Source organism: Megalops cyprinoides, chromosome 24, assembly GCF_013368585.1.
Source record: "Megalops cyprinoides isolate fMegCyp1 chromosome 24, fMegCyp1.pri, whole genome shotgun sequence".
Lineage (NCBI taxonomy): Eukaryota > Metazoa > Chordata > Actinopteri > Elopiformes > Megalopidae > Megalops > Megalops cyprinoides.
The window spans coordinates 7,584,870-7,702,231 of NC_050606.1; the positions used below are offsets into that span (position 1 = coordinate 7,584,870).

A 117,362-nucleotide genomic window follows, 5' to 3' on the forward strand; every position below is an offset into this window, starting at 1 on the left:
GGCTGCCTTTTATTTTATTCCTTGATCTAACAGATCTTTTTCAATTGATGTTCTGCAGTATGTGTCAGACAAGTTCAGGGAAAGTTTTGCTTCAGTATATTACAAGTGACTAAATTGACTGTAATATTGAATTATTCATGACACGTAGTTCTGTATAAAGATTACTTTCCCTACCTTTAATGATGATTCAATTACCTTATTATATTGGTCCCAGTGTTTCTGTATGATTAAAACCTCATTTCACTGTCTTCTGTTCTGTTATAAAGGCTATCATGGTTGGGCAGCTGTTTGGCATAGTGGTTACAGAGAACCAAATCGGAAACCGTAAGGTTGCATGTTTACAATGTAGTTGGAATGGTACTGTTGTACCCTTGAGCAAGGCCATTAACCCTGAATTGCTTCAGTAAATATCCAGCTGTCACCCTAGATAAGCGTCAGGTAAACACAGAAACATTAATAACAATAATACAGTGATGTCAATGGCCCTTTTACCCAAATGTTTTTGAAAGACTGCGCCAGGAAATGTTTTGACTGCTTTATACATATAAGACAATGATAAGCGCAGTTGGCTACCATCATCTTAACACATTTAGCATTTGATTTTAAATGGTTTCAAATAAGCCTTAGATTTATTTGTTTTTGAAATATGGGCAATGCCAATTTTTCCTCTGTGCAGTTTACACACGCAGAGCAGTTACACAGAATTGTATGTTTTAGGACATCTTTGTTCACCTGCATTGTCTACCACTGTAGACAATGTGAGTATGAATCAGGTGGAACAGGGTTTGCTCAGTAGCAGTTGCCTAAGGTACTCCAGGCAAAACTGTGTCTTTTACACAGACAAACAAGAGCCAGTCTCCCTCAAGCTTTTGTTTATTTGGGTCTTTTGTGTGCAGCTTTTTTTGGGAGACGATTCAAGAGCGGGCTTGCCTTTACAGCCGTTGCTCATTCAATGTGTGAGTGGAAGTGAGAGAAATGAGCTTCTCCTGTGTCTGTCTGGGGTGATGGTTTTGATACCACAGGCTGGTCTGGAGAGAGGAGGGGCGCGGTAACCGCTTTTTAGAGGAGGGTGGGAATGTTAACCCTTGCACTCCTCAAGAGCCCAAAATTAACTCATTAATTATGTCCTTGTAGAGAGGGTGATGCACGTCATGTTTAATATTTACTTTCTTGCCCTTATTTGCACTGTTTAGGAACAAAAAAAAAAAACAAAAAAGACTGGAGAGACAACAACTAAAAAGAGGGTAAGAAGTGAAACCTCAAAACCTTTTGTTGGCAGGGACCTTCATGAAGAGGTAACGATGCCATGTACATAAAACCCCAAAAAGTAATACATTTTGGATTTTAAAAATTTTTTGCAAGTGATACAGAAGATATGAATTACTTCCACTTTAATGTCATTTTGTATGCACTGTAGTCTGTTGTACAAGGAACACAAGTTGCAACAAAATGTAAACGCTTACTATATGTTGTAAGGAATATATTAATGTATTACTGCATCTACTCCTAATATTTTGAATCCCCTAACTGACTATGAAATGACTTATATTACTTTTTTCATAGTGTAAAAGGTGTGTAAGCACTTGAACCCTAGAGAGTACATGCATCAAACAATACATCTTATGTTACTTATTCAATGATAGCCGATTTCAGTAAACATGAAAAAGACCTCATGTTCTATAGTCTACTGTACAGTGTCTGGGTCTGGATATAAATATGATTAGTTATGTACGGCCACACTGAAAACTCAATGCCGGTATGTGGAATTTGTGTCATTTAAAACATGATAATTAGGTTCCCTCTTACTCTGCCCTATCTGATCCTACTGGAACACATTTCCTTGGTGCTCCAGGGACTCTCAGCAATGGAAGCGCAAGTAAATGTGTTTATGGGGTAGTGTATGTCTGCACTTTGTTCGCAGGGCAGCTCTTTGTGACTGACTAACTCAAAGAGCCCATGGATGCTGCTGACTCTATATCAGCCTGTGATAGTGTTGTAAACATACCTCATCCACTCGTACCTCATAGACAGGTCGGAGATATGTACTGTGCTGATTCTTTGGTCTTCAATATGTCTAGGTTTGGAGGATTTTGCTCTGTCATTCAAATCTAGGTTAGATCCTGAAACAGACCTTGAAGTTCTGACTGAAAAGCATGAATTTGTTTTCAAAAAAGTAAATTAATGGGGGGAAAAAAATCAGTTGAAAGCACAGTTCAATCTTTACAAACAACACTAGTTAAATACGCTTTGACTACTCTCCTACTTCTACTCTTTATTCCAGTGATGGGATTTTATTTGGTTCATCCAAACCGATCAATGTATTTGTTGTGGGGTTATACAAGGGAAAGGGTGTATTTCAGTGAGAAACACTGAAATCCCCCAGCCTTAAAATATATGCTGCACCCATCGATCTATGTTTTTTTTTTTCCTCTGAAGAATAAGTAAGCAACTTGTGAAAAAAGCAACTTTTTTCAGGCTCCTCCTGCTTCCTGGCTCATGAATCTACTATTTATTCCTACTGTGAGAAAGGTCCTGGAAAAATAATTGAGTAAAATTGTCCCTGGAGGCCTGGTGTGAAAGACTGAAGCTGACCTTCTGTTGCTTCCCTGGCCGTGCGCAAGAGCAACAAGTGTGTTTGCAGCTCATCTCTAAGCCCTTGCCACAAGACCTCGATCTTGCAATCTCGTGCACTTCACCCCTTGGCGCTGAGAGGAGTTTGCGCTATTTGAGCGCTTTGTGGCAGCTTTGAAACCGCCTAGCGCTGGTGCTCCCTCTGCACCAATTTCACAACCTCACGCTTTCCTAAGGCAAAACTTCTACCACATCCTTTACAAAGTGGTGAGATAAAACATCTGAACTAGACAAAGGAGGGGGAAAAAGGGTCTACAATGGATCTTTGTGATAAAAGCGTGCTTAGCATAGTAGCTGAAGTAATTTGATGTAATTACTGTGCAATGCCAATTCAGGTCACATTAAGTTCAATAATTAACAAAAAAATAGTAATTTGGCACCTTCTTGGGCCTAAAGCTACATGGTATAACCTTTTGGCTTGTCATGGGGTTTGCCTGTCCTTGGCTCTTGTACAGAATTATGGGATATGTCAGATGTCAACATGTCTGGGTCTGAGGCGGAAAGCCCTTTTACAAAGTTTCAGAATTTCCACATATTTCCACACGCAGTGCCCTTTGTTCTTGGCAATTGAGAAGCACATTTTTATTCATTGCAACACTGTACGGTTCGGATGGAAAAAGACACAGTATTTAAGCACAGGTCCTCCAGCTCAAGACACTGTGACATTAATATTCACTACATTGTAGGTTCGTTGTTTCAATTCAGCCGGCACTTCCCAGTCTCTGTTAGGTAGCTCTGACAGCCCATCAGCTGGCTAACTTACTCGAATTAAATCTGACCCGGCTCCTCAGACTGCTGTTACAGTAGGGCATGTTCTACTTGTCAGTTTATGCCGTCACTTCGCTCGCGCCATGAATATTTCATGAGCGGTTCATTATCAACAGGAGCACTGCATTTAAACAAGTCTCATTTGCATCAAAATGTTTTGACTGTATAAATGTAAAAGTGGGAAATGAGCTCAGTATTTCACAATGTGTAAAAAAAATACACAGACAGTCCTCAACAAAAGGAGATAAATAATTGATTGAGCAAGTGAACAGGATCCATCAGTGGCATCTTGAACTTTAATAGGAAAGGGTCCTCTATCAAATAAAAGTTAATTTTTTTTTTAAATTGCCACAAGGTGCTTTACAGTGTATTGATGTATCCCATGACCCTCTGCACACTTCGATTGGAACTGTGGGTAAAGTGCCACTGAATTCATTTGGGTGGTCTTCATCAGATTAACCCCAGGCTCTTTAAAGGCCTTGTTTTGCAGAGTGTCCCATGTTAAATGTACATGTCCCATGTGTCGTGTACAACACACTCAGTTCACAGAGCTTCCTGCATAGGGACTGCTGCATTTGAGAAGCTGTATGAGTTTGGATGAGCGTGTTAAATCTGCCTGTGCACTTTTAAAAGCTTCTCTTTCCATTCCACTCCTTTCCATTTCCAATACCAAAACACTACTGCTGCTGCTGCTGATAATAATAATAATAATAATAATAATAATAATAATAATAATCTTTGTTGATCCTCTGCACACCATCACTGATTTCTAATCATTTTGATGCATTACACCAATTTCGTTTGTTAACAGACTTTAATTGTAACACATTTTTGTAGCTTTTGCCATGATAACCAAAAAAGGAAAGAGCAACACATTTAGACTCATGCAGTATGCAATCTCATACAGTATTATTCAGAATATAAATGACAACAGAACATCAAAACTTTACTTGCGAGTTCTACATTCAGATAAATAAAAAAGCCAACCGTTAGAGTGAATGAATGAAAGAGGAAAAATGAGTGACATGCACACTTACAGGAAATGGCACACAGTCACAGAGAGCAGAGATTATCCCACTAAATTTAAATATCACAGATTTGCTCATGGAAATTGTAGGTACAGAAAAAGTACAAAGATACATTTTTTTTATTGTCATACGGGTTGTTTTGTTGCATACACATGTTCAGAAAGTAAAATATGAATTCATTCAGATTAATGAATTCTTGCTGTTGTCTTTGTGTTTTAAATGGTCTAAGGTTATAACTGAAATATTTTTAGCTGCCTTCAGTAAAGGTAAAGCCATGCTGTTGTTCTGAATGAATTATAACATTTTATTGACACTAATGTCATGTAATTGTATCTACCATGTGTTTCAAAAGAGTCAAATACTGGATAGGGAGCGAAGTTAAACATTATTTATAACTATTTTCTTAAATACTTTTAAATAAAATATGTAGCCTCTTTGTTAATGTAGAATTATATATAAGTTAAACGAAACAGATGCAAGAGCTTTCATTATACACAAAGAAAAAATAGAAAATGCATTTTCATTTTTTTAAAACCTATTTTTTTATGCACTTGCAATCACTCAACAGTGCAAATAAAAGTCAACCTACAGACGTACTAATACACGTTACTCAGTAACATTGCATGGTTCAAATAATACACAAAAGCCAAAAAAAAAAAAAAAAAAAAAAAAAAAACGTTTGTGTGCAACAAAGACTGCAACATTGAAACTACAGAGTATATGGATAAAATATGCAACATTCGTTAAACATTAAACCTTCGACTGTAAAACTGAAATTATGGAATATGGTATATTTGTCACCCTCACCCAATGCTGGAAATGGACACAGTCATTGTATTCCCTTGGTAAGCCAGTATCTCTTTGATAAGCGCTCTTGATTAGTAGAGGAATATAGTATAGCTCTACTATGCAAGGACACCAAGTGTTACTGGCAATTTCGGTAGCATCCATCTTCATTAAATATGTACACCTTCTTTAATCTTTATACACAAAACACGACACTGGTCTTTGCACTCCCTCCAAATGATTCCCCACAGTGGAATGTAATTACATCATAAAAAGGAGGAGAGAAAAATAATCTCGAAAAAAAGTTAGTCATTAATAAAAATCAAGAAAAATCAAAAGGGTAAAGATTCTCTCTGCGCACGGAATCCGTTTAGTTTCATCCTCCTGATGGCAGCACTGACAAAGGACTCAAGTGGGTTCCTCAAGTGATGACAACAGAATCTCCCTCTCTCTCCTTCCCCCTCAGAAAGGCATCTTCTCAGATTCCTCTGCGCTTTTGTCTTTTCCTTTAACAGTCCTTTGGTTCCCAAACCGAAACCCCTCGTGCATTTTCCACCTCTTTCCACCAAAGGGCCTTTACAAGGTCCAACAAGTGTCCTAAATGTGCACTTATTCCGAAATAGCTGCTTGCTTTCGCCAATTTATCTCGCCGACATAAACTTGCTGAAAGAGACGTTTTCACCACCTGCTTATTTTTCCTAAAGTTGTGCGTCGTGTGAAGGTCTCAGATGATTGTATCTCTCAATACCCTCCTTCTTGCCGTTTGGCCTCAAATATGAAATACAGAAATACAATATGAAATACAAAAAAAAATTAAAAAAAAAAACTATGCAGGCCATCTCAAATCTGCATATACCAAGTATGTAAATGGCAGTTTGTTGCTGTAATTTTATGTCATAAGCAGCTTTGGGTTTTTTTTTAGAATACAACCCTTTGCATTAATTGAAAATATCAGTGATACTTCCTTATTTCTCTTTGCCTCATAGAATTTTCACGAATGATTAAAGGTCTAGCCTAACACCCACAAACATCATGCTGTTCCAGTGTGATTTTAAAAACTAAAAAGAGTGCGCTTTGTAGGAAGGATTTGCCCCCCGCTTTGCCGAAAATCTCCATTTTCCTTTTCATGTCAGCAAAAGCTTGCATTCCCTCATCTGCTGCTGTAGTGCACAACAGCGTATTTTCAGTACCTTACAATAAATTAACAACATCAGTAACACGCTGTAGAAACCTTATTTTCACTTCTTTGCTTATTACTTTTACGTATCTTTATATAGCATGTGTATCATGTTCGGATAGCAATTGTAAACTTGTTAGTTAAAAACAATGAAAAAAACTAAAAAAGGGCTGTCAAATGTAAAGCCGTAACTAGAAACAAAATTTCACTGAAATAATTACATGAATCAATTCCACCCGAATGAATGAATCATTACCTCCCAGAGAAGGAGAGGGAAATGGTGGTGACTGAAAGACCTCTCGGCCTCTGACTCTGACACCATTATGGTGACATTGAGGTGGCACTGAGAACCCTGCGTTTTGTCACGCGACAGCTCTGAGTGAGGGACCATTGTCAGCAAACAGGTGTTTCCCACACACAGCTGGGCAACATCTGATCCAGATCACATCCTGACACATTATGAAATGTGGTATTTACTGAACTGACCGCTCACTGGTTATCCACCAAAGGATTTGCGTCAGCTAATATCTATGCCAGGAATTTGTGAGTCTTCCTCTATGCTATACTTATTACATGATTCTAGATATTATTAATACTACTTAAATAAAAACAGCAAAGTGAAAAAAGCTAATTGTGCTAAGCTTGTGTCTACATTGGCAGAAATGGAACCTTTTCTAACGCGACCCCCTTTGACAAAAGGTAAAAGCTTTAATCGTTTAGACAGCAGGGGGCACTCTTTCATGGGCTTCAAGCAGCCCACCTGGACAGAAGCACAGTGTAGCCGTGATAAAAGCACAGTTAGAGAAGTTGTGTTAGATAAGCTCGGAAGTGTTTTGGAGAGGACTCCCCCACTGTCCTGTAGTTCCACAGTGCGGGGGATGCATGAGGGGTGGTGGAACGTGGCGGGGGCGGTGCGGGGAGGACACTGCAAGTAACGTCCCTGACTGCTGTACGCACAACAACGCCTTCGGTGTGTGGGCAAGCACTGCACCTCATTAATCAGCAGCTGGGCAGTATGGCAGTACCATTAGAGATTCAGAAAGGAGACGCGATGAAATGGGACTCAAAAAAAAAAAAAAAAAAAGTTTTGAGGAGGTTCTTCCTGTTTTTGAAGAAACCAAAGATTTCAAGACCGTTTGTGGTGGGGGAGAAGGGGGGGGGGGGGTTTGAAGTGAGATAAGTGGGTGGTACTGGCAGACTTCGAGAGGCAGCCCGAACAGGAACACCAAAAGCAAAGCGGCACCTACAGAAGGTGCTGTGCAGTGCAGACCCACATAGACCGGCACTTCTGAAGGACCAGGGTCAACGCAGCCAGACAGCCGGCCGCCCCCCTTCTCCCGACACGCTCACAGACACGCTGAGTGACGATGAAGCAGGCCGGCTCCTAACGAGAGAGTTTATCAAAAAGAGCAGAAGATAGCAGCTGGAGTAGGAGACTGAGCGCACCTGTGGAATGTTGATCTGATCCCCTACTTCTTCCCTGTGTGGCCTGGGAAAATTTTCCTGTCTCTCCTCCTCTCTTTTCATCATCTCTCTCCCCTTTCTCTCTTTCTCTGTCACCCTCCTCTTTCAGTCTTTTTCTCTACCTCCTCTTTCTCTTCCATTTCCCTCCCTTTCTGACTTGTCTCCTGTTTAGCTCAGTAATCACTTTGTTCCCCGTTAAACAAAGGGCCGCATGTTGCTTTGATCGGAGGCCTGCGGCCTGATAGTTACCAGGCAGCCTTCTGACAGAGCCATGGAAACTCAGCAGGCCAAGCGGGTGTGGCCCCCTTCTTGCCTGACCTGTCAGAAGAACACACCGTCTCCTGTTCCACTGTAGTACCTTTCACAGCGACAAAACAAGAAATAACGTCTGGTGCGCGCTGATCAGATTGACATCCAAGGTGTGAGAGCGAAAGCGTTCGGTCTGAAGTCGTTAACACGGATCTGGTCTCATCTGGTCAGCTCCTGACGAGGCGCGTGGCTCGGTAAATTGATTTGGCACAGCGGAAAGAGAAATGCGCTCACAAGCATGCTAAAACGAGCGTTCGTCCTTTTTGCATTTCATCTCCGCCGGCTGAGCTCACCCCCTGTTGTGACGAATCTGTTTGAAGGCTGAACAAACCAGAGCGACAGATTCCTGTCACTGGCATGTCAGGTCCAGGCTGGCTCCTATCCTCAGTGAGAAAAAACACCTTTTGGGACAGGCGCTGAAATCCCCTCTGTCAGCATCGACGGTCATCATACCCTCTCTGACTCACGCAAAGGCCCCACCTCCGTAAAGGGGGGCGGATTGGTCATGTCGTCTGGATTGCTCCTCATTTAGCTTGACCATTTTCAGCAGGTCCTCTTATGAAAAGCACAGGTACACATTGCCCTCTGACCTCTCATTATTGTAGCTTCCCGGCTGCTTCCCACCACAGTGGCAACAGGAATAAAGCCATTTAGTCTGGCATGCATGAACCCACATTCTACAGACCTTCCCACAGTGGTCTAATTATAGCCTTTCTGAGCACAAAGGCAAATGTACAGAGACAAATATTAACAAGTTGCAAGGCTGCCATCATTTTATAATGATCAGAAAAACAAAAGAATCACTATGGCAATGAGACCAAGTGTTCTGGTTCCAATGAAACTGACACAAATAAGTGCTCATGCTAGCACTAAATGAAGTACGAGGAAAACACAGTGCAGAATTCAGAAAAGATGACCTTGGATGTTTAGTAATACTCCATATGAGAAAATGAGGGACGTGACTACACATCTAGTCACACAAGCCCCTTAATGATCTGCACTGGACGGTCCCTGTGATCTGTGTTGCTCTGTGAGTACGTGTGTGTGTGTGTGTGTGTGTGTGTGTGTGTGTGTGTGTGTGTGTGTGTGTGTGTGTGTGTGTGTGTGTGTGTGTGTGTGTGTATTTGTCTCTCTGCGGCGGTGGTTGCAGTGGTAAGGGAGATCTCTTCGGGGGGGACAGGGGGTAAGGGAGGGGGGGTTAAAACAGAGAGATTGAACCGGGTCAGTGTAACCAGGAGCTGTGGCATCTCCTCTGTCAACAGAGAGAATCAGCGGGTTCACATTCACATGCCAGGTTGCCCTTTAAGGCCTCGTTTCAAGTTTCACCTACAGATAGACAGTGGATTCTCTGTGTGCATTCATGCACTGAATCGGTGGCTTCTGGACACCCATTTACACTGAAACAGTAAGCTTTTTCCCCCACATTAAATCTCAGATTTATGCTCATATTATACATTTAAAGAAACAAGGAGAATCACTTGCTTTACTTTGGCCTTCTTTATACCTCTACATGGAGGGTAGAAAGTGTTGACTTTGTAGAGCAGTCGGTTTGGGCTCGTGCACACGCACGTGTGTTTGTGTGTATATGTGAAGGAATTTCTCCTGTCTCAAATCCTACTAAACTATAAAATGTAATCTAATGGTTTAACACACTCATTAGCTCCACCAACTAGCTTGTACTTTTTCTGGCCAACCATTGACACCTGATCATGCAGCACTTCTAAAATTGTTTACTCCGTATGGTTTTTTGCTTGTGTTGTACTCTGCCTCACCTGTAAGTCACTTTGGACAAAAGCCTCTGCCAAAAGAATAAATGTAAATCTAAATGTAAATATGTGTGCGTGTGCATGCGTATGTGTGTATGTACCCCTGTGTGTGTATGCGTACATGCGTGTGCGTGTGTGCGTGTGTGTGTGTGTGCGCGCATGCTGTCTGTGGGGGGCAGCGCTCCTCTGACTGCTGTCTAAAAGTGCGTGGCTTTTTCACTTCTGTGTGAAATAGGCTCCGATGGTGACGCCGGCGGCCCCCAGGGCGGCCAGCCCGAACACCGTCTTTATGTAGGGCCAGGAGCAGTGGAACATGGACTCCCGCTGCCGGCCGTACAGCTCCACAAAGGCGTCCTACGGGGGAGAGACAGGGGGGAAATGGTAAGCCTGTGTCACATCACACAAAAAAACATCAATTGTTCATGAAGGCATCTTCTCTGAAATGGATGCCCAATACAGCTCAGAATATCAGTGGGGCCATCAGTGCTATTCACAGATAGATGCGTTGTTTCACTGCACTATACACTATTTAGTAGGAACTCTTATCTAGAGCGATTTACATAGGTTACAGTGTTACCCATTTATACAGATGGATATTAATGGAGCTAATTCTGGATTAAGTACCCAGATTAAGAGTCCTGTTCCTTACCACTATGCTGCACTGCCGTTTCAAAGGTTTGTGTATGGCATCATGCTCCTTGCATTGCCAAGAATGTAACTGTGAAGAAGCTTGGAAGCAGAGAGCATCAAACAGGGTCTCCCAAAGACTCAGACACCGGAGGTTCTGGATGTGTGCCACTCAATGGAGCATCGGCAGTTCTGACTTACATTTACATTTATTTATTTAGCAGATGCTTTTATCCAAAGCGACTTACAAAAGTGCATACAGTACAGTACGGGGGACAGGATGTGTACAGTTCCACAATGAGACAGTTCTCAGCTGAGAGCAAGGTCTGTTTGAGGACACAGTACTGTCAGATTTGTACAATTACAGCGTATAGGGCAACTAATACAATACACTTCAGGGCTTAACCCTGGTGCTGGAGGGCAGTAGAGTTTGCAGGGTTATTCAGCCCTGGTTCTGGAGATCCACCATGTCTGTAGAACTGCTCATCCTTTTGAAAGAGAGCTGGCTGCTCTGCTGGGTTTTATCCATTCATACCTAATTTGGTAGCTCTGGAATACGCTGCCAGAGTAACAGCACTTCATAGATTACCAAGATGGTCAAGCCCTACATACTTTATTATGGTACATAGTGGGGGGATGCGCTGCAATATGCATCATCTCACTTGTGTCTAGACAGGAAATGACAAACATTTCAAAGGGGCTTTCAACTTCTTCCCCATACATCTTCACTGGTGTATAATGAACTTAATATGAGCCAACAGACCTTGTATGAGGCAGCGCTCTGCTGTAAAGACGCAGTGGGGCTTTGCGCTGCTTTTTTTTTTTTGAGCGTTTGCAATTGGTCAAGGCACATATCCCAAATCAGTGCCGGCGGTGCTTGATACGCAGCGCTGATGTGAGGGAGGGTGTATCTCACATTCTGTAAGATGACCTTGACATGATCAGTGCAAGAGACAAGAGATGCCGAGAAACGAGTTTAAAAATGATTTCTCTCGCCCTCTCCCTGATCTGTTCTGTGGTGGGCCCCTGTGTCTGAAACAGCCCAGGCTTATAAATAAGTAACTAGTGTGTTTTTTTATTTATTTTTTTTTTTTTGTTAGACCCACAGCAGGGATTTGGGGAACTTAAGGGCTGCCATGGTGAAAGAGAAGTATAAAAGATGAGGCCTATGGTTGTTTCGATTGTATTATTTAGTGTGTCAGGAAAAAAAGAAAGATAAAAAGGTTGAGCAGACGAGATGAGGTTTTGAGAGAGTGTGAGGGATGAGTGTGCCAAGGGCTGAGCGAGTCTCTTTCAACCGGACTCAATCTGGCACAGTTTTACAGCGCAGCTTTCCAGAGGCAGTGAGCTGGTTATCCAGCTCCGCACGGTAACCCGATTGCTTTTAGCCGGTGTCCTGATACGCACGGCGTTCGTTATGCAACCCTCTTGCGTCAGGAAAGCAGACGGCTTCAATGTCGGCCTGACAGGTGGGTCGGTGACTGGGGGCTGGTGATGACCCGGTGAAGCGTTACGCACATGTGTTTACCTGCGACACACGGAACTCACGCCTGGATCATGTGTATTTACACGCCACACGGGAGCCCGAGCGAAAACCACCTGTTTACACCGCCAACATCACCTGCTGACTTCCTACGGCTCCGCTTGCGGCCTTATCTGCGCTATCGGTCCGCTGGCCGCACCCGCCAGCTGGTCTTGGGCGGATACACGCGGGGACGGAAGAGCAAACGCCGCACATCTCTCTCCCCTGGGGGGGTGTCTGTGCCCCAGCTCGAGTGGGAATGACAGGGCTGGTCTGAGTGTTGATAAGTCGGTATCTAATCCCTGTTTGCTCTGCGCCGCGGCAAACATCCGGATTAGCGCCACTTCCGCGCCGTGTTTGAAAAGGCTGGCTCTGTTTGCACACGCCTATGATAATGGCCACAACGCAGAATGGGTGGGCCTCTCTCCCGGGTGGAATTAGGGAGGCAGAGGGAGGTGGTGGAGAGGGGTGGAGGCGGAAAGATGTAGCTAAAAATTCAGGTAGCCTGAGATATTCACTGTCACCCTGCCAGGTTGAGTTACATCCTTTATGACATCAATTAGAGCGTTGAAAAGGTTACAAGTAACTGGCTGGCCAAGAGGATGGTCCTCAATAGAACTTAAAAGGAACCGCCAAGTTCTGGCTTGCATCACAATATCCTACTGGGGCATAAGCGTGCAAGATTCTAAGTGCTGAGATACCCGGTCCTGTTGGATAGAGTTGCAGAGTTAGAGGCATGGCCAACATTCTGGCCACTACAGCTATCAATGAAACAAAAGCCATTGTGCGCAGGACAGTAGCATTTCCGAGTGCCTCTTAGTTGTGTGATGGAAAGAGCGGGGAAACACGATCTTGACACGCCTTTTAAGTTAATCCTTTATTGATGTGTTAAAAAAAAACATTCCCTCCCATGGAAGTGCTCGCTAACCGCAAGGCCTGAGGGTTCTGTTGTCCTTTCTCGAGAATGTGTCAGTGGATGGTTAGGGCTAATAATAGCTCTGAGAGACCACTGCTTCCTTTTCAGACAGCAGAGCCTGCGTTCGGGCCCTGATTGGCTCGCAGGCTTTCTCATGAATGGCCATGGTGCTCGCTTTCGGTAATGTGCCGCATCTCCTGCTCAAGGGAAGTAAAGCTGACTGCGCGTTTATTTTTAATCGAAAGCCGTTCGGCTTGTGTCGCCGGCTGGAGACTCATTGGGCAATCTGGCAGAGAGCCAGAGGATGACCTCAAACCGAGAGCTCTCGAGTTCCCCTTCCGGCTGCCATTCAGACGGGTCACAATGGCCCCAAGTGAGGAAGGACGTCCTTTTTTGGAGTGCGAAAGAGCTAACTGGACACGCAAACACAGAAATGACCTCACTTTTGGCCTCAGTTTGCTGCACATTTTCACCACAGCTTCCTTGCACCAAATAATCTCAATGGCCTTACTTCCTCACATTGCACTACCCTGTTTGAATAACATTTTACTGTCTCGTAAAAGACCACTGACACAAGGGAAAGACATGAATGACTTCAGGTTCCATGCGGTATCATTTGCTAGTGATGCCTGATTTTAGCCAGGAAATGGAAGCCAGGTGGAGACTCTGTGCGTATTTATGTTATTTATTCTTTCCCGTTGTCCAGTTAGCTGCATTTTGTATTAAATTAATTTAAAGAAGTGAGAATTCCCCTAAATTCCAAGTCATAAGATCCAATTCTTCCTTGCCATGACACAAACTACAGCATGTATTTGATTTTTTTTTTTGGTCAGATATGACAGACTAGACTAGACTCACCAAAACTTGTCTTCTCAAAGCTTTTTCCACTCTTTGCACGTCACGCACGTCAAAGTTCGCCCGCGATAATTCGCTTCATGCACCCTTCTACTCCAGAATTGTGCAGTGCACACACACACGGGATGGATTCCTACTCCAGTTCCGTAGATATCACCAAGTGACAGAACAAAAACCACACCAAGCTGGGTAACAGGGCAGAAGGTAAAAAGTAGAGTCATGACAGCTGGGGAAAAGTAGGAGAAACTGTTGGTATGTGATTTTTTTTAAACCAGGTGAATATCACTCATCGGTGGGAAGGATTTGCAACGGCGACAAGAGATGTAATCCTTCATCTGAAGTGAATAGGTCTCAAACCCCATCCTTTGAATTGTATATCTGGCTCCTTGAACTCCGCAGGTATGTGAAATTGTGAAGCCCATCAGAAGGCTTTGTTTTATTCATATCACATTTTACACAGAAGCTTCTAGCTAGACGGTAGTTTTGTTTTGTTTCCTGACAAGGAGACATCTCTGAAAATTGGGAGCACACAGGCAAACCCCGGAGAGTTGACAGGTATGCAGATGAGATTCCTATGAAGACAAGTCTTGTCTGCATTTGGCTCCTGACTGGCTGACACAACTGCCTCATGAATAAGCCATTTTCATTCAGAAATACAGCACCTCTCTCCTTTGAGTATATTAAGCCTGTCCCCCTGTGCACTTTATATGAAAAAGCTGTTTTTTTTTTTTTTTTTTTTTTTTATAGCAGTGTCACCCGCCAGACACCTAAAATGATGATTTTGGCCGATGGCCAGCAGATGACCTCACACACAGGGAGCTGGGCTCTTCGGGTCAAACTGGAAGCAATGTCCAAGCGTGAGAGCAATAAGTAAGATGCAAACACAGAAATGACCTCATTGTTCGCCTCATCAATGCACATCCTTTCCGTGACGCATTTACCTCGGCGTCCCTAGCAACGCCCCTTCCTTCCTGTCACACAGAGGTAGGAAGGGCTCAGTTCATGTCCATTTTTGCTGAAGATGTATTTGTAGAGACGTATGCGCGTGTATGTCAAATCCCCATATTCCCTCTTGCACCTACTACGAGCTTAGCAGAGTGCCGTACATTATGTAAATGATTCCTTCTATTGGTTGCAGCACCGGTGACTGGTGACATCACTAGCCTAACCCTTTTATATATTGCTCTGAATAAGAGTTTCTGTATAAATGACAAAGTGTAAATGTTTATACCCTTACACACGTTTAGTGCTATGAAGAAAAGGCTAGGAAGAAAGAAAAAAAACATACCATCTGTACCTGTGAATCCATTCACTATTTATAAAAGCATTCAAGCACAAAAAAAACAGTGAAAACCATCTTTAGACAGGAATTGTCTTTCTGGGTTTCACCATGTTGTTCATGCTGTATACATAATTTATTTGGAATAATGTGGTTTTTGTCATAATTCAGAAATGCCCCTGAATTCTAGTGGACGACAGCCTTACTTCCATATAACATGCCATTGTTTTCAGAAAGGCATTTGACTTGCTTCCTCCCTTCAAGCGTGTGGCTAAATTATTTACGTTGCTTTTGCCTTGGTGCATTTTTGTGGAGAATAAAAGTACACTGGAGCCAAAAACAACAAAAAAAAAAGAAGGATGGAGTTTTTGATTGACACACTTGTGCACACTGGACGTATTTGAACTCAGGACTGGCTTGTGAGACGTGGAATAGGTGGTGCCCTTAGGCAAAGGAAACTGAGGAGTCCACTAACAGAGGAGCAGCTGGACAGGAAGTGGTTTTCCTTTTCCCTCAGACTTCGGACACACTTGCAAACCCCCCTGCCCCCACAACCCCCCCCCCCACTCCTTTCTGCTTCTTAAAACTGCTGCCTGTGTTGCAGACTCACAACATGTAATTCACACCCATTATAAGCCAGCACTGAAACCCAGTTCTTCACTGCTGGGCTCGCTGGGCTGCGAGTTTGTGCAGGGAAGCGTCTCCACACTTCTGTGGCCTGCGCAGAGCAGAGCCAGACGCAGGAAATCTGCACGTGGACACGATGTCCGATTTTCCCAAAAAAAGATCAAGAGCCAGCCGTGATGACTGCAAAACCAAACGCTTGGCCACTGCTCTCTGAGCCAACAGTTTTGGTATGCATCTGTCTGACTGATGACCCTGCAGTGGAGCCTTCTTTATTCTGTATCATCCAATGCTGCTAGAAAACCAGCGAACGTGGCATCCATGTTTGTGTGCACAACTTATTCTGATAGGTAGGCGCTGGGTGGCATAACTCTTGCAGTATCCAGTTTCGGGAGCGAGGACCATTTCACATAAGAAAGGAAGCAACTCAGAACCACTACAATCAACAACAAGCAACAGTTAAGTTTAAACCTCAACATGACCCAAGTTGCCTGTCATATCGTATGCTGGATCTGCTGAATAAAGCAAGCAGAGAGAGCTAATAACTGAGGGTGTGACCTGTTCTGTACTCCTGAAAGCCCACTGACCGGGGTTGGCCTGCCCCATGCTCCGTTGTGTTCTCTCAAACCCTGAAAGCCCATTGGCTGAGCGGGCACGTGCTTAAAGCGTACTCCACCGCAGTGCCGAAAGCCAATTGGCCGAGGGGGCATGCTCCAGCATTATCCTGCTCTCAAAAGCTGAAAGCCCATTGGCTGAGGGCACATCCTCTGTTCTGCGCTCCCCTGCAAGCCCATTAGCGGAGAGAGCTGGAGTGCCTCATTGTTTACACTTCCCCAGCGCAGAAGTCACCTCTGGCTCCCCTCCAGCTTTTGTTCGGAGCATCTGTCGGGCTTTCCCCGCTATACTTGCCAATAGAAGTGTGTTTTGGATTGAGGAGGAGCGAGGGAGCCATTTGGCCTGGCACATCAATGCTACTGCTTTATTGCATCGCCTATTTGCCTAACAACTTAAATTTTATAACTGAAGGCCTGCGCAGTGCATAATTTGGCAAATTGTGAATATCATGAGAAAATATAGTGCCTGTAACATTACAGTTCAACAACAAATATATAACCAAATAAACAGATGCAGGCTATGAGTTGTGGAGTTACATCCTTGGTGGACGTTTAAAAAATGTGACTTTTACTGTGTCTATGCATCTATAATATAAATCTGATAACGTGGGTGGGACATGATCAGATATGACCCGCTGTCTTCATTTTAAGAGGGCTGTGGATTTTTGACCCAAATAACAGGAACACAGTGACCTTTCAGAGGAAGTGACTCAGGCCATTTGATTAATGTTTTGTCAGATCTTTTTAGTAAAATGTTGACCTTTGTTACTGCTTTTCATAAATGTGTCTGTGTCTGTGTCTGTGTCTCAGACCAAGTCACTCTCTGTATCTCACTGTATACATTAACAGAAAAATGGCTTTACACCTTCTCTGTGAAGATGTCTGTGGAAGTGGTTGTACTGATGTCTATTGTGCTGGAAGTCGCTCTGGATAAGAGCGTCTGCTAAATATGTGTAATGTAATGTAATGTAATGTAACGTAACATGCAAGCAGCAGCATGATGCAGCATATGGAAACTTCCAGATAACAAAAGCAGACTTACACCAATAACTTCGTTGTTGACCATGGTACCATTTCTGCACTGGCTCAGACTGACTGTAACCTAGGACAGTATTGCAGATGGCCCAGTGTGGAGTACAACTGCTCTATTCTGCAGCTAGTTACCTAATATTTAAAACAAATGTGAGATTCAAACACTGTTTCCTCCTTATCTGCTTTTTTTGGGGCACTAATTAATCTTCTGAGCAAATTCAAAATATGACCACACCAACAGCCCCTTGAAACCACAGTCTGCAGTTAATTTTCAAACAGTGTGAGCTGTTTAAGGTTTTCCCAGGTTGATTGTAGGTGTAACCTGTACACTGCACAGTCTTTGATCCACACAGAATGGGAACTGGAACTTTTACAAAAATGTATGGCACATGTCCTCTCCTGAGCCCGCCCCATTGATCTTTATACAAAGACCACCACATGGGAAAATAACAGTATACTCCACCTGTGGCTTGTTCTATGAAGATAAAATCTTTTTAAAAGATAAGTCAAAGAAAGTGCTCAAGTGAATATCCAAAACCACCCTGTAAATGCCACATTGTTAAGAGTGTGCTTGGTATGTCAAATAAAATCATTTCCCTGAGGCTCAACTTTGACATTTCCAGTGAACATAACATAAAATTAATTTCATATTCCCTCTTTGATGGCTGGATCAAATTATATATATTTTTTTTCTAAGACAGAGCAGCTCTAAGCTGAAGTTCTCAAACTTTTTCCAACCAGTTGTCAAAGCAGCAACAAAAACCTGAGTCATTGGCACAAGGAAGGATCGATATCTTCAAGTCTGGTGCACACCACGGGATGCTACAGTTGTGTAACAATCTGAGAAGCTCCTCATTGGTTAATCTGTTTGGGACTCTGCACCCATGAGACACCTTATCCATCTGAACTCCTGTGGACCTCTGATGGTGGAATCCATAGCTACAGGCAATTATGTTCTTTTTTCCATAGAGGAATACTGTTTTCGTTACACACGCTGTGTGTTGATGGGTAAACTGATGTGCTTTTTTTTCCTGAAGGTTTTGTCTCATCGCTGTGAAGGTAGCAAAGAGTCATGAGGCAAAATCATGTGTTGTTCCTTCGTGTAGGGGGGCGGTGAACTGGAAGTCAGTTTCAACGCTCTCTCCTCGGCAAATAATTTATGAGGTCAGCTGCAATCACAAGGAAGTCACCAGTCACCGGGTCCCGAGATCTCATCATCCTGCTTTATTACAACATTCCATCAACTCCGGGAATCTGTGGTTAGGACCTGGGCTTGTTACCACTAGGTTTTAGGTTCAAAATCCATGGTGTTTGTATCTATGAGTGAGGTACTGGACCTCATACACTTCAGTAAGAGTCCAACTGTATCGATACAATATGTAACATAAAAGGTTTGTCATCCTTTGTGTGTCTAGTAAGCTGATAAATACGGTTACAAAAAGTCTCACTCAGAGCAACCCCCTCCCCCCTCCCCCAACTCTTCTAATAATATGATCTTCTAATAAAAACTCAATGAGAGACTCAACCACTGGGTTGCCAGTGTGTGGAGGTTACCCAGCAAGCTAATTGCTTTGCCTCCCCCTCGCTAAGCTGTCCTGACCTGACTCGGGCAGATTTGCTTTTCTCACGAGCAAAGGCGCTTTGTCTGTGTCCAATAACGCTCACCGACTTCTCACTGGGGTGAGAGATTTCAGCTGTCTTTCCCACGTATTCTGCAGCACATGACTGAAAACAAAGACAAAGGATTCCAAACAGAACTGCAGAAGCGGTTCTAAATTCTACAGTGGCTCTACACTCCATCAGCTAAAATTCTTGGCATGTAAAATGCGATGTGCAGTGCTGTGCAAGTTCACACTTCACAAGAGCTAGCTCAAAGTTCAGGTCACAAGGATTAAAATGAACAAGTTCACATGTTCATAGTTCACAATTCTGAATTTTGAATGAAGTTCGCAGTCCCGGTTCATTTCTTCCATTTTTCAAATGAGGTGCTCCAGGGACTATTTTAAGTGTACGTCTACATGCTCAGTGATTGTTACGCAGGATATGGGCAGCTGGTCGCGAGCTGCCCATCTGATGAGTTACACTAATAAAAACGTCTCAAGTATGGAATAACACCGTCCGTGTTTATTCATCAAGCAGTAACTTTAACGCACCCAAGGATTCCGAATCTTGCGCAAACCTGAACGAGCTCAAGTTCACGTTCTTTAGCTGCAAACGGATACGTTCAAGTTCACCGTTCACCGGAAAAATGAGCACGTTTGAATGAACGCGCTCCTGCCCAACACTGGCGATGTGTAGAGGATATTGGCTCTCACCAATGATGAAAACCTATTTCATGGAGTAATGTCCAGAAGACTTCTTTTAAAGATCTTTATTTCAAAAACGATTACCTGCTTTTGAAATTAAACATTTTGAATCAAACGTTTTGACTTGCCAGCATTTCTACACAGTTTCCATTAAAATCAAGGAATTAATTTATTCATTTCATTTAGTAATTTAATTTTATTGGTATTAAAATGTCTCTTTTGAGAAGATCCAGTTCAAACTACTTTTGGATGGCTCAGTCTGATTCACTAAACAAGCCATAAATCTTGTGTCATTTATAAACTAAAAAGGCAAGAGTATTTGAATCAATGGGGGGGGTCATTGTACTTGTTTGGCCGGCTTTCTGTTGTTCTGACCTCAGCCCCCTTAGGAAACACTGTTGTGAAACGACTCCATTTAGAAACATTTCTGAATGCAATTGAGCAGAACATGGGAATTCTGCTCATTAGAAAGCTGAGGGGAGGTGTAGGTTAAGGTTACTTGGCAACTAAATCACAGACATCTCACCAGCGTCCCCCTCAAGCCATCCATATCCACCGCCATCCCAGCATGCTTTGCTGGACTGTTCAAAGACACTTCTCAGCCCTGCTTCAAAATAAGAGCTCTTCAGATATAGGGGGGGGGGGGGGATTCCCCATGCTGGCTAAATGAAAAGGCCAAACAGGTAATTAATCAACTGCTATGGATGCAGGAGGAGGGGGAACTCTTAATCCAGTTTATCTGCGATTCAATCAACACTTTGATAGGTGGGTGCCGTGTTGACCTGCTGCTGAACTGAGGAAATACCCACAATAAGCCCTCCCTCACAGGCCGGAAAAATAATCACTCTCACTCCGATAACAATGATAACAGGCATGTGGCTTCATCTCCCTGGATTAAAGATCTGGCCAAGCAGCCATTACTTATGGTACCGAGTCAGAAGGTCACATAATTGGTTATGATTTGGCCAAACTGTGTAGCACACAAGTAAAATGAATACACATCCTATGTGAAAAGCTTTTTACATGTATTAGCTAGTTTGTGTCAATGGCGATGTTTATCATATTTATTGAATCTAAGGTTATTTTCTCTTAACTACCTTCAAAAAACCCTTTTAGATCTGCAACAGCTTTTCTCATTACATAATCTAGTGCACATATGGAATGCACAGGGACTTTGTCCCTACCCCCCCTTCTCAGGTTCCAGGCCATGACAGCTGCAGGTCAGAATCTCCAGGTGCAGCACAACCTGTCCACTATGACATCATACAGGCCACTAATACCAATGATGCTGTCTAGAATTCTGTGACATCGTAGAAGTTGTTGCTGTTGCTAATTCTGTGGGTGATTCTGTCTTCAGTGCTGTGATATCACAGAGGCTGCTGCTAATACTAACTCCTCAGACATTCATTACATTACATTATTGTCATTTAGCAGATGCTCTTATCTGGAGCAAGTTACAAAGGTTACAACTCTGTCCATATACAGCTGGATATTTACTGAGGCAATTGTGGGTTAACTACCTTGCCCAAGGGTTCAGCAGCAGTGCCCCATCGGGGGAATTGAACCAGCAACCTTTTGGTTACCAGCCCTACACCTTACACTGCTACTCCATTATGACCAGATACTCAGCACATGCCTGCCTTCTGTCCTTTATTTAGGTAGTTACAGTTGGTCACAAGAGGTCTGGTGCTTTGTGAAGTCCTGTGCACACGATCAATGTTCAGTTTTTGACCAAGCCCCTGTTGATGTCGGTTTCTAAGATGCAGGCATCTGGAAGTCTGCAAGACGGTGAACACTGAACAGACATTAAACACGTCTGCGTGGACCGAAATCCCTTTGGTCTGTAACTAACCCTCAGATTCTTCTTCTTGTAACGCAATGTGCCGTGATGGTCTCATCTCACAAAGCCTACACCCACCTGCTGACCTTTAGTCTTATGCTTGGTAGGTTGGATCGAGGCGGATTGATTGCTGGGATTAGTCTATCGACCTACCTTCAGAAAACTGACTACTTAAGCTTTTTTTTCAGTTTGTTCAATACGCTTAAAACATGCAGGTCAGCAAAGACACTATGTCCTTGGAAAGCACCAGCTTCCGATGAAACGGTCAGAAGAGAGACAAAAATATATTGACAATAACTCTCGAAGTCACATAATCCGCAGACTGCCTCAAGAAGCATCCTAAATGAATCTTTAAAGCGCAAGACATAGCACTGAATTTGTCAGATTTGCTTTCTTTAAATAAATATTCTCAAGTGTGACATTCATTAGTGGAGACACCTTGTCCTGTGACACCCTACTGGTTTTATTAATTAATCATGAAGCACACAAATTAGTTGCACTAGAAGAAAAAAAAAAAAAAAAAAAAAAAAAAAAAAAAAAAAAGGTTAACTTCACCCTGAAATGATGGGTAAAACAGAGCATGCTGCTGTATTTGCCAAGTCCTCTTTTACTTGGCACACGGCTGCAAAGATCATAAAGCATCTTAAAGCATGTTTAATGCATGAGACAATATTTTGGCAGGCAGGGCGTCTCAGTTTACTTAACACCCTCCAAAAGAACAGGGCGCCCTGTACGCGTGCACCTAAATAACCTGAAGGTAAGGACATAGCTATGGCTCACATGGGATTGCCTGGCTTGGCGGTGCTCAAAAGCACACCAGTGGCAGTGCATACCATGCTAAATAGAAAGCACCTAAGGGATATATTTAGACATATGTAGACATGTGTAACAGGATAGCCTGTAAATCACCACGGGTTGCCATGAATACAATTATTGTTGTGGCTTTCTTTCTTCGGTCGCTCCCGATACATGGCTCTTTGGGCCCCTCGTCACATGCATGCTTGCAGGGTGACGGGTTTGGCAAAGCTTTCAAAATCTTTTTGTTGTCTGTCGGCCCCTGTGAAACGGGAGCGAGCGCAGGCCAGATCAGGGTGGATGTCACATTGGCTCCATCATCAAGGACCTCTTTGAAACCCGACACCCCCATCGGCCTTTTAAACCCTGCCCTTTTGTGAAATGAGTGAACCATTCAATTATTCAATATCCCAGCTTTGTGTACTGATTTTATAAACTCCCATCATCCCACCGCAAACAAAGGCCTCTGATAACCTTGAGGTGGATTAGCTGGGAGTGGCAGCACCTCTCCTGTCCTCAAACAGGCTCAGTACATAGCTTCCCTGCACAGCACACACCTTTGTTGCTGGGGTGGGGTGGGGTGGGGGACTGCTGGAGCATCTCAGTGCAGTCAAGGAAACAGCTCCTTCCGAGCTCTAATCTGTCATCAAAATTTATACTCCTGCATGAACCCTCTGCTCATTAACCTCTCCTTGCCTAGTAGCTTCTGGTCTCAATGGACACACTTGCTGAAACCACCTTTCCCTCACCTCTCTAGCCCACCAGTAGCAACTAGCTACCCTTGTGCTGTCAGGACTGCACAATCCCAAAACATGGACATGCCCTACAGCACCCAGTAACCAACCCCCAAATGAAATCTGACTGTGATGAAGCTGGCTGACACTTCTCACAGAAAAATTAAACAGAAAGAGTGAATTTAAAATAAAATTAAAATAAATAAAAATAAAAATAGTAAGTTAGTTTTTGAAAAGCCAACAAAAAGTACCCCAGCTTTGGGGACAAGCAGCTCACAAAAGTGTGCCTCCAACAGCACCCACACACACACCTGTATTTAATGCACCTTTGATTAGGCAGGTGTGTCCCGTTAACCAATGGCTGGCTTCACATGCGCATCAGACAATTACAATGACAGACAGGCAATTACAGGTTTAGGTGAAATTGAGGGAACATGACCTGCCTTTAGGTAGATTTGAAATGGATAGAAGACAAAGGGCCCTTAAACCTAACATTTTAACAATTAACAGCATTTAGTTTCAATGGGGCAGGTGAAGGATCTCCTTCACACTGATATTGTTTAATGTAGCCTTTATAGTCATTGATAATGAGTGCAAATATGGCAGGCAAGGTAAGGCTGCTTTCATGGATAACTATTGGCACCATGCAGACACTATGCTATAAGCTAATGTTGCTCTCACAAGTCATTATTAGGCCCTATGTGCATCCTAATATGAAATAGCTATGCTGTTTGGGATCAATGTTAAATGGTATTTAAGCAAAAAGAGCTACAGCTGCATCCTTATATTTTTCCCACTCTATTTGAATTTGGTGCTCGTTTACTGTCTTACAGGCTGTTACTATTATGGAACCTTGTTGTAGTTCCTCTTGTGACATGCACTTAATAAATGTCATGATGAACGTATGAGTCACTCTGGATAAAAGCATCTGCCAAATATGTAAATAGTATTAATATTAACTGTGTAGATACAGGATTCAAATCATTGAGTCAGGCTGTCGAAGGCTGCTTCATTAATTGTCAGACAACCGATCGCATTTCACTAAATCTAATTCAAGGGAGCTCTCCAGAGACATTTTATTCATCATTTACATCAATGACATTTATAAATAATGTAACAACATGAAGCATGTCAGAAACACATGCTTTCTTACTACCACTACATTTACAGTAAATTAAAATCACTTCAACAATAAAGTAAGATGGGTTTGCATCTAACACATAAAATATTAAAGGGCAAAGTCAACTCCTCTTTTTTTCGCTCGTAAGAGAAATGCATACATGATAAAATAATGATGAAGCCTTGGACTTGGATAGCACTTTGAAAGCGTGGATCAAAAAAAAAAATATATATATATATATATATATCCTCACGACTTTCTAACGCCAAGCTGGGTGATGACAGCCTGTCTGAGTCGTCTGAAGCAGTTGACCCACAGGAGCTGGAGTGTCTCTGTAACAGTGATTCTCCATAAAGGCTGGTACAGGGCCCTCGGAAAGGTCACAGGCAGCATGTGCCGTTTGCCATCTCCCAGAGGAAGTGGGGGAAAAAAACACACGGCCTTCAGCATCCCGTGCTATAAATAAAGGCTGAATCTAATAAAAGTGTTCTATCTGAGGGGGGGGGGTCCATTAAGGTCGGGGATGACGCGCGCCGGACAGCAGGGTGAATGACGGTGGCTGAGTCATCAGTCAGGCCTGGCGAAGACTGGCGCGCGGCTGGCAGCGGGGACAGGAAGTCCGCCCCCCCACCCCCCACCGTTCTGCAGAACAATCAGTGCCGTTGGTCTGATGCCTGAGCTGAGATGGAGATCTGTTTCTGGACAGAATGTGTGTGTTGTATGTGCCATAATGAAACTGATTTAAAAATAATGGTGCGAAAACTGCAGAAAACTGCCTATCACACTAACTCTGGCAAAACTCGACCCACAGTTCTCGGCACCTCATTAGCGAGCTGAGCATCCAGGCAGCATGCGCTTGAAGGAGACAGCAATGAGCGAGGAGAGCGGGGCAGAGCACCTCAGTGTAATCCTAGCCTATTTCAGGTTTGGAGGGCCCACACGGGTCAGCATTCCACCCCCGGCGAGCTGACTCATTTAAAAACCCCGCAGAGCTCCACAGGAATGGCGTTTGGCCGGGGTTCCGGCCAGGTTTTCAGATCCCTCAGCGTCCGCAGATAGCCTGCTCTCGCTCTTCTCTGCCCCGCTCAGAAAGGGCTGCTGTTACAGAAATGGGAGACCGCAGTAAAACCACTGCATCACTGCGGCTTGGGTCCGAGTGCCTTCCTGTTCTGGGCGCGCTGCTCCAGAATCTCCTTGCCGGTTTAAAGGCAGAGGATTGCTGGATTTACAGCATAATTTTTGGTAAAAGAAGGGCAAATAAGGTGAAAATATGCTGGCAAGATGACATGGATGTAGTGACTCTTAAAATTAAACTGAATTCAAATTATAAAACAAAACTATGTTGAATACAATGTTCTGTATTCGTCTAGATACACACATAGATACATATTTTCTACAATTCTCCCAATTATTGCACACATACAGTATATTACAGTTGATTGCATGGTGTTAAGCCTACTGTTTTTACTTACTTCAGTTATGTGCATACTCGAGATAAGAAAAAGAATTTCACAACTGTCCTGAGCATGTGTGATTATGAAGGGTACATTCTAAATCAATTGCTGCTACTAAAATGTCATGGATATTATGTATTTTATGATATTTGTAACTTTGCAATAGTCTGTATTCTACAATATTAGCATGTGCATAATTGGTCCACGTGAAAGTGCATGAACATACATTAAAGTACTGCAAAGATTACAAATAAATATGATAAAGACAATATTAAGAACATAATCCTTTGATTTTAAAATCTGTAAGCTCCTGGTATTACTTTTTTGGTACACGGTCGACAGTTTAGAATTTAAAAAAACTAGGCTGAGGCACAGCAGTGGGCTCCTGTCTGTACGGCAAGAGATTCCTCGCGTGGCCTCTGAAGACTGGCCCCAGAGCGCTCTCTGGCATGCTGGGTTTTGGAATTTGCATCGTGTTTGTGTACACATAGCCAGCAGCTCTTCGGTCAATGGAAAAAAAAAGAGCCCAACATGTAAATACACGGAAGACTTTCAGGTTTGCCTCCGCGCGGCTCCTCTGAGCCTTCTGTTTCAGTGGATCTGAAGCAGAATATGGAAAAAAAAAAAACATATTAATCACAACTATCACCAAATCACCCCATTGGGCTGAGACCTGTGCTTTCATCTGTCCCTTCTCCTCCTCAAAAAGTAAAAAAAGAAAGAAAGAAAAAAAAATACAGGAAACTTTGACACTTGCATAAGGTCAATGAAAGGGCAAATTTATCTTCAGATCCAAAGGTACTTTTCTCATAAATATGGTAAGATTTTATTTATATAGCACCTTTCATGTGGTATTTCAGTTCTTTACATGGCTGGAACACAACACAACACACTTAATATATTTAACTTATGAATAATAAATACTATGTATACATAGGAGAGAGCATCTACATGGGTACAGTGGAATAGGGAACTAACCCTAACCCTAACCATGCATCATTGAGAAGATGCATGTAGGGTACTAGGTGTTCCTTGAGGTACGATACTAAGTGTATGATTTTGATGCAAACATGAAATAACCTTACAGCAGATTTACACAAAGTGGTATAGTTGTATATGTTGCCTTTACGTTTCCAAAGAGCATCATTTCCATTATACCATTAGATCAGGAAGCATTTTCAGCATGCGTGTTCCTGTTATTTGAGCTTCTTTTGGAATATGCTGCAGTACATGCTGCACCTGTGAGGTTTTTATGCTCCACTGCAGCAATAGTTACAAAACAGCAGTGTAATTACCTCAATGACCGACAACAGGGTGATGCGTGCATCATAACTGTGCTGAAGTACAACGCAGCAGAACTGTCTTTCAACTGTAATAACACACAGTTAATAATTACTGTATTAACCTTTTGAAGAAAGTCAGACAGTGCTCACTAGCCTGCGCACGCATCTGACCAACAGCATAGAGAATCAGCTGTGTACTGTGACATGCAAACAGGACTCTCTGTATCCCTGTGACATAAATGCATCATCGGTTTACAGTAGACAAAGGTCAGGTTAAAGGTTTATGAAGCAAACTCAAAAAAAAGTACTGAGAAGTATCCATTTACCATGTACTGCCTTAACCACACTTTGCTGTTTAGTGATGTTTAGTGAAATTACCTAAACATTGTGTCATCAGCTTTTGACAGCTTTTCTTCCATAAAAAAGAGTTGTGGAATGAGTGGCTGTGCTTTCACAATGCATGAACCATGCTATTATTAGATTCACTGGAACTATCTGAAAAAGAAGTCATCTCCCACTGACAAGGTTTCCAGATATGTTCTGTGGCCTGCTTCTTACCGTGACTTTCCATACCTAACCTACACATCGCCAAAGCTGCCAGCCATCATTCTGTCAAAATACCAAAGGACTAGACTGTATATATTACACAATATTATATATTATATAGACTGTGTATGTATTACACAGCCAAGACCACTCACAATGACCTTCATCATGGTTCATTCATTCTACCATTTTCTATTTTTGGCTCTTGTTTTTGTGTCTGCCGTGTTGAAATGAATGGTACTGACACAAAATAAGGCTGTAAAATGACGTGGCATATTTGAGTTAATGGTGCTGAAGTCAAGTTTCTAACACTGCTCACATAAGACTCGTTCTCCCGGCCTTCCATGCTGTTTTGCCTCACACCTGGATAAACTTTTTTAGCCATATGAGCGTCCATTTAGTGAAGGAACAATGGTTTTAGTATGTTGCTTCCATCACATGATGCTCAAGTGACTTACAAGCCTATATTTTGAGTAGCGAATGTTCAGCCGTGCAAATAAACGTTAATAAACATAAATCAACCAATTTTGGTGTAAAAATACCATGTGAGCTTTTTAAGCTGAGGCATACAATACTGCATTTTAGGAAAACTTTCTTCTCATTTTTTATCAGGAAGTGGAATGTCAATTTTAATACGTGCATTTTTTTCCTGTTTTCAGAGTAAACAGCTTTAAAATTGATGACGTGCCTGGAACCGTCACAAATCACAGGAAATGATTAAAACAGAACTCCAGGGGTGTTTCCTGACATGCTCTGGCAAATGGTGGGTAAAATGGCCAGGGAAGAAGCTCCTGGCTGCTGGCCTCACATGCAACTGCACTTACCCACAAGGTGGGAAAAGAGTGAACTCTCTGGGATCTGACAAACTGGTCCACAGTGAATAGGGCTTACGTGTTCGGCCTATAATGAGCAGCATTATCTCTTTCAAACAGCACGCTGTTGAACCAGCCATGTGACCGGCAGACAAGGTGGGAATTATGTGACATACTTTCACGGTATCAAAAAATTGCGATTGCAAAGAATCTCTTGATTAAATGCCGCATAAACCACAAACTCGTGCAGATAAGAACAATGACGCTCCAATGTTACGGCATGCTACATTCTGAAATATCTTCAAGATTGCGCTTTGTTTTCGTCCTGCCAGAATTTCAAAAGCGTCATGGCGAAACCGCCCATGTGTACAATTTAATCTGAGAAAAGAAGGGATGAATAGAAATGAACTACTCTTTAAACGCAACTCTAACGCAATCAAAACAACACCAAATGATAACCAAACGGCTGTAAAACGGCTGTTTTTGACAACATATTAAAACCTTTTACAGATCGCGTTAGGCAAATTAACAACATTAATAACATCAAAGCTCAAACGTTCCCCTCCCCTGCCTCGACTTTCAATTGATCTGTCCCTTGATAACTATAATTATGTCTTCTAACAGAGCAGTACAAACTACTGTTTACAGCACCGAAATTCTGCAGCGACTACCTGGGTAAAAACAAATAAAACACAGTTCCATGCCTTCTAGAGTCTTTTCAGAGGTCTGTGTGTATATTAAAAAAAAAACCCACCCATTTAAGTGGTGTGTTGTGAACAGCAGAAATGAGGATCGGTTTGCTAGCTCTCATAAACATTAATGACAGCAGGCAGCAGTGACCTAACTGAAGGAACTGCCTGGTCTCCGTTTGAAGTGGTTATTATGGGCGCCTTCAAAAAAAAAAATAGTCGTTACAGCATGAAGAGCAGGTGCAACGAGGCAATTATTTTTACTCTGGCTCATGCGCCTCACTCTCTCATGGCAGAGCAGAGATACTCACCCAAGTCAGCTCACCCCAAGTCCTGGACTTCAGCTCAACTCGAGGGAGTTTTTCAAAGCATGAGTCAATCAGTCATATTGTTTCAATATTCTTCCCTCTCCAAATAATAAATTGCCATGAGGGAGACTCCAATGAGAATATAACAATAGCTGTGTGTGTGAGTGTGAGCGTGTGTGTGTGTGTGTGGGGGGGGGTGTTGGATTGAGGGGGCAAGACTTACGTTGCCAGTGAGGGGAATGTTCCTTTCCACTTGCGGAGGTTTTAAAAGGGCTGTATCTGGGAGCATGGCATTTATTTATCATGAGACTGAATGATACTGAATCACTCACGCCGGTGAGGCGTTTGAACAACTTTAAGTGCTCTGCAATGAACAACTACACCAGCAAAAACCCACTTCACATATTCAGCATCACCAGCAACCTCAACCCGGTCCCCCACCATTGGGATCCCAGCTCTTTCCTTTCAGTTACAGTATCTCACTCACACACACACACGCACGTATGCACACACACACACAAATGCATATGCATTTATGTAAGATGGGAACCAGGGGGATCTTGACCCACATCTATAAGGATGATCACATTTCATTATTCAGAGATTTACATAAGGGGACTTTTCCATGTAACTGTGTATTTTGGTCCCCGTTGTTGGGCAGAGGAGATTACATAACGAGGGTTCCGTTGGTAGAGGGCTGACGCATGACATCACACTGTCAGGTCAATGCAAAGCAATTCATTTCTCTGCTTATGACTAATTCTAGAGTTTACAGTGTGGGAGTGGACTTAGGCTTAAAGACCTACAAGATCTGAACACTTACAGGGCATTACTTCCCTGGACACGCTGATCCAAGGTTGATGGTTGAATGCTGTTGATGGAACGCTAATGGTAATGGTTGAAAGGGCTGTCCAGTTTTTATGCAAATACTGCAGGTTTAACAGAAACTATGAAAGGGATAAATCTGGTAAAACTGAATATCATCTCCTTGTTGCCAAAAGTCTGTTTTTCAGTTGTATTGTTTTTCTGTTTTGTTTTTTTTTTTTCATATGCAGTAGATTTTTAGACATTGCACAATTTCAAGTTGTTCCACAAAGGAGGAAAAAACCCATGCTGGAAAAACAACTTGAAAAAGAGTGCTTTTTCAACGGGGAAAATAAACTTCTTTCCTTTCACCAGGCTGTTGACATGTTTCGGGCCTCAGTGAAACAGACATTGCCAAACATGTTGTCCCGGAGCCTGAGATTTCAGAGCCTGAGAAGTGGGCAATAAGCAGGAATGGCTGGCCGGGCCTCTCTCCCAACCCTGACCAATCCTTTCAGACTTCAGGAACGGGTAAGCAGGGCGGACTGCGAGGGGTTACATTTTTTCAGTTTTACAGATTCACGCTTCCTTGCTTGCAATGCCAGCCTATCCGGCATCACCCACCACACCCCTCTCCAATCTGGTACATCCCCTTCCCCCTGGCAGGGACCGCATCCTGCGGGCTCTTCCCATTGGCCGTTGTCCTGGGCTGCGCCAACAACGTGGGGGGTGACCACACGGAGGCCCTGCTCCCTGGATCCCTGTTCCCCGCTCCAAAACACAATTTTTTTTATTGTTCCAGCACTGGCTCATGCACGAGCAAGCAGAGAGGGCCTGTAATGTATCCGCCAGATCTCCCTTTCAGCACAGCTCTCCGACACTTTTAAACCCCCCCCCCCCTCACCCCACCCCCAGCTCCTTCCTGCAGTCTCAAAGGGGAAACAAGGGAAAAGTTCAACGACCTCTCCCAGTGCCAGGGCTCAGGGGAAGGTATGGCAGGAATGCATTGATGCGGGCACCGAACAATCCCACTTTGTTTTCACCCGACACGGGGAGGCGAGAGAATAGCCACACAGCAGGGTGAAGCTCCGGATCATGGGAAAGCCTCCTTCCCACCCCCACCCCCCTTCACCCAACACAAGCCTCACAGAACACGGGAACTTTACCCAGCACCAGGCGCTCGCTTCACAAAAACCCGAAACCTCTCCAAAGGGCCAGACACACCAGCCACTATGCATGCGACACGGAGCAGCTATTTATCACCATTTTAAAATCCGAGGAGGGGGACCTCCGTAAACACTCTTGGCAAATGCTGAATTTGTGTTCCTTCCACATGTTGAGGGAAGCTAACTCATTCTGGGGTCTCAGCTGGACCACACATTGCCACTGGACTGTTTTCAGCTCATGCACAGACGCCATATGCAGAACTCTGTACTCACTGAGCCTTCTGTGTTACCAAGAAAGTCCCCTCCTCTTCCCATGCATCACTTCTCTCTGACTAATCAAGTGGAAATATACTTCTGAGGGACATGAATCCTGCTGTCCATTTATACCCCTCTGTCCTTGGGGGGGGGGGGGGGGGGGGGGTATCCATAAATCCATAATATGAACTGAACCCCGTCTCAGGAAAAAGTGTGAAAATGGTCTCATCAAATGCCTTCTGCTTTGTGGTTGATTTATATCTCCTGAAAGCGCTAATAAGGTGAAGGCACAGTAATGTCACCGTGCGATGCAAAGGGGAATTTGAGAGCTCAAGACACACATACAACAGAGGCCCGCTTCCAGCAACTTGGGACTCTTTGTAGTGAGGATCAGACAACTTCTGATTCTTGGGATGAGTTCAGCTGGCGCGAGCCCAGAATGCAACAGAATGACAGTTGTGCGGTGTGGTGGTAAGGAGTGAGGCCTGTAACCCAAAAGTTGCTGGTTTGATTCCCAGGTTAGACACTGCTGTTGCATCCTTAGGCAAGATACTTAACCCAAAATTGCTTCTGTAAATGGATAACATGGAAAAAAAAGTGTTAGCTGTGTTAAGTCACTCTGGATAAGAACAACTGATGAGCAAATGTAATATGCTATTGGGAACCTAAGTCCAGAGCTAGAATTTGTGCAGTACGTTAATGGTTGTAACTTAATCTTCCATCAAAACACTGTGACATTCTGTTTCATAAGATTAGCTCTGGCTCAGTGACGTAACTGTAAGTGTGGTGGTTATTATAGGCTTGATTGTGACATCACTGTCACCATGGTGGTTATGATAATGACATCGTATCACCACGGTGGACATGACAGTTTTCATTATGACATCACCATCAGTTGGCAGTTATGAAACCACACAGGAACAAAGAAATTGCCCTTTTCATCTAGCTAGCGCTATTAGGAGACATATTCAACAGTCAAGCTTTGTTTGAGGTTAAATAAATACAGAAATGATTTATGAAAAACAAAGCTCTTGGAGCATTACTCACATAAAATACTTTTTGTTTAGACTTGATGATTTTAGTTTTTAGTCTAAACATGAGTCCATTGTATTCCAAAATGTGGATTAAAGTAATCACCAAATTGTTTTGTTTTGCTTTTTTTGCTGCAAAAGAGGCTCTTCAGGTTTCTTAGTTCTCCTTTCACAGGGGAATACCAGAATATCATAGGGACTTTTACACATCCGCACTGCTGATAAAGAAGAGCTAAGGTTTTATCGAAAGGGGATTTTTTTTTCATCTTTGAAATTTGCATAAAAGTCAAAACATTATTTTCCTGCCGAAATCTAGTTTTGAATTTAACATGAAGGAATGGGGACGGTTTTTACTCATGCTGGTTTTCAGAATGAGTCTCGGGTGTCGTCTGCCGAACGCTCCTGGCTGTTTCCCGTCGAGCAAATGATTTGAAATTGCCAGAAAACAGTGCCTGAGACAGGGCTGTAGAGTTAGCCACACCAGCACACACACCTGCGAGAAGGTATGTGGTCATGTAGCATAGTGGTTAAGAAGCAGGACTCGTAACCGAAAGGTTGCTGGCTTGATTCCCCACTGGGGCACTGCTGCTGCCCCCTTGGGCAAGGTACTTAACCCACAATTACCCCAGTAAATATCCAGCTGTATAAATGGTTAAGATTGTTTAAAAAAAAAACTGTAACCGATGAAGTGGCTCTGGATAAGGGTGTTTGCTAAATGGCAATAATGTAATGTGTGAGGGCGGTAATGTTCTTTGAATGCAACAAAAGTCTGATGTCGTAGTGAGGGGCACATCTGTCCTCATTAGAGCTTTGTTCCATTAGGACATGTCTCTGTCTCAATTCAGGCTTAAATAATCACATCTCATTTATGCAACACAGGGCTGCCTACTCCATTTAGGGTATTAAAAAATATTATAGCAGCTTTTCCATCATTTCATTGTGGGCCCAACTAAGCTGAATTACCAACAGTAGTTTTCTTTACTCACTCGCTCATTCGTTCACTGAACTTGCAGATCCCCCCCCCCATCTCACAACTGCTAATCACACAATCCAAACATTAAAGGGAAAACCCATGTTAAACCCCAAGGGCCTCTCATTTATTCCTACCAAGTCTGAGGTTTCTGTAACCTCTCAGGCATGGCAAAGTGCAGAATCCACCATCTGGTGCTCCAAAACACTTCCCTTAAACCACATCAGAGGCGTCAGGCCCAGAGAGCTGGGTACCACCTCCCTGCTACTGCTACAGGTCCACCTCTGTCCCTGTATCTGGCTGCCTGTGTCTCTCTGGGCCTCCGGGTGTCTGATGTGGTCTGGGTTTCATTTAGCCCTTTATGCAGGGCCTCCATTTACTTCAGCGGGCTGTTATGGACGGCCCCCTTTTTTTTCTGGCTGTACCTATCGAGATCAAAGAGAAGTAGCTACCTCTGCTGACAATGCCATCTCAAATGGCACCTGCCAGGGGCTCTGTAATGCAGGGCTGGGGGGGGGGGGGGGGGGGGTGTTTGGGGAGGGATATTCCATTCTTTTATAATACAGAATCTGGTAATGAAGGTCTTGGTCTGCAGCTAAACAGATTTTGACAAAATTATGACTTGACTGGCATTAAAGAGAAGAAACTGATCAAAGATTACATGCAGTGGAGTTTGGCAAGAGAAGGAACTGGAACTCAGAGAGGCAATCCCATTGAAACCACAAGAGGAGGCGCGCTGTGGACCGGCCTCAGCGTTGGACAGCCAACCCGAGGAAATGTGTTTTATTACACAGCCTGACATTAAACTCTTCCTTGTGTGATATGAAAAGGAAACACTGTTTTTAGTTATTGAAACTTTTGCAGTTCGACTGAATAGCCCCTAGGGCTGCCTCATGTGCCGTACCCATTCCAATTTCCAGCTGTAACTAAACTATCACCTCTTTGTGAATCAACCCCTCAGTGAATAATTATTGAGATGTTGAGCTCTTTGTACCTCATGCAAGTACTTTCTACTTTTTCCCGAAAACCAATTTTTTGAAGGAAAGAGAAACATGAAACAGTACAGCACTGAACTTTTTCCATTTGAAGGGTTTTCCAAATGCTACAAATACTTTAACAATTTCATACCATCAGAGACCATTCTTTTTCAAATAAAATACACTTTATTGGCACTATTTAATTACCAAACGGGATCGACTGAAAATGTGCCACTTATTACAGCCGACCATGTCTAGACGTCTGCGCTCAATCCTCCCATTCCACACGGCAAGCAAAAGAAAACAGGAAAAAATAAAGAGCTCACTGAATTAGACTCATAAAAGAAAAGTCTGGGGATCTGTAGAGTGTTCAAAATTAGCCACACTCCCAAAAGGAGCGCAGCATAGCTTTAAGAGTAATACTGAGATTTTTCAGACACTTGAGATGAGCCGTATCTCCATAACAACAGGATTACGGTCTACACCCTCATGAGAGGAACATGAGGTGCAGATCTAACCATCACCTTCTGTCTCACAGGTATGGCTTTCTCACACTCCAGAACCACCCATGGGGCCGCTGATGAGCTGGGGGGTGGGGGGTCTGAGAGGAGTTTAAGCTGCCACCATCACCAGCACACTAAAGAAGAAGAACTGAGATCCTTATCAGCTGTGATATGTTTTCACTGCAATATCATTCCACCTTCTTTAGACAAAGCCAGCCATCTACCCTTCACTAACCAGAATGCATGCAGACTGTTTCATAGCTGCCAAAAATGGGTGTGATTTCCCATCTCTCTCTTTTTCAATTAATACATATACATATATATATATATATATATATATATATATATATATATATATATATATATATATATATATATATATATATATATATCCACATACACACATCCATCCTGGCCACCTGTAACACTGTGATACTGTGATTCCATATAGTGCTTTGCAGGAACATGTTCATGTTGCCACTGTGAGAGTATGATGTTAGTGGAATGCTGTGCAGGCTATATGGGTAACAATCTGATAAAGCATGTTCAACCCTGCTTTATATCTTAGACTTGGATCAGTTTATTACATCATGCCACCCATGCCACTCATTTTGATCGCAGTCAGTCAGGAAGCCATATACTTTGATGTTGTTATTAGTTACCACTGTGCATTTGTAGACATGGTTAAAATAACATCGTCAGCAGTTTAATTAGTATTGATTTTCTGAATGTTGTTCCTGCCTTGATGTTGTGCAGTATTCCAAACCTCCTCACTGCCATGCCTCTTCTTAAAATTCAGTTATTCTGAATACATACCCTATTATTACTACTATAATTACCACATTCTTACTATTATTTTTTGAGTGAGGAACAGGTGCTAACAGACTCTTCTTTGAATTTGCAACTTCAAACGGGGCACCTGTTAGAAAATGTACCCCACATATCTGAAACACATTTCATTGCTGGAGAGAGATGGCATTGCATGGCACGCACAAAGCCTCCCTGTTTCTGGAACCCACTTTCAGACGGGCGGAATAATACCCATGGTGCCACTCTGCGCACATCTGGCCTGGGAGGGGGACAACTGCAGGCCTTCATGTCAGGCCTGCTGTAATCCCGCAAATCCCCGGGGAGCAGGTGCCTAGTTCGTGGCACGGAGGTGGCCGGAACCGCTCTCAGACCAAACCCGCTGGCCAATCTCACATCTTACCTTCTGTGAGTACTGCAGCATTGGTGTCGCGTTTCTGTTCCTGCAACCTGCAGATCTTAGACACGGCGCAGCTCTGAGGGTCTGTGTGTGAATGCAGGAAGTGTCGTCATTGTCCATACGGAGCTCGCATACGCACTGACCAACCGATTTCCTACCACGTTAAATAAATAATAGATGGAATGGAATACCGTTTGGTGTAAATACCATTACTGCTATTTCACCTCATTAGCTTGTTAGTCATGACGACACAGACAGTAAAAGGAAGCTGCTGAGAGGAAGCCGAATCATAAAGCCGTGCCCATATGAGCTGCACATAAAAGCGGCACCGCAAAACTGGAAGTAATAATCGGAAAATCCAAGCCGAGTGACGCCAACGGGATGAGACTTGCACTGAAGATCAGTTTCACGTCTTTAGCGCTAATCACGAAACAGCGTAAAGAAAGTTAACTTCAGAACAAACGTGGCTTAACTGGTCTTTCCTTGGCAAGCCGCTGAGCTTAGGCTGTCAAACAGAGCGATACCCAATCCCCACAGTCCAAGTGACTGGAGAGTAAAGCAACAAACGGAGGCAGCAGCAGCCGCAACGAGAAATCGCTGGTGTGTGGCATCCCGGAGAATCTCCTCGTGTAAGGACACCGCAATCTGATACGGGGTGGCCACGGCGCGCCCTCGTCAAATTACCTGTCACAGATGGCCGGGCCCAGCTAAACGGAGAAAATATGTTTTTGAAATGTGACTTTAAACCGCTTAGCAGCACCGTTTCATGGAGGAGGGCTTTGTGTGTGAAACAAAACACACACTCCGGGTTGTCTTGTTTCTTCAGAGAGCGGGCGACAGTTAGCCTTCACCTCAGCTGGCCTTCCAATTTTGACAAAGCACACTCCGCTGTTCACGTGCGCTGTTCATTCAATGCCTGCGACTGAATGCAGGTCGGGGGGAGTCTGAACAATCGCACACTGACGTTGTCATAATGTGACAGATGAGTGACGTGTGGGTCCCCTATATTTAGAAGCGTGACACATGTCCTTGTGTTGTTCACCGACTGTGCATGAGACCTGTTCAGTGCCTCCAGGAGATGGGAGCACTGTGGTACCCACTTCTCAAATGGCAGCGGGTCGGCCTTTGGGCTGGGAGGTCCTCTTAGTGAACCAGAGCGTCCTACCTCTAAATAATTCACTTACATGTGTTCTTCACTCGTGCCACCTAACAGCAAGAGCCCTCCTTTAAAGACAGCACACAGGCACAGTCACGGCACGTGTGCAATCACACACGCACGCGCTCACATACTGCTCCACGCTCACAGCAAGACTGCCTCACTACAGGTTTCTTTTCTGATTTCAACATCCCCAATACACATGTGACCCAAAATAGGTCAGCTGGTTGCACAAGGAGAAGTAATATCTACAGACAGAGGAAGGACGACGATGAGCCAAAATGGACGCCAAACAAGGATGAGCCAAAATGGATGATGAATTAATTGTGTAACAGCATTGTTGCTTTGGCTCACCCATTCCCACTAAAGAAGGTGCCAGTGGTAGTGGAGAAGCAGCAGCATTGGCCTGATGCATAGCAGTTGTGCGTCATTTGCTGGGCAGCTCGCTCAGCACAAAGAGAGTTCCTGGATGAACTTTTCTGACCCGGCCGGCGATTGTCCACTCAGAATAAACCATCCACACCCCAAACCGGCCACTCAGGAAAAACTACACCCAAAATCTCCTCCATCTATTTATTTACAGTCCCTGTACTGGAGCTGACATTCCTCAAACCATCCGGGATTCCAGTAAAACATCCCGAAATAAGCGGTTGGGGTGTGGAGGAACGAAGGGAAACAAAACAGCGGCTACCCTGCTGGACTCCGAACACGTCTCACTTTTAACTCCGAAATCCCCAGGACCAAGCTTTCGCCACGCACGTAATCTCTTCAATGGCAAGACATTGCAAAAGGTGCTCCTCTTTAAAGTCCAGCAAACTTTGGCGCCTTCGGCGCAATCTGTTGTTCTGAGTGGGGCACTGGTCACATTGTAAGGTGTGCTTGGTGACGTCATGCATGATAAGGATTACACTGTTTGAAAAGTGCGCCAAGGTAAAATTCTCTTCTAGCCGGTCAGCTGGCTGAAAGGGTCATGAGTGTCATCTCTAGTTTCATTGTAATTCTAACAATAACATGTCAATCATACACAAATGACACGAATGTGAAGCCCAGCAGAGACTGGGCACATGGACTGGGTCGGAGCCCTCCCACGATATGTTAAGACCAATAAAACTGCACCTACCTTCCTGAACCCACTACTACAACCCTATGTCCCCACCCGTCCACTACGCTCTGCTACTGAACGGCACCTGGTGGTCCCACTGCATCGCGTCTCAAAATCACTTATCAGAAATTTCTATGCCGTTGTCCCCCGATGGTGGAATGAAATTCCACAATTCATCCGTTCTGCCGAGTCCCTCTCTGTCTTCAAGGAACATCTGAAGACACAGCTCTTCCACTTTCACCTGACCACCTGAAACACTACCACTTAAAGGAATTTATCATGTCTCAAAATTGTTTTCCTTTTTAAAAAAATGTAATCTAATGGTTTAAGTTATCTGTCCTAGTTCTCGGTAATGTTTTGTACTTCATTAACTCTGATAGAAATATCTGGTTGGTAATTAGCCTGCATTTCAGTATTTTGTGCTAGTATTTGACACACAATATAAAAAATATCAAATTTACATTTTTCACAGTTGAAGGAAATTGTCATTTTTAAGGCCAGCAGTCATTGGGCATAAAGCTTTAGTTGACATTTAGTAGAGAAATATGTAATTTATTAAGAATAAGCAGAGTAAAAAAAAAAAAACCTCCTAATTGTTCCCAGTAAACTGGTAAGATGGGAAAGATGGGCAGAATGAATACGGCAGGCACTGCATCTCGTGTTGAGCTGAACAGTCAGCTAAACAGCCCTTGAACTCTGAAACTGTGTGTTCTTCCAACTTTTGAAAATTCGAGTCCTTACGAATCAACAAGGCAATAAATAAATTAAAAACAAAAAAAAAAATCCTATTCTTAATGTTCAGCAGATCTGTACCGCAGCTGGTGCCATGCCATAACCTGACCGTGAAATTCCTATCAGAAAGACGCCTCTGAGTTCCATCAAGATCTGTTGCAAGATCCCTGATACTGTCACAAGAGACCACTTTTGGAAATAAGACAAAGCCAGAACGTGATATTTTTGTATAGCTGACACAGAAGGCTTTTCCATGAGACATGAACGGCATCCTTACCACCCAAGTAAGCTTTCGGTTAGTGGAGACTCCACACGATCCAAGCAAAAAATATCTTGTATTTGCTTTGATTCTGACATATCTGCCATCACTACAGCTCGCACAGCCTGTGGCAGTGTTTCCGCAGCGTGCACATGAGCCGTTCACTCGTAGTATCCAGATTTTGCCTTTAAAATTTCAACAGCACCAAACCGGGTCAGCAGCAGTTGGGAACAAAGGCCTTTTGCCCACTGCTCGCAGGACGTATTAGCATCAGACCTGGCTTTATGATCTCACACATTACAGCTTTCAATATACTTGCAACAAGAAAATGTAGGCCTGTAGCTTCACACACATGAAAAGGCACCGATGCTGGCTCTGTGAGAAAATTGAACCCAGAGAACACGCTTGGCTGGCTGTACCAAGCATTTGTAAATCCGCCTTGTTGGTCTATTGACAGAGTCTATGCTTGTTTTCCACTGAGTACACTGTCAGTCAAACATATTCACTCTTTCCAGCAAAGTCCAGATGAAATACAACACATACACACACACACGGTGAGGGGGGAAAGAGTGTTGCACGACATCTTTAAGGTAAAGTATTGATCATTTCATAGAGAAAACTGAACCCTTGATGTTTTTTAAAACAACTGATCGCTTGCCTCGGCTGCTTCAGAGGTCAGAGGTAGCAACAAATCCACAGACATAGACATAGGGGTGAGCATGGGCCTGAATATGCAAACAAACAGGTGAAAAAGAGTTCATGCCAGAGAAAAACAAAGTATCGGTTTACATCACTCTCAGAGGACAGGTGGCTGGAGAGTGGCTTTCCGGGGCTCCGACGGGGGCCGATCACCGACCACCTGAAAAGGGGCGACAGGCCCGGCTTTGGGGGATCTGCAGGGGAGCAATTCATTTTCAGGGGCTGCTCCTCTACCCTGCGCATGGGCCCCCCTTTTAGGAAATTACATCGCCCTTCTGTGAGGAGAGTAAATAGAGTGGCAGATGGTGAGTGCAAGGGCCAGGCCTGACCTGGAGGTACCGGAAAGGGGGGAATGCCAGTGTGTGTGGCTGCAGGGTGGAGCAGGAGTTGCAGTATAAGCCCAAGATCAGGCTCCTGATTGGCTACAGTTCCAACCCTCATTTCAAGCACAGGCTCGCCCCTACGGCCCAGGTTCAAACCCACATCCGGAGTTTATCTTACCCCCTGCCTCAGCCCTTCACCCATCTCATGTTGAGCCCAGCCATCCCACCCACATCCTGCCCCCGTTTGCCCACACAGACAGAGTGTGGAGTGTGTGTGTGTGTGTGTGTGTGTGTTTGTGTTGGGAAGCAAGGTAGATTTACCATAAACTTCTCTCCAGAGAACCGGGGGGGGTACTGCGAACTATTATAGGGCTAGTGTTCGTCCAATGCAGATTATTCACAGTGCAGATTTAGTATTCACACACTGGAATAAATTACATTTTCATAATTATTTCTGTACTCTTGTAAATGTAGACTTATTATCTTGGAGCAAAGTGAATATCCTTACTAAAAAGAGGCCTGTGAGTTGCTGTCCAACACAACATTTAATACAATCGTACAACTCATGGGGAAGTACCCCAGTGAATATACCTCTGTCTGTGTACCATTAGAGGGCATGAGTTCCTGTGGTTCTCTGTGTTCTAAGCTTTTCCCCTTTGGCCTGCTCCCCCGATGTCTAAAGGGACTAACCCAGAAATCTACCTGCCTTTCACAGCATACAGCGAATGTATGGTCAATTCACTCTTCTGACTAAAACCACAGTGAATAACGGTGGTTTCTTGGAGCTCCAGTTTAAGTATGGCAAAGAACATCATGATTAATAAAGACACTGGGTTTTTCCCCACCCTTTCTTAGAAGGTTATCGCAGGTAAAGTTCCAGTCATAACTCATTGTCTGACTTTTATTCCACTTTACAGTAATTATATTCATACAAATAGTGCAGTTTTTTTTTAATAACGACATGACTGCAGCAAGATGTGTCTCCAAAGACAGACACAAAGAAAATGTACACTGGCCCCTGAACAGTTAAACATTTTCACGTATACATCTACCTATGACTTGATATTACGATAGAAATCTAATTCAGTCAGAAGATAATAATTTTCTTGTACTACCTGCACTACTTGCTGCTTATTTACTTGTATTATTGCTAGAAGTCATGGACATTGTGATTTAGTGATAATATAATGTAGTAAAGTATAGTAACGTATATTGACGCAAGAATTTGCTTGTGTAATGATCTTCATGCCCTGTCTCCATTTCCTTTCCTAATTGGTTACATTTTCTGCCATCTGTCAATAAAGTTTCTATTGTTCTTCCATTTCCATAGTAATTGCTAGCTACCCTCCATCAGTTATATTTCTACTGTATCAACTGTGGTGCCAATCATCACAATGTCAATGTAACAGCATTGAGATGGAAATAACCCTTTACAGTTGGGGGGATGACCCCAATACCTTCTGAAAACACATTTTTAGTCAGCAGACATGCAATAAACCGCCCAATGTACTTTCTCTGGGAAATTTACCATGAATAAAACCATGCATTAACCACAAGTTCTACCACTTAAGTAGAAAGTAGTCAACAGTTTTTTTTTTTTTTATTTTGAGTAATAGCGAGAACTATGCCTTTCAAATGATATCAGAATGCATTGTTCTGGCACCATTTGCGTGACTTCGGGTTGCTGCAGATCATTTCTGTTCCATGACCTCTGCCAACATGACACACAATTATTTCATCATATGTCCACTTTTTCTGAGAGTAAAAAGACATCTGCACAAGCACACACACACAGACACACACAAGTTTGTACAAAGTGAATCAAAACACCTCTTTTCACAGGAAAAGGGTCTGATTTGTACTGTCGGGCACAGGTCTGATTTCTCTTTTCATCCTCAAAAACATGTCACACCAGCGCTGATTTGTAGGTTCTCCCTGTCCAAGCCTCTTTCAAACTTTACAAAGGAGGAAGAGCGGTGATTAAAACATGCCCCTGAGTGCCGCTCCCCTCTCTGGATACACCAAGCAGTTCTCCTTCAGACACCCCCCCCAAACCCTCCATAAGGTCCCCTCTGAGGGACAGATATAACTGACTCCTGGAAACCTGCCCTCACGTTCCTGGCACCTGCAGGGCCTGGTAATCACACTAACGATCCTGTGAGAAGCAGCGTGTAGGAGGCCACATCCACTCCGCCCCCTCCCTCCCTCCCTCCCTCCCTTCTCCACTACCCTGCTTTCCAGGTGCGCTTAGCCCGCCCCCTCTCGAACGAGACAAAACAATGGGCGATCAAAATCCCGACAAGCTCAACCCCACTCCCCCCCCTCCCGAGCACTCAGCCCCAGACTAACCCCCGCACTCCCGACCACATCAATCGAGCCGAGAGCGGCAGCCTACCCCACCCGCGTTTTCCACACTCCCGCCCTCTCCACCCCCCGCCGTTTGGAGGAGAGAATGCGTCAGGGCGGCGGCCAAGGGGCCTGTCAGGCAAACCGACTGCATGGCAGTTTGTCCTTAACTTCAAGCAACACGTTTCAGCCACCATTACTTTCCCCACAGCCTGTTGAGTTAGCCTCTCTCTCTCTCTCATCACTCTGTGCTCACAGCAATGAATAAATTACATAAATAAATGCAACAACAGAGACCTGTGTGCATTTCTCATTCTCAAGATCACAAAACCACTTTGCAGGTTGCTGGAACAAAGCTAGATGAGACATTATCACGCAGATCTGTTGAAACCCAGAGGAACTTTAATGCTAAGTTTAACACGCTTCAGCAGAATTCCCGTCCGGAACAGCGCGGTCCTACAGTCGTGCTCAAGAGGCACACTCTGTGCTCTTCTGAAGCTATTGCTTACAGATTCCTCTCTCTCCCCCCCACAAGGATACACTATTCTCACTGCAACGAAGTAGGGGCGCGGGGGGGGGTGGGGGGTGGGGGGGGGGGGGTGGTGGGGGGGGGGGGGGGGGGGGGGGGGGGGGGGGCGGGGCGGTTTGCGTTACCCATTTGCTAGACTACACATAAGGGTCAGACATGCAATTGAAAAGCTAAGAGGCCACCTCCATTGCATCCAATCACCATCATTTACTGCAAAGAAAGAAAGTAAAAAAAAAAAAAAAAAACAGGGGGGAGAAAAAACAGGCAGCACAGATAAACACAGGTGCACAGCGCGTGGGTGAAGCGCAGCCCTCACTGCTGTCTGTGCGGTGACATCCCACACAGACTGGCGAAGGGGCCTCATTATCTCCGCCGACTGGAAAAAGCAAGGCTCCAAACAAGCTGAAATTGCAGTGCTGTGACGGGACGGAAAGGGAAAATTTTTTCAAGGTGGAAAAAATAAGACTAGAGCACGGAGGAGAACGCGTGTTATTTTCTTTTTTGAAGAAAAAAAAAAAAAAAAAAAACCATGGAGATATTGACGGGATCCATTTACGGGCCCCAGCAACAAAGAGGGTGCACCTATTTTGAGCCACACTGAGTTTCAATAACAGGAAACCAGAGGTGGTGAGGTTGGACGTTTTCCAGACTTATTCTTCATTCTCTCTAAGCGCTGAAGTCAGGTTAATTAGCTGCCCACGTCCCTCTATTTTCAGTGAGGACAAACAAACATCCAAATTGAGTCTCCTCAGCTCCCCAAGGGGCTGCCGCCACCACCGCTGCTGCTCCCTTCTTCAGCGCTGCTTGCTGACCTCTGCCACTGTAAACCTTCCCTCACTTTCACGGCACGTCCAGATGAGACCGTGCCAGTCTGTTTCGACACGGTCCACACCATCCAGGGCCTGGACAGACAGTCCAAAGGAAAAAAACAAAAAAAGGAAAAAAACAGGAGTACACAAGGGCCACTCAATGCACAACATGCCCTCTGAGTCACATTTCGTTTTCTTAATAATGACACCACCGTCCTCTCTAAGACTCGAAGGCCTCAGGAGGCCTAAGGTGGTTAGCATTTTCGAGCAACACCCGTATCTGACACATTTCAAACAATGGCAGTCTATCACCCCTTTTCCTGAATTGAGTGGCTTTGTTGTGTCTTATTGTCACGAAAGGGTATTTTTTTTTGTTTGTTTGTTTGCTTGCTTTCCTCTACTGTAAGTTCTCTCACGCAAGGCGAGAGACGTGCGAACAGCGGAAGAACAGCTTGGCTGTGAACCTGAGAAGTGCCATTAAACACAGAGGGCTAAAACAAGATTAATGCCGTTACCATATGCAGGTTAACTAGGCTGCCCAGCAGGGGGTAAAAAATAATTGTCAACGAATCACCACAGCCATGCCCCCCTGCCTCATCTACGGCTTAATGAAGCACATTAATGCAAAAGAAGGATGAAAGCAAAGGATTAGGCTAATGGAAGGGAAAGGATATTTTTGGCTAAAAAGTACTATCCATCTGACCAACGTTTTTGGCCAACTGAGAGATTAATTCAGTTTTGACGTTTGCTCCAAAGCCCTCTTTTGTTTACTGATGGACACAAATACAATCACATCTGTGGAAAAAAAGTGCAGAACACAAGCCTGCTAGATGACAGTTAGAAATGCCAGCCAACTAAGGCAGATGAGCTGCTGGACTTTGACCTTTTCCATTTTTTTTTTTTTTTTTTTTTTTTGCAAATGTGGGGATGTGGCTGTCTATGCCTGTGTAGCAAACAACAGACTGCTAGCATGTATAACCGCATTGACTCATGTGGCAGTTCAGTTAAACACCCCTGTCATCACAGAAATAAACATGTCACATTTGAAAATGTTACATGCAGTGCACTTTTTCTGGGATATTTCAAAGATCCAGATAAGATCAAGATAAGACGTGGACTGAAGTCATTGCAGGAGCCCACAAAGGTGCCAGGCACTGGATGTACCTGAGAAATGCAGTGGATCAGCAGGTTGAAAGCTGAGAAGTGCCTCATTGTACAGCTGGTCACAGTCAAAGTTCAGCCTGGGTCACATCATTTTGCTTCTGTTTCGCAACAATTATTTACCTGTCTGAGGTATTTATATGTCCGCAAACTTCATGTAAATCAAATCATTCAATGTCTAAAAACTCTTACATAAAGTCACTTAATAAGGCCACACAGTTATTCCTGACCAGCCCTCTTCCTTCTTCCTTTTCTCCTCTTTGGTAGACTAATCACTTTAGGACACAGCAGATTTTGTACCTATTGATGGTCACACTTTGGAAAATAAATCAATTGAAAAAAATAATTCAATCCTTTACAAAAAAAGGTGCAAAACATAAATTTTACAAGATTATATTTTAGTCGAAACCAGTCCTCAAACCAGACTTTCATTATACGTGATCATACATTACAAGGATGTGAAATGGGATTTCCCCATAAAAAGAATTAAGATGAAAAGGGGAAACCCAGCTTCATCATTTGTGCACTAATCACAAGCGCCATCTCACTTTTGGCAGTGATGGAAATGTTACTGCTGGAAATGATATTGAGAGATTTATCTGCCCATCTACACAAAAAAAGTTTGCTGAATTTTATATTATCTGGCTGTGATACTCTTTTTTTTTTTTTTTTTTTGCTTCTTTCCAGCATATTTAACTTTGCTAAGGTATGCAGCCTGTGCCACACAGAAAGGGGAGAACCCTCACTGACAGGCTTCCTGGCACTGTTACAAAACCTGATGGTTCAGAAGCCGGTGAGGGAGACATCCTTTTCTTTATCCTGTATTACCAATCAAATTAAAATCAGATTTTGTGATAATACCTGAGGAAAGGATACTTAATTCCACTTACTTCTTGTCTCTGAGATACTGGCCACAAATTTGCATTTGAAATGTGAGCAGAAGACCTAACCTAAACCAGGCTGTAAGGGTAAATATTTGTGGAAGAAATGCATACACAGGTGACTTAATAGCCTACACATGAACTCACCTCCTAACAGTTGTTAGAATCATTTTAAAAAAAAAAAACAGTGGAACATAAATCAATGCTTTCCTTCTGGACCTTGAGTCACCAATGAACTGTCTCATAAATGCAACCAGAGCACCAGATGAAAGTGGAGGGTTCACTGCAAAAATGGCTACTCTTGAAGACTTACTGATAAAATTCAAAATTAATGACAGCAGTCCTATGGTAAAAAGTCCATATCTATTACCTCACTGTTATTCTCCATAGAGAGCCTGCATTTGTCAAGGATGTGCTGCATTACACGCTATGGGGGATATATTAAATGCAGCCGACTCCCCATACTGCAACAGAACAATTGTAGTAGCCGTTTTATCGTCTTCTGCGGACCAGAGATCAAAGGAAGCGCACAGAGAGAATAGAAACGGGAGAGGAAGTGAAAGGGAGGGGAGATTGCACCGGGTTGAGAGTTACTGTACTTTAGCTGTGTCCTTCCTTTATAATTCGGACAGCTGGGTGCTCTGTCCAGCCACGCTTGTGGGTTTGTTGAATTTCAGAGCTATGACCGTTGTCCTGGTCCAACTGATTTTCAAGCCAGACCGCGGTGGCAGCTTTCCCGGCAGCGGGACAGGTCGGACATCTGTCTTTCCTGCATACTGGATGGTGCTGGTTTCGATTACAAGAGATCAAACCTCCAGGGGGCTCACTACTCAAGTTCATCACAGCTAATGAGTAACAATTTTAATTGGTAATTACAAGATTTTTTCCCCCCAAAATTAATATATTAATATTAATAAAGAACAAGATGAAACTTCACAAATAATAGGGACAAGTTCGTGTTCTTGATATTACGAGACAGGTAACCACAGAACGACATATAGGCCTACAATTGCTTTGCGCTGTTCTCCTGATATAGAAAGTGGATGCACCTGTGAAAACTCCAGCTCAAGGTTAACCCCGTGAAAATTAATATTGCCCCTATTATAGTAATTTACATCAGCTGCAATAAAGTAGAAGCAATGCGCAAATCTCTCAAAACTGGAAAAAAAATCCTCTCTGGGGGTGTATTGCAATTAATGTAATGACAAAATAAATAAATAAAAAGAAATCTCAGACTAAACGGAAACACGTCCTGGACACGACCATGTATGAGCTCAGTGTGGACCATATTGTGTCTGTATGACCACAATGCAACTTCTGAGATGATGCGGTTCAACCAAATATAGAAACTGAAAATCGACCGTGGCAAATTAGCTATAAATACAAGCTACAGTGTTACGTATGTCTCATACTTCCTAACTTGTCTCTTTTCACCTGAACGGGCACTGCATGCGCCGACAAGCTGCATTTAAGCGTACATGAACCGTTAGTTCCTCAAATAAAAGAGTGCACTCTTTTCTGTCGCGCGGCAGATGCAATATTGAAAGCTCGAGATGACAGCACCATTAGTCACCGCAGAAGGCGTGAGGGAGGTGTGACGACCACAGAGCATCCCATTGGTGGAAAACACAATGGGAACTACCTGAGCTTCAAATCAGGACGTCGATCTGAGCCATGATACCGTTGACTTTAAAGCATTTCCTTGCTCTCTTGGTGTGGTACAGAATAGGGAACAATAATATCAAGGAAGAGAAAAGATAAGTTTTGCAGCAGACATACCCAGCCTCCATTCTCCTGGATCCAGTTCTGGAGCGGCCCATTTAGATACTCCGTCATCCAGGCAGCAATGTTATCTACTTGGGACGTCATCTCCCGGTTCATGCTTTCCACGCACATTGTCCCTCCGAACTCGAAGAAGGCTACGATGCGACCCCAGTTGACCCCATCCCTGAACAGCTCTTCTATTACCGCGGCGAACCTCCTTTGAGCCGTGCTAGGCGTGAAATGCAACTGCTGTGACATTTCTGCTAAGTCTCGCTGATACATCCTTTCAATGCCGTCCCCTGCTTCACGTAAAACCCGATGAAGCGCGGCATGCGGGTCTGGTTGTGGGATCCGGTTAAGGATAGGGGACGCAGCTGTCTGAGACCGCCGTGCCAGGACTGTGGAGTTGGAGGAATCCGATAAGCCATTATTTGGAGAATCCGTGTCTTCGGCAGAATGGAATTCCCACGCATACCCCTTTTTCAAGAGTTTGTGACAGATGTATTTTTCCACGATATTCCGATTATCGTAAGCACTCTCGTTTGCCATTACGGTGTCAAAACGCTCTGCAAAATCAGTTGTTCGGAGAATTTCTACGCCAAATGCATTTTCCACCCACGACACGTTGTATTCAAGGAATGTACTCTGCAATACAACGAGAAAGATTCAAGAAATTATACTTAGTAATGCGATATTATTTAATTTAGAGAGCTATACAGGCAACATTTGTTTAAAAATATCTATATATTTGCGTTAACTGTGTTGAAACAAATGCAGCAACACTCAAATAATCAATCATTAACACAGTAAGTAGCTCTAACTTACTTCATGATTCAGACGAAGCGTGCGCCACTGCTGTAAAATATTCTAGCAACCAGGAATGCTTGTTCTTGGTTTATGATACGCCCCTTTCGGCAGCAAGATCCCTGGGAAAGTAGCAAGTTCTGTATATCCGTGTTGAAATGCAACTGCTTCTAGGTAGCCAAATATTTAGAAAAACACGTTACTTAGCTGGATTCTTCAGTCGAGGAGTATCATCCAAGATTTCGACCGAATTAACGACACTGCTTCCCTTTTCGTAGTTATATTATTCCATTGACATTTGCAGAGCCTGAAAGACGGAAGAGATTTTGCAAGCGCTTGTAAAGCACTTATCAGAGACGAAAATGACATGTACATAAAAGGAAAAGAGAACCCTTCTTTGAAAAGACGTGTAAGGGTTGTATGAGATATCAAGTCCAGAGCAGCCCAGTTAACAGCGTGACAGAAAATACGCTGCCGCGGATCGCGTACAATGTGCCAGAGAGGAGTCTCTAGCTGGAAGTGCTTTCGCCCTTCTGAGCTACACCCTCTCGATTTGCGAAGTTACTGCTTTGTCGTGAGGTAATTCCTCTACGTCACGCCATTCATGTTTAGCGGTGTAAGACAAACAGACTTCATGAATGATGAACAAGGATTGGTCTCCTGTCCTCCGGCTTGAATGGCTTCTTTCCAAGTTGTCGTCTTTTCTGTCTCAATTAGTTCAATTTTTGATAATAGTAAGTGGCAATAAGAGTAATGCCTTCTTCATCAGGGGATTCTTTTTGGCGTCTTACAAAGTAGTAGGCCTACATATAGGTTTATGAGATTCAATTAAAATATTTAACTATCCTGGACTGAGAATGCTAATCTGCATTTCTACGCAGTTTATTATTAGGATTTACCCAATAGCTGAATATAAAGAAAATTGCATGATTTGTTTTTGGTGAGGATTTTTTTAAAGAGGAATGGCAATGTACATGGCTGGATTTAGAATTTATGTAGCACACAATAAACTTTTCAGAACAATGCCTGCCTTCAATCTCCTCAAAGGTTACAGCTCCATGTTGTATTCCAAAGTAACTGAAGTGAGAATTTTGAATCCTGAGAATTCTTAAAGTGGCTTAACATGTGTGTTGTTGTTGTTGTTTTTAATCTTTTTTTAATGGTAATCCAGGTCCTAATATTTCAATAAACACAAGTTTCAGGTGGAGTATCTCCTGAATGAAGCAGCTTCTTCTAATATGTGTTTGCAGCGGTTTCATGTCAGGGCTTAAATGTTGCTTCAATGAAAAATGCAAGGATACAAGGTCTCAAGGTCAAAAAAAGCTTCTATGTCTTTTGCCTGAAACAATGACAGAGACAAGTAAGTCTCATAATTATACATTTGCTCAGAACATCTCACTTCCAAATGAAATGTGATATCCTTAAGACCTAGGAGCTTTCATATGTCTATAGTTAAAAAAAGCAGCCCTGAACCGCAATTTCCATGCATTAAGTCCAACCCTTTTGATGGAGGGACCCCTGGTGGCCAGGTGATGTTTTAGCAACACTGCATTGCTCAGGGTCACCATCCACCTCACTCCATGCAGTGAATAACACCACCACAGAAAGGGTTAACACAGTTATTGTGGTGCTGTTCATTCCCAAGGTTATCTCTCCTTTTTGAGTTTGTCTCTATACCTCATGTAGTCCTCTGTTTTGTCATGAGAAGGGCAGGTTGTTGTGATCAAGGTACGTCACCTCTTGGACCAAGGCTAAGGACTTTTCTCAAGTCAACTAGTCAAACAGAATTCCGCAACCCTGTGAAACGTGTACACACATACACGTGCACGTACACACAGATGACTGAATTCACCACATGCATGCACACACCCTCAAATGCACACGCACACACACATACAGACGCAGTTTAAAATATGACAAGCTTGTCAGTATACGATTGAATGCAGCATACAAGAGTGGCAAGTGACCGCAACAATCAAAGTAGCATGCAGCAACATTAAATCTGCAAACATGTAACATGTTTCAACAGATATGCGACACAATTTCCAGCAAAATACAAGAGACAAGCAGACAGTGACTTAAGAAAGTCAAAAGGTCACCAACAGCCATGTCTCTCAGTTATGTGATGAGGAGATTCCAGGCTGACACAATGGCAATAGTGTACCAAGAAGTACAGTATGAAGCAATTTCATTAATGTCTCTGGAGAGCAAGACAAAGACTTGAGTATTCAGAGGAAAAACAAACTGTGTCTGCTGAATCCAATGCATTTACAAAGCAAAATTCAATGTTTTTTTTGATCACATACATGCCAATTGTTTCCTATTCAAGACTGAATACAGATTTCTGTGTGTGGGTGTAGAAAATAAAGTTTTGCAAACAAAAATTAAATAAATCTGGAAAAGGCTGTAGAGTGTTACAAGAATATTACTACTTCTCTGTGCTTTTAAATCAAGGTTTTAATTGAATTTCATCATTAAATTATATAATTAAATTAAACGATTACATGATAAATTTACACTTATCATTCATTACCAAGTCATCTGGGGGGAAGAAATCAAGACATCTGCTGATTAGTGATGTCAAAGGGCAATAAAAATTAATTTAAGTAAAGAACAACAGCCCTTCTCTGACTCCGACAATACAAAAACGCTTGGCAGATATAATGAATGAAACCGTCTTGAAGAATCTTGATAATCCACAATGCAAGCAGGTGGATTCTCTTCCTCTTTATCCATTTTGCACTGAGCTTGTTCAGGCAGCACTTGGCTAGCTCTGGTCTTGGGTAAAGTTTCATCCCCGTGGGTTCCTCCTGTACACTCGGATCAATACCTCTACCCTCAGGGGTTCATCACTGATGCTGTCACAAACAATGATCAGTGTTGCATCACTCTGAGGTCACAATTCACCCTCTTCTAAGAAGGACCACAGGACTTCCAAGCGTATGACAAAAATGATGACGTATATTGTAATATGCAGCACGCAGAAGACAGGTAACTGATCTTGGAGGGGTGCAGTTTCAAATCCAAGGTGCGGCTTTGCAGTTTGGTGCTTGAACTAGGTACTCATCCTGGACTGCTTCAGTTAATGCCTAGATAATTAAACTGATGTACAAATACATTTACATTTACATTTATTCATTTAGCAGACGCTTTTATCCAAAGCGACTTACATAGGTGACAACACCATAGGAGCAACACCAGTCACCTTGGACAGGGATGACTACGGAACAAATAATGACGATAGGGAATATTTAGTCTGTAAAGTAACCTTCTCACAGCAGCAGAATTTCACGCTGCTCATGCCGAGTGCCCTGTTCTTGTGGCAGTGTTATCACTCGTTCTTAGCATGCCATTGCTGTGTGTGCCAGGAATAACTTCTGTGATTCACAGTTCCACCACATCCTCTGCAGAGTTTATTAATTACCCTGCCCATATGACAGCCTGATTAGAACTGAGACTATGACCAAAAGTTTTACTTTTCAGTGCGGTGGACACTTGGGACTTTGCATTGTTAAAAAAATGTAATTAATAATACTGCAATAGTTTTTATGTCAACGCGTACTTTGGGCTTGCGGCAGCATAGCGAGCTTATTCGCGTACAAGTATCATTGACAGCGCTTCAGATCCTGGAGTTCAGGAAGAGTCCAATACTGCCCCCTGTGGCCCAGATGCAGCATTACTGCCGTAACTGTATTTAAAAGTGGTACTCAAAATTAAAATCTAATCTATTGTTATAAAAACAATGTGGAAATGACCAGAGGAGCAATTTGCCCAGCACAAAGACAATAAATCCTTGTGAAATTTTCCAAAGTTGTTTATTTTGTTCCATTTTGTTTTTCATGTAAGAAAAATAAGACAAAGCAACATTTCTCCACTCTTCATTTTCTTTTTAAAATGGCACACAAGGTGAAATTCATACAATATTGGCAAAAAAAAACATGAAACAAAACATGAACTTAATGTATTTTGCTCATTTTCAGTACATAGAAATTATAGGCTATTTATTCTTTCTTCTAACAGAACATCAACAAAGTTTGGAACTAGTGTTCAGCATGAAAGAGTTCACATGTAATTTTGTCAAAACGTTTATCAGAATAATGAACATAGGCTTGATTTGCATAGCTTAAAATTGTTAAATGAAAACAAATTGCTTTTCGATAAGCTACATATCAAACTTCTATGAACTATGTATCGCTACAGTTTATTCTAGGGAGGGCAAGGGTAAGAAAAATCAACATTGGAAATACACACATACAAGAAATAAGACCGTCATCCGCACTCGGTAAACCTTGTCCTGGACAGAGCCCCAAGCCAAAGTCAGATGAGAGCATCGTCTTTCGAGTCATCTGGTCTCATCTTCATACATATGGCTGATGTGAGGCTGTGTGTACGAAAGCTAAAAATAATTAAAAAAAAAAAAAAAACAACAGCGATGGGCATATGCAGAGACAAAGTAACTTGGAAAACCATAAGCAACTAAGCCACAGTTGTGGGTGGATCCATTCTTTTAGCATTAACGTAATCTGTGGTTCATCTCTTAAGGCTTAGAATGGGCCCCGCATTAGTGCTCAGCGTAATTACAAACTATTCCTAAAGATAAACAAAGCAGCAAGATTCAAATACAGTTGCATTGCATTGACATAATTGTGTAATATATTTTGGCATTCAGACGATGGTGTGGTGCTTATTTTCTGAATGACAAGGTTAGTACTAAAGTACATTCTCCCCAAAGGTGACACATGGAAAAGGAAGACTTTTAATGAACTGACATCTTTCCGCATGTTTTTTTGTTTTTTTATTCCATTTGTTTGCTTAGCAGGACGTTGTGAGTGTGGGACAGTGACAGGATTTGGAAAGATTCGGAAAACAGAAACTGCTCTCCAGCGCCCCCACCTGGCCAGCGCAATCAGTACTCGAACCCGCGAGTTTCAAACCACACTGACTCACACCTTCTGCCCTGCTGTACTGCAGACCCCTTCTGAGGGGACAGAAAACACATTTTTCACAGCGACATACACACACACACACACACACACACACACACACATAGAAAGAGGTGCGACTGGACTCCACAAACAGACAAACGGGCTAAAGTTGTGCAGTAGACCAATCTGTCACGAGCCAAGTCAGCAGTTACCATTTCGGCCAATAAGAGCGCTGAGTGCTCTTACACCCTTGACAGGATATCAGCAGAGAGGCTTTGTGTTCTCAACAAAGAGTAAACACTCCTCCTTAGTAGTATTGGGCATGTTTCATTCGAGGCGAGAGAAGAAAGTTGAGCAGCAAAAGTCAGAACGTACCGTCAAGACAAGACAAACATGCAAAGCACTAGTGTCCCATTAGCTATTAAGTGTAAAACTGAGTCCCAAGGGTAACCCAACAACTAAGAATTCTTTGCCCGCAAAGACATGGAATGACAAGCTAATTCCAGAATGCAACGGAGGGGAGGGTCGCCCTGAAACACGAGATAACCCACATTTCCTGTCTGCTTGCTGACCCCATTTTTATATCACGGGGCACACGAAAAATAACCTCGATACAGTTCACTCTGGTATTCTGCTCCCCACCTGCCAAATAAAGAACCAAGTGTGCGATAAGCCGCACTCCTCTGAGGATTCGCTGACAACACCTTCACCTTCTGAAAACGACCTCTGCATGGGTTATTGAGTTTTCCCAAAGACACCCTTAACACTTTCAAATACAATTCACATCCTGAACTGTGGTCCCTTCAGAAACTCATACTGGGAATAAGTGTTGGGATTGGAGGTAGGATTTAAGTGAAGTTGAACTGCATTTTCTGATTAATGTAAGTGGATGCCTGGGAGGTTTGTGACGAAGGGGCAAATGCACATTCACAGTAGCCATTAAATTCCTATAGGTTAGCGTTTGCAGGACGGGAAAGTGAACTTCAGCCACAAAGTACATGTGTGCACTCAAACCAAACAGGCAAAACACAACTGCCACTTTCACACACCCAGCTCTACCATGTTGGTCCTTGAAGAATACAACCACACAACCAGGAAAAGTACAATTGATTAGCTACTTATTTGTGTTTTTACAAAAATCCATTTCCTTTCTGTACATAGGGAATGAGGAAAAAGAGAACAGATACATCTACAATGAAGGACGACATCCAGACAATCCCACAGGCTTCAAAGAAATCACTTTTTGTAATGGTGATTTGGGATCAGGGCAAAAACAAATATGGAGCTAAGCTGTCTGGCATCACAAATCCTGACCACGGGAGGCTAAAAAATTAAGAAAAAATACAGTGCTAAACAACAGACAGGTCCAGATTAAGTACAAACGGTAACACACACGGACACGTGTTCACACACACACACACACACACACATGCACACACACTCACACGTCGCCCACCCAGCCAACAGCTCTGTAGCTAGCATGGACCGCGTGAGGTCGGCGCACACCGAGAGTCATCTACCGTCTCTGCTGGCAACCTCACTGATGGTCAACGCTGAGCCGTGCTTCCCCCTGATACCGCTCTGTGCCAGCGGGCCCCTCTCAGATGTCCTGGTACAGGGGGAGTGTGGGGGGGGGGTGTCGTGGCTGGGTTTGAGGGTCTATCTGTAAAGAGGAGGCGGTGGGGGTTGGGGATGGGGGTGGAGGGCGGTTTGGGAGGGGTGTGGGCTGGGAGGGGTGTGGGCTGGGGGGGGTGGGGGTGGGGGGGTCACTCGCTCTTGTCTCCAGTCTTGGACTCTTGCTCTCTCTGGATCATGCACCGGCGCACAATGCTGTCGAAGCTCCCCAGGTAGAACAGAGCGATCGTCCGGAAGAGCCCCATGGTCACAATCTGCAGAGGGTGGCGCATACGAGCGAGAGAACAGGTGGACAGGTAAGCCCTTTCCTGGATGCACCATGACCGAACACTCACAGCTTCTACCAAAACCACACAGCTAGAAGAGGTTATCCGATTCAAACAGAAACGCAATCACCCAAATTTGGTACGCTGTATTTTCAAAGTGTTTCAGAATGAGAAGGTTTTCTCCCCCAGACACAGTGCATCAGTGTCTGCAGAAGGAAATCATTCTTATTAGGAGAAAGGATGATGCGGTCAGCTGCCAGGGACACCTGTGTGTGTGTCATACCTGCTGGAGGCCCTCGGTGATGGATGTGACAGGTGACATTCCACAGGTGAGAGCTGATAGCATGTAGCCATCCGGCCCGATGGAGCTGGTGAAGTTCCCTTGCTGCGGGGGGAATACGACACACACAAGAAAGAAGTCAGAGAAGGGAAGCCTGTTCCTGTTTTTCCCCAACTGAGCTGAGTCGCCTTGTTTTTCACATGCAGTAACCACACATTCTGTCTGAATGACTGCCTGCCCAATCAGTCGACTGAATGATAATGTGCATATAATAAAGGACATTTTCTCATATCCTGAGAAATGACTGTACACATGTTGTGCAAAGCTTGGAATTCAAATCTGCATGTCAATCAGAAAAGGTTATTGTCCCGAATGAAGAACATGGAAAGTATGGGTGGTCCCAGCCTAGATGTCTCACAGGGTCAGAGTTCATGCCAGTTTCTGTAATGTGAAGGACCTAGGCCACAAGAGGCAGCAGGCATGAGGTCTGACAGGATTTGGTTTGGGAATGTGGAAGAGCGCTACACATTTAAGGACTGCAGGATGGGTTTTTACAAATGCTAACTACCACCACCACCATCTTTAAAAGTATTTCAGGACGACGGCAGAGCACGGGACGTTACTCTTACCACTGCATCCTTGACGACGATTTTAGCAACCTGCTCCGGCTGGCACACCCCCGACGTCTCTGAGATCAGCTTTGTCTCCAAGGGCTTCAAAACAGGAAAAAAAAAACAGTATTCAGCTCACTTGGCTATTTATATCCCCACCAGGTCAAGAGAGCAGCAATGGACAGATAAGCTGGCTTTCTTGTGCTTCTTATTAAGGCCCGTGGCCTCATAAAGCCATGAATGGTAAAAGTTAGTGTAAACAAAAACAGACACCTCCATGGACACCACTCTACTTTCGGGTGGGTGAACGGCTGTACCTTTGTTTTATTCTCCTCTGCTAAGCCTGGAGTGTCTGTGTCGGGAGGGTAGGCTACAGTCACATAGATATTATATGGCTTCATCTGCAGAGAGAGAATTCCCATCAGTACAGTACAGTCATCACTTCAACTTACAATCATTTTTCCTTGACATCCTGTACATGGCTTGTCGTCAGCATATGTCATCAGCATCTCTCATCATTGCTTGCTTTAATCTAAACTGTGCTGAAACTGTTGCACGCCAAATATTTTTTTTCCACATGTACTATGCTCTTTCTGTATTTTTAGTCTCTGCTTTACTTAGTATTTTGTAATTTAACTGTCACATGCACTGCAAGTAACCAAGGGAGCTGAACCCATAAACCTCTGGGTACAGTGCTCTGAATGCTGCGCCTCAGTGCTGCCCCAGTAATTTCAATAAACACTAAACTGAACCAACACAAACAGTTCAGTTTCTGTCAAAAAGATTCAGTTTCTAAAGCCCAGCCATCGCTGCAGTGACAAATGTCAGGCCAGCTTTTGGGGCGATAGCCTCCACACCCACCTCCATCTGCAGGGACTCGGCCAGGCCGCGCAGGGCGAACTTGGAGGGGGAGTAGGCCGTGTAGCCGAACAGGCCGATCTGCCCCGCCTGCGACGACACGAACATGATGCGGCCCATCCTCCGCTCCTTCATGGTGGTGATCACGGCCCGGGTGGGGTACACGCTGCCCAGGTAGTTCACCTCCATCAGCCTCTGTCAGTGAGACGCATGGGCGCACAAACACACACACACACACACACACACACACACACACACACACACACACACGTACATACACGCACAGACACGCACAGACACGCACAGACACGCACAGACACGCACAGACACGCACAGACACGCACAGACACGCGCACACACACACACACACACACACGTACATACACACACACACACACGCATACACACAGACGCATGCACGCACGCAAAGACACACATACATACACGCACAGACACGCACAGACACGCACACACACACACACACACACACACACACACACACACAGCGTTAGGGTATAACCTCCTTGGAGTGACTGCGGTTGGACATTTCCTAGATGATCCTGGCTCCGGGGGGTGAACAGTTTGGTTTATTTTGGTACCGTTTCCATGCCAGTGTAATTGCATTTCTCTGGGATAATGACTTCATACTCTTTCAGGAGCTTGTGACCTGCTGTGGAATGCAAGCCGTAGCCACAGCAGAGGCAAGCTTCAGGCAGTCAAATGGAGCTAATCAATCTGTTAGCGAAGGGGAAGTACCGCAGATAACTGGAGGCACACAATCTGACTCTCTGATGCTGCCACGCGGGTTATCATCAAGGAACTGCACTTATCACCTCCTTCCGGGCTAGCAAACCAACTGCAGGATTTCAAAGCACCTTTACACTGGCCTGCCTCAAGACCAAGGTGAATCAATGTGCCCCAACCCATAAATTTAAAGCACATTTAGCATGGCTGTACGATAAAAAATAAAACCCAAGGGAACAGTTGGACATACTGAGGATTTATAAATCTACCTTGCAAGGGTCACAGACTTATGTGGTGTGTATGTGCGTAGTGTGTCCAATCAAACACCTTCCCTGGGGTTAATTTCCAAAAATGTAAATGCATTTCTATTTCCAAATATTCCTTTTATATTGATGTACTGCTGTCTTTTGAGAAGTAACTTCAACATGCAGACAATGAATTTAATGAATGACAGCTTTGTTTCTTGAACTGTAAAAATTTATATATTTTTATATATTTTTAGTTTATTTTAGGTTATTTTTCATGTCCTGTTTTTGTCATTTTTGGGGAAGAGCTGAGTGTAATAAGCTTGCACATAATACTTTGTATGATTTTATACTTCTTGTATCATTAAACATGCCTATATTATTGTATAAAAATAATAGTTAAAAAAAAAAAACACTTGCAATTTCTCTTAAAAAAGCTTCACGCTGCAGTTGGTTTCATAACAAATGTGTCTGTAAGGGCGGCTGGTACACCAGACCCCCGTGAAACGGTTCGGTACAGTGTACTTCTGCTAGGCACAGTACTCACTCGGAAACGGTCCACTTCCACCTCCTCGAACTTCCCAGAGATGGACGTCCCGGCACAGTTCACCAGCATGTCCACGGGCCCCAGCTTCTCCTGCGCCTGCAGGTTGGTCCAAACCCGTTATGCCTCCGCTCAACCCGACCCCAAACACACGTCAAGATTTTACACACTGCCCCCCAGTATTATAAACGGAATGTGATACTCTTTGGTATGCCCTTTATTTGTTGGGGTGATAGTGTAGTGTAGTGGTAAGGAGGAGGGTCATGCTGGTTTGATTCCCCCTTGGGGCACTGTTGCTGTACCCTTGGACAAGGTACTTAACCAGGATTGCTTCAGGAAATATCCACCTGTATAGATGGATAACATGCAAAAACTGTAACCTATGGAAGTTGCTCTGGATAAGAGCGTCTGCTAAAATGACTTCAATGTAATGAAGGAAGAGCAATGGCTTGGACTTACTTGCTTTATGACGCTCTCCACTTGGCCGTAGTCCTTGGAGACGTCGACGGATATGCAAAGCACCACCTACAAAAGCAAGCACAGCTGTGTGAGACGCGAGGCCAAAGATGCGGTTCTGCTCCATTCACTTTATTCAGAAAGACAGACTGCAAGGCAGGTGCATATTTAAAGCTATGTTGCCACACTGAGTAATAGCGTATACAGAAACCATTGGTACAAAAAGGCTTTAGCTAATAAGCAGAACAAGTAGAGAAAGACTCAACAATGTAACCAGTGCAGGTCCTCACTTACAACAGCTGCTCACACTCAGGCAAGTGTCATCAAACCACCTTGGCTTCCTGGGTTACAACAGAAGGCCTAACCATAGGTCTTGTTACCCACCTGCTTGTCATTTATGGCACACTTTTCAACTTCTTTCTTGGCTTGAACCAGTTTGCTCTGAAACAAAAACAAAAGCAGATGTATCAGAAATGATGACTTATTTAAAGACAAAGCAGTAACAGCATGTGATTCTCAGGCAGTCTCAGTACCCTGAGCTACTCAATCTGCACAAAGAGCTGTGTGACCAACACAAAACGAATGAACAGAGTACAGAACAACAACTGCAGAATTATAAAAATTACATGACGCCTAACTTGACATTGACTGTTAAAACCAGAAGACGGGTAACTGTGTACGCAGAGTATTAAGTGATGCTCACTAAGTAAAATAAAATAGTGAAAAAACAGCAGAAAAACAGGATGACCTACATACCTATTTCATCAGATACATTAGAAATTTAAACACTGCAAAAGTGTCCAATCCAATTTCATCAGTCACGGAAAAAAACAGAACAGTCAATGGTCAAAAGGAAAACTACAGGTACTACATACCTACAACAGTTCAGAGAAAACAATCCATCATTTTTTCAGTACACATTTTGTATATCTTCGGTGAATTTTACAGGACTAGAATTTTAGCTGGGCATCTCATTCAAGTTCTAGTAGCGTAACTAAAGAAAGTTCAAGGCCACTGTTAAGTACAAGTGGGCCAGTGTACCGTTCTTCCGCATCTCGAGGGTAAGGAAAAAAAGTCAAGTATTTTACTTTGTAAAACAGGAGTAACATGATCATATTTTTGTTGTTAGCTAAGATCCTTGCAATGACATTTTGTGTAGTTGTAGATTTAGATTTCTGTGACAATATATCATACCTTTTACGTTTTTTCCCCCTTTACAATCCTCTTTGGAATCACCAACAGAACATTATGCTTTTCTCACTGAGACAACCTCTGCTGATGTGGAGGAGCACTGAAGCACTGAACTGAACGCGAAGGCAATCCTCTGACACACTCGCATGCTTTTTCCCACAATGCACCACAGTGAAGAGGGCCCCAATCGGACGTCACAAACTACTCCGCTGACGTCATCCGAGCAATTCGCGGGCACCTGATGAATGGCAGCTGTCTCACAGCTGTGAGATGAAGAAGCCCTGGCTGATGTACACACCCCTACCTCTGCCAGCGAGATGCCAATTTGTTCCGCCACTGTGGGCTCTAGGTCATTTCTGGGTGATGACACGGCTGGGATCAAACCCAGGCCACAGGCCTCAGCCTGCGTAAAAGAGGAGTGCCTTGTCTAACGCAGCCACGCGGCAGCCCACCTACATCTGGCCTTTTGTCTGATTACAAAGAGAAGAACAAAGTTTCAAATCAGCCAGTATTGTATTTCTCTAAGAATTCTGTTAGCTCGGAGGTCAGCATCACTATTAAATAAATAATTTATGCGCTAACACAATACCTGAGCCTTGTGGGAGACTAAATTTGACTCTAGGTAGGTCAGAGGAATCCTCTTCTGTTTGCTCAACATTAAAAGCAGCTTGAAAGGTAAAACCTAAACCAGAAAAAGAACTCTTGACCAGACTAGCAAGCTTTTGGGGGTGATTTATTAAAACGTTATTTATTAAAATGGTTCATTATGTCATTGCCAATTATATTACACAGCTGCTATGCAGCACTCATATAGAGAAGACATGGGCAGAAGTACATAATTCATGGCATTTCTCTGGTAAGGGTGGTCTCTACACAGTGCCAAATGCCTAAGCGAGAATCTACACAGATGCAACCAGAGACCCCCCATCACACAACGTCGCCTTTACAATGACGGCAGTTCACCGAATGGTGGACAGCACAAACGACCAAGTCCGCAAATTTGTGCAAGGCTGTGCGTTCTGGGGTGAGTGTTCTACTCTTTGGGCTACTGACTGGATCCATGTAGGATCCTCTTAACCCCCTGCTGCGATCAGGCTGGAGAACGTCACCCTCGTAACCAACGTTACCGCTCACCTCATCCCGTGCCACCAGCGTGATGAACGCCCCATGTTTGTAACACTCCATGGCGATGCATTTCCCAATTCCGCTGGAGCCGCCAGTCACCTGCAGAGGGCCGGGAAAAAAGGGAAGCATTTACTGTGTCACTTTTTTTTTTTTTTTTTTTAAAACAGCTGCTTTTCTTTCTGGGTCAGGTTGCACAAATAGGGCAAGTACATCTGTGAAAGGAGGGTAGGATGCACACACACTCGCTCATCTCCATGACAGAGGGTTTATGTTGTAGTCTTTCCAACGGGGTAAATTCTTTTGCACCGTCAGGCTAAATCAAGTATGAGCATTTTTCAAATGACAGCAGCCAAACATCCTATGCCTGGAAGCATGTTCTTGTGGGGTCTTGTGACAGAAGAAAGGCTCCCAGGTCACAAAGATATTATGGTGGTATTTGTCATTTATTATTGTCATTTTGACACAGATTTCATGACAATGAGACACTACTTTCTTAGCAATAAAAATGCTTTTAAAGGTTGAGCATAGGGAACATTTCAAAGATTGATTTCTTGTTTCTTGCAACAGTTGCTGCCTATACTAATGGGCACCTTGACAAATGTCCTGTGACAAATATGTCCTCTGCGAAAGTATTAATGGACACTGTCAATGAAAACTTGCAGTATTTAAAAGGTGGTCATATTGTGGCCACTATGAGATTAACAAAAATTCTGTCCTCTGTGTCCCCATTGTTCAAATTGCAGAATCCTCCATGTTAACAGTCAACAAGAAAGCAACTTCAATTTTGAATATTAACATGAAACCTGTAACATAAGTATATCTGATACTGAATGCACGCTACATATGTGCCTGAAGACCATATACAGTCGATCCGGCGCATTGTAACAATACAACTGTAAAAACACATGCGTGCGCACACACGGGTTTATGAAGGTCAGTGCCCTGTTACAGCAAAAGAGGTAAATAAAAAGGCTTGCTCAATACCGACCTAGTGCAGTGAAAGAAACGTGTTAGAGTTTACGCTGAAAGTCGCTGTGCACAGGACTTGTAAAGCCAGTGGGTTCTGGAGTATAAAGGTCATATCATGACTGAACCGCGCACAGGTTCTTGATAACACTACAGGTAACAGCAAAAACAAGACTAAGTTAAACACGTAATTAGGATCTCTTGAAAAGCGTCGCTAGCTAGATCTTCAACTAGATAGCTACCTTGCTCTCCAGACAGCAGTAGCGAGGTAGCTAGCGAGATACTTAACGTTTAGACCACACAAAGAAATGACAGCTCTAGCTGATCATGACAAGGACTAGCAGGCTGGCTAAGTTAACTAGCTAATCCGTCTACTGTACAGGCGGGCTTCACTGTCTTCATAAGTCGGACGCTTGACTGTTGTTCTAGATTTCTATTTTAGGCAGTGAGTACACTCAATCAAGTACATCGCCTGCAAGCAATAACACAGTTAGCAAGACAAGCTGCGTGTCAATATTAGCTACTGTACTGTTCAATGCAGCAGCTACCTAGATCGCTAGCTAGCTATTTGCATTTGATATCTGCGATGCACTAATGACAGACAGAGCTAGCTAACATCACTAGATAACTACATACGCAGGTTGTATTTCCCATATATTTGAAAAAAAAAAATCATTCTGACAAAAATAGCCGAGCTGCACATGAAACAAACCTCATGGCCAGCTACCCACCTAAAGTTACAGCAAAAACGCAGTTTACAGTTAGCATGGTGAACTACATCATGGACATCACTGACGGATGATAGTAGCCAGCTAGCCACCAAGCCCCTGTACCGTTGTGTAAGTAATATCATCTGGGCTGGAAGAAGACAGCTTGTGCGTTGTTGCTTATGTTCTGTTTTGCAGTTATGTTACACTTACCACGACGTGGGCCCCGTTTAATTTGAGAGGTTTGGGACTAATCAGCGGAGATATCATGTACAGCAGCAGCACGAAGGCCACGATGAATGCGGCGACGACCAGTAACATGATGAACGGCAGAAGGAGCCACCACGAATTGAAAAGGAGCCAGTCCGAGATCGCTGAACTCAAGCCTTCTTCAGCGGACATGGATGAATCGGGTTAGCTAGCTAACGATATCGTTAGCCACAGGATACGGGAGGAGCGTGTCGTAGAGGGGCTGGCGCTCCTCAACCAGGGGAGGCGATGGCTCGGTGAGAGGAGGAGTTCTGAGAGACGTTGGCAACGTGACAGAAAGCTGGCTACATAAATTACAACAAAACCTCGTCACTGAGACCGCAAACGCTCGCTATACATCCAGATGCAACATGAACCAAAACAAAACGCACCATACACTTTGACGTCTCTCACAGCGGATGCTGTAAGTGGGAGAGGTGGAATTGGGTACTTGTAGTATTACGCATCAGAAACGTAAATTGGATTTAAGGATCAGCGAAACATTAGGGACTTCAGTTCCCAAAATGCAATTTTCTGTGTCTGTAATTGATGACCTTTAACCCACAGCTGTTTCTGCGCTTGACAATGCATGACAGCGCATCCAACTCAACTAGGCAGATCACAACTCAAAGCTGTTACCATTTTAACATTTAATTTTCCCTTTTTGATGTCAAGTCATACATTGTTGATATACAAAATACCGTTTTTGATTTAATTCCTTGGTGTCTGAATCAACCATGGCGGATTCGTCGGATTTTAACATTTCTGGAATAAATAATTGATTAGTGTCTGTGCAAATCTAACACCTAACTGAATGCTCGAAGATATCGACGCGAGAAAATATGGGAATCTATGCCGACTGAACACCTCGACACCTTAAAAGCAAAATAATAATAAAAAAAATCTTACAATGCAATGCCTAATCGAACAGAAAATTAGTTTTACACACTATAGCCGCACGTTTTCAAATGGAGGTTCACATATTTTGACAAGTGACGAGTAAATGACAGCTAGACACCTAGAAAAACAATGCGAGAAATAGTACAGACAACCGTCAATGAGAGAATCAAACAGAACGATTACCTGAGATTCTGCACGCCTTAATAGCGCTTTAGTCTGTTTATTCGTTCAAATCAAACGATCTGTTCTCTGTTCCTTTCGGTTTTATCAATAACAATAGAATTGCTTCACAGAGGCGAGGGGTACAATGACAGGTAGCTCAGCAGACAGAAAATGCAACATCAATACATTTCCAATAAGTAATAGCTTTATTTACATATACAAGGAAAATATGGAACAAAGCAAATCCAAATAATTCTCTAATTTTCTGACTCAGGAAATCCCTTAATACATACTCCCAAAGCAGTCTTCAGGTGAGTGTTTATTTCTAACATTTTAAAAATCATATTTAATCCTACCATAAACATGTTTGCCCTTAACTTTCAGTAACACAAACAAGTGTTACATTTTTTAACTTACTCACAGAATGGTGCAAATTTCAGTTCTGATCTCCAGACTCAATGTTGAGTAAGACATTCAAAAGAAACACTTGCTTACAGCCAAAGTTAACGGCAAAGCAGGACTGAGTAGATCGATACAATGCACATTTTTTTTCCATATAAAGGATTTCTTTTAGTATCTTTTGCTTTTTTGAGGAAAACCAACACCGTAAGTGCATAGAAGTAGACTCATATACAATCAATAAAGAGTAAGGTTGTAAATGTGCAAATATTAACCAGACATCTCCCATTTCTCAACGATTAGGGTTTCTGAATGCACATAATGAAGAGGTTTCTTTCTCAGATCCGAGCTTCCTGAACTAAAACTGAGCTAAACTGAAAAGAACAGTAATTTGTACTGAAGGCACATGTGGGACGTCGCCACTACAAGTGGATGACATCACAGATGGCGCAGAGAGAGCCCATTCCAATACCACGGCGGCACTGGACTCCATGCCATCTACTGCTTCAAGGCCATCACCAATTCAAGCCCTTCTTAAGGCTCTGTACAATTCTGGATACTTTCAAAATAATCCTTAACGCATTAACGTTGCTTTGCCGATCACCACGCGATGAGACGTCGCAACGGGAGGCTGGGAGAACAGCAAAATGTTTTCTGGCAAAGCCAGACGGGAACAAAAAGGAAATATACACAGACACACAAACTGCAGTGAATTAATGGATTGCATTGACTCCCTAACAATTCATCATATCTGGTCCTGTACCTTTCTCTCATGATCCCTCAAAACTGAACCAAAATCACAATGCGCTGACCTACACTTGCCTTTCTACTAAAGTAAATATATAAAAAAAATATATAGTGATAAGGCAGTAAACTAGGCCACAACATCTTAACTTCATAAACTGCAGCCAGCTCCCGTAATGTCTTTTCTCTATGCAAACTCCAGCAAACTCCGCCTTCTAAACCAGAATGATTAAAATGGCAGCAAATGTACAAAGGCATGCATTGTTACTTTGATTCTCTCAAGACCAAAAAAAAAGACCTTTACATGTTTTAAAGTATCCATTAAAATGATTCTTGTGAGTCACCTAAGATTTATAAAAAGGAATTGTTTAATATAATTCTTTATTGGTAACTAAGGACAATTAAATGGTACAAACACACTCTTCAAAGCCCCTCTGTGAGCCACGTATCTGTTGAAGTCAACACTCATCTGCTACCGAAAGGAAACCAAAAGATGAACCCAAAGGCAGGATGAAAAAGGATAGGAGGGGAAGAAAAAAAAAAAAAAAAAACTTTACAACCAACATCCATCTGCTTTGGTTTCACTGAGCTGTCCTTCAGCCCTCCTGTCCAAAGTCCTCTGTGAATTTCTTCAGTTTTTCCAGGTCCTGATCATTCACGGTTGGCTTAGTGTTTGCCAGAGACCTAAGCATGTCCGGCTGAAAACATCAAAAGTGTTAATTGTGATCAGATGTTCATTATTACATCTGTCAACAAACACCACAAGTTCTTTATTTCAATGCAACAAAATTTGTAGCTTCGGTTGGTACATTCTGACTTCTACTAGTGACTCGCTACTTTTTCTTACCATTGAAACTACCGGCTCCAGCAGCTTCTCCCCAGGGACGTCCATCCATGTCATTTCTATGGCGTTTGGATCCCCTGGCGAACAGGGCGTCAAAAGGTCATCCACCATGATGTTGGGGTTGTCCCGCGACGGCCCTCGTACCTATAAAACACAGAAGACAACCTCTTTTTACCACGCTGCCAGGAGGGTAAACTGCTGGAGTACAGGAGCTGTCCTGGTAAAATCAGAAAACATGTCCGACAGATGCGTACCCGCTTGAAGTGGGTGGCGGACTGGACCTTCCTGACCGGCTGCATCAGGGCGTCCCTCACAATGATGCTGATGTCGGCCCCCGAGTAGCCGTCCGTCTTCTTGCCCAGGGTCATGAAGTCGGACTCGGTGAGGCTGTTGGGGGTGGAGCCCAGGTGCAGCTTGAACATGAAGCTGCGGGCGTGCTCCTCAGGCAGCGGGATGTAGATTCGCTTCTCAAACCTGACCACACGGCAGAGGAAGAGGGAGAGATTGGGGGGGGGTCGGCTCTGACAGGGTCTGACCGGCCACTCATCTCCTCCACCCCATGCTGTTCGGTTCACATTATCTCTTATAATCATTTCCAACCGCCAGCCCAGACCGACTCCTCTACACATGATGAATTTGGCCGGCACTGAAATAATTCACCCAAGCATGAACAATGTCTTTAAATTTCAGAACAATGCTGCAACCTCATTTCACAAAGCTTCTTATGAGTGTTAGGTAGTTATGTTCCCAGAGAAGGGCTGACATATTTCTAAACTTTTCTTTATGCACAAAATAATTTAACAACTAAACATGGATTAGTCAAAATGTTCATCACATAACTGATCAACCTCTATTAGCCATCAGTGAATGACATACATATTCTAAACTGTATTAAAAAAAGTAACACTCATAAAAAAATAACACCTTTCTAAGAGGAACCCAATGGTATTTCTTAGCTTTGTAAAAAAAAAAAAATTAAACACATTCATGTATTTTTGTTGTCTGACAAGAATATCTGAATATAAGTAGCCATTTCCTGCTTCAGACCTATTAATGGATTAGGTTGTAAAGTAAATGACCTTCTTCTGATGGCAGAGTCCAAAGTCCATGGAATATTTGTGGCCCCCAGAACCAGGATCCCTTCATTGTCATTCCCAACACCTAGGGGGAGATCAACTCATAAGTGACAGTATTCACACCACTACCATATTCAAACAAAGCAATTCCACACAGATATAACACGATTTCAAACTCAACAAGTAGAGAGAATTTCACCCAAAGCCTAAAAAAAAAAAAAGTTTTATGCACACACAGGTTAAATGCTTTAACTAAAATTCTTGCACAAAAACGTTTACAAAATTTTGCTTGAATGCACATCCTTATCTAAGTATAGTCTAACTTCAAAAATAAATGTACATTAAACTGGACATATCCACCCCTAAGACTTCCAGTTAAGTGGCTTGCCACTCTAAGGCAGGGTTTCCCCATGTGTCGCTACACGTGCTAATTTAGAACTCAGCTGGATCTCTGGAATGTGGGCGGCGGCATTCTGACCCTGCATCTGAACCAGGAACTCGGTCTTGATTCGCCTGGCCGCCTCGCTCTCGTTCTCGCTCCGTGAGCCACACAGCGAGTCAATCTCGTCAATGAAGATAATGGAGGGCTTGTGCTCCCTCGCCAGGCTGAACAGGTTCTTCACCAGCCTGGAAACAGCAAAGGGGGACAGGGGGAGAGAGACAAAGGAGAGGAGAGAGTAAAGAGGGAGGAATAACAAAGAGAGAGATTTATATACAGAGAAGAGTTGCTTCGAGCACTGCAGAATCCACATTTAATATCCTAAAGCCATGTAAACAAGATCTAGCTAAAAGTATGAGGACACAAGTTAAAAAAAAAATAACTTCACTCTAAAACCATACTCGTATTTTACATAATTTTGTTATGTCACCACATACCATGTCTGTTTAACAGAACAAACCAGAAACTACACAACACCCCCTGATATCCACTCTTCCCTGCTGTCCCTAGGGACCTGCCGTGACCCAGGGGTAAAAGAGACTCACTTCTCGCTCTCCCCGAGCCACTTGGACACCAGGTCTGAGGACGAGATGGAAAAGAAGGTGGAGTTGTTGGCCTCCGTGGCCACAGCTTTGGCCAGGTAGGACTTCCCGGTACCGGGCGGCCCGAAAAGGAGGATGCCCCTCCACGGAGTCCGCTTCCCTGAGAACCACAAAGGCAATGACATCACAAAAGTGGAAGGACCGCTCAATCAAAAACAGACAAAAAAGCTAAACAACTCAATGGCAAAACCCTCAAAAACAAAAGGCTTGCGCTTCCCAAAAGAAAAAGAGCTCTTTGTTTTCATAAAGGTGTGACGTACTTTTAACATCTCGCGTTCACAGTGAATAAGAAACAGACATGTTGTGGCTCTAGGCCATCATCACTCCACACCACCCAGAGTGTTCAGCAGAAGGTGTAAGAAAGCCATGCATTTACAAAACAATCAGTCTCCCTTGTGTAGTACAAGCCTTTTCACTTCATCAAGTGTGTACACCACAGAGTCCCAGTTACACACAAGCAAGGCACCAGGACACAGCCAGAGGGCTTCATCGGGTATCAAGGCAGCTATTCTACTCCATTCCCCTCAGTTCTATTTCTTCCTGCCTGCCTCCTTTTCTTTCTTTCCACAGACATCTGATTTCTAATCGTGTGTGAGTTTTCCCAGTTCTATATGAGAGCGGGTTTGCCGTACCCGTGAAGAGGTGGGGGAATTTGATTGGAAGGATGACTGCTTCTTTCAGAGCCTCCTTGGCTCCCTCCAATCCAGCAACGTCATTCCACTTGATATTTGGCTTTTCCATGACAATGGCCCCTGCAAAACCAACATGATCCGAGGGTGAGCAGGTTAAAGTAATGAACTTTTACATTTAAAGTAAGTAATTTCAATTCGATTCAAATTGTGCAGTTACAAATGAACCTTCCACAAATCTGTTTCATCAATGCATTTGTGAAAACAATTAGCTTTTCTATGTAATATGCCCTGTCTTGCATAGAAGAGTCATTTACCCTGGAGCTGGTTCTGGAACTTCTTCTTCTCTGGGTCCTCACCCTCATCGCTATCATTCCTAAAAAGGATCCAGTTCAACAATTCAATTTCAACTGTTCAACACTGTACTGAGAGCATCTCAGCCACCGATTTGCCCTAGAAACAGATCAGGAGGCAAGTTTTCCTTAAACACAATGAAGAAGGCTAAAGAAGGGCTAAATGCTAAAAATACTATTTTAGCACAAATGGTATAAAGATGTTTTTAAAACGGTCACAAAATCTTTCACAGGCTAGAAGAGGTAGCCTTTGGGGAAAAAAAGGTTTGACGTGCAAGGTTAAGGTGAATGACTCCATACCCCTTGTCGTCTGACTGGTTCTCCTTCACAGGCTTAGAGGGGGGTGCCTTCTCCTTCTTTTTCAGGTACTCCTTCAGCTTCTCTGCTCGGTCCAGGTACTCTGCACACTTTGCCCGGATGCTCTGCTTGGCCTTGTCACCCTGAGCTTCATCTGAGGAAGGACAACAAGCGGACATGCCATTTGCCACCATCCTCTGCGTGGAACCCGGGTCGTGCCTAACTAAAGCTGAGTGCATGCAAGCATCCAGTGTAACATTCTCCAACGATTAAAGCTTAGCCTACAAACCCACATGATAAGAGTTTATTTACATGAAAGCATACCAGATGGAGACCAAAGCAACAGTTGTCAAAACACTGAACTTGTGACCATTAAGCTAACTTATCTTGAGCCAAAGCAGAGTGTGATACACTAATTAGACATGTTACTGTCAGCCTGTACATCCTTAACTAAGAAGTGCTTTTTCTTATCCCTCAGTCCCCGTAAGACATCAGAATAACACTTCTTTAGAGAGGCCATTATGTGGCTGGAATCTCAGAAGAAATGGTCATCATGGTTCAGGTGACATGAGGTGAAGGTAATTCAGAAAGTCTAATTAATCCAGCAGAGACAGCAGCAGAATTATGTATATGCAGAACGCCTGCAGAATTTTACTTATTCAGAGCACACACCCTGTTATTCTGACACGGGGAATGAAGCGAAAGTAGAGAGAGCAGATACAGTGTTAAAGGAGTTCCTCTTCAGAGGCCTGTGTCTGCATTGCTGTGATCACAGGAGTGCTGTTGGGGGTATTAAAATGAACCAATCAGCGAAGCCCAAGAGAATTGGTGACTCACACACTTCACACAGCTGTTTTTTTCTTTTTTCTTTTTTTTCATAAAATGGGACTGGCTGAAGGAGAGACTATTCAACTGAACGACAAATACTCAGAACACAGAAACCACTCCCTCTGACAACAATAATAATAAAAAAGTTTTAAACAGCCATGACCGCCCTCTGGAAAAATTATAAATTGACAATTAGAATTGATATATTTCATTGGGGGATTTGGATACATTTCCGTTTTTCCAGTAAAACAGCACATTAAAATAAACTACAGGCAAGTGTTTAGTAGGATATCAAGCATACCAAACAGTTATTAACTTGTAGGGCAACTGTTTGGTATGACCCACACAACACCTTCACTGGGGAAAAACCTATGAGACATTTAAATACACTTATCAATTTTGTGGGGGAGACTACGGTTTTATCTCTGATCTGACTACACTGGAGCCATCTGACAGGAAGAATGAGGAAACGGTTGGGTATAGGTCTCCTGCTCCTTACATTTGACGACATGTAGGAAGTACTGCACAGCATGCTGGTATAAGCGCAGAGCCTCTTCATAATTTTGGGCTTTGTCTTCTTGTGCTGCCTTACTTGCCAAATCAATGGCTTTCTGAAATAGAAAAGCAATAAAACAAAGGTTATTCAGAGGTATAATCACGATCCCATCCAGCAGGATGTGAACATCACACTCCAATACTGCACACACAATCAGGTTTTACGGTAGGGCCTATGTGGAAGACCTTAACGACCCGCTCTTCAAAACCTCTGAGACCCGGCCAGATCACATTCCAAAGAGCTGTGTGGTGTGGGCTGGCTTTTGCCCCCCATCCCTTCTCTTGATCATGTAATTCCAATAACTGTCTCTTTTTTGTAAATTATAAAATTGTATTTGGGCCAAAATCTCAAAGAAATAACTCTCAGCAGTGTATTTCTGGAAGTGTTCAAGGGTAAATGTGTACTGATAATGCTAATAAACCAATTAAGGACCAGTAAGTCCAGGGAGTTGGCTGGAATACAGAGAAGCACATACATAGTCCTACAGAATTTAGCATGATACTCATATTCTGGCAAAAGAGGATGTTAGTGAGGCCCATTGCTACAACCACTTCAGCGAAGATGTGCAATTGCAATAGTTTGATAATTCACACCTCTGGTAGATGGGCAGTTCTGTCTGTGATATTCCAAATAACCCAGCATATGAATGAAGAACCACATCTGAGGAACACAGTCCCATGGTTCTCTCCACCCATGTCCCCCAAATCCATGTGCCACTATTAAAATACAAAGTTCTGTCTGAAAAGGGGACACTGCAGTTTTTGTTAGTTAATATAAAGGAGTTGTTTTACCCTATACAGTGGTAAATGAAAATGTAAAAGTTCAACTGTCATTGCACGTTATTGAACTATCTAACTGCAGTTCCTGAGATTTAGCTAACAATAGGTGTGCAGGGGTATGCTATGACCACACAATAAGCTGATCTTGCACAAAACAGGATTTTGGCTACTGTTCCATGCTTTTTTTGGGTGGGGGGGTGGGGGGGGCTGGCCGGGGCGGTCTCATTTATAACAAAATAACTAATCTGTATTCAGTAATTAGCGCATGCAGGAATTAGCTACAGTATGTAATTCTGAGAGACGCGCGTGCAAGTCGAGAGCCTGAACGCAGTCTGTCATGTGGACAAACTAATGTTTCAGCTGCTCTTCTCTTCAGCTGCATCAGCCCAGATCTCCTCTGTGGCAATTACAAAAACAAGGAGGTTTTGTTAAAAATGATGGAGGCTAAAAGTAAGTGTTTGAACAGGATGACTGGCAGCAAGTCCCCCCCCCTTCCCTAAATGCTAATGGCTGCCTGCTGCTGTATCCTAATGGGGATTAAACAATCGATAATTAATTTATTAACAATATTTATTTCCATATTAACAATTTCCGCAATAGGAACAACAATAATAATAATAATAATGTTATATTTACATAGCGCCTTTCTCAATACCCAAGGTCGCTTTACATGGTAGTCAAGGGGGAAAAAAAGGGTAGAGCTATGCAGTGGCGGTGCAGGAGAAGTGATCATTGAAAAGAAAGGTCTTGAGATGTGCTTTAAAGAACGGAAGAGAAGGGCAGTCGCGAAGAGGTTGAGGGAGGGAGTTTCAGAGTTTGTCAAAATGTCAAAATGATCGGTTTCTTCCGTCTTCCACACATATTTAATCAACTAAAAGATTACTGTGCACAATAATAAGAACAATAAACAATAATAACGACCTGAAATGTCACTTTCTCTCCCAACATTGATATGCGGTCGGGATGCCTGGCTCATTTCCAAATCATAACTACAGGAGGACACGTGTTCTTCTTGTCATTATCAAGCCAGTCTGGCACCTTCCATACGTAACATTTAAGAAATCTCAGCATTCCTGACTTCAGACTACGTGAGAAATTGGCGAGAATACATATAATTTATATAAACATCTGACGTGTACTTGGATACTTAAAGAACGAATGCGAATGCCAATGGCGACGCAAAAGCAAATGTCACTGGACTTAAAAGTGAAAACAAGTCACCACCGTATGCTAGCGAACTAGCAAGCTATGTGATATTTTATGACACGACCGCGACATGATAGCTGATGAGCTACCTGATCGTCTCGCAAAGTTAGACATCGATACATAACTATACCAAATTATTGCCAGATATTTATCTACTATAAATTAAATTTGAATTCCCGTTTAAACGACGAATACAAGTCAAAGTATACATGCTCATCGCAATACAAAATTAGCTATACAGTTAAGTACAGATAACTACAAAGCTCACCTAGTCTAGTTAGCTACATTCACTATCCACAAAATTGTGATTCAAATAACTAGCTAGTTGACAAGAAAATGTGGGTAGCTAACCTTCTGCCTATTTGCATGGATTGAGAAATAAAGGCCGCCAGGCAGCTTGCTAAATTAGCTTAACGACATTTTAGCCAAACTTGCTATGCTTGCTACATAACGTACAAGCTGTCACGATCAACAGCGCAAGTCAACGAGCCATTATTTTGATGTTCTACTTGCTAACTAGATAAGTGAATGGTGTGTAAAGTTTAACTACTCAGTCTGCTGACTTTGGCTAGCGACGTAAAATCAAAACAAAAAGGGCTTCAACTTAGCTGGCAAGCTAACACGGCTGGCTAACTAACAAAGTGCATAACTAGCGAAAGTTTCAACTTAACACTCGGAAATAAGGACAAACATGGAAAGATACTATCTAACCAGCCAATACAAATCTTTCATATATCCTGTAGCTCTAACGCTGACCAGGTAACGTTGGATGCATTACACACTAACAGCTAGCTAGCGTGCTAAAGTTAGCTTCATGAATTTATTGTTTCTGTGCTTACCTGCAAATTGTTGTTCGCAGCCATGGGGGCTGGTCAGTCAGTTAGCGTTCCTCACAACGGCCGATTCACCGAAACAGCGCAGTAAGAGAACTTACAGCCGTCAATAATCTTATCAGAAAGTACAAAATAGCCGCTGAAAGACGAAATGTCGGTTTAACCGAGGTATTTTCAACTCTTTTTTTCAGAACGTTCGATAATAGCCAAGAGGGAAGACTTCCGCATCAATATGTCCGAATGTCACTTCCGTCTGCGCTGCTCACGTGACCGTAAGTATGTTCCTGACGTCATTTTTGGAGGCGCACCCGTACCCACCCTTAATTACGACACAGTATTTCCAGTTCCATCTACCTGCCTCCGATGACGTATATGTGGGTTTTGTTTATCATTTTCATAATGTAACTATTATTGTACGGTCGAAAACTACAGTTCAAATGTACTGCCAAGTACATATAGTTAACAAGGTAGCAATAGCTAATGTGCTTAAATAACTTTAGTACCAATTAGCATGGCTCTTTGAGGTGCTTGACAGTCTGTTTTCTGGTGTGAGCCTATCGAATTAACACAGACACTAAAAGGATGTTGAATATGTTTTGTAATTATATGTTGTAAAATATGAAACGCCTTTGAAAGACACCTTAATGCGCTGTCAGAGACAAAACCTCACACAATTCAGGTGTGTGTGTTAGTTTGAAGTGGGCTCAATAGATGAGGGCTGGTTCAAAGGTTACTTTATCGCGGATCTGGATTTGCTACCTCTTGGCAATGTGTAAGAGATGTGTAGTTGGAGGTGCGTCTTAGCTGCTCCAGGGATGTCACACAGGTAGTACCAAGAGTTTGAGATTTGCAATTTGTCCACAGTGAACACAAATGAAGTTGAATTTTATCAAGGGTATTGTCCTTGATGTCTCTTATATGTCATCTATGACATGGTGTAGTACTGTTCCTCAGTTTAGGTAGAAATTCTCTGCGGCACTCTCTCCTTGTCAAGGATATTGACAAAATGCAATTGCTTGACTTAAAACAACTTAAATACTTCATCAAAAATTCCATACTTCCCTCTCCTCACATAAAACAAACAAACACAAAGCTCATAATATAACACAACATAACATGAGAACATGGGTCCACAATCATCTGCATAGACAGCAATGGGGGGGGGGGGGGTGATGCTGATGAAGGTGGTGGTGGGGGAGAGGGGGTGGATGCTGGCCACATGTGCCACAGACTTTGAAGACAGGATACAAATCAATATTGCCTTCTAAGCAAATGTGCATATAGGAACATGGGTTATATATTTGACTAAGACTGAGACCACAGCCTTAAATTTGTTGGCTTGACAGATGTTAAGTGGTGACTGAGGAATGCATTTACATTTAGGAGCACAAGCACACCTCTGACAACACATGTCTGTCATAGTGAACTCTCACAGTAGCAGATAACTGTCACCAACTATCAAATCCAGATCATTATTCGTTAAAAACTTGATTAGTTGAACTCAGTTGGAACCAAAACCAGTAGACACAGTTGTCCACCAGTACCAGGACAGAGAATCAGCGAACATCTAAACACGACCCAAAAGGACACAGTGCTAGACTTAACTCAGAGACATGCAGAGGTTACTTTCTTTAGACATGCATTAATATTAGAGTTTACAGAGACCTGCTTGTTTTCAAGGTACTCCTTTAGCTCCTCCACCCTGTCCAGGTACTCTTTGCACTTGTCTCGGATCTTCTGATTGCCATCTTTACCCTGTGGCTCACCTGCATGAGAAGAAGAAATGACAAGTCATTCATTCCACAAAAAAAAATGTTTTGCACACATTAGTTCAGAGACCAGTCCTTATCATGAACACTGCCTTTCAGCTCAAGAGCATAATGCATAGGCCACAGCATCAAACGGCCCCACAACATTTAATCATGTGTCTAATCATGTGGCATTTTCAGTACGGACTGAACTCCGTGGACACTCACGTTTCACTATGTGCAGGAAGAACTGAACAGCATGCTGGTATAAGCGGATGGCTTCCTCGTAATTTCCAGCCTGATCCTCCTGAGATGCCTTATTTGCAATTTGTATGGCTTTCTGAAAGACAGAAGACAAACATGAGCAGGGCACTGCTGTAGTAATCTCTCAGACACATCACACATTACTGTTGGTCCTTACGAACATTAGATTACTACTACAATACTGTCCATTATCAATAACGTAAGAGAAGTTGTAGCGCTGTCTAAAGACACTGCACAGACGTTTAAAATACGTCCTTTAGGGGGGAAAGCACTCATGGAAACAGATGACGAGGCTTTAAATGCATTGACATTGGGTAAAGGTCGACAGGGGAAATCTTTGTTTTGAATGATGCATTCCCACAATCCACCACTTTACACAATTTGATTAATTCCGTTGCACAAATGCACTAGTGTTGGTTAGGAGTTGGCAAACGAAGGAATGGAAAGGGAAGTAAAACAGATCTGGATAGCGCTGTTCTCGAGAAACCATATGGTTGCCTTGCTGCCCATTTGATGTGAATGGATCTCTCTTGAATGGCAGGCTGCGGCAAATTAGGTATTGCCTAACATAACTTCCTTAATATCGGTCTGTCCAAACAGTGAAATTTATTGTTAAACCATTTTCTGATGTAAAACTAATACGTTTATAAGTAATAAATATGTCATGGAATGTGTGCGCTCATATTTTAGGAACAGTAACTCCAAAGGTAGACAAATCTGAAACAACAGCACATATTACAACGGATTTTAGAGGCGGGACCTGAAGCTAATATGGACTGATACAGTAGCATCTGAACAGTCATGCAGAAACAACATGAAGTATTGTGTAGCAGATCTGCGTAAAGTGAAACGTTAGCGACCAGTTCAAGAACAATTTAGGGCACGTAGCTTTAAATAATGATCAGTTTCGGTTTCCCGATTAGGTTTCCGAGTCAGTTGCTACAATCATCTGTACCAATTGGAGGCGTGGCGGGGTGGGTGCAAAGAGATAATGAAGTTCGGCCATGTCTTGTACCCGGGAAGAAGTTTGCGTACTTCGCTCTGACTGACTCCGTTTTACTTTAAAATAAACATGAGCGAAACTTATAAATCGCCTCAACAGACTTATACGTCCGCTGTTGCCCGGTCGTGGTTTTAGCCCTGTACTCAAAGCAGCATGTAACTTCTCCGGCCCTTTGTCGATTTACAAGTGTCGAACTTCTTACAGAAACAACCCGCGAACATCTTTACGAAAGTAATATTTTCGCCAAAGTAGAGCAAAGTCCGGCACGCTGGAGTGTACTTAAATGGGCACGTCATAACATCTGTGTAAAGCCCTAGCTGACGATCCAAAACAAACTGTGCTTCCATTTCCGTACGAAGAAACAAAGTTACTGTAGAAGTATTACCTGCAGATTGGTAGGCTCCATGGTGTAAGAAGATCCACGAAGCTGTCAGTGCCACCTGACCCGCGATCTTCAGTTTCGCTCAGAGCCGCGGCGGTTTCTTTCTCACCTTTTTCCTTTCCTCGCACTCTTGGCCCATGTGATGAAAAAAAAAAGAATGACAACAATGCTCCAAGCTTGTCCACGCCCTTAAGGCATGTCACGGTGCACCTTGCATTGTCCGTACAACTCGAACCACCGCAGCCAAGTGATGTCAGTTCAGAAGACTACTTAAATTCCATGACTTAAATCCTATGTCACTATTATTATGGTTATGATCGTTATGACAATAACTAGGCTAAAACAACAACAATAATTATACTACTACTACTACTACTACTACTACTAATAATAATAATAATAATAATAATAATAATAATGATAATAATAGGAAAAAAATATAATAATACTAGATCATTATTTAAATTTAAAACATTATTAATAACACCACCCACAGCTACAGAATAATAATACAAATCTGTGGTCCATTTATACAGCTTTGTTCTTACAGAACAACAAAAGACTTGCAAATCAGCATTCCGACAGCAGTAACTCGCTCTGAGAGCAGCTAACGGGAGATTCAGCATGACAGAGCTATCGCTCCAGAAATCTTCCATAGGGTTAACACAGAAACTCATTCCCTTGATTGTGCTGTTGCTCATGCCGCCCTGCAGGTGGAAGTGGTGAGCTACTGCAGCACGGATATGTGCGTTAAAATGAACGGCAATGTTCCGCAAACGTGGGGCAAAGATCATTCCAGTGTCCTTGCACGAGACTGTTAAAACGAAACAAGTGAAAATGAACAAAACGCCCAAACAGACTTTGTTTGACTGTTGAGCAACAATGATATTTCTTGTATTTGTTACGATCTTTTTCATTTATCTATTCTATTTTATATGTTTGGTCAAAGAACTTAATGTTAAACATTAAAGTGCAATAATATGCCAGGTCCATGTTCTTGTTTGTTTATAACAGTGAATGCTGGTAGGTAGTCTTACAAATGTTAATCATGGCTGTTATCAATTCATCAAGTATTCCCTCATCACTCATCGCACTCACTCAAGTTATGTAAAATGTTACATTTTAACAGAGAGTAAGGCAACATTTTAAAAGCAGCATTTCAAAAGCAAGCAACACACATGCTTTGCTTGGGGGATGCTAAGATTTATCAGGAAAAGCGTCCAACTCTAGCATCTAACTGAAGATGTGCACTTTCAACAGCGATGTTCTGAGCACTCTGATGCTTGAATCCAAAAATTGGAAAATTACTGCTGCAAAGGCATGCAGGTTAGCAACCCGAAACAAACGTCTGAGAGCAAATCTTGAGAATATTACAGCCCAAAAAAATCTCCCTGGCATAATTTCACAGGCGGTCTTGTACAACACTGTCTCGCCTAATGCTGGAGAACAGAAGGTAGAAGTGCCTGAGGCAGGTGTGCAGACTACCAACGGATGCTCCCCCTGAGAGAGCCCCCTGCTGGACACCACATGGAAAGAGAGAGGAGGGCTGTCCCAAAGCGACATGGAGAAGAACATTGGGGTTGGGGGGTGATGAAGTGGAGCCTGACAGTTGGAACAGATAGCAGGGAGGTAGGAGACAGGAAGCAGTGCTGCTCTCTGGAAGCCTTACCAGGCCCCAAGGCACTGCGGGGAGAGAGCACCGAAGAACAATCCATTTCAACTCCACAAGTCTAATCTTGTAATGATACAAGCAAGGGAGATAAGATGTTGTTTTCAACCATTTTCTCCCTATACTGTCAGCAGAAGAGTAGCGTATCGCCTCTGGTTCATGCATGGTCAGTCAAGCATTCAGATTTATTATAGACTCACGAGTCACTGTAGCTATAATATCCTTAAAATGCTGTTGTATTATAAAGCTGTGGCTGCCTGTTTGGTGAGAAGACATTCGCATTTATGGAGAGAATTCCATTTAGCAGTCATGCATGTTTCTGTGCAGGGTGTAAAGCATGATAACTAGGAGAAGTATGTTCCCTATAAAAGTCATTAGTCACTGTCAGGAGGCATAAAATCGACCCCATTTGTCATCAGCAGTCAGTACTGAGGTAAAACATTATAACACCCCATTTAGACAGAAGACCAGATTATATCATAATTGCATAACTCTTCTTCATGGCTATTGTCCTGCTAACTAGCCTCAGTTTGACTGGAGATTGCTCAGTTTTAGCTGTAATTGTTTCAGTCAGGGATACATTAATAGAGGTGGCTCTATTCTTCAAGCAGGGGAAATTCTGTAGTATTGTTCTTCATGTAGCTCCTTGTTCCCTTGTTCCATGGTTATCTCTTATGCAAGAAATTAGGAGACACGGTTTCCTGTCCCCATTTAAAATGATCCCCTCTTCAAGGAGAGCATAATCATTTGCATATAGTATATATGCATATAGACATGCGTGTTATCAATATCTGTACTTCAAAAAATGTATTTCAAATATATTCTTCACTTTGTTGATCCAGCCTTAAAGTTTATTTCTGTCTTTGTGAGTTCATTTCAGTTTTTCCTGCCAGAAATCCTTTCCTAGTCCTCTTCCATCCACAGTTGTATAGTATGATGATGTCAATGTATGTTGTGTGCAAGAGAGGGGTACAGGCCCAAGCAATTAATTTTATCATTGGAAAATCTTGTTCAGAGCCATTGCATTTGTTCCATTGTACTTACTGCCCTTTAATTTTTATTGTCTACAAAGCATAGCAATCAGTGTGAAGTACCTGTGGTGCCCTACTACTTGAGAGTTCCCCCAGCATGTTCCTTAAACCACTTACAGTAGCTAAATTTCACAAATGAAATGTTAGGAAATTGTACATTATACATTTATATTAAATCTGCACAGCAAGCCCATAACATTGCATAAATAACAAAAAAGAAATACTTGCTTAGACTTCTCAAAGGACAAAGCTAAATTTAGAGCAGCCAAATAGCCTCCTTGGTAAAATAAAGGAAAAATCGGGAAGAATGGTTATGTCCACAGCAACACATCCGCAGTGATTTATCAAACTAAATGCCATTAGGAAGCTGAAAGGCGTGGATCGCGTGGTCCTGCTTTTGGTCTACCATTCATAATATCTGTACCCTGTGAGGGCTGTTCCCGTATCCTGCACCAGAGGTGACCACCAGAGATGACCAGCTCGTCATTTCTACATTTTATGCTAATGTATGTAACTACACTGTCATTTCATTTAAAAATGTGCTAGAGTTTTTTAATGACATTTTAAAAGGGATTGCCAATGAAGTGCTCGTATCTTAGTGTGTGCTGTATACTGTCAAAAAGATGGATGACAGTCTAATGCAGTTGCACTAGCTTTTCTAAAATAAATATTGTTAATTGATTACATCAAACAAAGGAAACAAATTTCAGTTAGAAGTGACCTTTCCGGGGGCAACGAAACGGCGTTGAACGTTTTAAGTGGTCTGGTGTGAACAAATTCTCTGACGCTGTACAGTGCGCACGGTTTGAATTCGGGGGTTGACGTCGATAGACGCATTCCGTGCCTGTGGCTCCTCTGCATGTGACCTGTGTGAATCTAACGTGCGGAGGCGCGCTCTTCGGTCTCTACAGAGACAGACAGAGACATCGTACGTGCTGGCGTCGTTTCATCTGAAATTGCGCAATCCCGACTTCCTCCACCTGGACAGACGCCGCGAAGACGCAATCAGCACCGCGTAACTGAACAGCGACCGTTACCCCGGTGTGTGCTCTCCGCCTAAATGGACTCTTTTCACTGAGAAACTAGAACCGCAAACGACAATTTCCAATGACATCACCTGGCTTTCGCTCTCTTGGAGGTTTATATGGGGCTGATGACAGCAATGAAAGCCCCAGCACACGTAAGTGACAGCGAAACTACAAAGATTAAAATTGCTTGTCTGATGGAGGGTGCGTGTTGCAGAGATTTGACTATGCTTGCGAATTGCAAACCACAAAACATGTGTTGCTACTCTGTATTCAACATAACCCTTAGAGTTTACCCTTAAAACGTATTTTGCATAGTATCTGTATTGATGACAATAAGCATGTAGAATGTATACAGAGATACATCACAAGTATCAGTATTCGTATTCATATTTTTGCAAATCATTGTGTTTAAAACAATTTATTTCCTATGTCCACCAATCTAGCAAGAGCGTGGTGTCAGGCTGCCCAAAAATTTACAGGAGACCTAGGATCGAAATTATATGGTAGGTTTGCTAAAATTACAACCATTTTACCTATACGTTTGCGTCACAGATTTAAATATATGGTGCTCTTAATGTTTAATTTGGAATTGTGGTTCTGAATGCTGCAGCCCTGCTTAATGTTGGAGAAAGCGAAAAAATAGCCAGCCAGACCACCAAAGGATCGACAGAAAACTGCGGATGCAATAAACCCTGTAATTGTTCCAGAGGAAACCCTGATTTCTCATATCTGTACTCAACAGGTATGGCTCTCGTTTAACACACCAAACATTCATCGCATATGCCATGCAAACGGAGGCGTGTCGTACTTAATCTCTTGTAACCGTAAATGTACATGTAAACTTTATTCAGGTGTCGAGCCCAAATATATTATGTACAGCCTTTTTCGTTTTTTCCCACCGTAGCAGTCATTTATTCATATTTACCTTGAATGCAATCGCTACATTCAACAAATTATGTCGTTTTTGGCCATATTAATTCAGCAGCATTTTCAAGGTCAAGTTGACGTCTGTTTGCGCTCTCTGTCTAAACACGACTGTGGCATGTGCGCTTCGTCTCGCAGATTTACTGCCTGCGTCAGATGGGGATCTGAGAACGATGGCTTTTCTGAAAGAGGTTGTGGACATCATGCTGGAATACACTGTGAAATCATTTGATAGGTCAACGAAAGTCATTGACTTTCATTACCCGAACGAGCTGCTTCAAACAAACAACTGGGACCTCTCGGACGAACCAGAAACACTGGATGGTATTCTGTTGTATTGTCGAGAAACCCTAAAATATGCTATCAAAACAGGTAATAGAGTTTTGAAAATCGAGTTTTTGTTGTTCAAAATCATTTTCATGCAGCCTTGGAAAGCCATTTTCATGATCTACACAGTGTGCAGAAGAGGAATGTAGTGGCTAATAGCAATCACCATTTACTCTACATTTGTAAAGATCAAAAATGCCATCCTCATTTTTCAAAGCATTCAGTCCATTGAGAAATATATATTTAAAATATCCTTGAAGATTAATATCACTTTATATTTATTTTACAATTTTACAATTATATTATGTTGTCATGTATATCCACTACATACTACTCTGCTTCCTCATTCTGAGCAAGTCTGCTCAATTCCAGAAAACATCAGACTCACAAGATCCCAATTTGGATGTCTGGCCAGTTATATTTTTAACATTTGCATTGTTCACATGTGGTGTCAGCCTGCTATTAATTATTAAACAGCCCTGCACACACACATACGCACACACACACACACACTCGCACACATATTAAAAACCATTAATTACCCTTGGCCTCTTCTCTGGTTTCTATTTATAGGCCACCCCAGGTACTTCAATCAACTTTCTACAGGATTAGATATGGTTGGTCTGGCAGCAGACTGGCTCACATCAACCGCTAATACGAACATGTGAGTAGGTTCAGCCTCATCGTTATGCAAGCTAATTTCCCTGCCTCGATTTGCAGCCCTGCTGACATGCTGGCAGTGTTTCTGTGTCTGCTCTGACGGATAGCAGGGCCTCCCCACGGTGCACAAACTTGAGATCAACCTTCTGCAACACAGCTGCGCTGTCCGTCTGACGTGTGAATTTTCACCCTTACAAAACGCTCATGTTGCACCGCCAGTTTCTTCCCAGTGTTTAAGTTTTTTTTTTCTTCCATTTGTGTCACATGGTCATGTGACTAGGTTCACCTATGAGGTGGCTCCTGTGTTTGTGCTGCTGGAGTATGTGACTCTGAAGAAAATGAGGGAGATCATTGGCTGGCCGAATGGAGTGGGGGACGGAATATTCTCACCAGGTTTGTGTCAGCTTCGAGGGGGCGGGTCCCTTTACTCTGAGCTCTGCATGTCAATGAATGGCTTTTCACTGCATTGCAATGTATGATTCTGTCAATTTGCGACTATCTTTGGGCAGTGGAAGAAATTGTGAGATTTATTTCTGCTTCTGAGCTGAACCGTGTTCCGCCTCATCTGCCTGTCCTCATAATGAAGCTGATTCTAATTAGGCCTGAAACAGCTTGCTGTACATCAGCACTCCGTCGTATTTTAATGGTATTCAAAGTGCCAAATGAAAAATATGTGCAGGGATGAAAATTTGTAAATGCTGAGTTTTAACTTTGCTGGAAAGCCAAATGACCTTTCTGCCAATTAGACTCTCAAAGGCAAACGTGATAGTTGTAAGTGACATAAATCAATTGGAAATTACATTAGAATCCTTACAATATCAGCATTTCACTCTAGTGGTACACAGAGGAGTATTAATAGCATGTATAACAGACCCACCAGAGCCAATTTCAGTATTTTCATATCAAGCATCTTCCCAGACAGTATTTGTGGTTTGGGACACAGGATAGTATACATTTCTTAGTTTGGATCCCACTTAAGGGTAAGGTCAGGTGACTGTAAGGTGAGGTGTACGGTAACTGAACGTGGTTCTGACAGGAAGACTGAGTGCCTGTCGGCTTTCACTCTAGGCGGTGCCATCTCTAATATGTACGCAATGCTGGTGGCTCGGTTCAAGATGTTCCCTGAGGTGAAGGAGAGGGGCATGTCCTCGGTTCCAAGACTGGCTGCCTTCACGTCTGAACACGTACGGGGCCCTGTTTGACATTAGTGTCTGTTTCATATTTGTTTTCTGCTTTGACGTGAGTGTCACATCAGCTGTGAGTACGATGCTCTTTCCACCTGAGGGTTGAACATGTCACTGCTACAGACATTATTCATCATTATCTTAATTTCAAGTTCATCAGGGAAGTGCAAATTGAGAATGAGGCATTGCAGCTTTATGTGTATGTTGTTATTACAGCTGTATGAAGTCATTTGAGTCGGTTTCTCTTTGTTTCTGCACTTGTGTATTGTTTCATGCTGAAAGCGGTACAAACACTTTGTATCTTTGGTTCGGATTTGTTCTGCCTCACCACATGGGCTGACCTTGGGCATCAATAGCTGTGATTTTTATTCACCAACAAATCACACTGAAACGAAAGTTTCTTAATGTTCTGCAAGTTGGAACACCCACACTTCAGCCAGTTTGGATGGAAGGGACTCTCTCCCAGTGTACTGAAGGATAGAACAGCATGTTCATTCTCATTTTCTCTCCTTCCTAACCTCAACATTTCCCCAGAGTCATTTTTCAATCAAGAAGGGAGCCGCCGCTCTTGGAATCGGGACTGAGAGCGTTGTCTGCATCAAGGCCGACGAGAGGTAGGTACTTGCCTATAAAACAAGCCTTCTGTTAAGCGCCAAAGTAAAACTCAGCCTCGCAATGGGAAAGAGGTACAAGAAATAAAACCCACTTTCCCCTCTCTAGAGGTAAATTGATACCATCAGACCTTGAGAAGAGAATAGTCGAAGCCAAACAGAAGGTAATCTCAACCACTCAAGAGAAACGTGTAACATCTCTCCATCCCATTCCCTTTAGATGATTGTATTGTGTGCAGTCATGTTGACACAGCTCTTAGTGACATGCTGTCTCATAAGAAATGACACTTTAATCTGCCGTGTTGTCTGGCCGTTTGTGGTGGAATGGGTATTGGATAAACACAATCTCATTCTTCACCAAAAAGTGGTATGTGTCAGAATATAAAATCCTCAGGACTGCTGCATGAACGCAGAAACATAAATCATGATATTATCTTTGCAAAAGTGGCGATCATTTATATTTTGTATTTCTGTGGTATATTATACAGTATTTTGAAATGGATATATATTCTGGATATCATATTTTCCATTAAGTGATGTGTAGCATTTTCCTTACAAGGGGTCCAGTTCCAACTCCTATTTTCCATAATACTTTTGAGCTTCTCAGTTGTTTCTTTATGCTGTCAAATCAAATCATATCTCCTCAAAAAGCCTTTGATGTGGTACGGGCTTGTTTCTACCACACACGCTTTTTGATGATTTGATGTGCATTCTGTTGGCTGTGTTGTGTCGCATGTGATGAGTGCCTGAAATATTTCCAAATTCAGGAAGAGTTTTGGAAATAAGTATTTGTCAACTCCCAGGGAAAAGAAGCAGTCTTTAACAAGACATAAGTAATTGTAGCAGAGACAATGTTTAGTTTGATTATTATTGTTATTATTTTGTGGGTACAGTATTCTACATATTGATGGTTTTGCTTAATAATAATACATCCTCTCAATAATCCGCTACAAAACTGATGGCATTCATACCAGTATTTTTTTCTATAGAATGCAAGAAATACTTTAACATTCTGGAGAGGAATATATTTCAATTGATTTTATATAGCCTTCCAGTGGGAGCTTCTAAAGGAAATACATTACAAGAGCCGTATTTATTGTCAAGTATAAAGCTGCAGATTCTCACTCACGAGTTTGTTCAAAGCAGTTATTTTAAGCTCACTTGAACACACATGTAGTTTTTCAAATATCGCCTGCAAAAGCAATGCAAGACTGTTTGCGGTGATTGCAGCTGATTCTGCAATCAGAGCCAATCCTCCTGTTTTTAATGTGTTGGCTATGAATGTGCATTTTTACCATTTCCCCCTGCCAGGGTCTGGTTCCCTTCTTCGTGAGCGCGACCGCGGGCACCACCGTGTACGGTGCCTTCGACCCACTCCACGCCATCGCCGACATCTGCAAGAGGCACAACGTCTGGATGCATGTGGACGTGAGTGACACCCTGGATCATCCTCCTTCGCCACAATGTTGCGAAATGAGCTCTTAACACATGCAGTGGTAACACTGCTAAAGTAACTGGTGCGGTCTGAAAGGAAACCAAACCTATGACTTCTGCAACCCCTCAGCTCAGCCTCCTGGTGAGAGGTTTTGCCTCACCAACATTCTGGGTCCCTCACACAGGAGTCCAGACAATATCTTGTCCCGGAAGTGACATCACCCCTCTCACATACAGGCTAACCTTTGTTGGACATATTACTGCATCCCACCTTTCTTGGCTTCAATATTAGAAGATGGTTCTGTTGCCTAGAATAAGAAAAATATTCTGATTCCCTTTCTGAAGGGTGGACATATTTACCATTATTCTATATTAAATGTATTACGTAGCTGATATATGCTGGTTGAAAAGAAATACATGTTCATAGTAGACTAAACAGGCACCCTGAAACCGTTAAATAAGACGGGTAGAAATATTATTGGCAGGGTTGTCAGCATTGAAGAGTTCTGTAGGTACTTTAGTGAGTTTATAACTATTTAGGAGACAACAAAGAGTACTAAGATCAGGGCGTGTAGTTCATTCTGCTACAGTGGGGATAACAGTGAAAGGCTGAGATTTAATACAGCTGACACAATGTTCTACACATTTTTGGAAATAAGAGAAATAAGAGAATAGGAGAAGCTAACGCTAACTCTCTAAAGCCCTGTCTCTCATCAGGGTGCGTGGGGAGGAAGCCTGCTCATGTCCCGGAAGCACAGATGGAAGCTGGACGGGGTGGAAAGGTCAGGTTCTGCCATGTTTCCTGTTTTTGTGGCTTCCAGCTTGGTCTGATAATGACACATGTCACTGCACAGCAGATGCCGCTTTCTCGTTTTCTCATTTTTCCTGCTGCTTCCAAAGCCTGCCGCGTGTAAATGGCTGTTTCTAACTCCCGTGTCGCAGCCTCAGGCAGGCTCTCAAATTGCTCCTCGCGCTCCACAGAAGACTGAGTTTGACTGCGGCTCGGCTGTTTCCGGTTCCAGCGTCAAAGTTATTCATTAAATGAATAACCGACCAAACCAAAATCTTAGAGAGAAACTGAACTGGAACGACAGAGGTGTTGATGCGCGCAGAATGACAACATACTATAGGCTTGTTAAGGAATGAGATCAGCTTATTTTGGGTGATAACGTTTGTGTGTTTGTTTTAGTGGAATTTGGGATCCATGTGTTTCAGGGCAAATTCAGTGACCTGGAACCCTCATAAGATGATGTCTGTTCCATTACAGTGCTCTGCCCTACTTGTCAGAGAAGAGGTAAGAATTCAATTAGAAAAAACACTGAGCTTTAAAGCACTCTGTGACAACTTGATTTTAAATGGCACTAAATTGAATAAAACTTGATTGATTGGATGATTGATTGATTGATTGATTGATGGACTGAACACTAAATTTCCATTAAGTCGACAGCTTTGAAATTCCTGTGTAACACCAGCAGCCTTGATGTGAGACCAGCAGCAGTGGTAAAATGTCAGCTTGAAGATTTGATCCCCCTCGCTGTCCCCAGGGCTTGATACAGAACTGCAACCAGCTGCAGGCCTGCTACCTCTTCCAGCAGGACAAGCACTACGACATGGCCTACGACACCGGGGACAAAGCGCTGCAGTGCGGCCGCCATGTCGACGTCTTTAAGCTGTGGCTCATGTGGAGGGCTAAGGTGGGCACAGAGAGAAGCGTTCCCCGGCAGAGGCTGTAACGCAGTGGTCTCGAGTGAAAGAATCTCGTTAGAGACCATGACAGGCTCTGCTCATATTGTCTTCCTTTACCCAGGGCACCATTGGATTCGAAGCTCAGATTGACAAATGCCTGGAGCTCTCGGAGTACCTATACAATAAAATCAAGGACAGGGAAGGGTACGAAATGGTGTTTCATGGAAAAGTAAGTAACAAAGCGGAGAGAAATGTCTCTCCAGATCCTCAGTGTATGATAATGCCACCAGCCAACCATGTGAAATAACAATTCTCCCTCCACTTATTTGCCCTCCTGGCAAAAGGAAATATTATATAATAGTGTTAAAATTACCTCTGCATTACCAATGATGTGGAAAAAGTCAACTTAATGAGCTTGTAGAGGACTTTTTTATCATAAAATGAAGAATCATGTTCTTGCTGTACTTGCTAAAGCATTGTCTGCGTCATGCGTACATTTTCTTAATGCCTGTTTTTTATGACTAGTACATATAGGAACTGCTGGTATTCTGTGGTATGCTTAGTGCTATTTCAGGTGTGTGTGTGTGTGTTTGTGTGTGTTTGTTTGTGTGTGTTTGTGTGTGTGTGTGTGTTTGTGTGTGTGTGTGTGTGTGTGTGTGTGTTTGTTTGTGTGTGTGTGTGTGTGTGTGTGTGTGAGTGTGTGTGTGTGTCTACGTGTGAGTCCATTTTGTTTTCTGTCCATGTGTTTGCATATGTAGACACAGATAAGGCTTCTCTTGGCAGTCACGACATACAGGAATGATGACTGATGTTCTGCTTCTCCTCCTGCCCAGCCTCAGCATACCAATGTGTGCTTCTGGTACCTTCCGCCTGGCATTCGCTACCTTGAGGACAAAGACGAGAAAAGGAGGCGCCTGCACAAGGTTAGAATTAAGAGTTTTCCACATTTTCTTGGACAGTTTTTTTTTTTAACATCTTATCAAAAATGTACAGACCCACTGTTGTTGCGTGGAGACCTCAACCGACTTGATTGCCCCAAACAAGGACAGCTAGCATGAATGATCGAGAGCTCAGCTGTCACCTTAATGAAAGGAAAGCCATATAAAATGGGAATGCGGTTCAGAGAATTTAATGGCAGCCATTTCGAGGGGAAGGAAGAGTCTAAATCAGTGATTACAGAAACAGGCAGAGTGAGAAGCAGCAAATAAGCGGCACTCTGTCTCTATTCAGTAAATATGTCTCTCCTGCAGAGCAGCTGGCTGTCAGGCATTTTCAGGACCCTGCTCGGACCCTGAAATGACCGATCTCCACAATCAGCAGAGCGCACACGCAGGGCGAAAGAGCCGATTTAGGAGGGCGAGATTGACGGGTGCACGCTAAAAACGAACGTTCTGTTCTAAAAGCTTACACAAAAGAAAAAAATGGTGAAAATGGAGACTCATAATGCGTGACTTGAATATGCTCGAGATTTCCTTGATGTGACTGTAGGCAAGTCAAGACAGGCTGAAAGGCTTGGGTTTCTCATTATACAGTCTTGTGTTCCCGTATTCTTTTGTTTAGCTTTGTCATTTACCGTGAACGAGACTATTAGCACGGCTCTTGAGGTTTATTCGGAGAAGGACACTGTAATCTTTTTTCCCTCCCTGTCGGCAGGTGGCACCTGTGATCAAAGCCAGGATGATGGAGTACGGGACCACCATGGTGAGCTACCAGCCCCAGGGCAACAACGTCAACTTCTTCCGCATGGTCATCTCCAACCCGGCGGCCACTTTCGAGGACATTGACTTCCTCATCGAGGAGATTGAACGTCTCGGACAAGACCTTTAGACTGTGTCGTGAAAACTTCTCAGGTGTCTCCCATGGACAAAGAAAAGTGTGTTGTTAAAGTGACAGTCTTTGGTGTGAATAACGTTGTCTGGAGTCTTATTTCTGTGGTTCTGTCTTGGTTTTGTGTATGAACTAAAACAGCTGATTTCTGCTTTGTCTGTACAGGACAGGGCATAATGTACAGAGAGATTTGGCTTGTTTGGGTGCAAAAATTTAAGCAAGTATATATTGATGTTAGCTGATCTTTGAAATGATCTTCACAGAAATTTGGCATTTGTTTTGAATATCGAAATGGTTCTGAAATTATATTCTCGTTACATTCTCATAATGGATTCTCATGCAGTATGTAATGTGTTTGTCATGAGTGGATGCAGGCAGATTCTTATGTCTTCACATTGCAAATGCCGCACAAGGCACATAATGCAGTTGAGAAGGAATTTCAGTTTACAAAACAAAACTGCACAAAAGGTTCATTCATTCAAGAGGCCTGTGTTACAGGTAACGAAGGGCAGAGAAAACCAGTGTCTAAATTCTGTCAAGTGACTTTGTATCTTCCTAGCTGTCATGAAAGTGTTTTGTGTGTTTGTAACTGTAAGGCCTTTATATAATTGCCAAAACTGTGTTAGTCTCCTTCAAGATAGTTTGCACACTAAACTACATGTGATTGTGGATTATCCTTGGCTGTTTGTATTTATAGGTGAAAAAATGTGATAAAAAAAGTCTTAATGTGTTACAGTGCCAATTAATTGGAAGTTAACTGTGGGTTAACTTTTACCACCCAGTTGTTTTTGTCTTGTAGTAGCTCGTTGGTACCATGATATCATTGAAAATCTAAGTGTCATGGTTAGTCATGCCTTCTACCTTTCCTTCCTCCAGAGTGGGTACATTCACTGTTCCCATTCTTATAGTAAGTAAATCTCAGATGTAGTAATGGAACTGACAGGTGGCTTTCACCTTGTGCTGTTGCATGTTCGTCCTCTGGCCCGGTGATGTAGCAAGTCATTTGCTGTTAAAAACATTAAAAGAATTAGTAAAACATTTTAAAGACTGTAGTATTTTTTTGTTTGTTCTTTAAAGCACCCGTACATGCTCAGGTTTTTGTTGGCTAACCTCCTTCCCAGCTAAGAAAAAGCAGACTGTAAGTTGTCTCCCACAAATGTTTCAAAATTCCTTTGAATGAAGATGGCGCAGCACACAATGGATGTTACCTGAGCTTCCAGGTGAGGGCGCTGTTTCACTCTGTAAACCCAATCTCTGTGTTCAGCACTGAAACAGAAGAAAGATAATTTGTGTTAAACAGAAGATTAGTGCAAATATTTGAAGGCTATCACCAGTTCATGTTGAAAATAAAACAGCTTTTCCATATTTCGTTTGAGTAGAATGCTCTAGAGTCTGTTTGAATACACCCTGATGGATGCAGTAATCTTTCATCTAAGATAAGTGGCCAATAAGTGTATTCTAATGATTTTGAATTGCTTTCCTTCAAACCTTCTGCTTCTTGCACTCTCAGGAGCGCCACGTGGAAATGTCATCAGAACGTTATATCAGTATATTTGTTCAGTTTGTGAAAAATATTCTTTTATTTCCTCTTGCTCGCAGAATTGGCTTGCCGTCATTAAATGCGACTTCCCTGCATGACACACAGGGCCGAGGCTGCAGGGGCAGTGGTCTTTTTTAACCCTGTTCCTCTTTCTCATACGGCTCAAATCAGCCCCTTCCGTTTTCTTCTGTATGACACGGCGTCCATTTTCACCACAAAAAGGACACCATTAGCATGCATTTCTCAGCAGCTGCAGCTAATAACCTATGGGACACGAGCTACACTGTGGTGTCCTTCAAGCATGACTGCTGTGGCCTACGATTAAACTGACCATGGTTAAACAACACATTGCCAACACAGTCAGCGTCTCTGGCAGCTGGGACAAGTGTTACATAGTTGATAAAAGAGTCTCTGTTCATTGAAGGTTTAACTGAAACCTGAAAATCCCTTTTACTAAAAAAAAAAAAAAAAAAGATGAGCTTAATGATGCACCAATTCCTATGTTTCATAAGAAAAAAAAACTGCCACTGAACATCAAAAAGCCACGAGTGGAGTCAGATATAAGTGGACATCAGCCTCTCGATCTCTGCGGTGAGAGGTGACAGTGACCTCATCCAGAAGGTGTCAGAACTGCACACGTCCCTTTTTCCTGGTGCAGTGATGACATGTTGAGTGACATGCATGGAAGATCAGGTTTTGCCTCTGTTACCTAGAGCTGTCTGGTGAGACTCCATTGGGCGGTCATTACCTGCCATTCAGTTCTAATTTGCCAAGTTTAATTTCCATGTTTATATTAATCGAAACAGTAACAGTCCCTACACTGCTACTACTAGCACCAGCACTAACACTAATACTACTAACACTAATACTACTACTACTCCTACTACTACTGCTACTACTACTACTACTACCAATAATAATAATAATAATAATAATAATAATTGTAAGTGTTTGGTTATGACGATAATGGTGCATGCAATGTTATTTTTCTTCATACTGGCAACAGGAGACCATTGGACCAGAGAAAGTGCTTAACTCAAGCTGTCATAGCTCTCTCACTGATCGTGGACTGCTTACCTGAAGCAGACACTGTGCCACTAAAGAAAGCATTTACTATTGCTGCAACAGATGGGAGCTGAAATGAAACGCACCCCCTCCTGCCAATGTCCTTCCTTGTTTCCCTTCCTTAAACCACTTTCAGACTCATTCCACTTTGCGTACGTAAACACTGTGCTGTGTGTCTCTACATACTCAATACTCCGGGGTTAAAGTAGCCAGTGGGGTGTCCACGTGAGTTGGTAGCATTAACAAACCCTGTGTAACATTAACAGTGCATATGTTCATGTAAAAACTGTGGTCAAAGAGAGATACACTCTATCAGAGCTGAGTTAGCCACACAATCAAGGTGACTTTTTTTCTTCTAAGAAACAATGTTTTATGTTGATAAGACCCCCATTACACATTTTAACCGCTGCTTTGTTTTAATGACTAGACCCTTACTCGAGCAATAGCTGAGTGAGGCCACGACAGCAATCGACCAAAAGACGACGGCTGAGCTGTGCTGTGCTGAGCCCCACCACAGTGGTTGTGCACTTGGCGGCAGGGCATGGAAGGAGTGACTGTGAGGGGAGGTCTGCATGTGAACTTCTGCAAAACACAGGAAATGAGTGGCTCAAAGCGGGGAGCACTTGTCCCAGCGCACATGCCTCTAACACATAGACGAGCCCATGTGACTGAGAGACAGCACGCACGGCCCAGTTTTATGTTACTCCGGTGTTATCTGAGCCAAGGAGAAAGATTTGAAGGTAAGCGGTTTTTATTACTTCTGTATTTTGATGTGTGACATGTACATCATGTTTTCAATCTCCAAGTGGCAAGGCTTTTATTGGAAGGGTTGTTGATTTCATGGAACATTATACAGTGCAAAAAAATGTGGTTGATCTTTTCCTTGCCCCGTAATAGAGATCACAGTTTATCTTTAAAATCAGAAACTGGGTTTTACCTCACAGTGATGGTGTAAATTGTGGGTCTTAATTTTTGAGAAAGGTGTATGGAACATGACAAGTTTCCTGAAGTAACCTTTAGTGGGTAGCATTACATCCTAAGTGACTCCTTTTATTAGATCAGTTAGAGGCATGTTGTAGGATTATTATTTATGGTTTTTAAATATTGTTTTCAGACCAGACTGCTTTTTCATTGCTATTTTTTTAAGTCAGGATAAGAAATGACGTATGCAATTAAGTTTTCACGCTCACCAAAATTTATTTCAATCATCATTTACAACGTTATCATTGTTTTAATGATCACCAGAAATACATTATTGTGTTTTCCAGTTGAAGACATGTAGCATAGTGCTTAAGGAGCAGGACTTGTATCCGAAAGGCTGCCAGTTTGATTCTCCACTCGGGCACTGCTCCTGTACTCTTGGACAAGGTACTTAACCCACAATTGTCTCAGTAAATATCCAGCTGTAGAAATGGATAAAATTGTCAAGAGTGATGTAAATTGCTCTGGATAAGAGTGTAATTTGAAACAAATATGTGATTGTGCTTATACAAAGATTACATTATTTGAGAGGTTGTTCATATCACAGCTAGCTATTTACCAAAGCAAATGGGTATGTTGCTTAAGAGTACAAACACTAGTACTCCACCTAGGAACAAAACTGGCAACCTTTGGGTTACAAGATCTGCCCCTTACCTGATCCAGTTAGATGCACTGAGATAGCCAAGGCTTTGTTGCAATCCCCAGCTTTTTAAAATTGAGGTGGCAGCTCAAGGGAAAAATCACTATTAAGCCCAAAACACGGTGGTTTATTGATTTATCAATGTATACAGCAAATGCAAAACACATCAATAAGTGTCCAATGACTTATTACCTTCTTGTTGGGCAGCACCACTGACCAGTGGGAGGCACCATGTAGTTTGGACATCGTTGCCAAACGATGGTCTGCTATGACATCACAATTCCAAAACTCATGTTGTGTGTCAGTCATGTTTCCTCCAATCACACAGTAACCCACTCACGAGGTGTGTCAGAGTTCACTTGCAGCATACAGCTAGCCTGCAATTCAGTTCAGCTCTTGAAGATCACAGGCTAGCAGGTTGCAAGTGTGTCAGAGTTCAGTGCGAAGGTAGTGTTTCAGAATCTCAGGTTGTTTCCCATGTCTTTGAAAGACAAAAGAGAGAGCCCATTCAGGTTTTAACTGTCAAACAATTTGACTGGAACAGCGTGGGGATAATGTTTTCAGCAAAAACAAAGTCCAGTCGAAAGCATTAAAGCTTCTTAGATGTGGACAAAAAAAGCCTGGGTGTGTCAAGTGTCTCTTCATGTTCTTTTGCGGAGCACTCTGCAAAAATAGAAGTGATTATCGGCCGAAAATATTCTGTCTCGTGTGCCTGTACACCACTACAGTAAGCTCTGTTTGTGTTTAAGATAGTAATGGAAAATTCAAACTGATCCAAATGAGAGACAATGTCTTGCTGTTTTCAGCTTGTGCATACATTTACACTGTGTTTCACTGTGCAGCTGGTCAAAAATAAAAATAAAATACAACTAAATAAAAAGATGGTACCATAGCAGTGCTGTCCCTTCATGCATGTCGCATGAATGTGCCTGCTAACAATCGAAGACTTTTCATTTCAGCCATAATTATGGCTGTAAGCCACTTGTTTTTCTTGTCCGTTAACAAAACATGAAATCATTTCTGTCATTTCAGTTGGCTGCTTTCTTGTTTCCATCTTATAAGGTCAGAGGTGGTGTTTTATACCAAGCCTGTTGCACAATACTATAGAGAGGCAGCAGAGCACTACTGCTGACTTGCTGTGTTGCAACTAAAATACTGGGGTACATTGGGGTACACCAAAACTTCCTGTTTACACAGGCGCAGGTTATTTATGCTGGACTGTGGCCACAGAGCTGTGGTGGCACTAGGTCTGACACTTATTTCCATTCCTGTGCATCAACCAAAGTGCAACCAAGTGCCTGGACATCAACCAAATCAAACGGTTAATAGGGAGTGGTTAAACGCTCTCAGCTTTGGTTGTGTGTTTATTCAGAGCTCAGCTGGAAGGAGCTGATGAACACTTACAATCTGACAGAAGCGCTGGATTTCTGCTTGGTTACACAGGAGTAATTATATACAATGTACATACAGGCCCAAGAGAACGTCATGCACGCTGCATCCACACCTCTTTGACTCAGCCGTAAAAGTAGTTCATAATTTATTTTGTTTCTGGTATAGTTTCATGCCAGGTTTGACTCTATGTACAAAATAACTGTTATTTTGTCTCTTCGAAGCATGTCAACGATGCAGTTAGGCCTGATGTTTAGAACTGCTGTCGAAAGTATGAGGCTTGAGGAAAACGACTTTGGAGCAAACATTTTGCATTCATGCTGTACCAGGGGCTAAAGTGTTGTCATGGAAACTGATCCAAGCAAAGTGGAACAAAGTGGTCACTAACAGATCAACCTGGTGACTTCTTTGGCTGGCTACAAAAAGCTTTTAGAGTCCAAAAACCAAGATACTCATGTGTAACAAAAGGAATTCTGCAATTAGTCTGTAAAAAGTGGAAGAGTCTGCCTGGTGGAAGTGGTCAGGCCATTATAAGAATGCGTTACATGAAACTGAAACCAAAAAAAAAAAAAAAACATCTGAACAGATGCTCTAAAGCAATACCCTTCACAATTGGACGTCACCCTGGAGTTTATCAAATCTCATTTTCAATAAAAAAAAAAAACATTTTGACATTGACTCATGAAATTATGGAAATACCTCCACCTGTCTGAAACCACAGACAGGCATGTGGTATTATAACCTTTATCATTTTATGAACCACCTTCATGATAGGGGACGGCACTGAAGTCTGTACTGTAGTCACAGTAATGCTGAAAATACCCCAGCAGCCCACAACACGTACACACAGCTCCTTTTGTCACAGAAACATTTTTGGGGACATTTTTGAGTAATCCATATTGTGTTATTATATTATAAATATGACTGTGCTCATGTTGTTGGTGGTATTGTGGAGTAAAAGCACAAAGGGAGAATTTTCAAGGGTGGTTTCATGAGGTTTCTCTCTTCTGAAAGAATTTGTGAGTATTTATCCTGATCTGTTTTCATGGGCTTGGCAATAGCCAGTGTCATCATGAGCCTCTCAGTAAATGCCAGACTCACAATGAAATTTAGCATTTTTTTCATGTAACTTCTATGTTTTGACAACTGTCGTGTCAAGGGTGACACATGTGGTCCCACAACACAAAGGAATCTGGAGACTGGCTTTTAGACAGAGCGCTATCAGCGTGAAAGAGCTGGTGTCAGCTCTGTATGCTGACTGTACTGCTCTGTGCTTATCTCTCCCTGAACCTGCTGCAGCTCTCTCTGTGGTTCAGTGGTGGTTAGGACTCTGAAACATGGCTGCCATTTCTACATTCCTGTGGCTTTCAGCACATTTTATAGCTCAAACGTTATCTCTAATCCTGGTATTAAATGATCCGTGTACAAAGATTTGTGGACCGACCTTGATTGTCTTGCCTTTGATTATTATTATATCTGTGATTATCTAAAAAAAAGTGTTGAAGTTGAGTCCATTTTGACTGGTTTCATTCCACAGTCATAATTTGTATGTGTAAATAGTCAAAAGAGAAGTGTTACCACACTCTAGCACACTGGAGACGCTGCTAACCTCCACCCTGGCCTATCAAACCTACCCATCAAATCCTAATGTCTGTTCCTTGTTTCTCCCTGATACATGACCAATGTATAATTTATGTCACATTCCATAAACAGAGCATAGGTTACTCCGATACAATCCTGAAAAAGGGAATATTACACTTGAAGTAACAAATGGTTCTGTACCAGTCATGATGTATACTGTATACACCTATGTTTTTTGCACTCTCTGAGTTCATTGATTCACCCTGCGGACTAATGATGATCACCAATACTAAATGCCCGTACGTGCCAACTGATAGATGAAACACCTGCAGATACAAAACTTGCCTCACTGCATCTGGTCAAAAGCTGTATTAACACAGAGCTTCCAAGGTCAAGCATGAAAAAAAGTATCTCAAGCACTTCTTCTTTTAGAGGTCACATCCCCTTTCACAACCTCACAGTATATATGAGTGTGAGAGAATATACATACTTATACACTTATGCATACATACATATACACATACAAGTTTAATGACCAGGACAGGCCATTCAGACTAGCCAGGCTCATAATTTTATCTATAGTCCAGAGTGTATCTAGGACTGTGGCAAGCAATCTTGGACTGTTTCAGGCTATAAATATGTAGGCATAAATGAATATATTGCATTTGCTTAGCAGATATTCTTGTACAGAGAGACTTACATAGCTTACGATGTTTACATGTCATCTATTTATGTTGGTGGAAATTGTCTGAGGCAACTTGGATAACCTGTGCTTCCCAAGGGTGCCAACCACTATATTCCTGAACCAGAAACCTTGGGGATACAAACCTCTCTCTTTATCACTATGTCACAGTTTGTATAGGGGAAATATCTCCCTAGTTTTTAATTTTTTCCTGATATTAGGTTGATTTATCAAATGGGCTTCTTTTGAGTTTCATTTGCATACATCCTGAATTTAACAGAAGATAGACATGTGTTGTTTGAGGAAAATTATAATAAAATTAGCTTTATGCAGCATTTCTCTAAATATATGCACACTGCCAGCCTGAAATCATATAAATAGTGTCAGTCAGCAGGACTCAAAGATGTGACCTTCTGATTTCAAAGATTGTGTCAGAGCCATCAAACTTTACTGCCTGCGTAGCCAGAGCGATAATGTTCTGAGAAATTGATGTCAAAGCATTAACTGCAAATAAAATAGCAGACGAGACTTCTCAACTCAACATTTGTTGAGTTGGTAGTTCCTTTAGTGAGTTTTATGTGAGTCTAATCTTTCTTGATCATATATGTGCTCTTTCAACTATACCTGCAATTTGATTTAGTCATTTTTGAAAATTTGACTTTCAACCAATTGCTGTCATGTCCGATAGGCTCCATACTGATTTGGCATAGTCCCTTAGCTTCCTACTAATTTAAATGTTTTTAGTTGGGGAGATAGCAGTGGAAGAGGAAAAAGACAAAGAACATCAACAACAAGAACAAGGACAAGAAGAAAAAGAAGAAAAAAATCAAGAGTGACAACACAGTTCTTAATAACAGGGTTTCCTAAGTGCCATACACCAGTTATCCAATGTGATTTACAGTAGTTGCACGTTACATATTATCCAGAAGCTGTCCGAAGAAAAGGTGCTTTAAAGTCAAACATACTTTCTGACAGAGTTGTCTCTTTTCAATGCGGTTCATTCTACTCAGTTTATCTGTTAGCTGGGTGTTTGCTAGTTTATCTCCCTTTATTTATTGGTAACAAAAAGGTTTCGAAATACTTTTCAGACACTTACATGCTGTTTTATTCTGACAGATGGATGACATAGATGCAATGTTCAGCGAAATGCTGGGAGAGATGGACCTGCTAACACAGGTGAGTCCTGCCTGCACCCTGCAGCTGTGGTTAACTGTCCGTTTTAATGGTTTGTAGACATTTCCTATAATCCATTGCTTGGTCTGGCTCTATGTGTAGAATCCCATTTAATGCCACAAGTCACTTCTAGAATTGATGAGGCACATGTGAGTTTATGGCAAAAACTAAGCGCTAGTGCTGTGAGAGTGAAGCTTCACGAAAGGGTGAAGCTGTCATACATTCTCAACTGCTCACTGATTTGAACCAATCAGTCTTTACTGCTGAGAGAAGCATTATTTTATGGGTTCCAGTGATGGATCCTCACTTTTATCAAAAGTGATAAACACCAATACCAGTATATATATAGGTGTTGATCAGAGTATTTATGAATATGCAAAGATCATTATGGATAACAGATTATGTCCTCCAACTCCCCACCCTGGAGCACAGGACCTTTTTGTTTTTGTTCAGAATTAGTTTTTCTGCATACAAATACACTGATAGTTCAAAATATCACAGTTATAACCCATATATGTTGCTCTTATTGAAGTATTCTACTGATTTTTGGTTTTCAGTTTTTTATTTTATCAGAAATTAATTTACATAGATCATTTGGAGGCAGAAGGGCTAACTGCTGTGAATTTTATAGGGCTAATGAGCCCTAGAATAACCAATAACACTGGCATATTTGCTACATTTTTCATAGAGTTCATCATATGTTATTATGCTGTTTTCTAAAAGTGTCGTGCACCGTAAGATCTGTTGACAAGTTTCTTGTCTAAATCGAATGTCTTTGTTTCTGCACCCTGCAGAGTTTAGGATTGGAAACTCTGCCCCCCGAACTTCCATCCAGCTCCCATCAAGAGCGCAACTTCTCCATCGGTTTCACGGATTTGAATGGTAAGCAGCATGCAAATCACAAATATTTTTAACGATGGTTTCCCCACGCAGAAGTTGGCCCTCACAGTTTACATGTGGATGGAAACTGTTCTTCAAGCATAGTGTATTAGAATAATTATTTCTGAAGTTTTTTTACAGTTGGGTATAGAGTCTACAGTACCCACTATTCCACACTATTCCAGTAGGTTTGATGAGTGTCTACATATGGTGGAATATTATGCAAGATACTGCTGAACTAAAAAAAAAAAAAACCACTTTTCCTTATTCTTACAGTCCAGTGGTCAGAAGTGACCTTTGAGTGTAAAGTGAAAGTAGTAAAAACTCTCGGGAGACCGTAGGCAAATTTCTGCATTCTGCCATCTGTCAGTGAATTCACAACAACAAACTGCACTTCTCAACCTCAGTACATGAGTAGTGTTGCAAATAGGTACATTTGCCTTTCATTTAAGACCATGAGTTTTGAAATTCAAGTTGTGCCCTTTTTTCACACTGCCTTTACAATGCTTTGCCTTTGAGGCATAAACTAACATCTGCTTACCAGTTAATTGAAATATTCAATCCAATTGGCCAGTACCAATGTGTTTGTGTTGTTTGACTGATGGATCAAATCAACTGACTTGCCCTTCTGAATATATTCTATTACATTGTGTTATTTTTATTTAGCAGATGCTCTTATCCAGAGCAACTTATACAGATTAAAATTTTACATGTTACCCATTTATACAGCTGGATATTTATTCTGGGATAAGTACCTTTCCCAAGGGTACAGTAGCAGTGCCCCAGCAGGGAATTGAAACAGCAACCTTTTGGTTACAAGCCCTGCTCTTTATCACCATACCACCTTATACCATACCACACTTACACCAGTTTTATTCTTGCACGTGAAACGTCAGTTAAGTTTTTTCCACCTGCATGTCTTTTTCAGAGTCTCTGAATGAACTGGAAGACAAAGACTTGGACGCATTAATGGCCGACCTAGTGGCAGACCTGAACAATACAGAGGAGAAGCTGACAGCCAGTAAAAGCACCCCCTCACAGGCCCAGCTGGACCCCCCCAGCCTGCCTCCCCCCCTGAAGGACTGCGCCCCCTCTGCTCTCCCCGCACCCCCTAGCACTATCATTCCCACTCCCGCGCCCCCAGCAGCCTCCTTCCAGGCCCCACCACCTCCACAGCCCTCGAAATCCCTGCCACCGGTAACCAGCTATGGCTCTCCCACCTACACTACATTACATTCATTTAGCAGACGCTCTTAGCCAGAGTGACTTCCAGCCCGAAAGAACAGAAGTGTCATCCATTGAAGTCAAATGAGCAACAGTGAGTCAGGCCAGTGAGTGTGAGCATAACATTGTTCAAGCCCTACCACGAGTTTAGTTGTGCCACCTGACTAAATGACCTAGAATGCTCTCCCACCTACATACGGTTTCCTGATCTTATCCAAATCAATTTACATTTTACCTGACAGCTTTCTACCCATCCATTGACAGGGCTGGGTATTTAGGCAATTAGGGTTACATATCTTGCCCAAGACAACAGCAGTGTTTTCTGGGACTAGAATGAGCAATCTTTTGGTTACAACAAACCCTGCTACTTATCGCTACACTTGATAAATACCATGCATTATGCATTCATTCACAAAGGCCTGTCGGGACTCAGGCACGGACCACGAGGGCTCCAATTACAGGCGTTTATTAGCAGAATCCTCAAACAAGCAGGCAGTCCAAAAACAGGCAGGGTCAAAATACCAGGTAAGCAGTCCAAGGGCAAAACAGGGATCAAAAACAGAAACAGGCAGGGTCAAACCTTGAAGGCAGGCAGATCAGGACAGAAGGGCAGGCAAAAACAATGTCGAGGAACAGGCGAGGCAAAAACCAGCAAAATCCAAACAGGGTAAACAGGCGGGAAACAAGACAGGCAGAAACACTGAAACGATCTGGCAAACAACACAGAGACAAGCAGGGTAGATATAGGGCTGGGCTGATTAGGAGATGGGAAGCAGGTGTGCAGGCAGGCGGGTGGAGACAATCAGGTGGGCGGAGACAGGGCGGAGAGCGGGGCAGGGCTAGAACACAAGGAAAACAAAGGCACATGGACAGGGAAAAACAAAAACACAACAGCTAGGGGGCGGAGCCCTGACAGCCTTAGCCAGCAGATTTCGTGTACCAAATCGAACAATATTAGACTTTCTGAGGAGAAGTTTTTTCTGGGAGGAGCTCTCTTTGGGGAAGACTGGACTCTGTTCCTGTTTCATCTAGAGATTTGCTGTCTTGATCCGCAATCAGGCATTTCAGTGTCCACACAATGTATAAATGTTTGTTCTGTCGTTTTTTGCTTGCATTGATTTGAACAGATTTTTTATTTGATGTATTATTTTGCTGACTGGAATGAATGACTCTGCCTCATTCATTTTTTTACAGGAAGAGATTGAAGCACAGGCTAAATCTGACAAAATCAAACTGGCCCTGGAAAAGCTGAAAGAGGCCAAAGTCAAAAAGGTAACACCTTTAAAAGTGCTGCTCCCCCACTGAAATAATACAGTTTTGCAGATTTGCAGTACTGTCTAAGCCATTGCATACCATCATGTAAAATTGGTATGTATATAATAACAAAGATTAAATAAATATGTTACAGAACAGCTATGTGTAGGTTCACTGCAGCATCTTAGTAATGGTGGGTTCCTTTTGGGACTCTGCAGCATCTTACTGATGGTGGGTCCCTCTTCGGTGGCTATAGCATCTTAGTGACAGTGGGGTCCTATTGGGTGGCTACAGCATCTTAGTGATGGTGGGTTCCTCTTGGGTGGCTACAGCATCTTAGTGACAGTGGTGTCCTATTGGGTGGCTACAGCATCTTAGGGATGGTGAGCTCCTCTTGGGTGGCTACAGCATCTTAGTGATGGCGGGTTCATTTTGCTTCACAATAGCTGGTGATTAAAGTCCTCATGAACGACGGCAGCTCAAAGACCCTGATGGTGGATGAGAGGCAGACAGTGCGGGACGTCCTGGACAACCTTTTCGAGAAGACACATTGCGACTGTGGTGTGGACTGGACTCTGTACGAGACCAACCCTGAGCTGCAGATAGGTGAGGCGCACTTTCGTCCTTATTTATATCCACGCAAGTCAGAGCACAATCCAAAATCAAAGGAATACATTATAAAATGCTCTACATCGTTGTCACTTTCACTTTGTGTACAATAGTTTGCAGTTATTATTGCGGAATATTTTGTATTGTGATCATGTTTTGCAATGTAATGTATATTCTATATTGTTTAATATATGCATAAGATTTCATTTATATATACACATACATACATTGCGCATTTCAGAATAGACTAAGGTGTGTATAGTCTGGATAACATAGTTAACATACATTTAGTTTGCCTGAGGGTAGATGCAGGCCTTCTGCAAAGGCATATGTTGCTACAGGTGATGGTGTGGTTAGGTACATACCGCCACTGTGACAAACACATGAGCCATTCATCTTATGCCAGTACAACTGGTTCAATGTCTCTGGATTCAATACTTTCAGTAACCATGTGCAGCAATTATTCTGTGATGTCTATTAATCTCATGATGTCTTAAAAGTGTTTTTAAAGGGCTGAATATGCTTCCTGCTTGTGTCGTTAACACTTGACACTAAAATACTGACAAAAAGGTGGACATCACTCAAAAGCTCTCAAGGAGTGGCAGTGATTATATGGGCGTAGTCCTGCTCAAAAGAAGATCAGCTTGGGTCTTGAGGAAGTTCCCCTTGCGTTTTTCTTCAGGGTTGACTCAAAGCCTACGCATATGTATATTATATATCTGCTGTCTCCATTTCTGGGCACCACACTACAGAAAAGTACAGACAGAAGCAACAACTTTGGTTTTGACTATCAGAGAACATAAGTATATAAATGTATTTACCATCAGTCGTTTTTTTTTTTTTTTTCTTCAAAAAAATGGCATGATCATTTCGTAAGAGTTTAATAATAAGAAGCCCAGGCACCCACCCTTACACTGGAAACATAAATCTGAAATGACACTGCTTTTTATAATATGAAATTGTTATACACAGTGAGCCAGAGTGGGATGTGCAATGAAGTGATCAGGATTTTGATATTGATTATATATAACATGTATGCAAAATATAGGCATGTATGTCTTGTAACTGCATGTGCTCTCTCAACAGAAAGAGGATTTGAAGACCACGAGTATTTAGTGGAGCCTTTGTCTGCATGGACACGAGACAGTGAAAACAAAATTGTTTTTCTGGAGAGGCCGGATAAGTACGCTGTTTTCAAGAACCCTCAGGTAAACAATATATTCGGCAAAAGGACGGCAGGAAGATAGAGAGAAAAAAGAGACAAAGCAGGAGAGAGATGTGGGTTTGTCATGTAGCTCCGAAATAGAACACAGGTGCACAGCGAGCGTGTTAAAGGCAAACGTATAACAGGTAACATCTGTGAAAAGGCCTTATCACCTCATCAAAAGACGGAACAATGAACTCAAACCTGTTTTCAAGTGCGTGGAATGTTTCAGAAAACCATGTTAGAAAAAGAAAATTTGAGAAATTTGCTCGCTGACCAACGGAGATCACCATATCTCTGAAGGCCAGGAACGTGCGGCGATGTTAAAAGCTCCACATCGTATTTAAATATTGAGCAAGCGGTGTTCTGCGTCCGTCTTAGCAACCTGGGATTCAGCTACTGTTGTGATGCAAACACAGAACGGTCTGTCTCGTCGTCCTCAGCACCTGTGTGTTTACATCAACAAAACCATTATCTTGATGTGCAGCGGCCCGTATGTGAAAGGAAAAACTAAGTGTATGACTTCATCGAACTTTATTATAGCAGTTTGAGTGGAGATAAACTGATAATGCATTTTCAGAATAACAGCTGTAAGTTCCTTGTAAGAAAATATAGCAGATGGTGGCTGTTCTCTTTTCCTGGCCAGGTGTCCTTATTGCAGGGTGGAACTCATTTTCCTCTCTCCTTTTACGAATTAATCATCGTAGTAATGTCTGCAGTTTGGTGCCTTTCTTTATGGTCTTATTCCACGTACAGGGAATTGTTCTACACAGAGGTCAATACAAATGCTTTTACAAAGCAGTACAAAATAATATGAAGTTAAAAATCGATTTAATGCTTTGTTACAACACAAAGACTTATAATAATGTCATTGACATGTTGACAAAGAAGTGCATGGCTATCATACATTCGCCTGCTACAGTGCCACAGCTCTATTCCCTGAGAGGCTGTAAGGACACTGTTTTGTGTTTAAGAAGATAAAAGTCTGAAAAAGAGAGATGGATGAAACAGTGCTGTGAAACAGTGCTGACACAGAGGCCACACTCTCTGGATCTTTATAATACTAACTAAATAATTATTGTGCCTGGTACATATTTTTACACATTTTTTCACATTTTTCTCTATTGTCTGTCTTTCCCTCTAGAACTACTATCTTTGGAAGAAAGATAAAAATGCTCTGAAGGACATGAAAGACAGAGACAAAGAGTCTCTTTTGGTGGTGAGTTGTAAATCCAGGCCCTCTAACGAGGAGTGGAGTGAGAGAACTCCTTTTGGGATTAGGCTCTAATTTAATGCTCTACAATGAAACATATCTTGCAAATTTTGTTTTATATAAATTTTAATTTCTGTTTTTTGGATGTTAATGCTACCCTGCATTATGTGAGGGTTTTCGGTGTTTGTTAGATATGCTTTAATAATTCTGTATGTATGTTTTCTGTTAGATGTATCTTCTGCTTTTGCAGTCGGACCAGATTAATTGGATCCCAGACCCCACTATATGTAGCACAATGGCATGGATATCACTATCAAAGAATTTGGAACAGATTGATGATGGCAACTGATTGGTAATTGATTTATCGTGTTCTGTAACTATAGGAGAATTTCTGCAGAGCTTCCATCATTGTGCCAGACCTTGAAGGAGCTCTTTTTCTGAAGGAGGATGGGAAGAAGTCCTGGAAACGTCGATACTTTCTGCTGCGGGCCTCTGGAATTTATTACGTGCCCAAAGGAAAGACTAAGGTCAGAAGTCAGCGCGCTCTTAATTTGGCACAAGATGATCATTCCTGCCTTGTTATTTCCATTAATGTTGCATTTGTATCATCAGATATCATTGATATTCCTGTTACCATAAGCGATAATAAATACACTCATTCATTGTCATGAATATTCTGGTGTGTGTTCTGCAACATATTGAATGATCAAGTTTTAGCATAATAGTTCATATGACTGAAAGTCATTCACACTAAGCTGTAATTTAAGAGAGACTTCCAAAAGGTAGTCAAAACTGAAAGGTTGCTGGTTCGATTCCCCGCTGTGGCACTGCTGCTGTACCCTTGGGTAAGGTACTTAACCAACAATTGCCTCAGTAAACATCCAGCTGCATAGCTGGATAACATTGTTACAAAAAAAACTGTAACTGATGTAAGTTGCTCTGGATAAGAGTGCCTGCTAAATGCCAGTCATGAAAGACTTACTTGTTATGTCACGCATCAGTGGCACCAGCAGCGTCTCCTTCCCTGAGCCACTGAGCAACATATCACGTTGAACTTGACCTGGGGCCTCATGGATTTTGATTGGTTCACTCTCTCCCCTTGTAGTCCTCGAGTGACCTAGCGTGCTTCATACAGTTTGACAACGTGAACGTCTACTACGGCATGGAGTACAAAAACAAGTTCAAAGCACCAACAGAGTTCTGTTTCGTCCTCAAGGTAAGGTCAGGTTGCTAGTCACATGACCGTTGGGCTGTGCAATGGTGCCACGGTTTGTCTGTATTGATTGAACTCTTAGCTCTTAACTATTGTCATTCATCCAGAGAAGGAATGCAATACTGTAGGGGACAAGAAGAAAATGAAGAAGTTTTACACTGCCATAACAGCACATTTTAAGTGTTGGCCACAGAAGACATATTAAAATACAAGGCTAAACAGTGTGAAACTTTAGTTATGTGTGTTTTGGGGAAGTCTTACCGTAGAGTGCAGACAGTAAGTGATTCAAGGATGATACACACTTACGCAGCAATATTTTAAGCAATGAAAGCCTCTTTCACCAGTATGTATGTGAGGAAGAATAATAATTGGCAATTCAAAGTGTTAAGCCTGAACGGGAAGATGTATTCTTCAGTAACTTAAAGCCATTATGTTAAAGCATAGATTTGATGTGTGTGCTCTGCTTGTCATGATAGTATGGAGTTGATATATGCAGGATGACTTAATTTGTTATCGTCACAGTGACACACATGTAAAGAATAGCACATTTTCAGAGCTGAAGAAGGCAGCTCTTGAATCCTGAATACAATGCCAGAGTCAGAGTACATTAGCTTGCAAATGAGCCATAGAGGGCCTCACATGAGGTGGCTGTCACTGCTGTATATAAATGTACTTCATCAGAGCTTCACAGTTGTGGTTAGCACATCTGAATGACTGTGCAAGGCTCATCATATGGCATCCCATCTCGGCTTTGACGTAAAACCGCTGTAGCGCCTTTAGAGCACTTTGCAGTGAAGAGAGGGCTGACTCATTTCTGCCACCACTAATGTGTAGCAACCATTTGGGTGAGGTGTGACACTAACTCACCAGCTGAGGTGATGGTTTCTAGGGATTGATAAGACTGAGACAGTGAGATGGAGACTTTGACCAGTGCACCCTGGAACACCTAACTTTTTTGCTGCCCAAAGTGCTGCCTGTCAGGAATTTGATCTGAATGCCGACTAGTCAAATTCCACTTGAGGCAGGCATCATTGTGAAAAGCTCACCCTAGAATTTTGTGAAATTAATTTTGAAGCAGCCACCACACAAATTGGCGATTTTTATAAATGAAAGAGCTACAACAACATGTTGTAACATCAATATTGAAAGGGCCACAAACTGTGCTTGTGTCACAAAGGCTAGCAGGTAATCTATTGTGTCAGGTTACTGATTTGGACCTTTCTGCTCCAGCACCCTCAGATCCAGAAGGAGTCCCAGTACATCAGATACCTGTGCTGTGACGATCAGTGGACGATGACCCTCTGGGTGACCAGCATCCGAATTGCCAAGGTGAGCCCTGAAAAAAAAAAAAAAAAAAAAAAGACTGAAACTACAGTTGTGAGGTTTAGAATCTACAAAGTCCAGTGACATTTGCACAGCTGAAAATAACTTAGTAACTCTGTACAGCATTTTAGCAAGGATAAGACAAACGCTTCTCTGAAATGAGGGGCACCTGCTCTAATAGGCAGACGATGACCATGTTATTTGTAGCCATGTGAGGTGAGTGCTTTTGTTTTCCCATCAGTATGGCACGACACTGTATGAAAACTACAAGGCTGCCCTGAGGAAAGCCCCTGGGACTTCGGTATGGACGAACCGCACTGTTTCCACCCCCTCAGTACCCTCCCCCGCCCCAAAAGGTGAGAGGAGCCACATGCCTGTACTCTTATGGTTTCAATGCTAAAAAAACACCTTGCACAAAGTAGATTAAATGATGTGGTTGCCATGCAACCAAACTATTCCCTTCTTAGGGAAACTGTAATGATTCTCGATTCATTGTATGTCATAATCAATAAGTTGCTGAGTTAAAAAAAAAAAAATCTGGTTGGTGGAGAGAAACAGACCTTTTGTAATAAAGTGAAATGCTAGTGTGTGTAATTTCTGTGGAGTAAGTGATTTAATATGCCTTTCTCTATTTTCCCAGCTAAAGCTGCCAATGGACATGGTCCCCAGGCCCCATTACAACCCACACCTGTCACCACTATCATTTCTGAGGCTCAGGTATGAGAAGGCTATGACAACTCCTTTTTATTTACATACTGTAGGTCCATGTTACCAAGGGTGAACTTAAGAAATTATAATCAGGTCTGCTTGAAGATACAGTAATATGAATCACATCCGTTTCAGGTGCAGTGATTGCAGCAGATTTTTGGTCATTTTTATATATCACACCATGTAACCTGTTGAAAGAAAGCTGTAAAACAGAATCTTACAGGGACTCAGTCAGTGTCACTAAGCAGATTTGCGGAACATAGGCATCGGTTTGCAAAGCTACGTACTCAGCCAAGCTGCTGTCTCGGCCAAAATTCTGAAGGAGTCACTGGGCTCTCTTTTGCATAAAATCATACAGAGTAAGTATAAAACATTACACAGCATGCATCCAGACAACAAGGCCACTGCTGCTAATATGAGCAGGGGTCGAGCAGATGCCTCTCAGACTCATTTGGTGAGCAGTTTGTTTGGCCGGAGGAATCTATGCGGAAGAGAGTGTTTGGAAACCCCCTGCCTGTAGCTGGCAGCGATCCTAGAATAGCAGAGTTTGTGAAGTGGTCATCGTTCTTGCTAAATTGGCTGACGGTGTCGACCCAGGCATCTGCTTCTGCCGTCTGTGTGCATTAAGGAGCAGTCTGAACAGGGCCTCTCTGAAGCACACACTGAACTGGAATAGATTACAACCACAGCTATGGTTAGGGGGCTCCATGACACAATAGAACAGGTGTTATGAGATCTTTGAATATGAATATGAATGTGAACATGAATAGGCTGCAGTGCTTCAGCCTTTTCCGTCTCAGATTTGAATTTTTTTTACAGCATCTACGCTTTCCTTGACGCTCAGATCGTATGAAAATAGGTTTAATAATAAATCTAAATAGATGTCAAAGATTATTTTGATTTTAATTTGTGTTTTTGTGTGTTTAAAAGGATCACCATGGTAATGAGGCCACTCCGTCTTCGTGGAGGCCTACAGCTGCCGCAGAAACGGTCCGGCCACCCACGCTGCCTAATGCTGCTGTGTTCCCGCCGCCCCCGCCGCCAGCCTCCGCCAGCCCTGTGCCCTCACCCAGAATGGTCAAACGCCCCCCTGCCGGCGCTCATCAACACTGTGACACCCCTCCTCCCCCACCCCCAGAGGACTACCTGCCCCCTCCTCCAGACGACTTCCTAGAGCCGCCCCCAGACTTCGTTCCCCCTCCCCCTCCAGGCTATAGGCTGAACCCGGCAGCGTGCAGGGACATTCCCCCTGCTAGACCGCCACCCCCTGGGACTTCAGCCAGCCCGGTTCCCGCCCAGAGGAAAATACCCCCGCCTCCTCCCAAGAGGACGACACCTGTTGCAACAGCAACCTCTGGGGGTAACATGTCATAAGTTTCAGACGCTATGAAGAAACAACAGAATAGTATTCGAAAATGACTGGACGTATCCCGGTCATGTCATGACCAAGTGGTTTATTTATTTGTTCATGTCACATTCATGTCATATTTCAATGATCTCTGAGGCCTGCAAAATACAACAAAGATTGGTATTATGTATTTTGTTATGGAAACGGTGAGATCTGAATTCTAACTGTCTTTAATAGAGCCTAAGATAATCACTGAACTATACTAGAGTGATAGTGTGATTCGGGCAATTTGGTATGTTTACATATAGAATATAAACACACATTTAATGTTAAGTTTTTTGCAAAAGACTGTCTTCTAGATATCCTGTTGGATCCAAAGCCAGAATGCTTTTCATCCTGCCGGTAATTGTGAACACCGTTGTCCACTGAATACTGGTGAACACTGAGAGTGTTGTCCTCGCTCATCGAAGGATTGACTCCTTTGTATATAATGAACAATGCTGGCCAGAGGGTGTATTAACTGCTTGATATATTAACTTTTTGAGTGAAAATGTGTTCTTGTCTTATTGTAAAATCTTGACTGTAACAATTTTATTTATATTTATAGAAGTGATACAACTCCACACAACAAAACACAATTCAGAATACCAGTGTACCTGATCCATGTTAATTTCTCTGCACTGACTATCAGTAATAATTATACTAATAAAATAACTACCCAAACAATAAGATTTATATGTGCGTGTGTATGGACCTTTGCTCTCATTTTAAACTGTAATAGGTGGGAAAACATTAGCACACATTCAACCCAAAAAAATTAAGTGTTCTTCAAAATAGAAGTCAAATGTCGCCACCTAATGGTAACTTGTTGGTAAGGCTTTTTTGCATCAATCTGAGCACAATATGTACTGTAGGCTCTGTAGGCTAAGTCGATTTCTCCAAAATAAAAACGTACACTCTTTACAACCACTTTACGGTAGAAAATAAATAAAAGCATAATTGCTGTGGGCACTCAAAAACAATTCCTCTTTACAATATTTCGTTCACGTTCTTCAAAATATAGCTCGGTAATCTGGCATTTATGATAGACAAAGAACTAAGTGTGACTCATTCAGCTGCTGACACACTATGTACGAACTCTCCAGGGAGTGGCCAGTAACGTCTCCGCTCACCACTGCACTTTCAAGGACGCTTTACTTCGTCTAGCATTCTGCATTGAACAGATATTGTGTCGTAAAGTCAATACCTAAAAAAAAGCTGGATGAACTATAAGGAAGCCAGTCAATGCTACAAACCAGCATACGTACATCTGTCATTCAGAGTACTTCCAAGTCTACAATGCTAACGTCTCTATGCAATTACTCCACTTAGGCTACATTAACACAAAATCCTTGTTAGTCAAACAAGCATGGCCAGTTTATTTCCCCCCCAACAGAAAACCTCTTTGAAAACCCGACCAAACTTGCAATCGTTGCAACACCGTTACAAATAAGAACAGTCAGATGGCGAGTTCAATTATTTCTGCATAATCTCCCTTAGCCAGTAAAATATGAGCGACACTCCCCCCGTAACACTGCGCCGCCTGTCATTCATTACGTTCATCCGGTTCCTCCCGAGAAAACATGGCGCTGCCGTGGAGGCATTGCGGCAGGTGGACTTCTGGAAGAAATGCGGTGTCTTTACTAAATACGGTATGTGGCTCCAGGACAGTAACGGTGCGGAAAAAGGGAGCTGTGGCCGGTCTGAGAGTCCGCAACGTTGCAGGAAACAGGGTAAGTTTAAACGTTAATTCATTCATTCAAAGCGCTTGACACGATCTGAGAAGGTCAAGGGGTTCATCCGGAGTTTAAGCGTGCACCGCCAGTTCGCATACCGGTACTGTATATTTGTGTCCAACAAGTAGATGGCCAGGTGTATGGGTAGTTTGCTGTGTAACTAATTTGCGGAAAATTAGAAAAAAAAATATTATAATATCAGCATATTGTAAGTGATAATCATGTGCCGGGACCCACCTCTGTCGGGAGTACAGCCTGTTCTCAGCAGATGCATTCTTTACTAAGAAGGTCATCTGTCAAATGAGGACATAGTTAACATACGGTAGACGTTCAGAGGCTGAGTTTTTTTTTGTTTGTTTTTTTCTGTGTTCAGGTTAAGGTATGTTGATATGCAGCTAGATAGCAAACATGCTAACTAGCGAGCTCGCTATATGTAGACTTAAGAGGCTTGAGACTTAAGTTGAGTGCTTCTTAAGTAATGTTGTTGCTCAATAGGCTAGCTGTTTGGTTAATGTAATAATAATAATAATAATAATAATAAATAATAATAATAGGTTTGTTGATATCTCTCTTGTTTGTAACCACCTGTAAACAATCGGTTAAGTCAAATTGTAGAATGAATTGCTCTCACTGGTGCGATTATTACACCATATTCATTGCAAGTATGATCTTTGTATTGGAACATCTGTCTAGGATGTAAGCACGTACAATGACCCCCGTCACGTTTGTGCTAAAATGTGCCATATGTAACACTTAGAAGATCGCCCTGAGGCAGACAGGATGTGCTGAAACGCTGGTGTCATTAAAAGCAAGTTGCTTGGGATGTCAGTGCTTGCCATCTTCCTGTCTTTTTGGTTTGAAACGCTTATGTGCGGTGACGTGATCAATGCAACGGAGTTGACGCAGTTCGCCTGCAACTGGCGCTCGTAAAGTTTACTTACCTTGGGCAAAGTAAACGATAAAGAAGGGCTGTGATGCTTGTAGCAAAGGTCCACCCCTACTCCATTGCTAGTGATTTTTATATCACGTTATAGCTCTGTATAGTGTGGTTGATTTCATGTTATATTGCTCTTATGTATTGCGTTTACTAATGTAAAACTATTTCCTTGTGTACCGTCCCGTAATTCATTTACTTCTGTCTTTGTCGTTAGAGGTGAGCTCTACTTCCTTCTCATGGTCGGTGGATAGACTATGCATTATGGCGAATGTCTATAGTGTTCATTTCTGTAGTCTGTGTAGTAATTCGAGGTAACTCATCCCTTTCAGTAATCCCTATTCATATTCCCACTGAGTACCTCGCAGTTTATGCGCTAAGAGCTTTCATCAAAGTTTTACTGTTTTTTTCATGTAGTGTTAACGTTTTTGAAAAAGGAAATGTACTTATGAAAACAAAATGTGTGTTATGGCAATAAAAAATATCTGTGATAATCTATTGCATTTGAAAGCATGACTGTTTCAACTTTTCCTTTTCATTCCTCAGTTCCTGATTTTTATGAGTGATCATTTTCTTCGATTTTTTTTCAGGTGATATTAGCAGGTGATGCTGTGAAGCTACCTACAATCAAAAAATCTAGCGCCCTGTGGAGGTACTTTGTGCTTTATGGCAGCAGTTGCTGATTGTGGTTTTGTTGTTTTCCAATCATTGTTTTGTTACTTACCAAAATCTTCTTTTTTTTCCTTCAGGCATAATTTCAGGTTACTGAACCCTTCAGTAACACAAATAACTGAACACTGTTGCAGAAGGTTCCACAGCGATGCCAAAGTAAAGGACCCTTTCTCGCTAGCTCAGAAAGACTTAAATAATTTGTATGATGATATCAAAAAGGTGAGTGAAAATGCCATCAAATCTAAAAAACAATGACTGTCACAGAAAAAAAAAACAGTTCAGTAGTACAGACAGAGCACAGGACATTTTTCTTGGGCTTTCTGTCAAGATCAATAGGAGCTAAACTGTTGTAACACTCACCATCATGCATCTGTGAACATAATGTTCTGTTGTAAACTCTCAATACTGTATCATTAACCAAAAACAAGGCTAGAGAATCACTCGCATGCACATTCTGTAATCACCATATTTCTAGCACACAGGTTCGTGGTAGCGTGTCATCTTTCTCTGGATTATATGTTTTATAAAAGACACTTTATGATCATTTTGATATTGCTGTTTCTAGGAGCTGTTTGTATCCAAAACAGAGCTCAAGTCTCTGTGTGAGTATTACTTTGATGGGAAGGGCAAGGCCCTGCGGCCTATGATAGTGGTGCTGATGGCTCGAGCCTGTAACCTACACAGCAACAAGGACGGGTAAGACCGCTGTTCACTCTCTGCCGGGCTGATTCATCGCTGCTTGTGGGAAGTTCTGAATGTCACATGATGATGAAGCAAAAGAGCACTTCTCTGAAGGAGTGCTGTAGTTCTCGCTAGACTGTGGACGTTTTAGTCCTTGCTCCCTAAATCTGTTCTCTTCCCCCCAGGGATTTGCTCCCAGGTCAGCGGTCCATTGCCATGATCTCCGAGATGATCCACACAGCCAGCCTGGTGCACGATGATGTCATCGACGGATCAGATACGCGTAGGGGGAAGACCACCATCAACGAAGTGTGGGGGGAGAGAAAGGTCAGCCTGTCTGTCAGTAAATACCACTTAAGCCCGTCTCATCATGAGCCCTGCCGGGTAATTGTTAATGTCGCTCTGATCCAAAGCACCAATCCAAAATGCTGCTGTGGGTCAGAGGATTCCATGGAGAGAGATCTCTTCTTCGGGAAACTGGTGCATTTGATGTCTTTGTAGGCTTGCAGTGTGTAAGCCACGTGGTTTTCAGTCTAAACTGATTTTCACATGAAAATTCTAAATATTTAAAATTTTTTTTTACTTGTTTCCTTCTGGTGTCTTTGCTCCTCTGGGCTTTACAAATGGACATTTGAATAAGCACATCTCAGGCTAATGTGTGCAGTGTACCGCCTGGATCTGGGAGCACTATTAGCGTGTGAGTACTATCCTAACAGCACTGTGCAGGTGTCTCATTTTACCCTCTCCTCATTACAGGCCATCCTGGCAGGTGATTTTATCCTGTCTGTGGCCTCCATGGCTCTGGCTCGGATTGGCAACACCACGGTGGTGTCTGTGTTGTCCCAAGTCATTGAGGACCTGGTGCGAGGTAATTCAGGACCAGCTGTCAGTCAGCTCCGCTCACACAAAGAACTAATCCAATCAGGAGATGATCCACATGTGCCTCTTGAACCTTACTGTCCACTGATCCTGGATCTGTGAGCTACAGGAGAGAACCTCGTGACTCCTAAGCAGTGATTTGTTGATAGGGACCGAAGTAGCAGGCAGTTAAGTTTGGGATGCACCTGCATATTTTGTTTCCCTGAAACTTAGAAAGATGCTTTCATTTAGGGCCATTAACAGGCTTAACCCTTTCCTTCTCAGTGATGTTTGTGCTTGTCTCACGATGTTAATTTTCTAAGCTAGTTATGGACGAGTGACTTAACTACATGTCCCAGCTCATGGCAAGTTCTGATTTTTCAGGTGAATTCATGCAGCTGGGATCTAAAGAAAATGAGAATGAGAGATTCAAGCACTACCTGGAGAAAACCTTTAAGAAGACGGCAAGCCTCATCGCTAACAGTTGTAAAGCAGTATGTACGTTCTGTCTCAGCATCAGAAATAAGGCCGTGGTACAACAGTTTGGAGCGAAATGAAAAGAATTCATACACTGACCACACAATCTCTTCTGTTCAAGGTGTCGATCCTTGTGAACCCTGATCCTGAAGTCCACGAAATTGCCTTCCAGTATGGGAGAAATGTTGGAATTGCATTTCAGGTAATTCAGCTTGTATTTTTCCAACGTGTTGAACTTGATAGTGTGCTCTAACTTTTTTTTTTCTCTTAAAGGTGCAGTAGCATGAACAAATGTTGTGTATAGATTACTGAATTGATATTTTGCTTCTCTGTACCGTTTTTGGTTTATCTGGTTAAACTGGTTTTACTGCTACCACTTAGGTTCACATTACTTGCAGAGTCCAAGTCAATAGACAAGGCAAACCATATCTGGGAGAAATACAGGTGTTCCCTTGAAATAGAATATGATTATAGATTTTTATAAAATAATGTAGATTAGAAGTACTTTCACCTGAAATACTTTCACTTTGTTACGAAGACCCCATCAGTCTTCTCAAAGATCCATAAGGTCCAAATATCTTTAAATCACAATAAATCTTATCCCAGTGAAACAGAGGAATCAAATAATACTGAATTGTATCCATAAACTGGGGAGAATTGGTAATGTGCTCTGAACTAAAAGGACTGTAAAAGCTTGTTTTCCAAGCCATCCCTGAACTACACTACAGTTACATACAACATTTCTTGAAGGTGTTCGAGTGACATCCCAGAAACAAGGGATTCTGGGATTTTCAGAAAACAGTAGAAGAGAGGACTTATTGTTTTTCCTACTTTAGAAAAGATCACTCGGGGCTCTCAGTTTTGGTTGGTTTTCTCTGTGGTGTGTTTACGTACGTGTCTACCAAATGATGTAAATTTGGCCCGGCCTGGCCTTGAACGTTGTGTCCCTCTGGGTGTCCTGCAGCTGGTGGACGACGTGCTGGACTTCACCTCCAACGCCAATCATCTGGGGAAGCCCTCTGCTGCAGACCTCAGACTGGGTCTAGCCACTGGGCCGGTGCTGTTCGCCTGTCAGCAGGTGGGTACCCTGCACCCGCCCGCCAATACCACTTTTTTATTCATTTAGGAGCAAACTTAGTTCTTACACCACCAGGAAAGGATGTCTTGCCTCTCGTTCCACTTCAATAGTGTATACTTTTTTTTTTTTTTGCCTCGTGAGGTACAGCTGGGGTGTTCTGATAAGACAGTCTGAGGTTTATTTGATATCAGCAGGACAGATTTATGCCACACTGGAAATGAAGATTTTTGGCTGCTGCCGTGTTTCATTGTTCCTTCAAGGAGGCTGTGTGGTTCAAGGACAAGCAGAAACCACTACTTGTGCACATTTATGAAGGCAAAGGAAGTTCAAAAGAACCCACTGTCTTGACGGTTGATATTTCCAGTTTCCTGAGCTGCACGCCATGATCATGAGGCGGTTCGGTTCGAGGGGAGACGTGGAGCGGGCCTGGCGGTACGTCCTGGAGGTAAGGGCGCCAAAGGTGATCCGGTTCGCGTCACGGGTCAGGTCGTGAGATGCAGAGGGACGGTGTGATGAGAAGTCATGGCTCAAGCCATCAGCACCGCTATCACCGCTATAGGCCGCAAGGCTTTGCCCTTCTGCTCAAAGGGACGGTATTATTTCACGGCGCCATTCTTTCCCTCCAGAGCAACGGCATCCAGCAGACCAAGTACCTCGCACAGCACTACTGCCAGGAGGCGGTGCGTCAGATCAGCAAGCTGAGCCCCTCGCCGGAGCGCCAGGCCCTCATTCGCCTCACGGAGCTGGTCCTGAGCCGGGACAAGTGAACCCTGTCCCCCCCCCACCACATTAAACTTCCCTTCTGGCAGCTATTCCTCGGGAGTGGGTCCAGTGAAGGGGGCAGTGTGGTCTTGTGCAACACCGTACACCC

The 117,362-nt window shown here is 42.7% G+C and overlaps 6 protein-coding genes across 7 annotated transcripts in view; 3 read left to right on the forward strand and 3 right to left on the reverse strand.

The window, feature by feature from the left end:
- Window positions 1-10,035: 10,035 nt before the first annotated feature.
- On the reverse strand, window positions 10,036-49,260 carry LOC118770833 (apoptosis regulator Bcl-2-like). Its single transcript, XM_036518561.1, has 3 exons — window positions 48,785-49,260; window positions 47,975-48,604; window positions 10,036-10,283 (listed from the first exon to the last, which is right to left on the reverse strand). The coding sequence occupies exons 2-3, from the start codon at window positions 48,506-48,508 to the stop codon at window positions 10,146-10,148; spliced, it is 672 nt and encodes a 223-aa protein (XP_036374454.1). The 5' UTR covers window positions 48,509-48,604; window positions 48,785-49,260; the 3' UTR covers window positions 10,036-10,145.
- A 6,177-nt stretch (window positions 49,261-55,437) lies between these two features.
- kdsr (3-ketodihydrosphingosine reductase) lies at window positions 55,438-63,975 on the reverse strand. Its single transcript, XM_036519291.1, has 10 exons — window positions 63,530-63,975; window positions 61,653-61,742; window positions 59,712-59,768; window positions 59,331-59,396; window positions 58,875-58,970; window positions 57,342-57,533; window positions 56,798-56,881; window positions 56,499-56,582; window positions 55,873-55,974; window positions 55,438-55,577 (listed from the first exon to the last, which is right to left on the reverse strand). The coding sequence occupies exons 1-10, from the start codon at window positions 63,716-63,718 to the stop codon at window positions 55,455-55,457; spliced, it is 1,083 nt and encodes a 360-aa protein (XP_036375184.1). The 5' UTR covers window positions 63,719-63,975; the 3' UTR covers window positions 55,438-55,454.
- A 549-nt stretch (window positions 63,976-64,524) lies between these two features.
- On the reverse strand, window positions 64,525-77,730 carry vps4b (vacuolar protein sorting 4 homolog B). 2 transcript variants are annotated; one of them, XM_036519286.1, is made up of 13 exons: window positions 77,613-77,730; window positions 76,189-76,300; window positions 75,878-75,978; window positions 71,338-71,449; window positions 70,014-70,164; window positions 69,678-69,736; window positions 69,364-69,483; window positions 68,675-68,831; window positions 68,169-68,317; window positions 67,694-67,775; window positions 66,869-67,088; window positions 66,618-66,758; window positions 64,525-66,468 (listed from the first exon to the last, which is right to left on the reverse strand). In XM_036519286.1, the coding sequence occupies exons 1-13, from the start codon at window positions 77,631-77,633 to the stop codon at window positions 66,367-66,369; spliced, it is 1,527 nt and encodes a 508-aa protein (XP_036375179.1). In that variant the 5' UTR covers window positions 77,634-77,730; the 3' UTR covers window positions 64,525-66,366. The 2 variants fall into 2 exon arrangements, with proteins under 2 accessions (XP_036375179.1, XP_036375180.1); XM_036519287.1 differs by lacking the exons at window positions 75,878-75,978; window positions 76,189-76,300; window positions 77,613-77,730 and adding an exon at window positions 74,219-74,487.
- A 3,380-nt stretch (window positions 77,731-81,110) lies between these two features.
- LOC118771169 (glutamate decarboxylase 2-like) lies at window positions 81,111-90,998 on the forward strand. The gene is made up of 16 exons (XM_036519072.1): window positions 81,111-81,489; window positions 81,781-81,840; window positions 81,948-82,079; window positions 82,400-82,633; window positions 83,162-83,252; window positions 83,529-83,641; window positions 84,317-84,432; window positions 84,967-85,046; window positions 85,153-85,207; window positions 86,355-86,471; window positions 87,195-87,259; window positions 87,693-87,771; window positions 88,022-88,171; window positions 88,285-88,392; window positions 88,997-89,086; window positions 89,817-90,998. Exons 1-16 carry the CDS (start codon window positions 81,417-81,419, stop codon window positions 89,988-89,990), a joined length of 1,737 nt encoding a protein of 578 aa, XP_036374965.1. The 5' UTR covers window positions 81,111-81,416; the 3' UTR covers window positions 89,991-90,998.
- A 2,256-nt stretch (window positions 90,999-93,254) lies between these two features.
- LOC118771533 (amyloid beta A4 precursor protein-binding family B member 1-interacting protein-like) lies at window positions 93,255-110,097 on the forward strand. Its single transcript, XM_036519540.1, has 14 exons — window positions 93,255-93,335; window positions 98,985-99,044; window positions 99,836-99,923; window positions 100,849-101,117; window positions 102,339-102,416; window positions 102,845-103,004; window positions 104,094-104,215; window positions 105,356-105,430; window positions 105,808-105,951; window positions 106,530-106,640; window positions 107,868-107,966; window positions 108,202-108,316; window positions 108,601-108,677; window positions 109,599-110,097. The coding sequence occupies exons 2-14, from the start codon at window positions 98,985-98,987 to the stop codon at window positions 110,040-110,042; spliced, it is 1,842 nt and encodes a 613-aa protein (XP_036375433.1). The 5' UTR covers window positions 93,255-93,335; the 3' UTR covers window positions 110,043-110,097.
- Window positions 110,098-111,635: 1,538 nt separating this feature from the next.
- Window positions 111,636-117,362, forward strand: part of LOC118771212 (decaprenyl-diphosphate synthase subunit 1-like) — a 6,272-nt gene continuing 545 nt past the window's right edge. Inside the window, exons 1-11 of the mRNA XM_036519133.1 lie at window positions 111,636-111,788; window positions 113,316-113,377; window positions 113,475-113,616; window positions 113,963-114,093; window positions 114,264-114,405; window positions 114,835-114,946; window positions 115,321-115,430; window positions 115,535-115,615; window positions 116,378-116,491; window positions 116,856-116,936; window positions 117,118-117,362. The exon at window positions 117,118-117,362 is cut by the window's right edge and continues 545 nt beyond it. Coding sequence (XP_036375026.1) covers window positions 111,639-111,788; window positions 113,316-113,377; window positions 113,475-113,616; window positions 113,963-114,093; window positions 114,264-114,405; window positions 114,835-114,946; window positions 115,321-115,430; window positions 115,535-115,615; window positions 116,378-116,491; window positions 116,856-116,936; window positions 117,118-117,258 — 1,266 coding nt within the window. The 5' untranslated portion in view covers window positions 111,636-111,638 and the 3' untranslated portion in view covers window positions 117,259-117,362. The remainder of the gene's footprint in view (window positions 111,789-113,315; window positions 113,378-113,474; window positions 113,617-113,962; window positions 114,094-114,263; window positions 114,406-114,834; window positions 114,947-115,320; window positions 115,431-115,534; window positions 115,616-116,377; window positions 116,492-116,855; window positions 116,937-117,117) is intronic.

Coding starts and splice junctions, on each gene's coding strand:
- vps4b (XM_036519286.1), bottom strand. CDS start 77,633: ATGGAGCCTACCAATCTGCAG. Junction 69,484..69,677: donor GTTCCAGAACCAGCTCCAGG/GTAAATGACTCT, acceptor TTGGTTTTGCAG/GGGCCATTGTCATGGAAAAG. Junction 67,089..67,693: donor GACTCTGCCATCAGAAGAAG/GTCATTTACTTT, acceptor CCGTGTGGTCAG/GTTTGAGAAGCGAATCTACA.
- LOC118770833 (XM_036518561.1), bottom strand. CDS start 48,508: ATGGCAAACGAGAGTGCTTACGATAATCGGAATATCGTGGAAAAATAC. Junction 10,284..47,974: donor TCCAGGAGAATGGAGGCTGG/GTATGTCTGCTG, acceptor TCTCCCCCGTAG/GACGCCTTTGTGGAGCTGTA.
- LOC118771169 (XM_036519072.1), top strand. CDS start 81,417: ATGACATCACCTGGCTTTCGCTCTCTTGGAGGTTTATATGGGGCTGAT. Junction 81,490..81,780: donor CAATGAAAGCCCCAGCACAC/GTAAGTGACAGC, acceptor CCACCAATCTAG/CAAGAGCGTGGTGTCAGGCT. Junction 85,047..85,152: donor TGCATCAAGGCCGACGAGAG/GTAGGTACTTGC, acceptor TCCCCTCTCTAG/AGGTAAATTGATACCATCAG.
- kdsr (XM_036519291.1), bottom strand. CDS start 63,718: ATGTCCGCTGAAGAAGGCTTGAGTTCAGCGATCTCGGACTGGCTCCTT. Junction 57,534..58,874: donor TGGAAGTGGACCGTTTCCGA/GTGAGTACTGTG, acceptor TCTCACTGACAG/AGGCTGATGGAGGTGAACTA. Junction 56,882..57,341: donor CCGAGTCCCTGCAGATGGAG/GTGGGTGTGGAG, acceptor CTCTCTCTGCAG/ATGAAGCCATATAATATCTA.
- LOC118771533 (XM_036519540.1), top strand. CDS start 98,985: ATGGATGACATAGATGCAATGTTCAGCGAAATGCTGGGAGAGATGGAC. Junction 101,118..102,338: donor CCTCGAAATCCCTGCCACCG/GTAACCAGCTAT, acceptor ATTTTTTTACAG/GAAGAGATTGAAGCACAGGC. Junction 103,005..104,093: donor CAACCCTGAGCTGCAGATAG/GTGAGGCGCACT, acceptor CTCTCTCAACAG/AAAGAGGATTTGAAGACCAC.